At 43.8% G+C, this 144,179-nt stretch overlaps 1 long non-coding RNA gene across 1 annotated transcript; it reads left to right on the plus strand.

The window, feature by feature from the left end:
* The first annotated feature begins 30,453 nt into the window (after window positions 1-30,453).
* On the plus strand, window positions 30,454-117,945 carry LOC138745361 (uncharacterized). The gene is made up of 3 exons (XR_011346215.1): window positions 30,454-30,534; window positions 117,222-117,311; window positions 117,780-117,945. It is a non-coding gene; the product is annotated as an uncharacterized lncRNA (long non-coding RNA).
* Window positions 117,946-144,179: the final 26,234 nt, after the last annotated feature.

Below are 144,179 nucleotides of genomic sequence, written 5' to 3' on the forward strand. Positions count from 1 at the left end.
AGTAGGAATGTTAAGGCAAAAGGAGGTGTTGATTAGCACAAACAAAAAGAATCTGACAGAGACTGTCAGAAACAAAGAGAATGGAATCAGTAAGAAGCTAAAACAGAAGGAGGTGTTTAGTAGAACAGAAGAATATGGCCAGATGAGAACAAAGAAATAATTAGAAATATCTGGGGTATGAATTGATTTCTGATCAAAACAACAGGATATTCTGACCTTGAGGATTAAGATAGGAGCTCTACACCCCAGATAGCTGCAGAGCAGGAAATTACTTGTGATAAATCTTATGCAAGAAATCTAGCAAAGGAAGCCAACTTTTGTTCTGTATAAGGTTGAGCTATATAAACTGTAGAGACTGGACAGTAGAGGTCAGTCTTGGGGAATAGCTCATTGTGCAAGTGACCTATGAACAAACGACTGAACCAAAGCTCTGTTAAGCTTTATTCTTATGCTGTGTAATAAACTGATTCTCCTATCACTTCATTTAACAAACATGCTGGACTCAGATGACACATAGACTAAATTAAGGGTAGGGTAAAGCCAGAGTCCAACAGATGGAAGCAGACTATGAATAGGGGGGGGGTCACGGTTCTCAGTCAATACACACCGTGGGGCTGCACGGAGAACCATTGGTAAATTTAACCATAGGACCCCACAGTGACAAGATGACCTTTTTAGTAGATTCTGGGGCAGCACGGTCTAGTATTTTACAACCACCCAAGGGTGTTAAGATAGAGGGGACCGTGATGATTTTGGGAGTAGGAGGAAGAGATTTTACGGTCCCTGTATTAAGGGATGTAAGAATACAAATGGAAGAAAAGATAATAACAGAGAATATTTTACTAGTTCCCCAAGCTGGAGTTTATTTGTTCGGACGAGATTTACAGGACCAATTGGCTATTGGCACCAGACCACAGGAATCAGGTATCAGGGTTCAATTGTATGTATTAAGCGAGGAAGATCGAGAACTAATAAATCCTGGAGTATGGGCAGAAAGAGGCAATAGAGGTGTGTTAGATATTCCTCCCCTGCAAGTTCTCTAAAAGATCCTGACAAGTAATTAGACGAAAGCAGTATCCAATTCCTATGGCGGGCCAAAAGGGGCTGCAGCCAGTAATTGACCAGTTGGTGAAAGATGGTATACTCGAACCTTGTATGTCACTTTTTAATACCCCAATTTTACCTGTCCAAAAACCAGATGGTACCTATCGATTAGTGGAGGACTTGAGGGAGCTGAACAAAATTATCCTCACCCGTCTCCCGGTTGTACCTAATCCCTATACAATAATGGGTAAAATCGATTCCCATAGTAAATGGTTTAGTGTGATTGACCTCAAAGATGCTTTCTGGACCTGTCCGTTAGCAACAGAGAGCAGAGACATGTTTGCCTTTGAATGGGAAAATCCTTTTACTGGATGCAAGAGTCAAGACTGGTGGACGGTCCTTCCCCAGGGCTTTACAGAATCACCAAATTTATTCGGCCAGGTCTTAGAACAAATACTAGATGAGGCTCCTCGGAGAGAGAATTGTCAGTTGATACAATATGTTGATGATTTGTTAATTATGGGAAAAACGTACGAATTAGCTAAACAGTATACTGTTGAACTTTTGAATTTTCTGGAGAATAAGGGTCTCAGGGTGAGCGAATCCAAATTACAATTTGTTCAATCAGAAGTTAAATACTTAGGTCATCTGGTAAGTCAGGGAACTAGGAAAATAAGTCCAGAAAGGATATGTGGTATTCTACAGATTCCCCCTCCCAAGAATGCCCAAGAACTTAGGAAATTCCTTGGTTTAGTGGGATAATGTAGAATCTGGATTGAAAATTATTCTAGCCTGGTCAGATTTCTCTATAATAAACTCACGATTCTAGGGGGCGAAGCTGTTGTTTGGACAGAGGAAGAGATTAAAGATTTTAACTTGGTGAAACAGCGCCTTATTCGTGCCCCAGTGTTGGCTTTACCCAACCTAAATAAGCCATTTGACCTATATACCAATGTGAAAGGAGGTGTAGCCACCGGAGTACTAACACAAGAGAGGGCAGGCTGTAGACAGCCAGTTGCTTTTCTGTCAAAAGTTTTAGACCCTGTTTGTCGTGGTTGGCCAGAGTGTGTGCAAGCCATTGCAGTCACTGCTATTTTAGTTGAAGAAGGATGAAAGATTATGTTTGGTGCCCCGATGATAGTTCACACCCCTCACACAGTCCGCAATATTCTCTTACAACATGCTGGAAGGTGGCTCACAGACTCTAGAATTTTAAAATATGAAGTGATCCTAATGGATAGGGATGATTTGACCCTGATTACGAATAAAGAACACAATCCAGCAGCTTTCTTGGTTTCTCCAAATTCTGACAATACCATAAATGAGTTAGAGCATGTATGTTTAGAGGTAATAGATTTACAGACCAAAGTTTGAGAGGATTTAAGCGATGAGCCTTTACAAGAGGGTGAAAGGTGGTTTATTGATGGATCTTCCCGTTGCATTGATGGCACTCGCTATAGCGGGTATAGTGTTGTGGATGGGAAAGAAGGAGTGGTGATTGAAGCCGGTCGCCTCCCCGGTCATTGGTCAGCATAATCTTGTGAATTGTATGCCCTCTGCAGAGCTCTCCAGGGTCTAGAGAACAAGGTGGGCATGATCTACACAGACTCAAAGTACGCTTTTGGTGTAGTGCACACCTTTGGGAAGATCTGGAAAGAGCGGGGAATTATAACTGGAAAAGGACAAAAGTTGATCCATGAAAACTCAATTGTCCAATCTCTAGATGCTCCTACATTACCTGAGGAAATAGCTGTAGTTCATGTACAAAGCCATCAAAGTGGTGACAGTCCTGAAGCACAGGGGAACAGACAGGCAGATGCAGCTGCCAAACAGGCTGCGCTCACTGAGAAAATAGACATGCAGCTGTTACTGCCCACCTCTGGAGTATCCTATTCATTCTATTACACCTGGTGATTGGGTATATCTAAAAGCATGGCAAGATCACCAACTAAAACCTGTCTGGGATGGCCCCTATTGTGTACTTTTGATTACAGACACCGCCGTGCGAATGAAAGAAAAGGGATGGAGCCACATCCAACAAATTAAACGAGCTGCTGAACCACAGACTAACGACATTGATAATCTACCCTCCACCTGGCGTGCAGTCCTTCATCCTTCTGATCTGAAAGTTACACTACGCCGGGAAAAAGTGCTGTAATGCTGTTTTTACGATTTGTTGTTTTGTTTACTTGTTGGTTCCCAATTCTTGGGAAATCACCAAATTGCTCACAATGTATTAAGTCCTTCTGGAACAGGGACAGCAGAGGTGACAAATATTTACCTTTAGAATGTAGACAGGGCGCAGGTATAGAGTATAGTCATAGTGGGGTATGGGTTAATATAGGATCCCAACATGGACCAGGGGAACAGAACGACCCTAGGGGAGTAGATTTGATTTGTATTTGTATTTCGGCCTCTACAGGTATTAAAAAGAGGAGTTTTAAAAGGATAGCACAAAGAAGATGGTGGGACAATGACAGACAGAATGTTAGTCAGGATTGTACATGTAGCAGAGATAGAGTGAATACATATGCTAATGTTCACAGACAGGCTGCAACTCACAGGTTCAGTGATATTTATGCTAATGTTCGCAGACAAGCTGCAACTCACAGGTTCAGTGATATTTATGCTAATATTCACAGACAGGCTGCAACTCACAGGTTCAGTGACAAGAAACACCCCTCCCCAACTTGGTCTCTTGTAAATCATCCTTTGGGTCACACAGACATTCGGAATGTTAAGAACCACCACTGTAAGGGGAGTTCCAGTTGTAAAGGACGTAAGCTGTTCCAGAACACCAGAGCTGCTTGGCATTTAAATCGTTTAATCAGACTCCAGGCAGCCTTGGAGATCATCACCGAACAGATATCAATGGCCCTGAATTTAGGGGCTGAAGAAAGACGACAGATATGAGCCACAGTTCAACAAAACCGCCTGGCTCTCGATTACTCGTTGGCTGCTGAAGGCAGCGTTTGTGAAAGACTGGTTAATGACAATGCTCACAACGGTCAGGCGGTTAAAGACACTTCTTCAGGAGTTCGAAAATCTTCCCATGCCCAGGTTCAGACTGTCGGTGTGGGATGGACCAGACATTTTATTGGTAACTGGAGTCTGATACCCACAGCCCTCATAGCAGCTGGACTCGCTGTTCTGGCCATTATGGTGCTCCCCTGCCTAAAGACTTGTGTGCAGTATTTAATTCAACGGACCCCTCGTCAGATCACTATAACCCAAAGGATGTATGTTTCCCTAATTCTCTCTGATGATGCTGAGACTGCAGTTCGTTTACTGACTCGCTGGGAAAAAGACCAGGTTTACAAGTAATACATTCCAGTTGAGAATTCACGAAGTGTAGCTAAAAGAAAAGTGAGGATTGTGAGAGATGAGTAAAACTAACATGAAAATATGAGAGATGAAGAAAGCTAGTATGGATATATGTGTATTGAATAAAGCCAGTATGAATAGGATAAGGGTAGATAGTAGAATGTAGGAAGTAAAGTTAGTCTGAATAAGATAAGTGTCTTCTAGCCTGAGAGAGAGTCAGCAAGTTCCGCATATGTAATTAGTAAGCCTTAGACAGAATTAGCAAATTCTGCATATAAGAGTTAGTAAGTCCTGAGGGTTGGGAAGGTGTGAATAAGGACAATGACATGATGGGACACCGACAGGATACTCCCTGGTCCTCCAAGTTCACAGAAACAGCACATAGGCAGGATTGGGATTGCCTAATGCCAAACTTATCCAGGAGGCAGAAGAATGTAAGGGGGAGGGTACTTCTATACTGAAATAAACTGTATAAAAGTTGGGTGAGCCCCAGTGTGTGTGTGTATTCCCAGGGTAAGGGGAAGCACCCAACTTTGCATTGTTGTATAATAAATGTTCTTTGTTCTCAATTTTTGTCTCGAGCAATTTCTTTAAAGGTACTTCTGTTTCTAACAAATGGGGGCTCGTCCGGGATCCCACTCCCTCCACTGACAGAGTGCCCGACAACGGGGGTAGGTGCACCCTGGCTGATTCAGCTGGACTCACAGACGGCAGGTGACTGGTCAGTGGATGAAGCGAGTGATATCCGAGAAGAGGCATTGAGAACAAATGACGGGAGGACGTTAAGGAAGCGCGCTAGGAATAGCTACTGGATACCGGTAAGAGGACCTTTACTTACCTGTTAGTATGGGAGGTGTGAGTAGCAAGGGAAATAGTCCTAAAGAAGGACGGGACAATCAGATAATTAAGCAAAGTCCGTTAGGATTAATGCTATCTGACTGAGGTGCGGGAAGAATAGCAGCTGGTGTTTTAGTTTCTGGCGACAGTTCTGGGGGGGCGGGTTGATGTAGCAGCTGTCTAGTGGGCCGAGTGGGCAAGGTTCTTTGGCGGGTGCGTGAAATCATAAGACAGAGAACTGGATACTCATCCATTTAATTGACCACCCTCGCGTGGTGCTGCGTGCTGAGGAATGGCACGCTGATCTGTGGATTCTCCTGCCGGAAGGCGCGGGACACTCACAGGGCTTAATTTAAACCTGTGGTTCCGTGGATCGGCAGCAAACTCATAATGATGTCCCACCTTCTGCCATGGAGCCAGGACACATGGTAAATAAAAGAAGCCTGCAAAGTCTGAATAAAGCAGTCTTGTGTTGACTAACCTGGTGTGTGTGTGTTGCGTTCATAGCTCTATCAAAGTAGCTGCTACATATATAAATATTTGGGGTATCTATCCCACTTACAGGATACTTTTCATCCATCTCACAGCCTGTGGGAAGAAGCTATTCCCCAGCCTGGCAGTCCTGATTTTGATGGTGGACGTGGTTAAAGATGCTGTGCACTGGGTGGAAACGGTCTTTTTACAATTCCTTGAGCCCTATTTGAACAACAATCCCAGTAAATGTCATCTACAGAAGAAAGAGAGACCTCAGTGATCCTCACAACTCTGCATCATTCCTGTCAGATGCTTTACAGCTACTAGACCATCGAATTATGCAGCCAGACAGGAGACTCATCCGCGCTCCTGTAAAATCTCAGGATGAGAGTCGTTGGCCTTGACCTCATCAGCCTCCAATAAGGAGGAGTGATTGTTTTATGTAGTAATACTTGTGCTGTATTTATGGGAATTGTATGTGATTGTATTGTCTATTCTTGCTCTTTAACAATCTTTAGTGGATTGAAGTAGTCATTGTACTTTCGGATGTACAATCAAGTACAGATTGTTCTTCAATAGCCATATGGCCCAGATGTCTATTCAGTCCAAGAATACTTTCGATCATACACAGATTTTGAACAATAACACCATTCATTTTGCAATAACTGCCGCTTAATTTTGCCAGTTGTTCAATGGTAAACTATATGGGGAAAACACCACTGTCGACTCTTCTACCTTAAAGGAGTAATTATATTCAAATGGGCAGTAGATCAAGAGATGGAAACAGTGAAATCAGACAGAGGTGAGTGGCTGCTTAAATTAGAAACATTCGTGTTCATGCTATAGAGTTTAAGGCTGCCCAGGAGGAATATAATGTGTTTTCTTTAAGATTGTTTGCCCTCACCCTGGTGAGGGATGGGGCCAACAGACATGTTGCGGGAAGGGTTTGAGAATTGATATGTTAGGTCACTGGAAGCTCAAGTTTAGATCCACATATTGAAAGTGTTTAGCAAAATGGCCACCTAGTCTGTATTTGGTCTTGCTGATATTGAGGTCAACTGACTCGACCAAATGTAGGAGATTAAGTTGGATGGGATGCATATGAAACACTGCCTCAACTGGAAGGTCTGATTGTGGCCTTGGATGGAGGTGAGAGAATAGGAAGGGACAAGTTTGGCAATTTCTCCGGTTTCAATGGGGAGTGTATCAGGTGGTGGTGGGTGGAGAGGTAAGTGCCATCGAGAGAGTCACAGAAAGACGTGCCCCTGTGAAAAAAGGATATGAGTGGAGCGGTTTAGATGTAGCAGGTTTGAGGATGATGCTGAAGTTGGAAATGTTCAAGGATAACGTGTCAGATGTGGCAGCTGATGGGTGGTAAGTGAGAAACCTGAGGGATCCTGTCCTTGTTCTGTTGGAGAGGAGGTGGGGTAAGGGCAGAAGAGATTTGGAGATATGGGTACAAACTTTATCAAAGACAATATGGGGGGAATTTGCATTTATTGATGAAATAAGACATTTTGGATGTCCTGGAGTAGAAGACCTCATCTTGGGACTGTTACGGGTCCAGAGGACCCTAAAACCTTGCAGCAATAGGAAATCACCAAGACAAATGGATACTAAAACAAATGTTGTTTTTAATTTTCTATAAACAAAAAAAAAACAGGATCAAACTTTAACTTATCACTATTAACTGAATAGCCTTACCTTGTCCCCTTCTAATTCTAAGTTCCGGTGTATTTAATGTGTATAAAGTTCTTTGACACTCCTCCAAGTTCACCGATATCTATCAATTCTCATACTGTCCACAGAATGCAACATTTATGAATTTCCACCAAGCTCTGGTACTGAAAAGCCTCCAGGAAGGCTCATGTTGGTTTCAGAGTGGGTTTTCTTGCTCATTGGACACACAAAAACTGATTCCCTCTTGCCAAAGAAACTTTCACCATCAGGGTTTTCCAAATGATAACCTCTTCTGCAGGACACCATTGAGTTCCTTTTGTTTCCCTTATTTCAGGAGAAACATCATTTCTAGCCAGCCATTTCCTCTTGTATGGACAACAAAGTTTCACAACCCGTCTTCAAAATGTGGTTTCAACAAGATGCCAGCTTGCCATCTCTCTCTCTCTCTCTCTCTCTCTCTCTCTCTCTCTCTCTCTCTCTCTCTCTCTCTCGCTTTTAGAAAAAGCCTATTTGGTCTCATCTCTCTGCTTGCAAAACCACATGATCTTATTAGAATAGCAAACTGGTACCAGCCGGATGACTGCACTGGACCCAAACTTTTGAGTCCAATCATCTCTTGCTTTAAAAAATAATAATCCATTTACACCTGATTTTGAAATTATTTAGCAAAACAGTCTCCTTGTTCTGTATTTGCAAAGGTTCTCGGTGCCTGCATGACTCACTCTCAACAAAGCTCTAGCATTTTAAATAATAGCTGTTTTGTGAAATGTTTGTGTTTGTTTGTGACCTACACGACTCCGATAATCCATCTCTTTCAAAATTATATCAATATACCATGTAAAATATATAATCTGTCACAGGACAGATGAAGCAGAGGAGTTGTGATAAAATCAATAGTGTCCTTGCAAACAAAAAGTGGGAAGAGGTATAATCCAGTTAGCTCTGGTGAGTGTAGTTTGTAATAGTTTGAAACTTGAACCTCTATCTCTATTTCAGGAGACAATTTACTGTCATGTAATTAAAAAGTGTAACATCACACAAAATTGCTTTTTTCCTACGTAAGGCAGACAGATTCGCCATTGAAAGAAATTGCCTGAAATGCCTCTTGCGGTCAGAGAAAGACTGAGTGCTCCCCCACCCCTGTCACCCCGAACCCTGGGCCAAGTCACTGAGGGTCTGTGGATTCTCTTTCAGTGCTCACAGACCAATCCAAGTCATTGGCAATGCGAGCTCTAGTTTTTGAACTCTGACATGATAAGGAACCATTCAGCACCCACTCGTATCCCAGATCTGATACCTGACACCCTTTTAGCCAGTTTTGAACCAGTCTCTAGCAGTCCACGGCCTGGTGTTAGTTTCTTGACTGCTTTGTACAGAGTCCCACAGCCTGCGTGGGTTCCTCTCCTCAAGTAACCAACAGCCTGCCACCTATGTGGGTCCTTCAGCTGCAGAACCCCTCACTGATCTGCTTCCTTGGTCACTGACCTGTGGATTGAATTCTCTGCTTCTCAGATATTGTTGTGGTGTGGTCTTTCTGTTTTCTGCTGCCCCGAACTAGTCCTCCGCTTTCCCAGCATTCGCGGTGGTGAAGAAATCTAACAAATCTAAATAACAAATTTTCAATGTAGAGGAGAATCTCACATGTCTAGAGGGATGGAAAGGGCATTTTTACAAATTAACGCTTAATATTTGAATATTCATGTGCCAAATTTACAAAAGCATAGAGTATATATTACTCAAGCTATATGCATTTTTTTCCAAAGGAATACAACTTTGAATTTTTGCATGTCATCTTGGCGTCCCTAAAAATATATCTGATTTCCAAGTAAGTTCAATACATTTCCTCATCACAGCTAATGTTAATTTAACAAATTTCAATTGATATATTAATAGTTTTAATTTGGGCCTTGTTCCTTCAATATTTCCTAATACAAATAAGGTCGGATTTTACAGAAAAACATCTCCTGTAACATGTTCAAAAAGATTTGTAATTCTCCCCAAAAAGATATCACATCTAAGATCTAAGATCGAAGATCTCAAGCTAAGTCGAATGCAAGAAAGTTGTGACATCTTCACCACTCCGAAAACATTAATCTGATAATTCTGATTTTATTCTATTCTATTTCACTGGTGTAAGAAGTAACTGTAGAAGAAAAACCAGTTGTGAATTCCTTCCTCACTGCTGCAGTGTGGAACTCTGGTCAATAATTCCAGACTGCTGAGTTGAAGTGAATTTTTACAACTCCCCTGGATCACGTGATCTCTATTGGAAATCAGCTTCCTGAGGAGCTTTTCAAATCCAACTGCCTGAGTCACCTGACTCCAGGTGCAGCTTTCAGATAAAATCCTTCCTGACATCTGCTACATGACTGATGTAAAAACAATTATACTGAACCAATTTATATCTTACATTAAGATCCTTATATGAATCTGCCCATATTTGCCAATCAATTACAATATTCAGAACCATTTTCCACATTTGTCCAGATGTATGAACTCTTCATTTAAAAGTTCCTACTTGTAATCAAGAGGACATCATCAAAGTACATTTTTTAACAATTCCTCTTTATAAGGAATTTCTATTTCAGTGCAACATGGTTGGTCCCAACTTAACCTTCAAATATGCTCTTAGTTGGAAGTAGCAAAAAAGATTGCGATGAGTTATACGATATTTATTTCTCAGTTACTCAAATGACATTAATTGACCCCTTTCATGACATTCTTCAACATTTATAATCCCCTTACGAAACCAGCAATCCAGAAATTGATGATCCTTTGAAAAAGATACGAGAATTTTGAATCAAAGCCATTCTGGGTGATGTACATCCACTTACACCAATTTCATCATTTATTTTATTTCATAGATTAATCAAATGTTTCAACAATTGTATATCTTTATCACCAACCATTAATTTCGATTCCCATGGATATAAATTATTCTGTTTTTCCCTCTCCTATTTTATTTGATTCTATTTTAACCCTTTCAAAAAAAGAAGCAAGAAATCTCATTTGAGCTGCTCGATAACAATTTTTAAAATTTGGAAGCTGCAGTCCTCTCAATGCAGAATTTGCATTGGGTCACTTAACATGGAATTCAATCGGAAATGGGTTCACATGACATAAACTCATGATGCAGACTGTTTTCTGAGAATGGAATACAAGGGGAGGGTTGTCTAAGTCTCCAGCAGGATATAGATCACAAGATATAGGAGCATAAGTTGGCCCGTCGAGTCTGTTCTACTATTCTTCCACGAACCCCCACTCCCCAGCTTTCTCCCCATTACCCTTGATTCCTTGACGAATCAAATACCTGTCAATCTCTACCTTAAATACTCCCAATGACCTCAATTCCACAGATCAATGACCCACTGACGAAATCAACATTTTCACATTTGTTTTAAATTGACACCCTTTTATCCTGAAATTATGCTCTCCTGTCCTAGAATCCCCTACCATGGGAAACATCTTTGCCATATGTACTCTGTCCAGGTCTTCCAGCATTTAAAATGCCTCTGAGGCCCCCCTTACCCTTCTGTACTCCAACTAGTACAGTTGAAGAGTCGACGATTGTTCCTCATACACTAACCCTTACATTCCAGTAAATCATCTCTGACCTTCTCCAACACCAGCACATATTTTCTCAAATACAGCACCCAAAACTCTAATTCTGATTGAAAGGAAAGGGAATTCTCCAACGACACATATACAACAGTGAAGAGATATTATGTCTTGTTGATATTTACAAAAATTATTGAAGAGTCAATTAATAATTTTGAAAAGATGCTGGGACCCATTAATGGACTATTATCATAACCTAAAGAATGAGGGTTGTTCTGAAGCTTGGTGCTGTGTTACAAGACCAGAGGATCCCAAAACACAGCAGCAATAGATATTCACCAAGACAAATGGTGACTTAAACAAAAGCTGATTTTGTTTCAACATGAACACGGATTTACACTTTAACTTATCACTATTTTACTATTTTAACTTACTTTACCAAACTTACCCCCCTTCTAATTCTAAGTGCACCTGTGTGTAATGTGTGTGTAAGTTCAGAAAAGTTCTTTGGTTCACAGTCCAATCTCATTTCTCATTCCTTCAAGTTCACTGGATGCAGGTCATTCTTATACTGTGCACAGAATTGAACATATATAAAGTTCACCAGGTTTGGTGCTAGAAAGGTAAATAATTACTGTTGAGGAATGTTCTTGTTGATTTTCGGAGAGAGGTGTGTTGTTCAGGGAAGCATTCGTGTTTTTTTTGACTCAATGTACCAGCATCTGAAGTCTGTTATCTCTTCAGAAAAGCTCTGATAGCTTTAGCATGGAGCAGAGCTGAATCAGGACTTTGCAGGTATTTAAGGGAATGTGTGGGCAGGGTTTGTTCTGGACCAACAATCTCACCAAATGACTCTGCTTGAAATTAAGATTCAAACCATTTTGAGGAATACAACAGGAAATGTTCAACAAGAGCCTGGTGTTCCCAGAGGAGTTTTCTTTCAATAGTGGAAATTATTATTTTTTAAAGTTCATTAATCTTCCTGATACAGATCTTTGTATTTAACTTTCAGGTTGCTATCTGTTGTGAACTTTAATGGGGTGCCTGGGTGGAATCTTTGCTTTAACCAAACAGTTCGCTTGCAATTTTCCAGCTGTCGGATGTGTTGCAGTTGCTTGCAAGTTTAGCAAGTGGGATTATGATATGAAACTGCAAGTCACAGCGTCATTTTTGTGTTTGAAAATGCCAATGTGAAAATTTTAACTTATGTCTCCTTGGTTTGTTTAAGTTTACAGAGGAGACGTTGGGTCAAGCTGAGAAGACAGAGTTGGATATCCATTTGGCAAAACAGCTGGGCAAAGCAGAAAGCACAAAATGAGGGGGCTGAAAAAATAATGAGGCAGACTGAAGTGCCGTTGAACCAAACCCAGGTAAAGAATTTAATTTTGTGCTGTGTACTTAAGAGATCAAACAATTTGGGCTTTTAAATGAACAAATTCTGATTAGAATTGAAGTTTATGGAATGTTTGGAAGTTACCACAAAAAAATGGAGCATATAAATTAGATGTAGTAATTAAGATAAATGAACAATACAATGAGCCTGGTGTCACAGTATCTGCCTCCCTCTACCATACATCACCATTAAACCTTCTCCCCAAAATGAACCTGATGTCAAAGTATCTGACACAGTTAATCGTACATCATTGTGAAACCTTCTCATAAAATGTGAATCCTGTCTCATAGTTTCTGCCTCAGTCTATAGTACATCAATGCTAAACTTTCTCCCCCACTGTGAACCTGGTGTAACAGTATCTGCCACAGTTTAGCATACACCACTGATAAACTTCCTCCCCATTGTGAATCCAGTGTCACAGTATCCGCCTCAGTCTTCCATACATCACCGTTAAATAGTCTCGCCACTGTGACCCTGGTGTCACAATATGTGACACAGTTTATCATACATTACTGATAAACCTTCTCAGTGCTGTGCACCCAGTGTCACAGAATCTGTCTCAGTCTACCGTACTTCATCGTTAACCTTATCCCCACTGTGAACCTGGTGTCACAGTATCTTCCACAGTTTATTGTACATTACTGATAAACCTTCTCCACATTGTGAACATGGTGTCACAGTATCTGCCTCAATCATCTATATATCACCATTAAACATCTCCTCACTGTGAACATGTTGTCACTTTATCGGCCACAGTTTATTTTACATCACCTTTAATCCTTATTTCCATTGTGAACCCGGTGCCACAGTATCTATCTCAATCTACCATCCATCACCGTTAACCTTCTCCCCACTGTGAACCCGGTATCTGCCGCAGTTTATTGTACATCACTGTTATACCTTCTCCATACTCTGAAATCGGTTTCACACTATCTGCCTTAATCTACCGTACATCACTGTTTAACATTCTTCTCATTGTGAACTTGGTGTCACAGTATCTATCATAGTTTATCGTACATTACTGTTAAAACCTCTCACTGTTGTGAAGCCATAATCTTAGTATCTGTCTCAGTCTCACATACATAATTGTTAAACCTTCTCCCCCTGTTAACCTGGTGTCACTTTATCTACCACAGTTCATTTCTCATCATCATTAAACCTTCTTCCTACCATGGTGAACATGGTTTCACAGTATCTGACAAAGTCTAACGTACATTACTGTTAACCATTCTCACTGCTGTGAACTCAGTGTCACAGTATATGTCTCAGTGTACCATACATCATCGTTAAACCTTCTCCCCCTGTGAACCTGGTGTCACAATATTTGTCTCAGTCTTCTGTACATCACCATTAAAACTTCTCCCCACTGTGAACCTGGTGTCGCAGTATCTGCCAAAGTTTACTGTACATCACCATTAAACCTTTTCCCCACTGAGAACTTGATGAGAGAGAAGAGAAAGAGAAAGAGCGAGAGAGAGAGAGAGAGAGAGAGAGAGAGAGAGAGAGAGAGAGAGAGAGCACGGTCAGGACCTCAGCTTTATACCATGGGCCCTCTGGGTCAACCTGGTGGTCGGATGTCATTAGGCCGGGTGCCTTGTCTCTAGGCCACCTAGTTGCCGAGTGATGTACTGCAGCATATCATCACACAGGTCACCACACTGTTCCTTTTGTGTTTCTCTTATTTGAAGTGAAGCATTATCCAGCCAGACATCTCCTCTCGTGTGGACCACAAGGGCTTTGACCAGGCTGAAGTCAGGTCTCCCAACCTATCTTCTAAATGGGGTTTTCCACAAGCTGCCACCATGTCCTGTTCCAGTCCCAGCTGCTGCAGAACTGGAGAACTCAACTCTGTCTCTCTTTCTCTCTCTCTCTCTCTCTCTCTCTCTCTCGCACACACACACACACACACACACACACACACACACACACACACACACACACACACACACACATACACACACAGAAAACCACATGACCCTCTGGGAACAGCCAACTGCACTCAAACTGCGGCACCGGAGCTAATCCTCTGAGTTTGTCCATCTGCTGCTTTCCAAAACAATAATCCATCACTCCACAGCAGGTTGAATTAACACCTATTTGTGAAATCCTTATAGCCATTCTTCAAAGTTTTTGCAAAGGCACCCAGAGCCTGGACTGTCTGCCTTGAGCAGAGCTCTGGAATTTTAAATGAGATCAGTTTTAAAGTGTTTGTATTTGACCTACACTAAAAAACATGCCACAATTTATCTCCATTTAAAACATATCTCTAACCAATATAAAATATAGCATAAACTGTCACAGTATAAACTCCTTGCAGACAGCATGTGATTTGAACCCTGGGCCCAATCGCTGGCGCTGAAAAGAGTTGTGATAACTGCTAAGCCAACCATGACACCCAAAGAATATCTAGATCCATCCCCCTCTGGGATGTGGGCCCAGCACACTTCCACTGCACCACTCTGCTTACATGAACACAGAATTCTGAGCGATGTAGATGGAACAAATGCAAGCAGGCTTTTTATCCACTGAGTTAAGGTGAGACAAGAACCAGAGGGAATGGGTCAAGTATGAAAGGTGAAATGTTGAAAGGGACATTTGGGGGGAACGTCTTCACACAGAGAGTGGTGGGAGAGTGGAACCAACTGCCAGCTGATGTGTTGAATGCCGGCTTGATTTTGAAAGTTAATAAAACTTTGGACAGGTATCTGGATGAGAGGGCTCTGTTCCATGTGCAGGTCAGTGGAACTGGATAAAATAATAGGTCAGCACAGACTAAAAGGGCCGAAAGGCCTGTTCTTCTGCTGGAGCTTTCTATGGAAGAGATTGTGCAGTCACTGATATCAGAGACTCGTAGAGTTGTAATCAATAGAGACTAACCCTTCAGACCATCTCGACCCTGATACCCAAGTTGTCCTCTTCAACTGGTCCCATTCACCTGCATTTGGTCCATATCCCTCGGAATCTGTACCTGAGTAAATGTTCTTAAAACGTTACAATAGTCCCCGGCTTTACCACTTCCTCTGGCAGCTCATTCCACTCGCCCCTCCGCCCTCTGGGTGAATATGATGCCCCTCAGGTCCTTTTCAAATCTTTCCCCTCTCAATTTAAACAATGTCCTCTGATTTTACATGTTGGGGAAAAAGGTGAATTACTTTAAGATTTCAAGATCTCTGAGGTCCCCCTCAGCCTCCTACACTCGAAGGAGAACAGTCCCAGTCTATCCAACCTCTCCTTTAATTCAAAGCCCCCAGTCTCAGGAACATCCAGATTTCAGAATTATTGTCCGAGAACATACATGACATCACATACAACCCTCAGATCATTTTTGTTGTGGGTCAGGCAGAATTACCACTTATTGGTCATGCAAACACAACTGGACTCAATGTTCTCATGTAAAGAACTAAAGGATTGGCATCTTGGCCTTCATAAATCAAAGTATTGATAGAGGAGTTGGGAAGTTATGATGAAGTTGTATAAGATGTTGGTGAGGCCAAATTTGGAGTATTGTGTGCAGTTCAGGGTCATTTAACTACAGGAAGGATATCAGTAAGATTGAAAGAGGGCAGAAAAGATTTACTAGGACGCTGCCAGTTCTTCAGGAGTTGAGTTACAGGGAAAGATTAAACAGGTTAGGACCTTATTCCTTGGAGCGTCAAAGAATGAGGAGAGATTTGATCGAGGTTTACAAAATTCTGGGGAATAGACAGTAAATGAGAGTCGGCTCTTTCCACAGATTAGGAGAGAACATGGCTTTAGGGTGAAAGGAGAAAGGATTTGGGGAACATTAAGGGGAACTCAGAAAGTGGTGGGAGTGTGGAACAAACTGCCAACTGATATGGTGAATGCCTGCTCACTCTTGAATAAATTGAATAGATTCACAGATGGGAGAGGTCTGGAGGGTTATGGACTGGGTGCAGGTCAATGGGACTAGCAGAATAATATTTTGGAACAGACTAGAAGGGCTGAACAGCCTGTTTTCTGTGCTGCAGTGTTCTATGTTTCTAACTGTAAGCAAATAAATGTAAACAAACTGCAATACAGAGTGAATAAAATAAAAACTCAATAAAGTGCACAATTGAGAATTCTTAAATGAATCCCTGATTGAGTTTGTCATTGAGGAGTCTGATGGTGGAGGGGGAGCAGCTGTCCCTGAACCTGGTGGTGCAGGGCTTGTGACACCAATACCTCTTTCCTGATGGTAGCAGCGAGAACAGAGCGTGTGCTGGGTAGTGTGGATCCTTGATGATTGCTGCTGCTCTGTGACTTAGGACAGATTAAAGCAAATCTCGTGCCATATTACAACAAAGGAATCTTGAATCTGAAATGGGGCAGGAGAACTGTTTAATGAGCAGGGGGATTGAGTGAGAGCAGACACAAGTGTAAATGAAAGGACAGAGTGAAGAGGTTCATGGGCAGAGTTTGTGTTGTGTCCCCATGTTGGGGTATGAAGGGTTTGTACTTTCCCCCCATGACCTGTGTGGCTTTTTGCTGAGTGCTCCGGTTTCCTCCCACCCTCCGAAACATACTACGTTGGCAGGTTAATTGGGTGTGATTGGAGTAATCGAGTGGTTCGTGAGACACCACACTGTAACGTTCATATTAATACATTACATTTCTCTATGCTTGGCACATGTCTTTTCTCTTTTCTAAGCCTCGCTTATGTCACCCCTCAGCCTCTGTCATTCCAGGGCGATCAGTTCCCGTCGACGCTGCCTCTCTGATGACACAGCCCCAGTCCAGTCTAGAAATGATTTCTATTGACTGAAATGCAGCAGGAACTTCACAGACTAAAGGGTCACAATATCTGTCTGAATATCAAAACAGAACTCCAGAAGCTGGCGACTGCATGCATTAAATCTTTTGGTCTAACCCTATCAAGGATATTCCCCAACTTCTACCCATCTCACTCCCATTCCTTTACTGAAAATGATGCACTTACCTGCTGACGTCCACAGACACAAGACGTGGCAAGGGATCAAGACAATAACAGGCCACAAGTCAACCTTGCAAGTTACAAATAATGATGCCTCCCTTCTAGACAGACTGAACATCTATGCAGAGTTGGATGAGAAGAACAGGATTGTCATTGAAGAAAGCTCCGTGTCCCCATGATGAACAGGCCTCCTTCATAGCTGCAGGTGAGGTCAAATCAAGTTTACTGTCATCTGATTGTACAAGTGCAATCCAACAAAATAGTGTAGTCTGGACCTCAGTGCAAAACACGCAGACACAGAACTGGACACAACACAGATACCAACAAAACTGTGGTGGACCACTGCATTACATTCATTGTACTGGTTGGCCCACCCCTGATATTGTAACTCTTCCCCCTTCAGGATTCCTAATAAAGACAGTATCACCCAATCTACTCCCTCAGTACTTCGAATCGGGCCAACAGCATGCAAGATATGCCTGTAATTTTATAGTGATTAAAGCCTATTAATCTTGACTTCGGTTTGTCATGTCTAATTGATAGTGCTACAATTTAATCACTCTGTCTGCATGCCCTGGACAAGGCTATTCGAACAGAGAAGCTGGACACTGACCTCAATTATCCAGAGGCCTCCATAAAATTTGGTCAGTGGCTGCCTGAACACCTTTCTGAGGTGACACGACGTTTGGAAAAATGTCAATAGGAGAGTCCTGCTGTTTGCACAGGTCGGCCACCGCATCTTCCAGATGATGAGAGACTAAGATTTACTCAGCTGCTATGGCGCTCCTGAAAATGCAGTCCTTAGCCTCAAAGAATGTAATCAACACCAGATCCTTCTGGGCAGCCACCGTCATTCACCTGATGAGTCTGTTGATGAATACATTTGAGCCTTGTGGAAGCAAAGGTGAGCTTGTGGCTCACCGATGTTCTGGCAGCTGTCTACCAGGAGAACTGATCAGCGACGCCTTTGTGGCCGGCCTCGAGTCTGATAGTATCAGACAAAGGCTTTTGGTGAATGTCCTGCAGGACATGGTCAATCTTGCCAAGACACTAACATGGCCCAACTGAATGCAGAAGCTTATTCCACTGACAGGGCAGCAGACACATGGGGAGTTCAGGCAACACCACTTTGGGACATAGAAACATAGAAGATAGGAGCAGGAGTAGGTCATTCGACCCTTCGAGCCTGCTCCACCATTCAACGAGATCATGGCTGATCTTAAAGTTCAGTACCCCGTCCCCGCCTTCTCTCCGTAACGTTTAATATCCTTATACTGAAGAAATATATCTAATTCCCTCTTAAATATATTTAATGAACCTGCCTCTACTGCCCTCTGTGGCCATGAATTCCACAGATTCACCACCCTCTGGGTAAAGAAATTCCTCCTCATCTCGGTCCTAAATGGTTTGCCTATTATCCTCAAACCATGGCCCCGGGTTTGGGATTTTCCCAACATTGGAAACATCCCATCTGCATCCATTCTGTCCAGTCCTGCCAGAATTTTATATGTCTCTATGAGATCCCCTCTCAATCTTCTCAACTCCAGCGAGTACAATCCCAATTTGCGCAATCTTTCCTCATAAGTCATTCCTGCCATTCCAGGAATCAGCCTGGTGAATCGCCTCTGCACTCCCTCCATTGTAAGAACATCCTTCCTTAGATAAAGTGACCAAAACTGCACACAATACTCCAGGTGTGGTCTCAGCAAGGCCCTGTACAGCTGCAGTAAGGTATCCTTGTTCCTATACTCAAACCCTCTTGATATGAAGGCCAACATACCATTTGCCTTTTTAACCGCCTGCTGTACCTGCATGCTGGCCTTCACAGACTGGTGTACAAGTACCCCTAGGTCTCTCTGCACTTCCCCAGCTCTTAAACTATTGCCATTCAAATAGTAATCTGCCCTCCGGTTTGTATTACCAAAGTGGATAACCTCACATTTATCCACATTGTAGTGCATTTACCATGTATCTGCCCAGTCCCTCAATTTATCCAAATCACACTGGAGCTTCCTGACCCCCTCTTCCGGGAGAAAGGGACCCCATGCAAGGGATAGACATTTTGGAAGTTGCAGACACACACATAGAATAGCAACTGAGACAGACAACAAACTTACACTGGCATCCATCATTCTAGGTCAGAGTAGCATACACCAATAAGCAAAGTCCACCATGAACATTGACGTAAACGGCTGCATTTACAAACTACTTGTTCAACACAGGGTGCCCTGAATGTCGTGCCGACCCATATATTCTTGTTTTTAAAAAAACCTAAACTCTCCCTATCCAATAACCCTCTATTTTTCTTCCATCCCTGTGCCTGTCCAATGCCCCTAATGTTTGACCCTCCACCACTATCCCTGGCAAAGCATTCCAGGCACCCGCAACTCTCTGTGTAAAAATAACCTACCCCTGATGTCTCCCATAAACTTCCTCCCCTTCACTTTGTACACATGTCCTCTGGTCCTTGCTATTCCTGCCTTTGGAAACAGGTGCTGGCTCTCCACCTTATCTATGCCTCTCATAATCTTGTAGTCTGCTATTAAGTCTCCACTCATCTTTCTATGCCAAATCTTTCCTCCTCTCACCTTATTTAGAAGTCCTCTGGTATTCTCACCCCAGGATAAATGTGCTGGCTGTCCACCCTATCTGTGCCTCTCATCGTCTCATGGACCTCTATTAAGTCACCTCTCATCCTTCTTTGGTGTCCATAGAAAAGCCCTACCTCTGCTCACCTTGCCTTATAAGACTTATTTTCCAAATCAGGCCACATCCTGGTGAATCTCCTCTGCACCCTCTCCATAGCTTCCACCTCATTCCTAGAATGAGGTGACCAGGTGAAATATCCTCAGAAAAGGATATCCACTGCCTTTCAATATGAATTCACGACACTCAGCGAAGAAAATTAGTTAATATCTCATCCGATTTCATAAGTAGAACCTGATGAAACAGTGTCCTCTGGTTCTTGATGTAAAAACATGCAAACACACATCAGACACAAGACACATACAGAACAACGACACATCGACACAGAACCTACTTAGCAAAATGCTGGAAAACAATTCTGTGAGACGTCTCTTTTTCTACATTCGATGTAAACCCGTTACACCTCAATGCATGTCTGAAATACATTTATTAAAAATAAATATTCTTCACAAATCATCGAGTCATGGGAAGTTGATTCAGCAATTCATCCGTTGTTCAGCAGCTCTTCTCACTGCCTGTGGGAAGAAGCAGCTCCTCAGCCGGTGGGATCTGGCTGAAATCCTTCTGTATCTCTTCCCCGACATGAGGAGCTTCATCACTTATCACTTAGTAATCATCTATATACTGCAAATCTCAAAAATAAATCTTCCTAAATGAGTCCAATGTGACTGATTTCACCCCACCACCCCTCACATTAACAATAGGTCAGGAGACATAAATGGAGTATATATCTCTACTCTATTAATGAGACTTTTTTTGGAACAATGCAGAATCAGGATCTGAATTTATTGTCATGAACATTTCACGGAATGTATTGTTCCGCAGCAGTATCACAGGTGGAAATATTGCTATAAATTACATTTTCAAAAGAAGAGAATATGAGATCGTGTCTATGGTTCGTTGAACATTCGGAAATCTGATAACAAGGTAAACGGACAGAAGCAGGTCACTAGGCCCATCGAGTCTGTTCCATGACTCTACACTCAGCTGAACCTTGTTCCAATTTCCAGCCTTTTCCCCAGGTCTCTTGATACCCTTACTAATGAGATACTTATCCATTTCCTATTTAAATTCTCCTCGTGATCTGACCTCCACTGCCTTGTGCGGCTGTGGGTTCCACAGATCCGCGACCCTCTGACTAAAGAAGTTCTTCCTCCTCTCTGATTGAATAATTTCTAATTTTAAGATTATGACCCTTGTCCTCGATTCACCTATCAAGGGAAATATCTAATCCGCATTCACTCTGTCAAAATCTTTCAACATTCAAAATATCTCTATGATATTCTCTTACACTCCAACGAATACAACCCATCAGGCACCAAATGTTCCCCATACGCCACCCCCTGCATTCCAGGAATAATCCTAGACAATCTTTGCACCCTCTTCAACAACATTACATCATTTCTGAGATAGTCTCATTAACATCTCTCTGTCTTCTGGTATTTGCTCCTCTCACCCCAGGAAAATCTACCCTACCAATGCCCTCATAATCTTGTAGACCTCTATTGTCACCACGTATCCTTCTTCACTCCGAAGAGAAAAGCCCTAGCTCTGTTAAGCTTGCCTCATTTTTCAGTTCAGGCAACCTCCTCATAAATCTTCTCTGCACCTTAATAGTCTGAATCTTCCTGAGATTGCCTGATCTTGGAAGTGAAGCAGGCTTAGGACTTGGAGGGGAGACCGCCTAGAGACACCCAGTGCTGTAGATTTCTGAGGGGCGCTGGAGAAAGTGGCGACACTCTGTCCGCCTTCCCGTAGAATAAAGTTAAAGAATTTCATGTATGTTACATTCTCAATGTAGTGTTCCAGTAATGAGGAAACCAGAACTGAACACAATATTCTAATTGTGATCTAACAAGAGTTTTCTCGAGCTGTAACGTGACCTCTCAACTCTTGAGCTCAATCCCCAACTAATGAAGGCCAGAATACCATAAGCCTGAACGACCCTATCAACCTGCAAGGGCAACCTCGAGGGATCGGGAATTGATGGAACCACTCAGAAGTGGATGAAGTTGCATCCTGTAAAAATGTGTATCAGGAGACGGCAAGGCAGCCAGCAGGAACCAGAGGCTTTGAAATGATATAGGCTCGCAATACTGTCACTTTCTTCGTAGATGTTATCAGTTTATTGCCTTGTTACACAGAATAAAACACTTTGAATATGTCAACCACTGAGGTGACAACTGACAAACCTCTTCAACAGTCAGCTCTCCCTCATGCAGCATCGCTGTTTTGAGTAGAAGGCTGTTCTCACAAAAATAGCCATCACAAGCGGCACTTTGTTGCCCTTAGAATGCCTGGCACTGCTCCCAGCATGCACGGTGCTGCTCCCAGCATGCTCCAACCATGGCCGACCCCATGCCTGACAGCATTGGCAGAGCGAGGGTCACAAGGCCATGCCTCAAGGTTGCCGATGGTCGTAGTGTACAAACCTTCTGCATGACACACACTCCCCCACCCCAAGCTTCAAGAACAGTGTTCATGAAACAGCTATCAAGCTCTTGTGGACAGAGGAGAAGAAGCTGTCCTTGTGCTGTTGGGTGTTCATCAGGCTTCTGTACCTCCATCCCAATGGTAGCATTGAGAAGATGTCACAGGCTGGGGTGGGGGTCCTTGAGGGTAGAGTCTGGTTTCTTGAGACACCGCCTCTTGTAGATGTCCTCGATGGACAGGGGATTAATGCCCATGATGGCGCTGGCTGAGTTCACAACTCTATGTCGCCTTTTCCTGAACAGTGAACAGTTTCACATGTCTCTCCAACGAAGTGACCCAGGTGACCACCCTCCTGGAGATGTTGGCCAACGAGTCAGCAGTGTCACTGCACCAAACAAAGGACACTCTGACATGAACAGTTGTGGAGCTGAAGGAGAGACGTATGGTGGAAATGCCAAATCGGATGGCCCTGGACTACCTGCTGGCAGCTGTGCTGTCATTGGCCAGGAGGGCTGCACCTACATTCCCAAGGAATCCTCTAACATCACCCACCTGACTGACCACATTCGGGACTCGGTAGCCAAAATTCAAAAATCCAGGGACCAGATCCACCAGCATCACCACCTCATGGGGACCCTGGGGGCCATTTGGCTCCACGAGAGGCATTTGGGTGACTATCATTCACTGGGGGATTGCACTTATTTTTGTTATCATTGGTATAGTTATTCCATGACGTGATCGTCAATTTATATTCACATTTTCATTGCCCCGTTAGACCTTCTTATTACCTGTTGCACTTTATTGGCAATCAGTGTGTCTTCTAAAGGGGTGGATTGTCATGGAGAGGCAGTGTCCACCACCTGGTGGCGCTGCTGCGATCCTGTTCGGTGGACACACTACCTGCCAATCAAGGTCAAAGACTCACTCCAAGTCATCATGGTGACCCTTGCGATTGGCTCACCTAAATCCCCAGCAGCTGCAGTCCAGGCAGTCCGCCCAGACTCAGCCCTGACCTTCACCCAATTGGCCCACCTAAATCCCCAGGAGCTGCAGTCCAGGCAGCCCGGCCAGACTCAGCCCTGACCTTCACCCAATTGGCTCAGGTGAATCACCTCGACTGACCCCTGCTGAGCCCCTGCACTTGGCTTTCAGCATTGGCCACAGCAGTCAACAGGGCCCAGCCTGCCCCAAGAGATTGGCCCTCCCAGCACTGCCCCCAGAACTATAAAGGACCATGTTCCCCTTTGTTCTGCCTCTTTCGACTCCTCATGGCTAGTAAGTAGCATCTTCCACACTGGGTTGGGGTGAGTCGCGAGGTAAGGCAGCAAGAGCCATGTCCATACTGGTCAAAGGGTGGGGACTCATAGTATAACTTTGATCCTGAATTTTGAATGTGTAGGTTCATGTAATTTCCACCAGTCTCTGTCGGTTTCACCCTCCTTATTAGAAGTGTATATTTATTCCCTGCGTACTCTGTGTGTAGACTTTTGCCTAACATATCGACCCTGTTGTCCTGTTTCCATCCCCGAAATAAATGTGTGCTTTGTACCTCCGCTTTGGTCTGGTTCTTAATCTGTGGGACCCACACGAATCTGACAACAATGGAGGAGGGAAAGCAAAGTATGTCAAAATGTATTATTGCCTATGAACAGAGGCAATAGAATATTAAATTTATGTTATGACAGAGTATAAGATATTTTGAAGATGCTACATGGAAGAAATTCTTCAAACAATTAAACACAAATATGGAGAGGCCAGTGGGACCTTCTGTTTTCTCCCGCTTAGATCATTCTTAAGAGAAAGATAGGGACCAACACTGATTCCACCTAACATTAGTGAAATGGAACAAAGAGTTGGATGGGAAATACACCCAAATTTATCAATGAAATGTACGATGCTCTCCAGAGAGAAAATCCAAAACCAGGATAGCAGAGGTCAGGAGAAAGATGGGAGTCGGACTTGGATGTGACGATTTCAGAAAGAAGCTGTTCAGAGTGGTGTGAAGATTGAAATATACAAATTCAAGAAGAAATAGGGTCAGGATTGTGTCAAGAGTGTTACAAATATGATTAATGCCAGATATAAAATACAATTCTCCACATCAATTCTGCTATACTCCATATAAATTAAATGGACTTATCTCCAATATTTCTGAGAAATGTTTTCAATGTAATCAGGTGATCGGGACTTTTTTTTCCATTCGGTTTGGACCTGTGTAAAAGTGGAAGAATTTCAGTTTATTATTAGGACAAATTATGAAGATAAAAATACAAAAGGATGTGAGAATATTTGTGCTTGGTTATATATATGAAGCAGATACAAAACTGAAGTTGGATAAATATCAAGCAAACTTTCTGAGTCCAGCCATAGCAGCAGTGAAGAAATGTGCAGCACGAACGAGGGTATCAGAGAGTTTTGTAACGAGAGATGGGACACTGAAATGAAAAACTGTGTCACTATGTAACCATTTAACCATTTACAGAGCGGAAACAGGCCATGACATCCTCCACTAGCTCAATCCTCCTGATCTCCGCCAATATCCCTCTAACCCCCCTCACCTCCATGTACACATCCAACCTTCTCTTAAATGACAGAAGGGACCCTGCCGCAACAATCTCATTTGGAAGATCATTCCATTCTGCCTCCACTCTCTGAGTGAAGAAGCATCCTCTAAAATTTCTCCAGAAGTTTTGCCTCCTTACCATTAACTCATGGCCTCTTGTTCCAACCTTCCATTCCCTCACGGGAAAGTGTCTGTCTATGTCTTGTCTATCTATTCCTTTCATAATTTTATTCCCAATGAATAAACTCCCAGTCTCCTTAATCTCTCCCTGTAATCCAGATGCTGTAAGCCAGGCAATATTCTTGTAAATCTTCTCTGCACCTTCTCCACCTTATCTATATCCTTCCTAAAATTTGCAGAACAGAACTGAACGCAATTCTTCAAACCTGGCCTCACCAATGCCTTAAACAGCTGCACTCTAGTCTATGCTATGATTTATGAAGGCCAGCATGCCATATGCTTTATTAAGTACCTGGGAATCCACCTTCAGTGAACTCTGTACCATAACTCCAAGATCCCTCTGTTCCTCTTCATTCCTCGACCCCCTCCCCTTAACTGCATATGTTCTATTTATATTATTTTTCTCCGGAATGCAGCACCTCACACTTGTCAACATTAAATTCCTTCTGCCATCTTTTCCAAACAAACCAAATCCTGTCATCTAAAAAAATATACCTCACTATCCACCACTCCCCCTATTTTCGTATTGTCTGCATATTTGTTTGCCCAGTTCACCACACCCTCCTCTAAATCATTAATATTAAGGACCCAGCATCGATCCCTGAGGCACTCCACTTGTCACAGGCTTCCAACATGACATACAGTTGTCCACCATGACTCTCTGCTGTCTATCTCCCAGCCACCTCTGAACCCATCTCACTATCTATTAATCCCTAATGACTGAACCTTCCTAAATAACCTTACATGCAGAACCTTATCAAAAGCCTTACTAAAATTCAAATAGATATCTTCAGCCGCCCTACCTTCATCCACTTTTCTTGTCACCTCTTCAAAAAAACTCAACAAGATTCGTCAAACATGACTTTCCCTTCACAAACCCATGCTGGGTTCCCCCGATCAATCCCTGCCTATCCAGATATTTGAACATACTATCTTGAAGTATACCATCCATAATCTTCCCCACTCGGAAGTCAAACTTACTGGCCGATAATTACTTGGCCTACACCTACTGCCTTTTTTGAACAACAGAACAACATTTGCAACCCTCCAATCCCACGGCACCACACCCTCCTCCAGTGATCTTTGAAAAATCGCTGTCAGTGTCCCTGCTATTTGTTCCCTGACCTCCCTTATAGTCCTGGGAAAAATCTCATCAGGACCAGGAGACATCCACTTTAATTGACCCTAGAAGCTCCAAACCTCTCGCTTTACTAATTCCTATCCTTTCCATAACTAAGCCCTTTGCCTCTCATCTTGTATAGCCCTTTGACCCTTTCCCTCATGAATACAGACGAGAAAAAATTGTTCAATATTTCTCCATCTCATACGGTTCCTGACATAGTTCACTGGTCCCATCATCCAGTCGACCTATTCTATGTTGAACCCTCCTTTTACTGTTCACATATCTGAAAAAACCCTGAGGATTCACCTTCGCCTTATTAGCTATGGACACCTCATCCCTTCTTTTTACCTTTCTAATTTCCCTCTTCAAGTTCTTAAGAGTATGTCAAAATGATCACTGGATCCGAAGTTCTCCCTAACGCTTACCTCCGTCAGCTGCCCCATTGCATTCCCAAACAACAGATCAAACACTGCTCCCACTCCAGTTGGCGTCTCAACATATTGCTGCAAAAAGCAATCCTGAATACAATGCATAAATACTAAGCCATCCTGCCCTTTTACTGATTGCATTTCCCAATCGATGTTTAGAAAATTGAAATCCCCAACCAAAACCACCCTATTTCACCTGCATATATCACCCATTTCCTTGCACATTTGCTTTCCTAGTTCCTTTTCCCCATTTGGAGACCTATAATATACCCCATAATAGTAACCTCACCATTCTTATTTTTCAGCTCTACCCACACTGCCTCTCTTGACGAACCCTCCAGTCTATCTTGCTTTAGCACTGCTGTAATATCCTCCACACCTCCCCCTCTTGAACCACCAACTCTGTCACATCTAAAGCAGCGAAATCCTGGAACATTCAAATGCCAGTCACAACCTTCTTCCAACCATGTCTCGCTAATGGCCACAACATCATAATGCCACATGTCAATCCACACCTTTAGCTCATCCAGCTTCCTTGCTACGCTCCTCGCGTTAAAATAAATACAACTCAGGGATCTCCTACATCCTACCTTCTGCACATCCTCCTCTCTAGCATTCTCACAATTTTCACTGCAACATCTGTTTACTACTTCCTGCTTTTCCTCCCTCAAATTATTTAAACTTGTCTCTTTCCTTATTCTACTAACCCTCACCTTACTGTCCTGGCTAACCTGAAACCCTGTCCCCAACCATAATAGTTTAAACCCCTCCTGACAGCCCTAGCAAATGCCCCCACCAGGAGACTGGTCCCTCTGGGATTAAGATGTCACCCATCATTATGGTATAGGTCCCAGCTTCCCCAAAAATGTGCCAGTAGTCCAAGAACTTTCTCTCGGAATAAGTGGAACTGTAAGGAACATTCCAGGAAGAGGTTATCATCTGGAGAACCCTGATGGGCCAAGTTTTATCAGCGAAACATTGAGGTGACTAATCGTGGTAGCTCAGTTGTGGAAATTTTGGAACAACAAATCTCTCTCTCTGAAAAACCAACGGAACTTTCCTGAATGGCAAAGCCTCGTGAACTTTATACATGTTCAATTCTGTGCACAGTATCAGAATTGCCTACAACCAGTGAACTTGGAAGAATGAGAAGTGAGATTCAACTGTGAACCAAATAACTTTTCTTAAATTTACAAACACATCATACACGTGCGCTTAGACTTAGAAGGGGATTAAGGTTAGTTAAGTTAATAGAGATAAGTTAAAGTTTGATTCTGTTTTCATGTTTAAAGATAATTAAAAACAACGTATCTTTATATAACTACTTGTCCTGGTGAACGTCTATTGCTGCTGGGTTTTGGGGTCCTTTGGGCTCATAACACCATAGTCTGGCAACGTACATGGACCTCCATCCCATTCCATTCATTTTGGACCCCCTCATGAAGAGGGAAACTTCTCTGATAACTGCTAGGGCAGAGGTGTGTGGGATGGGCCACACCTGCATCTCATGCAGCAGTACCGAGAGCACCTTGCACCTGATGACCTTGTTCTTCCCCATTACTGAGAGGGAGTGTCATTCCCACAGACACAATTTCTGGTGGACATTTACAATTGGCTCTGACCAATCCTTGTAGCATGCCTCAGCCCCTCCAAGCCAGTTCCCTGACACCTTCAGGTAGTCAGATCAGACTGTGAAGAGGACAGCGGATTGATTTACCAAAGTGCATTGCCTCGCTTTTGTTCCAGTTTACCCTGGAACATAACATTGTATACTTCCGGGCCCAGCCACTTCCAGACTTGTGTACAACTCAGCCGGTCTTCCGGAACTCGGGGATCTCTGTGCTGCTCCCTGTCTCCAGGAGCTGGGTGTCTCTGCACTGTCCTTGTCTCCTGATATTGGTGCTTTGTTTTCTACCAGTCCCACAATTTCACATCGAATGGTCTTGCTCATCTTACATTGGGAGTCATGTGTACAGTTTCCTTATCTGAAGCGTGAGAAGTGCACAAAGATTGTCAGACTTGTTTCTGGCGTGTTTTTAGCGGGTGATAGGAGGAAAGTTTGAACATGGATCTCTTGGTCATTAGAAAAAATGGAGATGACCGTACAATATTATGAGAGGACACAGCAGCATGGATCGAGAGAGGATAATGCAAAGAAGTTGAACATCAACTGTCACAATTTCCCAATAACTGATCTGCTGCTTGAACTTTAAGAAATGTCTTCAATGAAAATGTAATATCCTTGGAATTCTCTACCCTGTTGAAGGTTCATTTGAAATGGTGATCCATGGACTTGTGATGAGTTTATTGTCCTACACATTCGTAGAGGGATCATATGCATTGAACTTAGATGTAGATACTTTGAAAAAAGTAGCAGACATTAAATTGGAAGTGGTAATAAATATGAAGGAAAGATTGAGAATAAATAATCTCCCTTGCAATTGGCGTACAATGTATTTCTTAAGATCAGAGGAATCCTGGAGCCAGGACAAAGTGATCCTGTGTTTCCCAAGGATTTGATTGAGTTGTTGGGGTAGTATGAAATGGAATGGCAGAAGGGTCTCCTGCTCCTTCGACTCCCTGCTTTCTGTCTTGCGATGCTGATTGGGTGCGCCTGTGTGTTCGGTCGCTCGCTGATTGGTTCCTTCAGTTGCGCGAGCTCAGTGTTGATTCGGTGAAGCCACTATTGGATGAGACGCTGGAGTAGGGTTGGATTAATGGGCGGGTTCGCGGGCTGATTGGCTCCTGCTGTGAGGAGGCGGGACGTTGGGGGCGACGTCGTCTGCTCGGGGTCCGTCGCGTGGCCGCGGGCGCGAATGGGAAAAAGTTGGCGTCGGCGCCGGGACATTCCTCAGCCGCGCGGTCCAGGGAAAATGGGCGACCCGCAGCCCGCCGGGCCCCACCCGGGAGCGGCCGGTACCGGGGGGGTGTTTGGGTGGAGCTGAGGGGTCGGTGGGAAGCCTGATGGCGCGGACAGGGCGAGGCCGGAGGCCGTGGGGTAACTGGCAGCGGGAAGGGGCGTGAGAGGGGCAAGAAGAAATTTTCGAAGTCTGGTTGGCGCATGCGCGGTAGATTTGTGACTTGGCGTTGGGTGCGCGCATGTGCGGCTGATACGCACGTGCCGACTGAGGGCCACTCAGCAAAGCCTTTGCGGAAGCGCCAACTGACAAATCGCGCATGCGCACAGAAATTAAGATGGCTGCCCCCCAGCCGATGGACCCTGAGAAACTGAATCACAAAGTCAATCCGCACTTGTTGGGTTTTACGTGTCCTGTGTCTCTGTTCTCGTTTGTCAAATCATTTGATTTTTAAAATAGGCTCGAAGACTTCAGGGCTCCTCCTACGCGGGAAAACTCCGACTTGCGTCCATTGTGGGAGCTTTCGGGTTTCATTACGGTCGCAAGTCGGGGAGGACCTGTCGGGGTCATTGGGTCACTTAGGAAGGGATGGAAAACCAATCCATTTTTATTTGCTTCCCAATGCTCATAGAATGAGTCTAATTCTATCAGTTTTTCCTGTTGTAGTATCACATTCTTCATAAAGTTAGATGTTATTTTTTTAAAGTTTAGTCACTTGAACAATAATGCTCCAATCCTTCTGATCCTCACGTACCATGAGTTTAAAATGTAATGTTTCTCAGTTACTTGTCCGAATGCCTTGAAAATATAGGGACTTTGGTGTTAACAATACAGAGTAAAGATTTCACCAATCCTTTTGAATTTATGATCTCTGGGATTTCTGGTCATGTTTTCTATTTAGGTTGGTGTATCTTGCAGACCTGTTTGGTTGCAGCAAGTAAGAAGTTATCACCTTGCAGCATCCACTGTGGCAGCACTACCAAATAAAGAGACACCCAAGGTGAGTGTAAAACAAAGACTGGCTTTACTGTTTTAAATTCCCCACGTGTGCTCGCTGGCCCACCCATTTCTGGTGACGTATCCCCCGACTTCCAGCTTTACGTCATTGCATCGTGGCATCACTCTCCAGTTGGATGCCGCTACGTGGAAGTGTAGGGCTCCTCAGCCCATACATGGTGCTAGGAGCGGGCTCTTTCTCAGCAGCTAATGGGAGTCCATGCCATCTTGGACTATCCGAGTGTTGCAACGATTTGACCTCTTTTTGCTCACCCGGTCTCTTGGCGCACTACAATCTCAGTGTTTATAAGGGGGAAAATCTTTTAATGTTTCATTCAACTTTATTACAGAATTCTCCTTAGATTATCTGTGTAACATTGAAGGTTATGGGTTTTCATGAACAGGGATCATGATTTTACTCATAATTTGGTGAGCCAATAGATGGGACATTTTTTGCTCATGCCCCATGGGAATTGAAATAGAAATGATGTGACAAGATTAGGAAGGTTTGTTCACCCTTCTTTTTAAGGATGATTTTCATCTTGCTTGCTGAATTAAAATGTGATTTGTCAGTTCTTAATGGCAGCTGCCATATTGGCATTGCAAGGAGAGATGGGAAATGGGTCAGGTCCTTGGTGGTCCCAGTAATGCAACGTAGAAAGATGTCATGGGGCTGAATGTGGTTTAGGGAGGGAGAGGGTATTAATTTTTAGGAAACGTATGTGGCCAGACACCGATCAATATTTTTTGTCTAATAGAAACTCCTGCTGGTAGAAGCCATTTCCTACTTTGAACAGGCCCAATGTCATTATCCAAGTAAATATTGTTAAGAGCCCATCGGATCCCAAAACCCAGCAGCAATAGACATTCACCAAGTCAAGTCATTTTTAAAACAGAAGTTATTTTTAATCAAATTTAAACATGAAAATAGAATGAAACTTTAACTTAACTCTATACTTAACTAACCCAAATGAGCCCCCTTCAAATTCTAAGCACACATGTTTGTAATGTGTTTAAATTTAAGAAAAGTTATTTGGTTCACAGTTCAATCTCACTTCTCCTTCTTCCAAGTTCTCTGGATGCAGGCAATTCTTCTGCTGTGCACAGAATTGAACATTTCTAAATTTCACCAGGTTTTGGTGTTCAAAAGGTAAATGTTTTCCGTTCAGGAAGGTTCTTGTAGTGTTTGCAGAGAGTGATTTGTTGTTCCAGGATTTCCACAACTAAGGTACCTTCATTAGTCACCTCAATATCTGGCTGATGAAAATTGCCCCGTCAGGATCTTCCAGGTGGTAACTTCTTTCTGCAAGCTACTACAGAGTTCCATTCCTCATATTCCAAACAACAGGAGTTCTTTCTTCTGCTCAAGCTGTTGTTAGATAAACAAAACCCAGGTGTGACTTTCCTCTAAGCACCCTGCAAAAAAGTACTTGTAGATATCCTAGCTCCATTTCCAAACAATGGTCATTAATTTTATGAAATCAGTTCGATTAACACCTACATTTGAATGTCCATAACATTCTCCAGTGATCTTCAATATTTATTCAATCTTTCAAATAAGATGTTTTAAGATGTATGTGTGTGTATGTATGTAACCTACTCTAAATCTTACCAAAATCCAAAATATTACCAAATTCTCCAAATATATTTATTTATTACAATATCATGCATTTAAGAGACTCTAAGACAGGCATACATGGGTTAAAGAAAAACAGGGTTGTAGCAGACACACCGCCACCATCAGTTCACACACTTACCTGAGACGTCGCGGGCTAACAGTGCTGGGCACCAAAGTACAGTGAGTGGATCAGATGAAGCCCCTGTCTAAAGGCACGGGACACTAATGGCTTGTACCTTTAACCTGCAGGTCCTGTGGACCGGAAGGTGTTCACTAATGTTCTCATTGACAGGCAGGGAATAAAAGGTCCGTGTATGTCTGCAATAAACCACTCTTGAGTTGACAACCTTTGTATATGTTTGCCTTTATTTAGTAGCATCTTCCGCAGTAGCTGCTACAGGGTATTATTTTTTTGTTAGAAATATCAAGATCAATGCAACATCATGGGCCAAAGGGCTTGTACCGTGCTGTAATATTCTGTTATTGCTTGACTTTGAATATCTATTGTAAGCTCTGTGAGACTTCAATAATGTAGCAAATTTGCACAGCAACATTGCAGTCAAAAGTTTGTATCTCCTGTTTGACTTGAGCTTTTCACATTTTTACACAATGCTTTCTAGTTCTGGTCAGTAAGAAAATAAATATTGTGCATGTTGAATATGTCATGATGTCTGAAAGTAACACTGGAAAAGAGTCAGTAACACCAAGGTAAATAGCACCCTGTAGTGGCTGGTGCAGTTTCCTGATGGGCAGAAGTTATCCCTCAGTGGCTACAGTGATGTGAAAATGTGGGTAAATTATTTTGTATATGATTTATACATGGAAATATTAGTTGTTGTTTGTTCCAATTTCAAGTAGGTGTGGTTGAAAAGTGGGTAAGGATAGAAAATAGTTGGGGAACAAAAACTGAGGCTTGCATTTGATGGTGTGAAAGTCAAAATGGAAACTCAGAATAAGGCTAATCTGATTAAGCAAGACAGCGGCTCTTATACTTCCACCAGAAGTGAATCTCAAATTGAATTTTGAGTCATTTACGGTGGGTAATTTAAAAGTCTGTGGATTGTAAGACTAAATTAAGAGCCCTTTTTCCCCTGGCTGTGCTGAAAGATTGTTTTGTTTATTAACTAAATCTTTCTGAGAGGGAGAATAGACTGAAGCTGCTTTCCTACACATTGGTGGTGAATCTTGCAGTAGGATCTTTCAACTAATTACAGACTCCTAATTCCTCCCTGTCCTCGGGCATTTTCTCCTGCAATCTGCATCAGTCACCACCATCCAGCGATTCTCATGCAGGGTAAAGTTTCACAAACACCTCCTCCAACCATGTCTGTGCCCTCTGTGGCAGGAAACCCAATGCAGAGTAAATGACAGATTGGCTGAGCGCCTCCACTTTGATCACAATGGCCATCTTGGGTCATGGTCACAAGCCATTTTAAGTTCCATTCCATTCCCACACTGACCTTTGTCTTCTGCCTCCTCCATTGTCAGGGTGAGGTCAAATCCAGAGGAACCATGTCTTATTGCATTTGTGAATCGATAGTATGCATATGGAATTTTCCAAAATCATGTAACCTGCCCACGACCTCCCCCCTCCACAGGTTTCACTCTCTCTCCTGCTGATTCACCCAGTCGCCCTCGTATTCTCCCTTCCAAACCAGATGACAAATAAATGTGGGCAGAGAAATGGCAGATGGAGTTTAATTGAGACAAGTGTCTTGCACTTTGAGAAGAGTTGTAGTAGTGTTGCAATGAGGGATCTTGGGGTGCAAGCGCAAGCTCTTTGAAAGAGGCAACATAAGTGTAGGGTGTTAAAGAAAGTATTCTTCATTGAGCAGGGCATGAAGTTTAAATGTGATTAGGCCAAATTATGAGTATTTTCTGCAAATCTAGTTGCTGCATGACAAAAGGAGTTCATCAGGGGCTTGCTTGGTGAAGAGCATTGGGTCTGAGGAGAGGTTGGACAAATTTGGATAGTTTTCTCTGGAGCATTGGAGGCTGAGAGATGACCAGGTTGGAATTTATCCAATTATTGTAATCATGGAGAGAGTAGATTTCTTCTACCCCCACCCCCGTGGGAGATGTAAAAAAACTATGATGCCCATATTGAACATGAGAGGGAAAAAGGAGAGAAGTGAGACAGGGTTTCGCACAGTGAGGTGGGGGTCTGGCCCACGCTGCCAGGATAGTGGTGAAATCACCTCGATTTTAGAGGCATTTGGTTGGGCACATGAACAAGAGGGAATGGGTGATGTGTATGGACCATGTGCTGACAGATGGGATTAATTTAAATGAGCATCATGGTCACCACAGACATTGTTCACCAAATGGCCAATTCCTGGGCTGCTCTGTTGGGTGATGATTCATCTCTTTTCAAGGATTGTTGCCGATGGGCAGTAAACTTTTCACAGAGGTCTATCTCCAATGAATGTATTTAGAACATTTCCATGAGTTAATTCCCTGTAGAACAGCAGTTATCATTCAAGCTGTGTAGCCACAGCAATAATGCAAAGTTTGAAGGCCATCATTACTGAATCCATTTTAATCAGCCTTCACCTTGTACAATGTTCAGTTGAGACAACAAAATCAAAATGCAACTTTTAACCTCTAGGAAAGATGAGTAATCCTCTGTACCACAGAATTATTGCTGAAAAAATATTTGGAAAATTTTGTGAATTCAGCTTCCAAAGAGGTGATGAAGAGGAACCACAACATGATTTAAAAAATTAAACCCAGAACATTTATTAGAAGATGTTCATCACAATAAACATGTTCAGGTTCAGTAATGATCGATTCTAGAATGGCATGTGGCAGTAATAAAAGGAATGCAGGATAGATATATTCCAAGGAAAAAGGAATTAATGATTTGGATTGTGGTTTAAATGGTTTTGTAGCCAAATTTGCGGAGCTCACGAAGATAGGGGACAGAGTAGGACGTGTAGAAACCGTAAAGTTGCAGAAGGATACAGACAGATTAGGAAACTGGGCAAAATGATGGCAGATGAGATTTAACACCGAGAAATATACAGTTGTACATTTTGGCAGTGGAAATAAACAGGAAGCATACTATTTGGATGGGATGAAAACTCAGACCTTGGATGTGCAAAGGGACCTGGGTGTCCTTGTGCAAGGAAACCTAAAAGTTAATGACCAGGTGAAATTGGTCATGAAGAAAGCGAATGCTATGTTGGCATTCATTTCAAGATGAATAGTGTAGAAGAGTAAAGAGGTGTTGATGAGGCTCTATGGGGCACTGGTGAGACCTCATTTCGAGTACTGTGTGCAGTTTTTGGCCCCCTATCTGAGAAAGGATGTGATGTTGTTGGAGAGAGTGCAGAGGAGAATGACTAGGATGATTCCCAAAATGGAAAGGATAACGTACAAGGAGTGTTTGACAGCTCTTGGGTTGTATTCATTGGAGTACAGGAAATTAAAGAAGAAATCTCATGGAGGCATTTTGTATATTGAAAGGTTTAGATAGGGTGGATGCGGGAAAGGTGGTTCCCTTGGTGCGTGAATCGAGGAGAAGAAAATTAGAGGTTATACATATAAAACAGAGATTAGGAAGAACTTCTTTCTCCAGAGGGTCGGGGATCTGTTGAACCGCTGCCGCATACAGTAGTGGAAGCCAGATCGCTGGGAGTATTTAAACAAGAAATAGACAAGTATCTCGTTAGTTAGGGCATGAAGTGATATGGGAAAAGTCCGGAAATTGGAAGGAGTGTAAAGTAGTTTCGTGTCAGTTTACAGAACAGACTCGATGGGCCTTGTGGCCTGGTTCTGTTCCTTTGTCTTGGGATCTTGTTCTCATTTGAGAGAGATTATTTGAGCTAACTGAGAAAAATGAAGGTAAAATTCTAGGCAGTTGTTAGAGTAGGTTATTAGTTTGTCATCTCTATGTAAAACTCCAAAACTATCTGTCACTTTGGAGCAGTGCCGGTCCCTCCAACCCCTGAGGAACGTAGATTTTCTAATATGTCATGTGTTCTTTCAGCTAGAAATGATTCTCTTATTCAAACATGGCCAGAGGTCACTCGCATTTTATTTCAGCTTCACATCATTTTGGGTGGGTTTTCTGTTGTAAATGTGGCAAATTCCAATTTGGGAGTAGATTTCTTGTCACATTTTTCAGTGATGTATTTGAGAAAAATGCTGTTATGTGGACTGCAGCTCTTGAATGCAAGTGAGCTGCATTTGTTGTCCTTCCAATGCCATCTGCTGCCTGACAAGCCTTCAACCTGGCTCCTGCCCTTTCCAAACCTTGCTCAAGTGTTTCCCTCACCTTGTGACCCCATTATAATGGTGTGCAGACATGCAATAAGCCACCATATAAAGGCAGGGTCTATGAGACGCAGTCTTGTAATACCCCCGGATTATCAAAATCGCAAGCTTGGATTGGCAAGAGTTGGGCGTAGTCCACAGATCTGACAGCTGCTGTGCTTCACGGTTGCATATGGTTCTGATAAAAACTAGGGATTGGCGGCCTTGCAGAGATGATCGTCCCCTGAACAATTCCACTGTGCCTGACTGATACAATATTCCAAGTTTATAAGACTTCTCAGCAAACCTCCACGGCAAATATGCATTTGCTAAAATAGATCTAGTACGTCCTTACTATTGGATTCCATTTGAGTCTTCGGATGTCACGAAGACAGCAGTGATGCTCCCATTCGGCATGTTTGAGTTTCTGAGAATACCATTCGGTCTATGGAATGCAGCTCAGACGTTCCAGTGGTTCATGGACCATGAACTCACTGGCCTTGGGTTTTTTTTGGTGCTTGTGTTGATCGAGGAGATTCTGGTTGTAAGTGTGGATGAAGAGGAGCACAAGAGCCACCTTATCTCATTGTTTCCAAGGCTTGAGGAATGTGGCATCGTGATCAATCCCAGAAAAGTGTTTCTGGTGCTTCTGATCTTGTATTGTTGGGACCTAGAGTTATGAAACATGGTATTTTGACTGATGAATGGAAAGTGTATAGAATTTGAGAATTTCCAAACCCCCCCCCCCCCTTTATGTTTGGCCAGTTTTGATGGTTTTTAGGTACAATGAATTTTTATTGCTGTTCCCTGGTGAATGCTGCAGCATCTCTATTACCTCTTGCTGAACGACTCAAAGGATCTGATGTCTGCTTCAAAAAGACATTAACTTTGGGAGACGATGCTGTTTATACTTTCCATGATGTGAACACTTCTAAGCTTGTACATCAAATGCCCAAGGCCTTGCTCTCTTACCACAGATGTATCTGTCAGTGCTGTGGGAGTAGTGTTCGAACAACGAGTCTGTGGGCAATTAGAACCTCTGGTGTTTTGTTTCACCCAAGCGGTCACTGGCTCAGGCAAAGTACTGTACATTTGGGCAAGAACTCTTAGCTATCTATCTCGCAGTGAAACATTTCAGGTTTTTTTTAAATTTATAGTTTTGTATACAGTTCAATATAATAACAGAATCGTATCCAAATGATACATTGATCAAAATAGAATAAAAAATAAATGATTTTACTGTACACAAAAGTGAGAAGAGAAAAAAATAAAAAAATACAGATCCAGGTGCAAAGCTACTGTATTAACTATTCCCTCCCAAAAGGAAAGGCAAGATATTAATAAAATATTAGATTTAAACCAACATGATAAGGTTCAACCATTAAGATTAAAGTAAAGTGGTGGGGTGGAGAAGTGAAAACATCAAATATCCAAACCCATAATATCTAAATATGGATTCTGTATTTTGAAGTATGTATCATATCCACTTCTAATATTATAAGTCACCTTTGCTAAGAGAATACAATTTTGCATTTCCCCACAATCAATTTTAAGATGGGATTCAGATTTCCATGGAATTGCTATACATCTCCTGGTCACTGCCAATGCAACTTATAAAAATAATTAATTGTTTTTTGAGATCTTGAATTAGTCTTCCAAATCATATACATTTCCCAAAAGTAAAAGCTCAGGTGTTAATGGAAAAGAGTTTTATAATTTGTTCCAAAAACTTGCCGACATCTTTCCAAAATGATGTCACCTTCAGACATGACCACAGAGAATGTATAAACGTACCAATTTCTGTGCCACATCTGAAACATAAATTTGAAAAAATTGGAATAAATTAATTGATGTAGCATTAAATATAATTGATGAATAAATTTGTAATTAACTAATCTATCGAAAACATTAATTACTGTCCCAACAAATGTCAGACCAGCAAAAAGGGTCAATTTCAGTTCCCAAATCCAATTCCCATCTTTCTTTTGATTTATTCAAGTCTGGGTTTGGAGATTCCTCTTGAAATAGTAGATACAATTTTGAAATAAATTTCTTTGTAATTCTCTCTAGAATCCCAATTTCCAATTCAATATTTCAGCTCTTTATTGGAAGGTCATCCTTTGACCATTTATACAGACCACCAGCCTCTTATGCATACTGTAAGTACAAGCACACATCTCTACTTGCCCAGAGAGATTTGGCACTTGGACTTCATCCTACAATTTTCATCGGACACACAGCACATCTGAGGAATGGTGAATGCTGTGGCTGGTGCCTTATCCAGGCGCGACATTACATACAACTATTGCCATCGATTTCACTGCCATGGCTCATGCACAGCACACTGATGCCGATTACATCAGGTGAAACCAGATCAACTCTGGTCTCCATCTTCAAGATGTGACCCTGGATGAATCGGGTGAAAAGTTGGTCTGTGTTTTTTTTTTCCCCCAACAGGAAGGACTCTGCCGTTTGTGTAGCGGCTATGAGGCAGGGGATTTTCTCTTCACAATCTATCTGTTCCTGGTAGAAGAGCATCAATCAAACTGGTTAAGGAACATCTTACCTGGCTTTGTGTTAAATAGAATGTTGGATTACGGGCAAGGACTCGCTTGCTGGGTCAACACCCTAAAGTCTCCAGGCACATGAAATTCAAGCTGGATGATTTTGTTGTTTTGGATTCCTATTTCCAGCACGTGCACCTTGTGGCTTGGAAGGTCCACTTCCGCCATCTCAGCAATATACTTATCTGCTCACGTGTGAGGACTGGACTACCAGGTGGCAGGATGTAATTCCTAACATTGGCATCTCTGCAGAGACAATTGCTTGGGCTTTTGTGGATCATTGGATTCCATCTTTTGATGTTCTGGGCACTATTACAACAGATCAAAGGTCTCAGTTCGAATCAGCATTGGTCCGAGCTCTCACTAATCATCTGGGCACGACCTGAACTATCGCTAAGCATTTCAGGCCAACAGCTTCTTTGAGAATTTTAATTGACAATCGAAAGCAGGTGGCAATGCATCTACATGGAGCGAACGTTTGGCCATGGTTCTCCTTTGCATGTCTACTGCTGTTAGGGCAGATCATGGATGTTTAGTGATAGAGCTAGTCAATGGCTGTATGGTGACATTGCCAGGTGAGTTTGTGAATCTGAGTCCAGGCACAGTGCTCCACGAACAGGTCAGTTATCTTGATTGTCTTCGAGAGAATGATGTGGCAGAGAATGATTCCAACTGAAACGGTATCTTCTTATGAACCAAAGTAGCAACACCTCGAGCTTTCGAATTAAATGGAGATGAAAAACATGTCCGACCCAATCTATTTTCAATTTCATATGTTCTTTCTCAGACAAATGAGTTTCTTGCAAAAAAGCAAGATCAACCTTCCTTTTCTTTATATATGCCAATATTCCCTTCCTTTCAATCGGATTATTGTCCTTTAACATTAAAGATCACAAAATTTAAATGAGCCATAACTTAATTTCTTCCTGAGATTGACACTTAACACAGCAATTACAATTATATATATATATATTAAAAAAACCCAAACCCCACCTTTTGAAAGAAGAAAATCCTGTAAAAAACCTACGAGTATAAGAGTCGGATCCCCCTCTGTGAACCAGGTGCAGTTAATTCCACAAGTGGCAGATGACTTTAGAAGTAGCAGAGACGACCACCACCCCCCAACCGAACATTAAAACCCATCAGTCATCCCAGTGATAACACCTATATTGAGCTTGAGCTTCATCTTCAACATCACTCACCAATTCCTGTTCCCTTCCCAATCTTAACCTTAACCTCAGGCATTTTCCCCATCGATTTCTTAAAGTTTGGGAAGGAATTCGGAAAATTTAATGCACCAAAAGGACACTCAAATCATTGAGACTGATCTGGCCCATAAATCACCTTAAATACCGATGGATACCGAAAGTAAACTTATACCCTTTCTTCCACAGCACTGCTTTGACCAGATTAAACTCTTTCTGTCACTTAATAATCTCCTGACTTAAATCAGCATAAAATAAAACCCTATTTCCTTGATACATCATAGGGCTTTGATCATGGCGAGCTTTTTGAACTTTGATTTTCCAACTAATCAATGTTTTGTAACAAATCTCTCTTCTTGGCATCCCAGCCTGTAAATAAATCCTCAATATGATCCATTCTCTCCGTATAATGGTCCACACAGTCCTTACAGTCAATAAAAACTTCTTCTATCCTCTTAAATTGATCTTGTCCATTGTCTGCTGTTAAACTCTTATTAATATTAACTTGAATAGATGTAATTTCTTCACACATACCAGCCATTTATTTCCTCTATAACAGCAAATTGATCATTTAAAGTTTCAAAACCTTAGTTCACAGAAGACATAATCTTTTCACTTGGTTGGATCAGTTCTGTAGACATGAAGTTGACTTCCATCCCTGTTACAGGGGCCTTGAAGACTGGGGAAGGTGTCTGTGGTAAAACAACAGCTTTCATTGGAGAAGGAGATGTTCTTAAAGCCTAAGGCCTTCCTTCAGTGAGTCCAACTGCAGCAAGTAGTCATTCTTGCTCTTCTTCTTCTCGAACTTCTGAGTTGTCCTCCTCCACCTCTTCCCTTCCACCTCCTACCTGGCAGCCAGACTGTGGATCAGATCCAGAAATTCTTTCAAGCGAGAACATCTTCAGATGCGCCACTGCGTACAGGCAGTCCCCTTCCTGGTAACTCGTGCTTGCATTCGGGCACTCACGCCCCACTCTACTTAGTCAAACCTGGCTCGTGCTCCTCCTGGCCCGGCCAAAGATCTCGGTGCTATCTTGCATCTCCGGATGTGCAGAGGATATAGACGTTTCTTCCAGCTGCTCCCGACTGATACATTGAGGCTTCAGATCCATGTCTAACTGGTCTTGAGGTTCCTTCTGGAAGGTCGGCCTTGCTTCTTCTGTACTTTTCACAAGTTGACAATCTAGTTTTTTTCTAAGTTCCTTGTTATGATATGGTATTGTATGTACTGACCAGTACAGGCACGGGCTGCCCCCCCACCCCCTCCTGATGACATCCTCTCCTAGACTCCTCCCTGAACTCCTCCCCTGTGACCCAGGCAATAAAGGTTGAGCCACCTCTTCCTTCCCTTCACTTTCCTCACTTGGACCCGGGTCTGCAGTCTTGTGTGGAATAAAGCCTATCGTTCCACTCAGTCTTTGTCTCTGTGATTATTGGGGCAACTGGTCGTGCCCAACACTGCTTTTTTCCTTTCCTCATTTCCAGAATCCTACTGTAGTAAATTACTGTTCAAAACATTGATAAAGTCAAAAAAGTCACTACAGTTCGAGTATTGAACAGTTCAGTCAGGGAGAGGTGTCTTCTCACGTCATTTTCCGATGCCCTCTTTCTATGACCCCCCCCTCCCCTCAGCTGATCCTTGAACACCATCCAATCCAAGGACTCGAGGCAGTCCTGTAGCTGTCTTCCATCCCGTGACCACCTTCTGGTTGTCCTGATCTCGTAAGTGTTGTGAGCAATTTTAGGCCCCATTTCTAAGAGAGGATGTGATGGCCCAGACTTGTTTTACAAGAATGACCCTGGGGATGAGAAGAATAATGTTGGAGGAGCATTTGATGGTTCTGGGCCTGGACTCGCCCGAGTTTAGAAGGATGAGGCAGGACCTCATTGAAATCTGATAGTGAAAGGGCTGGATAGAGAGGATTTTGCCAGTAGTGGGAAAGTTTAGGACCAGTGGGCACAACCTCAGAATAAAAGGATGTCTGCTTAAAACAGAGATGGAGAAACCTTTTCATCTGGAGCAGTGATTTTCAAACTCCACCTCCCCGCCTCCCCCTCTCCCCAACACCGGCTCATATTCCACTAAATCCCTGTGCCAGAAGTTCTCTGTTAGTAAGGTATTAATTAATGTGGTATGTGATTGGAAAGAAAAAGTTTGAAAACCACTCTTTTAATTGTACGTCATTGACTTGTTCTGTGTGTGATTTCATAACTCCAGAGGAAATGGACAAATGACAATTTTTTTCAAGTAACATTTTTCCTTCACAATTGGGTCCACTGCAGTCTTTCTCAGCCTTTTTTCCCATTCATATGCCACTTTAAGCAATCTCTTACTCATTTTTCGAGACTCCAAGGAATAAAGTCCCAACCTGTTCAACCTTTCCCTGTAACTCAACTCCTGAAGACCTGGCAGCGTCTTAGTAAATCTTCTCTGCACTCTTTCAATCTTACTAATACCATTCCTGTAGCTCGTTGATCAGATCTGCATGCAATACTCCAAATTTGGCCCCACCAACATCTTATACAACCTCACCATAACCTATTTTCTATATGTTAATTAATGAAGGCCAAGATGACAAAAGCTGTCTTTAGAACCCTGTCATCCTGTGACACCACTTTCATGGAATTATGTAACTGTGTTTTATCTCTTGCTGCCGATTTGTATAACTTCTCTGTTCAATTTCATAATGTTGCCTTCTAGACTATTTTATTGTGCCCCTTGATCTAGAGAGTTCTGGCAGAGCAAAACAATTTGTTTTCTTTCATCAGGTCAAATTTTGTCACATTAATCCAAAAACAAGTATTTTCACCATTCCTTCATTTCAAATTCTCTGATGCTGTCACATTGTACCTCACAGTGACGGCATCATGTTTGTCTTGTTTATCTTTTACTCCTCCATCCAGGCAGATGTGCTAATCAGCGAGTCGACTCCACTCATCCAGCATCACTGCCATTTCTGCTGCTCGGGCTTTTCATCCCAAATATTCACTTTGTTATTTCCCCTCTTCTTTTTCTCAGCAAAGAGAATCAGGTTTGTTTGATCATCTTTCTGAATCCCAGTGAAAGGTTATCGACCTGAAGGTTTTAACTCCGATTATTTTTCCAGTAGATGACCTGCTGAGTATTTCCAGCATTGAGTTTTTATTTAACTGCCTTGGTGTATTACTGAGTGCTTTGAATGGTAGAAGAAATATGGGTTGGGTTAAGTGGATATGTTTCGATCATGGATTGGGTTTAGAAAAATAGACGTAAAAGGGGAGGGTGCATGGAAATAGTTAAATCATCTTTTAAAATTGTTTTTTGAGCTATGATTGTTTTCCGATCTATGCGCAGTGTTCAGAATTAAAAATTTATTGTGATTAACATGTCACAAAATTTGTCATTTTGTGGCAACAACACAGGTGCAAATATTGTTCTAAATAACATTTTAAAAAAAGAAATCCATTTGTGCAAAATGAAGAATAAGTGAGGGAGTGACTGTGGTTCCTTGTCCATTCAGAAATTTGATTGGATGAGGGGGAAAAGCTGTGTTTGTACCATTGGATGTTTGTCTTCAGGCTCCTGCACCTGTTTCCTTGGTGATAGCAGTGTGAAGAAGGCCTGGTCTGGGTGGCGAGGGTCCTTGAGGATAGAGATTGTTTTCTTGAGACTCTGCCTCTTGGAGAAGTCCTTAATACATGGGCTAAGGATGAAAGGGGAAAAGTTTAGTGGAAACATGAGGGGGAGCTTCTCCACACAAGGTGGTGGGAGAGTGGAACAAGCTGCCAGCTACATGAAGAAATGTGAGCTCCATGTTAGCATTGAAGAATTTGGACAAGTTCAGGGATACGAGGGTGTTGACAGGCTCTGGACTGGATGCTGGTCAGTGAGACAAGGCAGAATAAGAGTTCTTCAGTTGGTGCGTTAAACCATAAGACAGACAGCTGTGTACTCACCCATTTAATGGATTGCGCTTGGTGCAGCATGCCGAGGAATGGCACGTTGATCTGTGGAGTCTCCTGCCGGAAAGTGTGGGATACTCACGGGGCTTAATTTAAACCTGCCGGCAGCAAACACTTCATGATGTCCCACCTTGTCTCGTGGAGCCTGGCACATATAACCATATGACAATTTACAGCACGGAAACAGGCCATATCAGCCTTTCGAGTCCATGCCATTTCACATGAACCACTCCACTCCCTAACCATTCCCCAGCCCCTTCCCACGCTCTGCCCATATCTTCCAACCCCCTCATATCCATGTACACATCCAACCTTCTCTTCAATGACAGAAAGGACTCTGCCACAACTATCTCTTCTGGAAGATCACTCCATTCTGCCACCACCACATAAGCATCTTATAACATTTCTCCTAAAGTTTTGCCCCCTAACCCTTAACTCATGCCCTCTTGTTCAAACCCCACCCCCCCCCACCCTCAGAGGAAATAGTCTACTCATGTCGAGTCTATCTATTCCCTTCATAATTTTAAATACTTCGATCATAACTCCCTTCAACCATCGACGTTCCAATGAATAAAGTCGCAGTCTCCTTGATCTTTCTTTGTATTCTAGATGTTGTAAGTCAGGCAACATTTTTGTAAATCTTCTCTGCACCCTCTCCACCTTAACTATATCATTCCTATAATTTGGAAACCAGAACTGAACACAATTCTCCAAACCTGGCCTCACCAATGCCTTAAATGCTAGTCTATGCTATGATTTATGAAGGCCAGCATGCCATATGCCTTCTTAACAACCCTGACTACCTGGGAATCCACCTTCAGTGAACTCTGTACCATAACTCCAAGATCCCTCTGTTCCTCTTCATTCCTCGACCCCCTCCCCTTAACTGCATAGGTTCTATTTATATTATTTTTTCCGGAATGCAGCACCTCACACTTGTCTACATTAAATTCCATTTGCCATCTTTCAGTCCACTTTTACAAACAAACCAAATCCTGTAATCCAAGAAAACCTTCCTCACTATCCACCAGTCCTCCTATTTTCATATCGTCTGAATATTTGTTTACCCAGTTAACCAACCCTCATCCAAATCATGAATATAAATAATAAACAACAGGGGACCCAGCACCGATCCCTGAGACACACCGCTCGTCACAGGCTTCCATGCTGACAGACAGTTGTCCACCATGACTCTCTGCTGTCTATGTCCCAGCCACCTCTGAACCCATCTCACTATCTATTAATCCCTAGTGACTGAACCTTCCTAAATAACCTTACATACAGAACCTTATCAAAAGCCTTACTAAAATTCAAATAGATCTCATCAACCAGCCTACCTTCATCCACTTTTCTTGTCAACTCTTCAAACAAATCAACAAGTTTCGTCAAACATGACTTTCCCTTCACAAACCCATGCTGGGTGCCCCTGATCTATCCCTGCCTATCCAGATATTTGTATATACTATCTCGAAGTATACCATCCATAATCTTCCCCACTCGGAAGTCAAACTTACTGGCCGATAATTACTTGGCCTCCACCTACTGCCTTTTTTCAACAACAGAACTACATTTACAACCCTTCAATCCTGCGACACCAGACCCTCCTCCAGTGATCTTTGAAAAATCACTGTCTGAGACCCCGCTATTTGTTCCCTGACCTCCCTTAACATCCTGGGAAAAATCCAATCAGGACCAGGAGACTTATCCTCCGCTATTGACCCTGGAAGCTCCAAAACCCTCTCTTTACTAGTCCCTATTCTTTCCATAACTAAGCTATTCACCTCATTTATCTCACATAGTCCAGTGTCCCTTTCCCTTGTGAATACAGAAGAGCAAAAAATTGTTCAATATCTCCCCCATCTCATGCAGCTCCTCACAAACACATCGTCCACCGTTCCCATTTTCCAGTGGACCTACCCTATCTTTAACCCTCCTTTTACTGTTCACGTATCTGTAAAAACCCCAAGGATTCACTTTCACCTTATTTCCTATGGACACCTCATACCTCTTTTTGCCTTTCTAATTTCCCTCTTGAGGTTCTTTCTGCAATCTAAGTAAGGATCATACATCTCATCAATCTTTTGTTTCTTATATTTAGCATGGGCCTCCCTTTTATCCTGAATCGTTCCTAATTTTTCTAGAAAACCACGGCTCCCTTGAACTTTTAGTCTTGCCTTTCGTCCGATCTGGAACATAAAGATCCTGTACTCTCACTGACAGGCGGTGAGAATGGTGTTTTTACCATGGCCGTTGGGGTAAAAATGCCCATAAATGTGTCCCACCATTTACCTATTACAGCAAAAAGGCAGGAAACAAAAAAGCCGTCTACCATTAATGGCCTCGGCAGCTGGGACAAGTATGGGCCTATTGTATCTACAAGATGACGCTGGTAAGCACAAGTTTCTTGTAGGCACAAGTTTCTTGTAGACACAAGTGCTGAGGTCGGTTGGCTCCTGCCAACCTACTTTGAAATAAAAACCACAATAAATAACAACTCCAAGTTCACCGGTGTTTATCAATTCTTATACTGTGCACAGAATTCAACATTTATGAATTTTCACCAAGCTCTGGTACTTAAAAGTAAATGTTTACCCTCCAGGAAGGCGCTTGTTGGTTTCAGAGAGGGATTTCTTGCTCATTGGACACACAAAAACTGATTCCCTCTGATCAGCCACTTTGGGGTCTTGCCAAAGAAATTCGACCCATCAGGGTTTTCCAAATGATAACCTCTTCTGCAGGTCACCATTGAGTTCCTTTTGTTTCCCTTATTTCAGGTGAAACACTCGAGCCAGCTATTTCCTCTTGTATGGACGACAAAGTTTTTCAACAGGCTGAACTGAGAACACACAACCCAACTTCAAAATGGGGTTTCAACAAGATGCCAGCTTGCCATCTCTCTCTCTCTCTCTCTCTCTCTCTCTCTCTCTCTCTCTCTCTCTCTCTCTCTCTTTTAGAAAAAAGCCTATTTGATCTCTCTGCTTGCAAAACCACATGACCTTCTTCGAACAGCAAACAGGTACAAGCCAGATGACTGCACTGGACCCAAACTTTTGAATCCAATCATCTCTTGCTTTAAAAACAATAATCCATTTACACCTGCTTTTGAAATTATTTAGCAAAACAGTCTCCTTGTTTTGTCTTTGCAAAGGCTCTCGGCGCCTGCATGACTCACTCTCAACAAAGCTCCTGCATTTTAAATAAAAGCTTTTTTGTGAAGTGTTTATGTTTGTTTGTAACCTACACAACTCCTATAATCCATCTCTTTCAAAAACCTATCTATATACAATGTAAAATATATAATCTGTCACAGGACAGATGCAGCAGAGGATTTGTGATAAAATCAATGGTGTCCTTGCAAAAGAAAAAAGTGGGAAGAGGTATAATCCACTTGGCTCTGGTGAGTGGAGTTTGTATTAATTTGAAACTTGAACCTATCTCTCTATTCCAGGAGACAATTTACTGATATTTAATTAAAAAGTGTCCTATCACACAAAATTGATTTTTTCCTGCTGTAAGACAGATAGATTCGCCATTGGCAGAAATTGCCTGAAATGCCTCTGGCAGACAGAGAAAGTCTGAGTGCTCCCCCACCCACGCCACCCCGAACCCTGGGCCAAGTCACTGAGTGTCTGTGGATTCTCTTTCAATGCTCACAGACCAATCCACGTCATTGGCAATGCGAGGCCCAGGTTTGAACCTCTGACATGATGAGGAACCATTTAGCACCCACTCGTATCCCAGATCTGATACCTAACACCCTTTTAGCCAGTTTTGAACCAGTCTCTAGCAGTCCATGGGCTGGTGTGAGTTCCTTGACTGCTTTGTCCAGAAGCCCACAGCCTGTGTGGGTTCCTCTCCTCAAGTCACCAACAGCCTGCCACCTATGTGGGTCTTTCACCTGCAGAACCCCTCACTGGTCTGCTTCCTTGGTCACTGACCTATGGATTGAATTCTCTGCTTCTGAGATGTTGGTGGGGTGTGGTCTTTCTGTTTTCTGGCGCCCTGCACTAGTCCTCCACTTCCACAGAGTTCGCGGTGTCGAGGAAATCTAACAAATCTAAATAAAAAAAATTCAACTGAGAGGAGAATCTCACATGTCTAGAGGAATGGAATGGGCATTATTACAAACTGAAGCCTAATATTTGAATAGTCAGGTGCCAAATTTGCAAAGGCATAGAGTATATATTTATCAAGCTATATGTATTTTTTTCCAAAGGAATACAACTTTGAATATTTCCATGTCATATTGGCATCCCTAAAAAGTTAACATCTGATTTCCAAGAAAGTGCAAAACATTTCCTCATCACCGCTAACACAATTTGACAATTTCAATTGATACATTAGTAGTTTTAATTTGGGGCTTGTTCCTTCAGTATTTCCTAATACAAATAAGGTTGGATTTTGCGGAAAAACATCTCCTGTAACTTGTTCCAAAAATTTTGTAATTCTCCCCAAAAAGATCTTGCATTAGGACAAAGATAAGTTGAATACAAGAAAGTTGCGACATCTTCACCACACCTAAAAGTTTGATCTGATAATTCTGATTTTATTCTATTCAGTTTCACTGGTGTAAGAAGTAACTGTAGAAGAAAAACTAGTTGTGAATTCCTTCCTCACTGCTGCAGAGTGGATCTCTGGTCAATAGTTCCAGACTGCTGAGTTGAAGTGAATTTTTACAACTCCCCTGGATCAAGTGATCTCTATTGGAAATCAGCTTCTTGAGGAGCTTTTCAAATCCAACAGCCTGAGTCACCTGACTCCAGGTGCAGCTTGACATAAACTCATGATGCAGACTGTTTTCTGAGAATGGAATACAAGAGGAGGGTTGTCTAGGTCTTCTGCAGGATAGAGATCACAAGATATAGGAGCAGAAGTAGACCCGTCGAGTCTGCTCCACCATTCTTCCACTCATCCCTACTCCCCAGCTTTCTCCCCATTACCCTTGATTCCGTGACGTATCAAATACCTGTCAAAATCTGCCTTAAATACACCCAATGACCTCAATTGCACAGATTCACGATCCACTGACAAAATCAATTTTTCTACATTTGTTTTAAATTGACACCCTTATATCCTGTAATTATGCTCTCCTGTCCTAGAATCTCCTACCAATGGAAACATCTTTGGCATATGTACTCTGCCCAAGCCTTCCAGCATTTGAAATGCCTCTGAGGTCCCCCTTACCCTTCTGTACTCCAACTAGTACAGTCGAAGAGTCGACAATTGTTCCTCATACACTAACCCTTTCATTCCTGATATCATTCCAGTAAATCATCTCTGATCTTCTCAAACACCAGCACATCTTTTCTCAAATACGGCACCCAAAATTCTAATTCTGATTGAATGGAAAGGGAATTCTCCAACGACACAAACACAACAGTGAAATGATATTATGTCTTGTTGATATTTACAAAAAATTAATGAACGGTCAATTAATAATTTTCAAAAGATACCGGGACCCATTAATGGACTATTATCATAACCTAAAGAATTCGGATTGTTCTGAAGCTTGATGCTGTGTTACGAGACCAGAGGATCCCAAAACCCAGCAGCAGTAGATATTCCCCTAGACAAATGGGGACTTAAACAAAAGCTGATTTTAATTATCTTTAAACATGTTTAACTTATCACTATTTTACTAACTTACTTTACCTAACTTACCCCCCCTCCCTCTTCTAATTCTAAGTGCACGTGTGTGTAATGTGTGTGTAAGTTCAGAAAAGTTCTTTGGTTCATTGTTCAATCTCACTTCTCATTCCTCCAAGTTCACTGGTTGCACGCCATTCTTCTACTGTGCATAGAAACCAGGTTTGGTGCTCAAAAGGTAAATAATTACTGTTCAGGAAGTTTCTTGTTGGTTTTCAGAGAGAGGTGTGTTGTTCAAGGAAGTATTAGGGTGTTTTTGACTCAACGTACCAGCATCTGAAGTCCGTTATCTCTTCAGAAAAGCTCTGATAGCTTTAGCGTGGAGCAGAGCTGGACCAGGATTTTGCAGGTATTTAGGGGAGTGTGTGGGCAGGGTTTGTTCTGGACCAACAATCTCACCAAATGACTCTGCTTGAAATCAAGATTCAAACCATTTTGAGGAATACAACAGGAATTGTTCAACAAGAGCCTGGTGATCCCTGAGGAGGAGTTTTCTTTCAATAGTGGAAATGATTTTTTTTAAACCCTGTTAATATTCCTGATACAGATCTTTGTATTTAACTTTCAGGTTGCTATCTGTTGTTAACTTGGAGGCCTTTAATGGGGTGACTGGGTGGAATCTTTGCTTTAACCAAGCAGTTCTCTTGCAATTTTCCAGCTGTAGGATGCAGTGCAGTTGCTTGCAAGTTTAGCAAGTGGGATGATGATGTGAAACTGCAAGTCACAGCGTCATTTTTGTTTTTGAAAATGCAGATGTGAAATTTTAACTTTGGTCTCCTTGGTTTGCTTAAGTTTACAGAGGAGACGTTGGGTCAAGCTGAGAAGACAGAGTTGGATGCCCATTTGGCGAATCGGCTGGGCAAAGCAGAAAGCACAAAATGAGGGGCTGAAAAAATAATGAAACAGACTGAAGTGCCGTTGAACCCAAACCCAGGTCAAGAATTTAATTTTGTGCTGTGTACTTAAGAGACCAAACGATTTGGGCTTTTAGTGGTGACCTATTTAAATGAAAAAAATCTGATTAGGATTAAAGTTTTTGGAATGTTTGGAAGGTGCCACAAAAAATGGAGCATATAAATTAGATGTTGTAATTAAGGTAAATGAACAATACAATGAGCCTGGTGTCACAGTGCCTCCCTCTACCGTACATCACCATTAAACCTTCTCCCCAATATGAACCTGATGTCAAAGTATCTGACGCAGTTAATTGAACATCACTGTTAAACCTTCTCACGAATGTGAATCCTGTCTCATAGTTTCTGATTCAGTCTATAGTCCATCAACATTAAACTTTCTCCCCCCTGTGAACCTGCTGTAATACTATATGCCTCAGTGAACCTTCTCCTCACTGTGAACTTGGTGTCACAGTATCTGACACAGTTCATCACTGTTAAACCTTCTCCCCACTGTGAACCTGGTGTCACAGTATCTGACACAGTTCGTCACCGTTAAACCTTCTCCCCACTGTGAACCTGGTGTCACAGTATCTGACACAGTTCATCACTGTTAAACCTTCTCCTCACTGTGAACCTGGTGTCACAGTATCTGACACAGTTCATCACTGTTAAACCTTCTCCCCACTGTGAACCTGGTGTCACAGTATCTGACACAGTTCGTCACCGTTAAACCTTCTCCCCACTGTGAACCTGGTGTCACAGTATCTGACACAGTTCATCACTGTTAAACCTTCTCCCCACTGTGAACCTGGTGTCACAGTATCTGACACAGTTCGTCACCGTTAAACCTTCTCCCCACTGTGAACCTGGTGTCACAGTATCTGACACTGTTCATCACTGTTAAACCTTCTCCTCACTGTGAACTTGGTGTCACAGTATCTGACATAGTTCATCACTGTTAAACCTTCTCCCCACTGTGAACCTGGTGTCACAGTATCTGACACAGTTCATCACTGTTAATCCTTCTCCCCACTGTGAACCTGGTGTCACAGTATCTGACACTGTTCATCACTGTTAAACCTTCTCCCCACTGTGAACCTGGTGTCACAGTATCTGACACAGTTCATCACTGTTAAACCTTCTCCCCACTGTGAACCTGGTGTAACAGTATCTGACACAGTTCATCACTGTTAAACCTTCTCCCCACTGTGAACCTGGTGTAACAGTATCTGACATAGTTCATCACTGTTAAACCTTCTCCCCACTGTGAACCTGGTGTAACAGTATCTGACATAGTTCATCACTGTTAAACCTTCTCCCCACTGTGAACCTGGTGTGACAGTATCTGACACAGTTCATCACTGTTAAACCTTCTCCCCACTGTGAACCTGGTGTCACAGTATCTGACACTGTTCATCACTGTTAAACCTTCTCCCCACTGTGAACCTGGTGTCACAGTATCTGACACAGTTCATCACTGTTAAACCTTCTCCCCACTGTGAACCTGGTGTAACAGTATCTGACACAGTTCATCACTGTTAAACCTTCTCCCCACTGTGAACCTGGTGTCACAGTATCTGACACAGTTCATCACTGTTAATCCTTCTCCCCACTGTGAACCTGGTGTCACAGTATCTGACACAGTTCATCACCGTTAAACCTTCTCCCCACTGTGAACCTGGTGTCACAGTATCTGACACAGTTCATCACTGTTAAACCTTCTCCCCACTGTGAACCTGGTGTCACAGTATCTGACACAGTTCATCACCGTTAAACCTTCTCCTCACTGTGAACTTGGTGTCACAGTATCTGACACAGTTCATCACTGTTAAACCTTCTCCCCACTGTGAACCTGGTGTAACAGTATCTGACACAGTTCATCACTGTTAAACCTTCTCCCCACTGTGAACCTGGTGTCACAGTATCTGACACAGTTCATCACTGTTAAACCTTCTCCCCACTGTGAACCTGGTGTCACAGTATCTGACACAGTTCATCACTGTTAAACCTTCTCCCCACTGTGAACCTGGTGTAACAGTATCTGACACAGTTCATCACTGTTAAACCTTCTCCCCACTGTGAACCTGGTGTAACAGTATCTGACATAGTTCATCACTGTTAAACCTTCTCCCCACTGTGAACCTGGTGTCACAGTATCTGACACTGTTCATCACTGTTAAACCTTCTCCCCACTGTGAACCTGGTGTAACAGTATCTGACATAGTTCATCACTGTTAAACCTTCTCCCCACTGTGAACCTGGTGTCACAGTATCTGACACAGTTCGTCACCGTTAAACCTTCTCCCCACTGTGAACCTGGTGTCACAGTATCTGACACAGTTCATCACTGTTAAACCTTCTCCCCACTGTGAACCTGGTGTCACAGTATCTGACACAGTTCGTCACCGTTAAACCTTCTCCCCACTGTGAACCTGGTGTCACAGTATCTGACACAGTTCATCACTGTTAATCCTTCTCCCCACTGTGAACCTGGTGTAACAGTATCTGACATAGTTCATCACTGTTAAACCTTCTCCCCTCTGTGAACCTGGTGTAACAGTATCTGACACAGTTCATCACTGTTAAACCTTCTCCCCACTGTGAACCTGGTGTAACAGTATCTGACACAGTTCATCACTGTTAATCCTTCTCCCCACTGTGAACCTGGTGTAACAGTATCTGACACAGTTCATCACTGTTAAACCTTCTCCCCACTGTGAACCTGGTGTAACAGTATCTGACACTGTTCATCACTGTTAAACCTTCTCCCCACTGTGAACCTGGTGTCACAGTATCTGACACAGTTCATCACTGTTAAACCTTCTCCCCACTGTGAACCTGGTGTAACAGTATCTGACACAGTTCATCACTGTTAAACCTTCTCCCCACTGTGAACTTGGTGTCACAGTATCTGACACTGTTCATCACTGTTAAACCTTCTCCCCACTGTGAACCTGGTGTCACAGTATCTGACACAGTTCATCACTGTTAATCCTTCTCCCCACTGTGAACCTGGTGTCACAGTATCTGACACTGTTCATCACTGTTAAACCTTCTCCCCACTGTGAACCTGGTGTAACAGTATCTGACATAGTTCATCACTGTTAAACCTTCTCCCCACTGTGAACCTGGTGTAACAGTATCTGACACAGTTCATCACTGTTAAACCTTCTCCCCACTGTGAACCTGGTGTCACAGTATCTGACACAGTTCATCACTGTTAAACCTTCTCCCCACTGTGAACCTGGTGTAACAGTATCTGACACAGTTCATCACTGTTAAACCTTCTCCCCACTGTGAACCTGGTGTAACAGTATCTGACACAGTTCATCACTGTTAAACCTTCTCCCCACTGTGAACCTGGTGTAACAGTATCTGACACAGTTCATCACTGTTAAACCTTCTCCCCACTGTGAACCTGGTGTCACAGTATCTGACACAGTTCGTCACCGTTAAACCTTCTCCCCACTGTGAACCTGGTGTCACAGTATCTGACACAGTTCATCACCGTTAAACCTTCTCCCCACTGTGAACCTGGTGTAACAGTATCTGACACAGTTCATCACTGTTAAACCTTCTCCCCACTGTGAACCTGGTGTAACAGTATCTGACACAGTTCATCACTGTTAAACCTTCTCCCCACTGTGAACCTGGTGTAACAGTATCTGACACAGTTCATCACTGTTAAACCTTCTCCCCACTGTGAACCTGGTGTAACAGTATCTGACACAGTTCATCACCGTTAAACCTTCTCCCCACTGTGATCCTGGTGTCACAGTATCTGACACTGTTCATCACTGTTAAACCTTCTCCCCACTGTGAACCTGGTGTCACAGTATCTGACACTGTTCATCACTGTTAAACCTTCTCCTCACTGTGAACTTGGTGTCACAGTATCTGACACAGTTCATCACCGTTAAACCTTCTCCCCACTGTGAACCTGGAGTAACAGTATCTGACACAGTTCTTCACTGTTAAAGCTTCTCCCCACTGTGAACCTGGTGTAACAGTATCTGACACAGTTCATCACCGTTAAACCTTCTCCCCACTGTGAACCTGGAGTAACAGTATCTGACACAGTTCTTCACTGTTAAAGCTTCTCCTCACTGTGAACTTGGTGTCACAGTATCTGACACAGTTCATCACTGTTAAACCTTCTCCCCACTGTGAACCTGGTGTCACAGTATCTACCTCAGTCAATCATACATCACTTTTAAACCTTCTCCTCACTGTGAACCTGGTGTCACAGTATCTGACACAGTTCATCACTGTTAAACCTTCTGCCCACTATGAGCCTGGTGTAACAGTATCTGACACAGTTCATCACTGTTAAACCTTCTCCCCACTGTGAACCTGGTGTCACAGTATCTACCTCAGTCAATCATACATCACTTTTAAACCTTCTCCCCACTGTGAACCCAGTGTAACAGTATCTTCCTCAGTCTGCTGTACATCACCATTAAACCTTCTCACTACTGTAAGCCCGGGTCAGAGTACTTGCCTCAGTCAACCATACATCACCGTTAAACCTTCTCACTTCTGTGAACCTGGTGTCTCAGTATCTGCCACAATTTATCTTACATCACTCTTAAACCTTATCTCCTTGGAAACCTGTTGTCAGAGTTTCTGCCACCATTTATCGTACATCACTGTTAAACCTTTTCATTGCTCTGAACCAGTGTCAGATACAGCGACACCGGGTTCACCGGACATCAGCGATAAACTTTCTCCCCACTGTGAACCCAATGTCTCAGTATCTGTTTCAGTCTCCCGTGTATCAACATTAAACCTTCTCCCCACTGTGAACCTGTGTGGCAGTTTGTGCCAGAGTTCGTTGTACATCACCATTAAACCTTCTCTCCACTGTGAACCTGTGTGGCAGATTGTGCCAGAGTTCGTTGTACATCACCATTAAACCTTCTCCCCACTGTGAAACTGATGTCACAGAATCTGCCCCAGTTTATGTTACATCACTGATAAACCTTCTCCCGACTGTGAACACGGTGTCACAATATCTACCTCAGTCTACCATATATCACCGCTAAATCCTCTCCCCACTCTTTACTCAGTTTCACAGTATCTGCCTCATTCTACCGTACATTACTGTTAAACCTTCTCACCACTGTGTGTCCAGTTTCACAAATCTGTTTCAGTCTCCCGAAAATTACCATTAAAATTTCTCCCCACTGTGAACTCTGTGTCACTGTATCTGCAACAATGTATCTATCGTGTGTCACCATTAAACCTCCTCCCCACTGTTAACCCGGAGTCACAGTATCTGCCTCAGTCTACTCGACATTACCGTTAATCTATCTCTCAACTGTGAATCCAGTGTCACAGTATTTGCCACATTATACCATACATCACCGTTAAACCTTTTCCCCACTGTTGACCTGATGCCACAGCATCTGCTGTAGTTTATTGTACATCACTGTTAAACCTTTTTAATACTGCTGTTAACCCGGTCTCACTGTATCTTCCTCTTTCTTCTGTATATCACCGTTAAACCTTCTCCCCACTGTGAACCTGGTGTAACAGTATCTGCCTCAGTCTGCTGTACATCACCGTTAAACCTTCTCACTACTGTACGCCTGGGGTCTGAGTACCTGCCTCAGTCAACCATCCATCACAGTTAAACATTCTCACCTCTTTGAACCTGGTGTCTCAGTATCTGCCACAGTTAAATCACTGTTAAACCTTATCTCCACTGGAAACCTGTTTTCAGAGGTTCTGCCAAAGTTTATCATACATCACTGATAAACCTCCCCACTGAGGTCCCGGAGTAACTGTATCTTGCTCAGTCTGCCGTACATCACCATTAAACCTTCTCCCAACTGTGAATCTGGTGTCACAGTATCTGCCACAGTTCATCACCGTTAAACCTTCTCCCCACTGTGAGCCTGGTGTCACAGTATCTGACACAGTTCATCACTGTTAAACCTTCTCCTCACTGTGAACCTGGTGTCACAGTATCTGACACTGTTCATCACTGTTAAACCTTCTCCTCACTGTGAACTTGGTGTCACAGTATCTGACACAGTTCATCACTGTTAAACCTTCTCCCCACTGTGAACCTGGTGTCACAGTATCTGACACAGTTCTTCACTGTTAAAGCTTCTCCCCACTGTGAACCTGGTGTAACAGTATCTGACACAGTTCATCACCGTTAAACCTTCTCCTCACTGTGAACTTGGTGTCACAGTATCTGACACAGTTCATCACTGTTAAAGCTTCTCCCCACTGTGAACCTGGTGTAACAGTATCTGACACAGTTCATCACCGTTAAACCTTCTCCTCACTGTGAACTTGGTGTCACAGTATCTGACACAGTTCATCACTGTTAAACCTTCTCCCCACTGTGAACCTGGTGTCACAGTATCTGACACAGTCCATCACTGTTAAACCTTCTCCCCACTGTGAACCTGGTGTCACAGTATCTGACACTGTTCATCACTGTTAAACCTTCTCCTCACTGTGAACTTGGTGTCACAGTATCTGACACAGTTCATCACTGTTAAACCTTCTCCCCACTGTGAACCTGGTGTCACAGTATCTACCTCAGTCAATCATACATCACTTTTAAACCTTCTCCCCACTGTGAACCCAGTGTAACAGTATCTTCCTCAGTCTGCTGTACATCACCATTAAACCTTCTCCCAACTGTGAATCTGGTGTCACAGTATCTGCCACAGTTTATCGTACATCACTATTAAACCTTCTCACTTCTGTGAACTAATTTTCATGGTATCTGCCAACATTTACCGAACATCACTACTGTGAACCCTGTGTCATAGTATCAGTCTCAATCTACCAAAAATCACCATTAAACCTTCTCCCTAATGTGAACCCACTGTCACAGGATCTGCCTAAGTCTACCGTACATTAATGCAAACCTTCTCCCTACTGTGAACCCGGTGTCGCTGTATCTGCCCCAGTTTAACATACATCACTTTTAAACCTTCTCCCCATTATGAACCCAGTGTTTCAGTATCAGTCTCAGTCTCCCATGTATCACAATTAAACCTTCTCCACACTGTGAAACTGATGTCACAGTATATGCCAGAGTTTTTTGGACATCACTATTAAACCCTCTCCCCACTGTGAACCCAATGTAACTGTATCTGCCTCAGTCTCCCTTATATCACTTTTAAACTTAGTCCCCACTGTGATCCTGGTGTCACAGTGTATGCTAAAGTTTTATGTCCATCACTGTTTAACCTTCTCACTGCTCTGAACCCAGTGTCACAGTTTCTGTCCCAGTCTACCATACATCACCATTAAACATTCTCCGCACTGTGAACCTGTTGTCACAGTATCTGCCACAGTTTATTGTACATCACTGTTAATCCTTCTCCCGACTGTGAACCCAGTGCCACAGTATCTGTCTCAATCCACCACACATCTGAGTTAAACCTTCTATTCACTGTGAACCTGGTCTTCTAGTCTCTGCCACAGTTTATTGTACATCACTGTTATACCTTCTTAATACTCTGAGCTCGGTGTCACAGTATCTTCCAAGTTCTACCAAACTTACCATAAACATTCTCCCCAATGTGAACCTGGTGTCAATGTACATGACACAATTTATCATACATTACTGTTAAACATTATCCCCACTGTAAACCTGGTGTCACAGTATCTGTCTCAGTCTACCAGACATCACCATATTACCTTCTCCCCACTATGAACCTGGGTCACAGTATCTTCCTCTGTCTTTCGTACATCACCATTAAACCTTTCCCAACTGTGAAACTTGTGTCACTTTATCTGCCACAGTTTTTTTTTACATCACCATTAAATCGTCTTCCAACGGTGAACATAGTGTCTCAGTATATGCCAGAGCTTATCGTAAATCTCTGTTCAACCTTCTCACTCCTGTGAACTCGGTCTCACAGTTTCTGCCAAAGTCTACCGTACAGCACCCTTAAATATTCTCCCCACTGTGAACCTGGGATCACAGTATCTGCCTCAATGTACTGTACATCACTGGTAAACCTTATCCTCACTGTTAACCTGGTATCAAAGTATCTGACACAGTTTATCGTACATTACTGTTAGATTTTCTCACTGCTGTGCACCCAGTGTAACAGTGTCTGTCTCAGTCAACCATACATGATCATTAAAGCTTCTCCCCCTATGAACCTGGTGTCACAGTATCTGACTGAGTTTATCATACATCACCGTTAAACCTTCTCACTGCTTTGAATCCAGTGTTACAGTATCTGCCTCAGTCTTCCGTACATCACATTAAATATTCTCCCCAATGTGAACCATTTATCACTGTTTCTGCCATAGTTTATCCTACATCACCGTTAAACCTTCTTCCTACAGTGAACCTGGTGTCACAATATCTGCCACAGCTTATCTTAAATATCTGTTCAACCTTCTCACTCCTGTTAACTCAGTCTCACAGTATCTGCCAAAGTCCACTGTACATCACCATTAAAAATTATCCCCACTGTCAACCTGGGGTCACACCATCTGCCTCAATCTACTGTATATCACTGTTAAACCTTATCCTCATTGTTAACCTGGTATCAGAGTATCTGACACAGTTTATCATACATTACTGTTAGATTTTCTCACTCTGTGCACCCAGTGTAACAGTGTCTGTCTCAGTCGACCGTACATGATCATTAAAGCTTCCCCCCCTGTGAACCTAGTGTCACAGTATCTGACTCTGTCTTCCGTACAACACTGTTAAACCTTATCCCAACTGTACACTTGGTGTTATGGTATCTTCCTCAATTTACCATACATCACCTTTAAACCTCCCCCCCACTGTGAACACAGTGTCACAGTATCTGCCTCAGTCCACTGTACATGACCATTAAACTTTCTCCTCACTGTGAACCTGGTGTCACATTAACTGACACAGTTTATCATACATTACTGTTAGATTTTCTCACTCTGTGCACCCAGTGTAACAGTGTCTGTCTCAGTCGACCATACATGATCATTAAAGCTTCTCCCCCTATGAACCTGGTGTCACATTATCTGACACAGTTTATCGTACATTACTTTTAAACCTTCTCACTGCTGTTAACCCAATGTCACAGTGTTTGTGAAAATTTATCATACATCTCTGTGAAACATTCTCCCCACTGTGAAGCTGGGGTCAGGTTACCTGCCTCAGTCTGCCAGGTACAGCACCAATTGCTCTCAGCCAAATGTGCTGTAGTTGAGTTTGGGTGGCCAGAGGTTACTGCTCAAGAAGGCCAGGGGCTGCCATTGCCCTTCAATGAATTGCTCCAGTGCGCCCCCTACTGCTGTGCTGGATGCATCTACTGTGAGAGTGGTGGGTGTCCCTGGCCTGGCGTGTACCACAAGGATTGTGTTGGCCAGTGTGTCCTTGGCCCTCTGGAACACCTCCAAATCCTCATTGTCCCAGGTAATGTCTTTACCTTTCTCCGCATGATGTGGGCCACCACTGGTATGAATTGGTTATAAGAATTAATTGTACTGGTGAATTTATGGTGTGTTTGGGTAAGCACTGAACAGCCTCTACCTTTTCAAGCAGGGGCTTAGTTCCATGCCTGTTGATTTGATGCCCCAGGAAGTCAAACGTTTCCAACCTGAACTGGCACTAAGTAAGGTTTATAGTGTCCAAATTGCTACAGTCGAGTGCACAGACGCCTTAGATCACACATGTCAAACTCAGGCCCGCGGGCCAAATTTGGCCCGTGATATAATTATATTTGGCCCGCAAGATCATATCAAATATGTATTAGAGCTGGCCCGCTGGCCGCCGTGCCAATATAGCGCATGCACAGCTAATACTACAAATCCCAGAATGCTTTGCAAATACATTGGCGCTGACCCGTCAGCCCGCTAATCGTCCCCACCTCCTCTCTTTACTTTCATTAGGATCTGCGACCTGTCGCCAAACTCACATGTAATAAACCCCTTACGAAAAATGGCCAAACGAAAGACAGAAAACAGAACCTTTCAAGACAGGTGGAAGGCAAACTCTGACCCCACAGTTTGATGAATTTGTATCTTTTTCCTATATCTGACATGATCATCTCTAATCTATTCATTTATTGTTCTGTACTTTTAATTCTTCTTTTTATTTCATTAAATTCTTGTAATTGCCATTCTTTTACTGATTCCATATATTCTTTAAAAAAAATATATCCATTGTCTTGCCCTTCCCTTCTTCTTCCATTTCTCTGTGTTCTTCTTCTTCTTCTTCCTCTGGGTTGGTCATCTGTTGTTTCCTCGATTTATTTTTACTCTCTTCTTTCTTGTTCTCGTTGTTTTCTATGTTCTCTTCTTGATGTTGTGCTGTGGCTGTCATTCTCAGCTGTGGAGATCGACTCCTTAGCTGATCCCCCCTCCCGTCAGTGTTTTTTTTTTGTCTTGCACATCACGCATGTGCGAGGAGTCACGCCAGCGCAGTTGCGCACTTTTGCTTGGCTCCGCGAGCCATTTTTGTAGTCCCGAGCTCAGGACTTTGACTGACCTGAGGGAGCAGGCTTCTCTTTCCGCAGCGGGCTTCCTCGGACAGGTAAGGCCTTCACCTTCTTCTTCTGATGTCTTTTCTTCTTCTCTTCTTCCCGTTGCTTTCGACTTTTCTTTCTTCGCTGCCATTTTCTTCCCACCTTTACTTTCACTTTATTTTAATTTTTGTGTTTGTGCCTTTGTGTTTTCAGTGTTTTTTTTAAACTTTTCCGGAGAGGGCTGGAGTTCCCCGACTGGCTACTACTCCATCACGTGACTCCTCCATCTGACACAGTTTATCGAACATTACTGTTGAACATTCTCCCCAATGTGAACCTGGCGTCACAGTATCTGCTACAGTTTATTGTACATTATGTTAAACATTCTCCCTACTGTGAACCTCGTGTCACAGTATCTGACACAGTTTATCGTACATTACTGTTAAACATTCACCCCACTGTGAACCTGGTGTCACAGTATCTGACACAGTTTATTGTACATTATGTTAAACATTCTCCCTACTGTGAACCTGGTATCACAGTATCTGACACAGTTTATCGTACATTACTGTTAAACATTCTCCCCAATGTGAACCTGGTGTCACAGTATCTGACACAGTTTATTGTACATCATGTTAAACATTCTCCCTACTGTGAACCTGGTGTCACAGTATCTGACACAGTTTATCATACATTACTGTTAAACATTCTCCCCAATGTGAACCTGGTGTCACAGTATCTGACACAGTTTATTGTACATTAGGTTAAACCTTCTTCCCGCTGTGAACCTGGTGTTACAGTACCTACCTAAGTCTACTGTTTATCACCGTTAAAACTTCTACCCACTGTGAATCTAGTGTCACAGTATCTGACACAATTTATCGTACATTAATGTTAAACATTTTCTCTCCCGTGAACCCATTGTATCTATCTCAGTCCACCGTACATCACCGATAAACATTCTCCCCACTGTGAAGCTGGTGTCAGAGTATCTGCGTACGTCTATCGTACATCACCATTAAACATTCTCCCAACAGTGAAAACAGTGTCACTTTCTCTGCCACAGTTTATCATACAGAACTGTTAAACGTTCTCCCCACCATCAACCCCGTCAGTGTCATAGCATCTGCCTCAGTTTCTCGTACATCACCAGTAAACCTTTTCCCCACTGTGAGGCTGATTTTACTGTACCTACCACAGTTTATCGTACATCACCATTAAACCTTCTCCGCGCTGTGCATTTAGAGCCATGGTATCTATCTCAATTCACCGTATATCATCATTAAATATTCTTCCCACTGTGAACACAGTGTCACAGTATTTGCCTCAGTCTTCTGTACATCACCGTTAAACTTTATCCCCAATGTAAACCATTTGTTAAAGTTTCTGCGAGCATTTATCATACATTACAGTTAAACCTTCTCTCCATTGTGAACACTGTATCATAGTATCTGCCTCAGTCTACCATACATCACTTTTAAAACTTATCCCCACTGTGCACCTGGTGACACAGTATCTATCTCAATTTACCATACATCAGCGTTGAACCTTATCCCCCAATGTGAACAATTTGTCAAAGTTTATGCCACCGTTTATTGTACATCACAGTTAAACCTTCTCCCTACTGTGAACACTGTGTCAAGGTATCTGACACAGTTTATTGGACATGAGTACTAAACATTCTCACTACTGTGAAACAGGTATCACTGTATCTGCAACAATGAATCGTGTATCACTGTTTACCCTCCTTCCCACTGTGAACCTGGTGTCAAATTATCTGTCTCAGTCTATCGTACATCACCGTTGATCTATCTCTCAACTGTGAACCCACTGTCACAGAATCTACCTAATTCTACCGTACATTAATGTTAAACCATCTACCTACTGTTAAACCGGTATCACTGTATCTGCAACATTGAATTATGTATCACCGTTAAACCTCTTTCCCACTGTGAACCTGGTGTCACAGTATCTGCCCCAGTTTATCTTACATCACTGATAAACCTTCTTCCGACTGTGAACCCGGTGTCACAATATTTACCTCAGTTTACCACATATCACCAATAAATCCTCTCCCCACTGTTTACCCAGTTTCACAGTATCTATCTCAGTCAACCATACATCAGCGTTAAACCTTCTCCCCACTGTGAACCCAGTGAAATAGTATCTGCCTCAGTCTCCCGAAAATCACCATTAAAATTTCTCCCCACTGTTAAATCTGTGTCTCTGCACCAATGTATCACGTGTCACCTTTACACCTCCTCCACACTGTGAACCCGGTGTCACACTACCTGCCACAGTTCATTGAACCTCACTATTAAACCGTCTCACTAATGTGCACCCGGTTTCACAGTATCCATCACAGTCCACCGTACATCTCCGTTAAACCTTCTCACTACTCTGAACTTGTTGTCACAATATCTGCCATAGTTTATCGTACATCACAGTTAAACCTTTTCACTGCTGTGAACCCATTGTCTCAGTATCTATCTCATTATCATTAAACCTTCTCCGGACTGTGAACCTGGTTTCACAATATCTTATACAGTTTATCATACATTAGTGTTAAACCTTCTCCCTGCCGTTAACCCAGTGACACAATGTTTGTGACAGTTTTTCGTACATCTCCGTGAAACATTCTCCCCACTGTGAAGCTGTGGTCAGATTACCTGCCTCAGTCTGCCAGATACAGCACCGATTGCTCTCAGTTCTCCCCAATGTGAACCATTTGTCACTGCTTCTGCCATAGTTTATCGTACATCACAGTTAAACCTTTTCACTGCTGTGAACCCATTGTCTCAGTATCTATCTCATTATCATTAAACCTTCTCCGGACTGTGAACCTGGTTTCACAATTTCTTATACAGTTTATCATACATTAGTGTTAAACCTTCTCCCTGCCGTTAACCCAGTGACACAATGTTTGTGACAGTTTTTCGTACATCTCCGTGAAACATTCTCCCCACTGTGAAGCTGTGGTCAGATTACCTGCCTCAGTCTGCCAGATACAGCACCGATTGCTCTCAGCCAAAGGTGCTGTAGTTGAGTTCGGGTGGCCAGAGGTGTCTGCTCAAGAAGGCCAGGGGCTGCCATTGCCCTTCAATGAATTGCTCCAGTGCGCCCCCTACTGCTGTGCTGTAAGCATCTACTGTGAGAGTGATGGGTGCCTCTGGCCTGGCGTGTACCAGAAGGATGGTGTTGGCCAGTGTGTCCTTGGCCATCTGGAACACCTCCAAATCCTCATTGTCCCAGTAATGTCTTTACCTTTCTCCGCATGATGTGGGTCACCACTGGTATGAATTGGTTATAAAAATTAATTGTACTGGTGAATTTATGGTGTGTTTGGGTAAGCACTGAACAGCCTCTACCTTTTCAAGCAGGGGCTTAGTTCCGTGCCTGTTGATTTGATGCCCCAGGAAGTCAAACGTTTCCAGCCTGAACTGGCACTAAATAAGGTTTATAGTAAGTCCAAATTCCTGCAGCCGGGCGCACAGTCGCCTTTGGTGGTCTCTGTTTAGCTTCATTGCCACCATCTTGATATCTTGTGGTTACTGCCACCCTCTGCTGTTGGAGAATATATTCCTTGGTCTCAGCCCCTCAATGTGACTAAGAGCCCCTTAAATGCCCCTAATGTTTTGGCCTTCACTCCTGGCAAGGCATTCCTGGCACCCACAACTTTGGGTAAAAGAAAATACCCCTGATATCTCCCCTAAATCTTCCTCCCTTTGCTTTAGACAGATGTCTTCTAGTGTTTGCTACTCCCATCTGGGTTTCAGGCAAACTGAAGGGCATCTTTCACTGAGTTTCTGGTTTTCCAGCAGTTCTGGATGTCTGTCTCTGGATACTCTGCTCCGTGGACCACCCCACAGTATCCCATCAAGTCCTAGAGCCTCTGTGTCAGACATTCTCTGCTGACCACTGCCTGACAGACTTGTGGTCAAAAGTGTTTGTCTATGAAACCATTCCCAGGAAGGTGAAGGGGCAAAGTCCTGTTGACTGGGTCATTGAGCAGCACCAGGGCCAGACCACTCTTTCGCAACACCTGAGCCAGGTAGAACCTCAGCACATAACGCCATTTGGTGCCCTTGCACTTTGGTTCCAAGCACAGCCACACACAATGATGTCCATGCTGGTTACACCCTTGTCCCCATTGATTGAACATACATGGTCCTTCTCCAGGCTCTATCCATTTTGGACCCCCCACTTGAATAGGAAATCTGCTTTGGGAATTGCCAGGGTGGTGGTGTGGGGATGGGCCAAACCTGCCCCACGTGCAGCAGGACCGAGAGTTCCTTGCACCTTGCAACTGATGATCCGATTGACAGAGTTGGGCGTCTCTGTGGTTCTCCCTATCTCCTGGAGCTGGGGGTCTCTGTACTGATCCCCATCTCCTTGAGTTGGTGCTTTGTTCTCCACCAGCCCCACAAGACAACCAAGACCCTTGGATGGAGAGCAGAGGTGCAGAGAGATCAGTGAGAACATGGGTAGTTTCAACAGTGTGGGGTCCATCCAGGTGCCTGATAACAGGAGGAAACCAAGGGGGAAGGAGGATGCAGGACATTCATTAGCAAGACATTGCAAGAGAGTGGATTCCTCGAACTCTTGAGGGGAGGTGTTGATTGATCCATCGGTTTAGGTGGGGCAGGCTATAGACATGGCAGCTGACTGGAATTGTCAGGGGGATACTGAGACCTGGGAGAGGAGGGGAAGGAGGGAGCAGTAGTGTTCTGATGAGAGAGTGTTGAGGGAGAGGCAACATGGGTGGAACCTCAAGGTAAGGGACCCCTGATTGTTTGCAGTGATGGCATTTGTAAATAGGTATCCAGCACAGAGCCTCTTTGTCCCCCTGCCATCAGGAAGGAGATATGGAGGAATAAAAGCAGGACAGCCAGGCAGCTTCTTCCCACAGGCCTTGAGATTGACAAGGCAACATGAGCTGTCTGTCTGGACCAGCCTTTGGAGTTCAAGCTTAAAAAAACCCAACCATTTTTAAATTTAATAATGATGGTGCAGAATGAATAAAGAGAAAGGTTGTCTGTCCAGCAGCGAGCATCAAAGGCACTTCCTGAAACGGAGGCTCTGAAACCACAGGGAGCTTCTAGCCGGAATGAGGCCCGACTTCTGCTAGAAGGAGGAGAGGAGAAGCAGGGATAATGTAGGGGAAGGGGTGGGGAAGGGAGGGGGTAGAGATACCTTCCTCCATTCACCTCCCTTTTCCTCCACCCTGTTCCCTGTCCTGGGTAAACTTGTACCTCTCACTTTGTTCGTTTTAGATTGGTCACAGTGTTCGAGCTACCATAAGAAAATAGACACCAACACCGAGAGCAGTTCAGTTTAAACAAATGTTTATTACAAATTCAAAAGCTGATTTCAAAATAAATTATGCAAGCTCTTCCCAATTATACTTATCAACGCCTGGACTGGTCCCAACTGCCGAAGCAAGGCAATGACTGCACACTTGTAATAGGTTGTCGGTGCGCTGGTTGCAGCTTCTCCACCTCCCTTGACCAGGACGTTAGCTGGACTGTAGAAGTTCTTCTTGCTGAAAGATGTTGCTACCTCTCGGAGAGTCTCAAACTTCAGCAGCGGGACCATGGCTTATATTACCCAAAAACTGCTTACCTAAGCATGTATTCCCAGCGCAGTAAGAAAGATAAGCGAGCAAGCTAGCATGTTAGGCTTCTAAGAAATAACATAATTTTTAGCTTATCACTTTGAATACAATGGTTATTTTGCATCAAGGCTAGGGATCAAGGTCTGTGACCAAAACAAGAAGAAAGATTAAATGTTCTTGGTACACAGATGTCCATTCGTCAGATAACTGCATCTCTGGTCCCTCGGTGGAATTTAGCTTAAGTCTGCTGATTCTAAAACACAAGCAGGTTCTCAGCCTTGCAGAAGCAAAGGTTGCAAAAGTTAAAAAAAATACGGTTTTAATCTTCCATTACATTCCCCTCCCCATTCCCCTGCCCATTATCCTCCCCATTTCCTTCTCCCGCTCGCCTCCCGGTTCCCCTCCCCCTTCCCATTCACCTACTCCTAACTCTAACTCCTAACAAACCCTAACCTTAACACGACCGATACCCCCTATCACTACTCCACATCCCCTAACTCTACCCCTACCCTGTCCCCTAACTCTATCTCTACCCCTACGCCGTCCCCTAACCCCAACCCTAATTCTACCCACCTTCCTCTAAACACTCACCGCACCTCTATCTCCTACTCCTAACCCCTTCCCCTAAACCTAATACAAACCCACTTCCCCAAACTCTAATCCTAACCTTAAACCTAGACCTAATCCTTGCCCATGTCTCCTAACCCTAACCATGATGTTACCTCAATCCCGGCCCTAACCCTTATTCTCACCCAACCCAAGCCTAAACCCTACCCCTATCCCCTACACCTCTCTCCTTCCCCAAACCATACCCCTTACCCCTATCCCATACCCACACCCCCAAGCCTACCCCTTACTCACCCCGCTTCCATTACCCTCTTTCTCCTACCCCTTTCCCCTACCACTCCTTCCCCTAGGTTAGGGTAGGAAGGGGAAAGGGGGGGGAAGGGGAGGTGAAAGGAGGAGGGCTGGGGTTAGGGCATAGATGTGAGGGAAGGGGAAGGTAAGCAGGAGGGGGTTGGGATGGAGGAGGTGTAGGGGAGAAAGGGGGTGTGGGTGAAAGGACATGGAAGATGCAGGGAATGGGGTTGGCAGGGCCAGAGGGAGAAGAAGGGGAGAGATTCAGGCCATCATGATGTTGTCCGTCCTCTGTTCAGCTGGGATGCGAGGTTCTTCTGGACTCGTGTCTTGTCTCTGAGATCGCTCCTTCTCCTGGGAAGAGAAATACGAGTGATAGAGATGCCGTCTCCGAGGCCTGATCACAATGACTTTGGAGGGTCCCAACTCTTCCCCCCATCACCACCCTCCCTACCCCTACACACTAGGGCCTTTCCACTTCCTCTGCTTTACCTGAGGAAGTGTGTTTTCGAGAAAAGCACAATCTATCTGTGCAGAGCTCAGAGCACCGTGTCCCCATCAGGCAACACCCTGGTTCACCACTACATGACAGCAAGATGCTGGACAAATCATGGATGGATCAGTCGAGTCCCTTCAGCTGACCCATCTGAACCTACCCCACAACAATATTACCCTTCCCTCCCTCACACCAGTACCCTCTGTTTTTCTTTTAATCCTGTCCCCATATTAAAATCTTTTTTATGCCTTTTTTTGACCAGCCTCCTTTAAATCAAATATTATAACAATTAATATCAAATCACAACATTATGTATTTACAAATATATGTTGATAACATATAAAAAAGAAAAGAAAGGAAAAGAAACTAAGATACGACTGTAGCGGCGGCTACTCTGTTACTGAATGACCTCACAAACAGACGGGTTGAGTTTAATGAGCAAAAACTCCTTTATTCAGGTCTGCCTGGCTGGTCTTATGCTCCGAGCCCGGACCTGGCTGAGAAGTACACCGGGGGCCCTGATGTCACTGGGGGGTCACGTGGGCCGCAGGTTGCGGGCTTCTGAGTCTGGTGCCGAGGTCGGCGAGAAACCCCCGACAGCGCCATTTTGGCTGGCTGCCCCGCCACGTGCGTGACATGAGGGGCTGGATCGCCTGCCTCATGGCTTGCCGCCACACACCCCCCCCCCAGAACCGGCGTCAATGGCCTTTTTTTCTGGGCAGCCTCGCTTCTTGGGTTGAGCCGCAACCACTGCCTCGTTGGGATCGAGGTGTGCTTTCTTTAATCTGTCCACAGTAAACATTTCCCTCTTTCCACTGATGTCTGGTGTGAAGGTGGATCCCGAATGCTGGATGACTCTGTACAGCCCTTCATATAGTCTTTGAAGGAGTGCTGTGGAAGGGCCTCATCTGATAAAAAACATACTCTGCGGAATACAGCTCACTGGGGATGTAAGAGGCCTGTGTGCTATGTCTGGGCGGTGGTGGGGGTGTGAAGGAGTCCAACTGGGCCTGGAGGCAGAGAAGTAAACCGTGCAGTAACTGTTGCAGGTTGTGAGGTGCATTGATAAACTCACCAGGCAGGGCTAGTGGTTTACCGTAGACCAGATCAGCAGATGACATTTGCAGGTCTTCTTGGGTGTCGAGCAGATTCCCAGGAGGACCCAAGGCAGCTCATCCACCGAGTTGGGGCCAGTGAGGCAGGCCATAAGTGCCGACTTAAGTTGGCGATGCAATCGTTCGACCAGTCCATTGGCAAGTGGGTGATAGGCCGTTGTGTGATGCAGCTCAATTCCCAGTCTGTTGGTGAGCTGTGCCCAGAGTGAGGTGGGCCGGGATGCCGAACCAGGTAACCCAACCTGCTTGGGAGCAGGAGTCCGTGGAGGCATCTGGCATCGGGATCACCTCAGGTCAACGAGTGGTGCAGTCTACCACTGTGAAAGGATAACAATTACTTTGGGAAACGGGTAAGGGGCTGGCAATGTCCACATGTATGTGGCTGAAAAGTCTCGGACGTGTTCAAAATCCTGCACGGGCATTCTGGTGTGCCTGTGTACTTTGGAAAGCTGGCAATGGGTGCAGGTTCTGCCCCAGTCCACAATCTGCTTTCGAAGCCCATGCCAGACGAAGTGTTCTGCCACCATATGAACCTTGGACCTGATGGAAAGGTGGAAAAGGTCGTGGATATGATGAAGACTTGCCTGCGCCACTGCTGGGGAACCACTGGTCACAGGGTGCTCATCACTGATTGGATTCGGGAGGATCTGGCACTGCAGGCCAAAATGGCGCTGTCGGGGGTTTCTGAAGGCCTGCATCTCCTCGTCGGACTTCTGATCCGGGACAAGCTGGTCATAGTCTAGTCTGGGTATCAGCGAGCAAATGACCGGTTGGGAGAGTGCTTCAGTAACCACATTGTCTTTCCCTGCCTTGTGCTGAATGTGGGTGGTGAACTCCGATACAAAGGACAGGTGACGGTGTAAGTGGGCCAACCAGGGATCTCTAGCTATAGTGAGAGCTTGAGTGAGGGGCTTGTGGTCGGTAGAAATTGTGAAATGCCTCCCCTCCAAGAAATAGTGAAAATGAGGCACAGCAAGGTACATCCCCAGCAACTCAAGGTTGAAAGCACTAGACTTGCGGTCTGGCGGATGAAGAAGTTGGCTAAAGAATTCCAGTGGTTTCCACTGTCCATTAACCTGCTGCTCCAAGACAGCACCAATGGTAGTGGCAGAGGCATTGATGGAGAGCACCATAGGAAGGTCGGTGCGTGGGTGGAGGAGCAGGGTAGGCTTCACGAGGGCAACCTTCGTGGCTTTGAATGCCCTGTTGGCCTCTGGAGTCCAGGCGAGTATCTTGTCCTTGGTAAAGTGTGTCTGCATCATGTGTGCAGCTCCTGGAATGAATCGGTTATAGAAGTTGACCATACCTGCGAACTCTTGTAGCCCCTTGTGGTTGTCCGGGCATGGAAAATCTCTGATTGCAGTGACCTTCATAGCAGCTGGTGTAGCTCCTTCGGCCATGATGATGTGGGCCAGAAACTTCATGGACACTTTCCGGAACTGGCATTTGGCCAGGTTCATTGTTAGGCCAGATTTGGCCAGTCGGGAGAAGTGGGTGTGTAGGTGAGACTTGATTTGTGCCCAGTCTCTGCTGGCGACAAGAATGTCATCCAGATAAATGAACATGATATTCAAATCCCTGCGCACTGTATTCATGAGGTGCTGGAAAGTCTGGTTGAAGTTCTTGAGCTCGAAAGGCATGCTTAGAAATTCGAACAAGCCGAAGGGGGTGATGATGGCCGTTTTGGGGATGTCCTCAGGCTACAATGGGATTTGATGACACACGCGCACCAGATCGACCCTGGAGAATAACCTCGCGCCATGCAGATTGGCCGTAAAATCCTGAATGAGAGGGATGGGGTAACGGTCAGGTACTGTCGTGTCATTAAGCCATCGCTAATCTCTGCAGAGGCGCCAGCCACAAGAGGCTCTGGACCAGGTGGAGCGGCGAGGCCCCAGTTCCTGCAGATGCGAGAACTCCTCTTTCGCTATCTGGAGCTTATCCGGCAGGTTTAACAGTAATGTATAATAAACTATGTCAGATATTGTGACACGAGGTTCACATTGGGGAGAATATTTAACAGTGATATACGGTAGAGTTTGGCAGATACTGTGACATCAAGTTCACAGTAGTGAGAACGTTTAACAGTAATGCATGATAAGCTGTGGTAGATACCGTGATACCAGGTACACAGTTGGAACAAGGTTTTATGGTGATGTAATATTAACTGTGGCAGATAAAGTGACATCAAGTTCACATTGGGGAGAAGTTTATGGTGATGTACGGAAGACTGACGCAGATACGGTGACACCGCATTCACAAGAAGGAGAAGGTATATCAGTGATGTACAATAAACTGTGGAATATACTGTGACTCCAAGTTTACAGTGGGGAGAAGGTTGAACTCTGATATACGATAAATGGTGGGAAAAACAGTGAAAAATGGGTCAACGTGGGGAGAATATGATGTACAGTCGACTTTGGCAGATACTGTGACACCGTGTTCACAGTATTGAGAAGGGTTAACAGAGATGTGCGGTAGAATAAGGCAGATTATATGACTCCTGGTTTACAGTAGTGAGAAGGATTTAAAATGATGTACAATAAACTGTGGCAGATACTGTGAAATCTGGTTCACAATGGGGAGGAGGTTAATGGTGATGTACGGGAGACTACGTAGATACGTTGATACTGGGCTCAGAGTAGGAAAAAAAAGCTTTATTGGTGATGTATGGGAAACTGAGGGAGTTACTGTGACACTGGGTTCATAGTGGGGAAAATGTTTAACAGAGCTGTACGATAACCTTTAGCAAACACAGTGACACCAGGTTCACATGGTGGAGAATGTTTAACAGTGATGTACAATAAATTGTGGCAGATACAATAACACCAGGCTCACATTTGGGAGAAGGTTTACTGATGATGTACGGTAGACTTTGGCAGACTCTGTAACACCAAGTTCACAGTAGTGAGAAGGTATAATAGTGATTTACGATAAACTATGGCAGTTCCAGTAAAAACGGTCTCACACTGGGGAGAAGGTTTAATGGTGATGTGTGGTAAACTTAGGCTGATACTTTAACACCAAGTTAACAGGGGGAGAAGGTTTAACGTTGATGAACGGTAGAGTGAGGCAGAAACAGAGGGCTGTGAAGGTTTAACAGTGATTTACTATAAACTGTGTCAGATACTGTGACAAGATGGCGCAGAGGGTAGACATGTGGTTCCACCGTTCCCCAGTTAGACTATTAAATGCTCAATTTTAAAAGTTGTAAAATTGATTAAAAATACTGTTTATAGACTTTGGAATAGTGGAGGATCGAAATAGCTGCAAATTTTTTAAAAAGTGAAAACTCAGTTACAGAAGAAATTACCTTACAAAAGTGTTGAAGAATCGAGGCCTAGTTCAAGTTGAAGCAACGGAGTCGTTGACTGGAGTCCCCAAGCCTCAGAAGACTCCTGCCCGGCTTAGTATTACAGCGGCGCCATCTTGTGCAATCACAAGATGGTGCAGGCTCAGCGATGAGTTCGGCCGGTTTCAACTCATACGCTCGTTAACTCGGGGGCGAGGACGGGCCAGCTGCGTGCCTGCAGCATTGCCTGGTGGTCCGGGTGTGCGCAGTGTAGCGTCGGAAGACACACCTGCGCGGTGGGTGGCCCTATCAGGCATGCGCCATGCGTCGAGGGTCCACGAACCTTTGGAGAAGGTGTGGGCTATGGGGAAGCCCGAGCGATGGCCAGCTGATGAGGTAGGCATGCTGTTGTCGGGTGTCCAGACCTGCAGCCGCACTGGAAGAGGACTTACTGCTTTGGAGGAAGAAGAGAGCTCAACTTCATTTGAATTTGAAGAACTGGGGACTGAGGCAAAAGACGGTCGGCCTCAAAGGGAGATGATGGATCCTGGAATGGATTCTGTGTTTCCAATTCTGGAAGGGATTGCTCAGCTCATGGAAGATATGGCAAATATATCAATGCAGATGACTCATCAGATGAATCAAGGATTTTCAGAAATGAAAACTAAAATGAACACTGTGTGTGAAGAAATAACTTTTATGAAGCAAGATATTAATGTAGTTAAGAGTGATGTTACGAGATGGACACGATCAGTGGATACTGTGCAAGAACATTTTAAAAAGATTGAGGAGGCTTTCTTGAATGCAAGGGTCAAGTGGAGCGTAATAGAGAAAAAATGGAAATAGTGGAAGATCCTTTTGTAGATTGGGGGATTCAGAAGAAGGAATTATTGAAGAAGTTTGGCTCATTAGAAAACCAAAGTCGTAGAAATAATGTTAAGATAGTAGGTCTTCCGGAAGATATGGAAGGTTCGGATCCGGTGAAGGTTTTGAAGAAATGGATCCCAAAAGTGTAGGGCAGGTAATTCATTCCAGATGTACTGGAATTAGATCGAGCAAACAGAGCGTTAAGGAAGAAACCGTTTCAAGGCCAATTACCACGAGCAGTTTTGATTCGCTGTTTTAAGTATCAAGACAGAGAGGGGATCCTCCGATTGGTGGTGCAGAAAACACGGCAAAATCAGGCTCCACTGATGGTTCAAAATAATAGGGTTTTTTTTAATGCAGATCTGAGTCAAGAAATTATCAGAAGAGACCGAGAATTTAATTCAGCCTAAGAAGTATTGTGGCGAAAGGGATATAAATTTGCTTTTTGTCATGCGGCAGTATTGAAAGATTTTTATGGGAATTTTTAATCTCAGTTTTTTGAAAATGACCATGATGCTTTAATATTTGCTAATTCATTGCCAGATGTACGAGGAAATGGGTGATCGTCACCATTGTCACCGAAGGGAAGGTTCAATGGGAATGGAAATGGGAAGATTGGAAAATATGGAAAGAATGGGAAAAAAGTTGAATTGACGCAAAGTCTTCTCGATATTGAAGATCCGGAACAATCATTGGGACTGGAATCATTGCGTTGAATGTTTTTGTTTCAGTCCTTTGTGAAAGTCTGACTGGGGGTGGGTGACACTGAGTCCTTTAGTCACTTGCCACTTGTGGACTTTACCACACCCAGATTTTTAGGGGGCTACTACTTTTGAGTAGATTGTTTTGGGATTGATTTTTCTCTTTTTTTTGGAATTTTAAAAATAGGTGGGGATTCAATACAACGAGACTTAGAAGGGGAGCATTATTTTATAGTAGGATTCACATTTGTGAGAAGGTTTAACAGTGATATACTATGAACTGTGTCAGGTACTGTGACACCAGGGTCACAGAGGGATCAGATTTAACGGTGATGTACAGTATGTTGAGGGAGATAATGTGACACCAGATGCATAGTGGGGATAAGTTTTAATGGTGATGTACTGTAGACTGAGGCAGATACAGTGACACCAGGTTCAGAGTTGTAGAGGGTTTAACGATGATGTACGGTAGACTGAGACAGATACTGTGACACTGGGTTCACAGCAGTGAGAATGTTGAATAGTAATGTCCGATAAACTGTGTCAGATACAGAAGTTTAACAGTCATGTACGGTAGACTGAGGTAGATATTGTGACACCAGGTTCACATGGGAATAAGGTTTAACGATGATGTATGGTATGTTGAGATAGATAATGTGACACCAGGTGCACAGTGGGGATAAGGTTTAATGGTGATGTACTGTAGACTGAGGCAGATACAGTGACAGCCGGTTCACAGCAGGGAGGAGGTTTTATGGTGATGTAAGGTAGACTTTGGCAGATACTGTGACACCGAGTTTACAGAAGTAAGAAGGTTTAACTGTGATGTACAATAAACTGTGTCAGTTAACGAGACACCAGATTCACAGTGGGAATCAGGTTTAACAGTGATGTATGGAAGGCTGTGGCAGAAACTTCGACACATGGTTCACAATGGGGAGAGGTTGATCACTGATGTACGATAAACCGTGGAAGATACTGTGACACCAGGTTCACAGTGGGGATAATGTTTTACGGTGATGTACGGTAGACTGAGGCAGAAACTGTGAGACAGGATTCACATTTGTGAGAAGTTTAACAGTGATGTACTATAAACTGTGTCAGATACTGTGACGCCAGGTGCACAGTGGGTATAAGGTTTAACGATAATGTACGGTAGACTGAGTCAGATATTGTTACTCCGGGTTTTCAGCAGTGAGAAGGTTTATGTACAATAAACTGTGGCAGATACTGTGAAAGCACGTTTACTATGGGAATAAGGTTTAATGGTGATAAAAAAATAAACTGTGGGAGATAAAGTGACAGAAGTTTCACAGTAAGAAGAAGGTTTAACGGTGATGTAAAATAAAATGTGGCAGTAAAATAAAATGTGGCAGATAAAGTGACACCAGGTTCATATTGGGGAGAGGTTTAATGGTGATGTACGGAAAACTGAGGCAGATACTGTGACATCGAATTCACAATGGGGAGAAGGTTTATCAGTGATGTACGCTAAACTGTAGAAGATACTGTAACCCCAGGTTCACAGTGGAAGCTGATTTAGCAGTGATGTACGATAAACTCTGTTAGATACTGTGACCCCAGGTTCAGAGAGGGAAGAATGTTGAAGGTGATGTACGGTTAACTTAGACAGATAATTCTGACACCAGATTCACTGGAGTGAGAAGGTTTAACAGTGATGTACAATAAATTTTGGCATATACTTTGACATTGTGATGGTACAGATCTATCACCAATGTATATAGTGTATATAGTTACAGTATCTAGACTGTGTTTACAGCGATTGGCTGAGAGCTTAGCCACGCCTATTGTCTGGGCCTTAAAGAGTTGTGCCCCTAGCCAGGTCGGATCATTCCGGACTGGTCGGCCACCTGTGAAGAGCTCCTGTCTTTTGCTAATAAAAGCCTTGGTTTGGATCAACAAGTCTTTGATTCTTTCAACGAGCTCTACAGACATCAAGTTCATATTGGGGAGAAGGTTTAATGGTGATGTATGGTAGTGAGGCAGATACTGTGACACCAGGCTCTTTGTATTGTTCATTTATCTTAATTACAACATCTAATTTATATGCTCAATTTTTTTGTGGCAACTTCTAAACATTCCATGAACTTCAATTCTAATCAGATTTTGTTCATTTAAATAGGTCACCACTAAAACCCCAAATCGTTTGGTCTCTTAAGTACACTGCACAAAATTAAATTCTTTACCTGGGTTTGGTTCAACGTCACTTCAGTCTGCTTCATTATTTTTCAGTCCCTCGTTTTGTTCTTTCTGCTTTGCCCAGCAGATTCGCCTAAAGAGCATCCAACTCTGTCTTCTCAGCTTGACCCAACATCTCCTCTGTAAACTTAAGCAAACCAAGGAGACCACAGTTAACATTTTCACATCTGCATTTTCAAAAACAAAAATGGCGCTGTGATTTGCAGTTTCACATCATAATCCCACTTGCTAAACTTGCAAGCAACTACACCACATCTTACAGCTGGAAAATTGCAAGAAAACTGCTTGGTTAAAGCAAAGATTCCACCCAGTCACCCCATTAAAGGCCTCCAAGTTAACAACAGATAGCAACCTGAAAGTTAAATACAAAGATCTGCATCAGGAAGATTAACGGGCTTTTAAAAAAAAATTCCACTGTTGAAAGAAAACTCCTCAGGGAACACCAAGCTCTTGTTGAACAATTCCTGTTGAATTCCTCAAAATGGTTTGAATCTTGATTTCAAGCAGAGTCATTTGGTGAGATTGTTGGTCCAGAACAAACCCTGCCCACACACTCCCTTAAATACCTGTAAAGTCCTGGCTCAGCTCTGCTCCATGCTAAAGCTATCAGAGCTTTTCTGATTATATAACGGTTTTCAGATGCTGGTTCGTTGAGCACAAATAAACACTAATGCTTCCCTGAACAACACACCTCTCTCTGAAAACCAACAAGAACCTTCCTGAGTGGTAATCATTCACCTTTCAAGCACAAAAGTCTGGTGAACTTTTTATATGTTCAATTCTGTGCACAGTATAGGAATGGCCTGCAAACAGTGGACTTGGAGGAATGCGAAGTGAGATTGGACTGTGAACCAAAGAACTTTTCTGAACTTACACACACATGACACACACGTGCACTTAGAATTAGAAGGGGGGTAAATTAGGTAAAGTAAGTTAGTAAAATGGTGATAAGTTAAAGTGTAATTCTGTTTTCATGTTTAAAGATAATTAAAATCAACTTTTATTTAAGCAACTATTTGACTTGGTGAATATCTATTGCTGCTGGGTTTTGGGATCCTCTGGTCTCGTAACAAAGCACCAAGCTTCAGAACAACCCGAATTCTTTAGGTTGTGATAATAGTCCATAATTGGGCCCCAGCATCTTTTGCAAGTTATTATTTGACTCTTTAATAATTTTTGGTAAATATCAACAAGACATAATATCACTTCACTGTTGTGTATGTGTCGTTGGAGAATTCCCTTTCCATTCAAACAGAATTAGAATTTTGGGTGCCGTATTTGAGAAAAGATGTGCTGGTGTTGGAGAAGGTCAGAGATGATTTACTGGAATGATATCAGGAATGAAAGGGTTAGTGTATGAGGAACAATTGTCGACTCTTTGACTGTACTAGTTGGAGTACAGAAGGATAAGGGGGTCCTCAGAGGCATTTCAAATGCTGGAAGACCTAGGCAGAGTACATATGGCAAAGATGTTTCCCATGGTAGGGGATTCTAGGACAGGAGAGCATAATTACAGGATAAAAGGGTGTCAATTTAAAACAAATGTGGAACAAATTATTTTGTCAGTCGGTCATGAATCTGTGGAACTGAGGTCATTGGGTTTATTTAAGGCAGAGATTGACAAGTATTTGATTAGTTAAGAAATCAAGGGTTATGGGGAGAGAGCTGGGCAGTGGGGCTGAGTGGAAGAATAGTGGAACAGACTCGAAGGGCCTACATCTGCTCCTATATCTTGTGATCTATATCCTACTGGAGACCGAGACAACCTTCCTCTTGTATTCCATTCTTAGAAAACAGTCTGCGTCATGAGTTTATGTCATGTGAAACCATTTCCAATTGAATCCCATGTTACAAGCAACCCACACTCCTCCGGAATGTTTGTTCTCATGTTATGCCATTTTAGCCAATTCATTAAGATAGCTAAAGACAGCTGCGTTTCTCTTAATGCAAATTCTACATTGATAGGACTACAGCTTCCTCATTTTAAAAATTAGTATCGAGCAGCTCAAATGAGATTTCTTGCTTCTTTTTTTGAAAGGGAAAAAATTGCCATGGGTTAAAATTGAATCAAATAAAATAGGAGAGAGGAAAAGCAGAAGAATTTATATCCAAGTGGGAATTGAAATTAATGGTTGGTGATAAATATAAACCATTGTTGAAACATTTGATTAATATATGGAATAAAATGAATGATGAAATTGGTGTAAGTGGATATACAAATCCTCGTCTCTTTTTTGAAGGATCATCAATTTCTGAATAGCTGGTTTCGTAAGGGGATTATAAATGTTGAAGATTGTGATGAAAGGGGTCAAATAATGTCATTTGAGCAACTGAGAAATAAATATCATATAACTCATCGCAATCTTTTTTGCTCTTTCCAACTAAGGACATATTTGAAGGATAAGTTAGGACCAACCATGTTATACTGAAATAGAAATTCCTTATAAAGAGGAATTATTAAAATGTTTACTTCGATAATGTATTCTTTATTACAAGTAGGAACTTTTAAATGAGGAGTTCATAAGTCTAGACAAACATGGGAAATGGATTTGAATGTTGTAGTAATGAATGATATAAATTAGTTCAGTATAATTCTTTTTACATCAGTCATGGAGCAGATGTCAGCAAGGATTTTATCTGAAAGCTACACCTGGAATCAGGTGACTCACGCAGTTGGATATGAAAAGCACTGTAGGAAGCTGATTTGGCAACAGAGATCACTTGATCCAGGGGAGATGTATGAATTCACTTCAACTCAGCAGTCTGGAACTATTGACCAGAGTTCCACGCTGCAGCAGTGAGGAAGGAATTCACAACTAGTTTTTTTTCTAGTTACTTCTTACACTAGAGAAATTGATTAGAATAAAATCAGAATTATCAGATCAATGTTTTAGGTGTGGTGAAGATGTAGCAACTTTCTTGCATTCAACTTAGCTTTGTCCTAATGTAAGATCTTTTTAGGGAGAATTAGAAATTTTTTGGAACAAGCTACAGGAGATGTTTTTCTGCAAAATCGAACTTTATTTTTATTAGGAAATATTGAACGAACAAGGCCCAAATTAAAACTATTAATATATCAATTGAAATTTGTTAAATTAGCCTTAGTGGTGATGAGGAAATGTATTGCATTACTTGGAAATCAGATATACTTTTAGGGATGCCAAGATGACATGCAAACATTCAAAGTTGTATTCTTTTGGAAAAAATTACATATAGCTTGAGAAATATATACTCTATGCTTTTGCAAATTTGGCACATGAATATTCAAATATTAGGTTTCAATTTGTAATAATGCCCTTTCCATCCCTCTAGACATGGGAGATTCTCCTCTAAGTTGTAAAATTTTAATTTAGATGTGTTAAATTTCCTCGGCACCGCGAACTCTAGGGAAGCGCAGGACTAGCGCAGGGCACCAGAAAACAAGAAGACCAAACCCCATCAACATTTTAGAAGCAGAAGATTCAATCCACAGGTCAGTGACAATGGAAGCAGACCAGTGAGGGGTTCTGCAGCTGAAGGACCCACACAGGTGACAGGCTGTAGGTGACTTGAGGAGAGGAACCCACGCAGGCTGTGGGCTTCTGGATAAAGCAGTCAAGGAACTCACACCAGGCCGTGGATTCGTAGAGACTGGTTCAAGACTGGCTAAAAGGGTGTCAGACCTGGGATATGAGTGCTGAAGGGTTCCTAATCGTGTCAGAGTTTCAAAACTGGAGCTCGCATTACCAATGGCTTGGATTGGTCTGTGAGCATTGAAAGAGAATCCACAGACCCTCAGTGACTTGGCCCATGATTCGGGAAGGTGGGGGTGGGGGAGAGTGATTCTCTTTTCCTTCCTTCTCTGACTGCAAGAGGCATTTCAGGCAATTTCTGCCAATGGCGAATCTGTCTGTCTTTCAGCAAGAAAAAAGCAATTTTGTATGATATGACACATTTTAAATACATGACAGTAAATTGTCTCCTGAAATAGAGAGAGAGGTTCAAGTTTCAAACTATTATAAACTCCACTCACCAGAGCTATCTGGATTATACCTCTTCCCACTTATTTTTTTGCAAGGACACCATTGATTTTATCACAACTCCTCTGCTGCATCTGTCCTGTGACAGATTATCTATATGTTATATTGTATGTAGATATGTTTTTGAAGGATAGATTGTAGGAGTCGTGTAGGTCACAAACAAATACAAACACTTTGCAAAACAGCTCTTAATTAAAATGCAAGAGCTTTGCCAAGAGTGAGTCATGCAGGCGCCGAGAGCCGTCGAGAGCCTTTGCAAAGTCTGTTTTGCTAAATAATTTCAAAAGCAGGTGCAAAATGGAATATTGTTTTTAAAACAACATATTATTGTACTCAGAAGTTTACTGTTCTAAGAAGGTCATCTGCTTTTGCAGGCAGAGAGGAGACACCAAATAGGCTTTTTGCTAAAAGAGAGAGAGAGAGAGAGATGGCAAGCTGGCATCTTGTTGAAACCCCATTTTGAAGACGGGTTGTGAGTTCTCAGTTCAGCCTGTTGAAAAACCTTGTTCTACATACAAGAGGAAATTGTTGGCTAGAAATGGTGTTTCACCTGAAATAAGGGAAACAAAAGGAACTCAATGGTGACCTGCAGAAGAGGTTATCATTTGGAAAACTCTGATGGTGAAAGTTTCTTTGGCAAGACACCAAAGTTGCTGATCAGAGGGAATCAGTTTTTACTTGTCCAATGAGCAAGAAATCCCTCTCTGAAACCAACAAGAGCCTTCCTGGAGGGTAACCATTTACTTTTAAGCACCAGAGCTTGGTGAAAAGTCATAAATGTTGAATTCTGTGCAAAGTATAAGAATTGATAGATACCGGTGAACTTGTAGGAGTGTCAAAGAACTTTATACACATTAAATACACCTGTGCTTAGAATTAGAAAGGGTTAATGTTAGGCAGTTACATTAATAGTGATAGTTTAAAGTTTGATCCTGTTTTTTTGTTTAAAGGAAATTAAAAAGACATTTGTTGAAGTATTCATTTATCTTGGTGATTTTCTATTGCTGCTAGGTTTTGGGGTCCTCTGGGCCTGTAACAACCCTAAGTTTAGGTCCTCATACGAGGATACCCAAAATGTCTTATTTCTTCAATAATTGCTGATTCCCCCATACTGTCATTGATAAAACCTGCACCCATATCTCCAATTATCTTTCTGCCTTTACCCCACCTCCTTTCCGGCAGAACACGGACAGAATCCCTCAGGTTTCTCACTTACCACCCATCAGCTGCCACATCTGACACATTATCCTTTGACACTTCCAACTTCAGCACCATCCTCTAACCTGCTACATCTAACCCGCTCCACTCATATCCTTTTTTTCATAGGTGCACGTATTTCTGTGACTCCCTCAACGGCACTTCCCTCTCCACCCACCATCAACTAACGCACTCCCTATTGTAACTGCAGAAATTGCCAAACTTGTTCCTACATCTCCTCTCACTTCCATCCAAGGCCACAATCAGGCCTTCCAGGTGAGGCAGAGCTTCACGTGCACCCCATCCAACCTAATCTAATACATTTAGTAGACTCAGTTGACCTCAATATCAGCAAGACCAAATACAGACTGGGTGGCCATTTTGCTAAATACATGTGCTCTGTGGATCTAAACTTGAGCTTCCTGTGACCTACCATATCAATTCTCGAACCCTTCCAGCAACATGTCTGTTGGCCCCATCCTTCGCTAGGGTGAGGGCAAACAAACTTATAGAAAACACATTATATTCCTCCTGGGCAGCCTTAAACTCTACAGCATGAACACGAATGTTTCTAATTTAAGCAGCCACTCACCTCTGTCTGATTTCACTGTTTCCATCTCTTGATCTACTGCCCATTTGAATATAATTACTCCTTTGAGGTAGAAGAGTTGACAGTGGTGTTTTCCCCATATAGTTTACCTTTGAACAACTGGCAAAATTAAGTGGCAGTTGTTGCAGAATGAATGGGGTTATTGTTCAAAATCTGCCTGTGATGGAAAGTATTCTTGGACTGAATAGACATCTGGGCCAAATGGCTATTTTACGACAATCTGTACATGATTGTACATCCTAAAGTACAATGACTACTTCTATCCACTAAAGATTGTTAAAGAGCAAGAATAGATAATACAATCATGTAAAATTCCCATCCATACAGCACACGTATTAATACACAAAACAATCACACCTCCTCATCGGTCAGGAAGTGCCTACACTTCCCAAGGAGGCTGAGGAGGTCAAGGCCAACAGCTCTCATCCTGAGATTTTACACGAGCGCAGTTAAGTCTCCTGTCTGGCTGCATCATTGGATGGTCCAGTAGCTGTAAAGCATCAGATAGGAATGATGCAGAGTTTTGAGGATCACTGGGGTCTCTCTTTCTTCTGTAGATGACATTTACTGGGAGTGTTGTTCAAATAGGGCTCAAGGAATTGTAAAAAGACCATTTCCACCCAGTGCACAGCATCTTTAACCACGTCCATCATCAAAATCAGGACTGTCAGGCTGGGGAATAGCTTCTTCCCACAGGCTGTGAAATGGATGAAAAGTATCCTGTAAGTGCGATAATGCTCCCAAATATTTATATATGTAGCAGCTACTTCGATAGAGCTATGAAAGCAACACGCACAGGGTGTTAGTCAACACAAGACTGCTTTATTCAGACTTTGCAGTCTTCTTTTATTTACTGTGTGTCCCGGCTCCATGGGAGAAAGTGGGACATCATTATGAGTTTGCTGCCGATCCACGGAACCAGAGGTTTAAATTAAGCCCTGTGAGTGTCCCGCGCCTTCCGGCAGGAGAATCCACAGATCAGTGTGCCATTCCTTGGCACGCAGCACCACGCGAGGGTGGTCAATTAAATGGATGAGTATCCAGTTCTCTGTCTTATGATTTCACGCACCCACCAAAGAACCTTGCCCACTCGACCCACTAGACAGCTGCTACATCAACACCCATCCCAGAACTGTCGCCAGAAACTAAAACACCAGCTGCTGTTCTCCCCGCACCCCAATCAGATAGCATTAATCCCAATGAACTTTGCTTAGTTATCTGATTGTCCCGTCCTTCCTTAGAACTATTTCCCTTGCTACTCACACCTCCCATACTAACAGGTAAGTAAAATTCCTCTTACCGGGATCCAGTAGCTATTCCTAGCGTGCTTCCTTAACGTCCTCCCGTCGTTTGTTCTCAATGCCTCTTCTCGGATATCACTCGCTTCAACTACTGACCAGTCACCCGTTGTCCGTGAGTCCAGCTGAATCAGCCGGGGTGCACCTACCCTCGTCGTCGGGCACTCTGTCAGTGGAGGGAGTGGGATCCCGGACGACCCCCATTTATTAGAAACAGAAGTACCTTCACAGAAATTGCTCGAGACAAAAATTGAGAACAAAGAACATTTATTATATAACAATGTAAAGTTGGGTGAAGGTTGAGCTTGCAGCGAACCAGCTGGTGGTCAGTGTGGCATTCCGCGCTAGGCATGACCCTGGTGTGGAGCACATCTCGTTTGTCACTTTCTCGCACCAGGATGTAGTCCAGGAGGTGCCAGTGTTTGGATCGGGGATGCATCCAGGTGGTCTTAAGGCTGTCCCTCTGCTGAAAAAGGGTGTTTGTAATGACAAGCCGCTGTTCTGTACAGAGCTCCAACAGGAGGCGCCCAACAATGAAGACGCTGTTTACATCCGGTACCGCACGGATGGCAGTCTCTTCAATCTGAGGCGCCTGCAAGCTCACACCAAGACACAAGAGAAACTTGTCCGTGAACTACTCTTTGCAGACGATGCCGCTTTAGTTGCCCATTCAGAGCCAGCTCTTCAGCGCTTGACGTCCTGCTTTGCGGAAACTGCCAAAATGTTTGGCCTGGAAGTCAGCCTGAAGAAAACTGAGGTCCTCCATCAGCCAGTTCCCCACCATGATTACCAGACCCCCACATCTCCATCGGGCACACAAAACTCAAAACGGTCAACCAGTTTACCTATCTCGGCTGCACCATTTTATCAGATGCAAGGATCGACAATGAGATAGACAACAGACTCGCCAAGGCAAATAGCGCCTTTGGAAGACTACACAAAAGAGTCTGGAAAAACAACCAACTGAAAAACCTCACAAAGATAAGCGTATACAGAGCCGTTGTCATACCCACACTCCTGTTCGGCTCCGAATCATGGGTCCTCTACCGGCACCACCTACGGCTCCTAGAACACTTCCACCAGCGTTGTCTCCGCTCCATCCTCAACATCCGTTGGAGCGCTTACATCCCTAACGTCGAAGTACTCGAGATGGCAGAGGCCGACAGCATCGAGTCCACGCTGCTGAAGATCCAGCTGCGCTGGATGGGTCACGTCTCCAGAATGGAGGACCATCGCCTTCCCAAGATCGTGTTATATGGCGAGCTCTCCACTGGCCACCGTGACAGAGGTGCACCAAAGAAAAGGTACAAGGACTGCCTAAAGAAATCTCTTGGTGCCTGCCACATTGACCACCGCCAGTGGGCTGATAACGCCTCAAACCGTGCATCTTGGCGCCTCACAGTTTGGCGGGCAGCAACCTCCTTTGAAGAAGACCGCAGAGCCTACCTCACTGACAAAAGGCAAAGGAGGAAAAACCCAACACCCAACCCCAACCAACCAATTTTCCCCTGCAACCGCTGCAATCGTGTCTGCCTGTCCCGCATCGGACTTGTCAGCCACAAACGAGCCTGCAGCTGACGTGGACTTTTTACCCCCTCCATAAATCTTCGTCCGCGAAGCCAAGCCAAAGAAAAAAAAGTTGGGTGCTTCCCCTTACCCTGGGAATACACACATACACTGGGGCTTACCCAACTTTTATACAGTTTATTTCAGTATAGAAGTACCCTCCCCTTACATTCTTCTGCCTCCTGGATAGGTTTGGCATTAGGCAATCCTGCCTGCCTACGTGCTGTTTCTGTGAACTTGGAGGACCAGGGGGTATCCTGTCTGTGTCCCATCATGTCATTATCCTCATTGTCCTTATTCACACCTTCACAACCCTCAGGGCTTACTAATTCTTATATGCAGAACTTGCTAATTCTGTCTAAGGCTTACTAATTACATATGCGGAACTTGCTGACTCTCTCTAAGGCTAGAAGACACTTACCTTATTCAGACTAACTTTACTTCCTACATTCTATCATCTACCCTCTATTCATACTGGCTTTCATCATTACACATATTATCATATTAGTTTTACTCATCTCTCACAATCCTCACTTTTCTTTTAGCTACACTTCGTGAATTCTCAACTGGAATGTATTACTTGTAAACCTGGTCTTTTTCCCAGTGAGTCAGTAAACGAACTGCAGTCTCAGCATCATCAGAGAGAATTTGGGAAACATACATCCTTTGGGTTATAGTGATCTGACGAGGGGTCCGTTGAATTAAATACTGCACACAAGTCTTTAAGCAGGGGAGCACCATAATGGCCAGAACAGCGAGTCCAGCTGCTATAAGGGCTGAGGGTATCAGACTCCAGTTACCAATAAAAAGTCTAGTCCATCCCACACCAGACCAAGGTTGCCAAGTCTGAACCTGGGCATGGGAAGATTTTCGAACTCCTGAAGAAGTGTCTTTAACCGTCTGACTGTTGTGAGCATCGTCATTAACCTGTCTTTCACCAACGTTGCCTTCAGCTGCCAACGAGTAATCGAGAGCCAGGCGGTTTCGTTGAACTGTGGGCTCGTATCTGTCGTCTTTCTTCAGCCCATAAATGCAGGGCCATCGCTGTCTGTTCGGTGATGATCTCCAAGGCTGCCTAGAGTCTGATTAAACGATTTAAATGCCAAGCAGCTCTGGTGTTCTGGAGCAGCTAAAGTCATTTACAACTGGAACTCCCCTTACAGTGGTGGTTCTTAACATTCCGAATGTCTCTGTGACCCAAAGGATGATTTACAAGAGACCAAGTTGGGGAGGGGTGTTTCTTGTCACTTAACCTGTGAGATGCAGCCTGTCTGTGAACATTAGCATAAATATCACTGAACCTGTGAGTTGCAGCCTGTCTGTGAACATTAGCATATGTATTCACTCTATCTCGTCTACATGTACAATCCTGACTAACATTCTGTCTGTCCTTGTCCCACTATCTTCTTTGTGCTATCTCTTTAAAACTCCTCTTTTTAATACCTGTAGAGGCCGAAATACAAATACAAATCAAATCTACTCCCCTAGGGTCATTCTGTTCCCCTGATTCATGTTGGGATCCTATATTAACCCATACCCAACTATGACTATACTCTATACCTGCGCCCTGTCTATATTCTAAAGGTAAATATTTGTCACCTCTGCTGTCCCTGTTCCAGGAGGACTTAATACATTGTGAGCAATTTGGTGATTTCCCAAGAATTGGGAACCAACAAGTAAACAAAACAACAAATCGTTAAAACAGCATTACAGCACTTTTTCCCGGCGTAGTGTAACTTTCAGATCAGAAGGATGAAGGACTGCACGCCAGGTGGAGGGTAGATTATCAATGTCGTTAGTCTGTGGATCAGTAGCTCGTTTAATTTGTTGGATGTGGCTCCATCCCTTTATTTCGTTCGCTCGGCAGTGTCTGTAATCAAAAGTACACAATAGGAGCCATCCCAGACAGGTTTTAGTTGGTGATCTTGCCATGCTTTTATATGTACCCAATCACCAGGTTTAATAGAATGAATAGGATACTCCAGGGGTGGGCAGTAACAGCTGCATGTCTATTTTCTCCGTGAGCGCAGCCTGTTTGGCAGCTGCATCTGCCTGTCTGTTCCCCTGTGCTTCAGGACTGTCACCACTTTGATGGCTTTGTACATGAACTACAGCTATTTCCTCAGGTAATGTAGGAGCATCTAGAGATTGGACAATTAAGTTTTCATGGATCAACTTTTCTCCTTTTCCAGTTATCATTACCCACTCTTTCCAGATCTTCCCAAAGGTGTGCACTACACCAAAAGCGTACTTTGAGTCTGTGTAGATTGTGCCCACCTTGTTCTCTAGACCCTGGAGAGCTCTGCAGAGGGCATACAATTCACAAGATTGTGCTGACCAATGACCGGGGAGGCGACCGGCTTCAATCACCACTCCTTCTTTCCCATCCACAACACTATACCCGCTATAGCGAGTGCCATCAATGCAATGGGAAGATCCATCAATAAACCACCTTTCACCCTCTTGTAAAGGCTCATCGCTTAAATCCTCTCAAACTTTGGTCTGTAAATCTATTACCTCTAAACATACATGGTCTAACTCATTTATGGTATTGTCAGAATTTGGAGAAACCAAGAAAGCTGCTGGATTGTGTTCTTTATTCGTAATCAGGGTCAAATCATCCCTATCCATTAGGATCGCTTCATATTTTAAAATTCTAGAGTCTGTGAGCCACCTTCCAGCATGTTGTAAGAGAATATTGCGGACTGTGTGAGGTGTGTGAACTATCATCGGGGCACCAAACATAATCTTTCATCCTTCCTCAACTAAAATAGCAGTGGCTGCGATGGCTTGAACACACTCTGGCCAACCACGACAAACAGGGTCTAAAACGTTTGACAGAAAAGCACCTGGCTGTCTACAGCCTGCCCTCTCTTGTGTTAGTACTCCGGTGGCAACACCTCTTTTCGCATTGGTATATAGTTCAAATGGCATATTTGGGTTGGGTAAAGCCAACACTGCGGCACTAATAAGGCGCTGTTTCACCAAGTTAAAATCTTTAATCTCTTCCTCTGTCCAGACAACAGTTTCGCCCCCTAGAATCGTGAGTTTATCATAGAGAAATCTGACCAGGCTAGAATAATTTTCAATCCAGATTCTACAGTATCCCACTAAACCAAGGAATTTCCTAAGTTCTTGGGCATTCTTGGAAGGGGGAATCTGTAGAATACCACATATCCTTTCTGGACTTATTTTCCTAGTTCCCTGACTTACCAGATGACCTAATTATTTAACTTCTGATTGAACTAATTGTAATTTGGATTCATTCACCCTGAGACCCTTATTCTCCAGAAAATTCAAAAGTTCAACAGTATACTGTTTAGCTAATTCGTACGTTTTTCCCGTAATTAACAAATCATCAACATATTGTATCAATTGACAATTCTCTCTCCGAGGAGCCTCATCTAGTATTTGTTCTAAGACCTGGCCGAATAAATTTGGTGATTCTGTAAAGCCCTGGGGAAGAACAGTCCACCGTTATTGATTCTTACGTCCAGTAAAAGGATTTTCCCATTCAAAGGCAAACATGTCTCTGCTCTCTGTTGCTAACGCATAGGTCCAGAAAGCATCTTTGAGGTCAATCACACTAAACCATTTACTATGGGGATCGATTTTACCCATTATTGTATAGAGATTAGGTACAACCGGGTGACGGGTGAGAATAACTTTGTTCAGCTCCCTCAAGTCCTCCACTAATCGATAGGTACCGTCTGGTTTTTGGACAGGTAAAATTGGGGTATTAAAAGGTGACATACAAGGTTCGAGTATACCATCTTTCACCAACTGGTCAATTACTGGCTGCAGCCCCTTTTGGCCCGCCATAGGAATTGGATACTGTTTTCGTCTAATTACTTGCTCAGAATCTTTTAAAGTAACTTGCAGGGGAGGAATATCTAACACACCTCTATTGCCTCTTTCTGTCCATACTCCAGGATTTATTAGTTCTCGATCTTCCTCGCTTAATACATACAATTGAACCCTGATACCTAATTCCTGTGGTCTGGTGCCGATAGCCAATTGGTCCTGTAAATCTCGTCCCAACAGGAAAACTCCAGCTTGGGGAACTAGTAAAATATCCTCTGTTATTACCTTTTCTCCCATTTGTATTCTTACATCTCTTAATACAGGGACTGTAAAGTCTCTTCCTCCTACTCCCGAAATCATCACGGACCCCTCTATCTTAACACCCTTGGGAGGTTGTAAAATACTAGACCGTGCTGCCCCAGAATCTACTAAAAAGGTCATCTTGTCACTGTGGGGTCCTATGGTTAAATTTACCAATGGTTCTCTGTGCAGCCCCACGGTGTGTATTGACTGAGAACCGTGACACCCCCCCCCCCCCTATTCATAGTCTGCTTCTATCTGTCGGACTCTGGCTTTACCCTATCCTTAATTTAGTCTATGGGTCATATGAGTCCAGCATGTTTGTTAAATGAAGTGATAGGAGAATCAGTTTATTACACAGCATAAGAATAAAGCTTAACAGATCTTTGGTTCAGTCGTTAGTTCATAGGTCACCTGCACAATGAGCTATTCCCCAAGACTGACCTCTACTGTCCAGTCTCTACAGTTTATATAGATCAACCTTATACAGAACAAAAGTTGGCTTCCTTTGCTAGATTTCTTGCATAAGATTTATCACAAGTAATTTCCTGCTCTGCAGTTATCTGGGGTGTAGAGCTCCCATCTTAATCCTCAAGATCAGAATATCCTGTTGTTTTGATCAGAAATCAATTTATACCCCAGATATTTCTCATTATTTCTTTGTTCTAATCTGGCCATATTCTTCTGTTCTACTCAACACCTCCTTCTGTCTTAGCTTCTTACTGATTCGATTCTCTTTGTTTCTGACAGTCTCTGTCACGATTCTTTTTGTTTGTGCTAATCAACACCTCCTTTTGCCTTAATATTCCTACTAAATTGTTTCATACATAATCCTCTCTTGGGAGCATGCAATTCTAAACCTACTGGAATCAGCCAACTTTGCTACATACTTTGGCTGCCCCTTACTTACATTACTCTTTCCCTTCACCATGAGGTAAATACTAAATTGTTACATAATACTGGATTCATGTATACAAACTGAATAGTACATAAGCATATATTCTACATATTTTCTATGATTAATTAACCCCTATATTCCAACACATCAGTGCGTAAGGTCGCGTCTCCCTGGCTTGCATTGGGCATTCTCTCTTAAAATTACGCACCTCCGGACTAGTCAGGGGCACATTTACAAAACCGAGACCCCCTCCCATGGGAACTTCCCGTAAAGGTCTCATCCAGTTAATTTCTGGCTTATCCTCTCCTTTATAATGTCTAAATTTCTGCTCTCCGGGAAATGAATCAAAAGGTTCTGCCCTTCCCTCCTGGAGGGTCTCACACTGTTTTGAATCAAAGTCTCCTCCCTCTCTTGTCAATTGAGGTGGTAATCTAGTACTTTGTGAACAGGTCATCATACCACCCCTACTTTCTTCTCCTTTCTTTAGCTGTGGGGGAGGAGGGGAAGGTGCAGAAGGGTAGAGCATAGGAGGGGGGGGGAAAGCTAGGAGCCGTCATAGGAGGAGCATAAGGTGGAGGAAGGGAATGTAAAACATCCCATCCTTGTGTTTCAGGGACAAAAGGTTCCTTATCTTTCTTGTCCTTGCATTCCTTTTCATTCAAAACCAGTTGATCAAACGATCCCCTGAGCCAGCAGGCTGCATATTCCCTGCTCTCAAGATTATCTCTTTGGTTTTGACAGAGCCAGATGTTCAATGCCTGACACATCCAGTGATCCTCGGATCTGAGCTTTGGCCAATATACTGAACTCCCTTTAATTGGACTTTTAACCCATTCCAAACAGGAATACCTGACCATGGTCTGTTTGTCCTTCCCACGGGTTCTCCCTGCACCCCAATCAGATAACATTAATCCTAACGGACTTTGCTTGGTTATCTGATCCCCCCATCCTTCAGTAGGACTCTCTTCCTTACTACTCACACCTCCCATACTAACAGGTAAGTAAAATTTCTCTTACCAGGATCCAGTAGCTATATCTAGCGTGCTTCCTTAACGTCCTCTCGTTGTTTGTTCTCAATGCCTCTTCTCGGATATCACTCGCTTCATCCACTGACAAGTTACCCTTCATCCGTGAGTCCAGCTGAATCAGCTGGGATGCACCTACCCTCATTGTCGAGCACTCTGTCAGTGGAGGGAGTGGGATCCCGGACGAGCCCCCATTTGTTAGAAACAGAAGTACCTTCACAGAAATTGCTCGAGACAAAAATTGAGAACAAAGAACATTTATTATACAACAATACAAAGTTGGGTGCTTCCCCTTACCCTGGGAATACACACACACACTGGGGCTCACCCAACTTTTGTACAGTTTATTTCAGTATAGGAATACCCTCCCCCTTACATTCTTCTGCCTCCTGGATAGGTTTGGCATTAGGCAATCCTGCCTGCCTACGTGCTGTTTCTGTGAACTTGGAGGACCAGGGGGTATCCTGTCGGTGTCCCATCATGTCATTATCCTCATTGTCCTTATTCACAACCCTGTCTTTGTTCTAATTCACACCTTCCCAACTCTCAGGGCTACAACCTCTTCATATGTAGAACTTGCTAATACTGTCTAGGGCTTACTAATTACATATGCAAAACCTGCTAATTCTATCTAGGGCTAGAAGACCCTTATCTTATTCAGACTAACTCTGCTTCCTACATTCTAATATCTATTTCTTATCCTGTTCATACTGGCTTTATTCATTTTCCCATCTATCTATATTAGTTTCCTCATCTTCATATATTTTTATCAGTTTTACTCATCTCTCACATCACCATTCCATATCATGACACGAATACGATATGGATCGGGTTCTACTCCATGCCTTTCCTTATCTGCATAGAGCTGCTGCCGGAGTTTAATATTACGGCAGAATATTTGGACATGCTTATCTTCCCATTCTTTGGCTCTGTACTGACTGGTGCGAACAATTTCACTCATCATGGAACAGCGTTGTCGCATGGCTTCTAGCTCCTCCTCTAATTGCTTTCTCTTGTGCTGAGATTCTACTTCTCTTGGAAATGATTCTGCTTCACGCTGAACGGAGTGGCGTAAGGCTGTGGCCAGCAACCAAAAACTATCCGTTAGCATCCCCTTTTTATCAGGAAATTTTCTTTCTCGAAGGAGCGTGGCAACCCGCTCTCCCAGAGGTGCACTTGATGGGTCTAACTTCTCATCCCAACTAATGGGTGGTCCCAGCAAAGACAGGGTATTGGCCAACATGCCAAACCCATCGTCTTTGGGAGTCCATCCAGGAATCAAGAACTACTCAGGGCTCACTTCTTTCTCGGCGAAACATCTTGAGACCAACCCTGCTCGCAGCCCAGTTGTCTTGGGTAAACTTATACCTCTCACTTTGTTTGTTTTAGATTGGTCACAGTGTTTGAGCTACCGAAAGAAAATAGACATGTTAGAAATAGAAGTACCTTAACAGAAATTGCTCGAGACAAAAATTGAGAACAAAGAACATTTATTATAACAACAATGCAAAGTTGGGTGCTTCCCCTTACCCTGGGAATACACACACACACTGGGGCTCACCCAACTTTTATACAGTGAATTTCAGTATCAGAATACCCTCCCCCTTACATTCTTCTGCCTCTTGGATGGGTTTGGCATTAGGCAATCCTTCCTGCCTACGTGCAGTTTCTGTGAACTTGGAGGACCAGAGGGTATCCTGCCGGTGTCTCATCATGTCATTTTAATCACAACCTTGCCCTTGTCCCCATTCACACCTTTCCAACTCTCAGAGCTACAGTCCCTTCAGATGCAGAGTTCGCTAATCCTGTCTAGGGTTTATTAATTTAATATGCATAACTTGATAAATCTGTGTATGGCTTACTAATTATATATGTAGAACTTGGTACTTCTGTCTAGGGCTAGGAGACCCTTATCTCATCCAGACTATCTCAACTTCCTACATTCTATTATTCCTTACCTCTCCTTATCTTATTCATACGGTGGGCTCACTGATCCTGTCGAAAAGACTAGAAGGTTCTTATCTGACATAGGCTGACTCTGCTTCCTGCATTCTAATTTCCATGCTTAGCCTGTTCATACTGGTTTAATCCATCACTCCACATGTCTGCACTAGTTTCCCCATCTTTCATATTTTTATGTCAAGTTTCCTCATCTCTCACATCCCCGACTTGCGACCGTAATGGAGGCCGATGGATCAGTCAGATCCCACAATGGTCGCAAGTGTGAGGAGTCCTGAAGCCTTAGAGCCTATTTTTAAAATCAAATGATTTGACAAACGAGAACAGAGACACAGGACTCGTCAGACCCAAAATGTGCGGATTGACTTTGTGACTCAGTGTCTGGGGGTCCATGGGCTGGGGGCAGCCATCTTAATTTCAATGCACATGCGCGAGTCCTTGGTTGGCCCTTGCGCAAAAGGTTCGCTCGTTGGCCGTCCGTTGGTACATGTGTATCAGCCGCACATGTGCGAACCGAACACCAAGTCGCGAACCCACCACGCATGCGCCAATCTCCTTCTTATCTCCCCCCCGCCTGCCCCCTCCCTCTGAGCAGCCCCCAGCCTCGCCCTGTCGGCGCTATCAGGCCCTGCACTGACGCTTCGGATCTGGGGCCTGGCGGGCTGCTGGACTGCGTGGCTGAGGAAGGTCCCGGCGCCGCCACTAACTTCTTCCATTTTGCGCTCGCGGCGACGCAACGAACTCCGAGCAGGTGAGGCCGTCGCCAACATCCCACCTCCTCACAGCAACAGCCAATCAGCCCGCGAACCCGCCCATCAATCCAACCCGACTTCAGCGTCCAAACCAATAGCGGCCTCACCGAATCAACCCATTGGCTCGCACATTTAATACAACCAATCAGCGAGCGAGCGAACACACAGGTGCACCCAATCAGCATCGCAAGACTGAAAGCAGAGCCAGTGGAAGGAGCAGCAGACCATTCGGCCCATCAACTTACAACTACCCCAACAACTCAATCAAATCCTTGGGAAACAGGATCACTTTGTCCTTGCTCCAAGATTCCTCTGATCTCAAGCAATACATTGTACCCGAACTGCAAGGGAGACTATTGATTATCAATCTTTCCTTCATATTTATTACCACTTACAATTTAATGCCTGTTACTTTTTTCAAAGTATCTGCATCTAAGTTTGATGCATATTATCCTGCTACGAATGGGTACGGCAATAAACTCATCACAAGTCCATGGATCCCAATTTCAAATGAACCTTCAACAGGGGAGAGAATTCCAAGGATATTACATTTTCATTGAAGACATTTCTTCAAGTCCAAGCAGCCGATCGGTTATTCGGAAATTGTGACACCTGGTGTTCGGCTTCTTTGCATTATCCTCTCTCAATCCATGCTGCCGTGTCCTCTCATAATGTTGTCAGGTCATCTCCCTCGTTCCCAACGACAAAGAGATCCATATTCAAACTTTCCTCCTATCACCCGCTTAAAACAAACCAGAAACAAGTCTGACGATCTTTGCTGCACTTCTCACGCTTTAGGTGAGGAAACCATACACGTGACTCCCGATGTAAATGAGGAAGACCATTTGATGTGTAATTGGAGTGTGCGCGCTACTGTTAAGTGTGGAAAGAAGGACACACAGTCAAGAAATCAAAGTCAAAGACTCCTTTATTACACTGGCAGCTCTACTTCTATTCTCTCCCCGCTGCTGTCAATTGGAGTGATGTCACAGTCGTGCCGGCCTCCAATTGGTCAGTGTTCCCATCTTTGTTGATTCCTGCTGTGTGGGTTCGCCCCTGGGACGAAAGTTGTTGGTCCCCGTTGACTCTGCGCGGTCACCACGTTCATCGGCCATCTTGTGTACAGGTTGGCATCCCAGTTAACATGATCCCCCCCCACCACCCCAGAACCAGTGATTGGAGCACTGTTCGCTGCTTTCGGTCACCTATATCTGCGTTGTGGGGGCTGAGTGGAGACCAGTTTGCTAATGACCAGATGTGGTGGCTTGAGGTGTTCAATGGTGAAAGTCTCTTCCTTCACACCGATATCCAGCACACTTACCATGAAGTGTGGAATGAACAATACACACCCAAGAAGTCAAAGTCGAAGAATGGTTTGTTGAACTGGAATCTCTTGTATACTCTCCCGCTGCTGACGACAGGACTTACGAGACGGCAGCACTGGCCTAGGATTGGTGGGTGTTCCCGCCATTGCTCATTGCTTCCCGCTGTGCAGGATGTCACTTGGGATGAAGTTTGTTGGTTTTCACGCGATCTTCGCAGTCACCGGGTTTGTCAGCCATCTTGTGTACTGGGTTGCATCCCGGTTAGCACGAGGCAACAACCATATATTATGGAAGAATGTGGAGCCCACATTTACAAAGGGTGGGTGTGAATATTCCATTTCTCCTTTAGGCCTCAGTTTATGAAAAGGGACATTAAAGTAATCAGTGCTCCCATTGGTGGTCCCTTGTACTCATTTTTCTTCTTTTCCTTTTAGCAAGGGGATGGAGGGGGCGATGGGGGTGGTCTATGGGGGGATTTCTTTCTTCTTTCTTTTAACTATGCCACATGTATTTGTATTTGATTTGTTTCATTATTAAGTGTGTGAATTCTTTGGAACCAGACTTTTGGAACACCTTTTCCAATTTCCAAATTTGTTTCCAGCTCTTCTATTTCTTTTTTTTAAAACTTTATTTAAAATTTTATGACATTAATAAAATAAAAATTACATTTAAAGAAATAATAAAAAATAAGATAATAAAAATTAGAATACTACATCATTAAACTAGACAAATTAACCCCCCCAATAATTATAACACAACATTAATCATCTAATTTAAAATTAGTCCTACCCTCCCCCCCAAAATAAAGAGTGAAGAATTAATTAACAATATTGTAAATAAAATAGAAAAAACCCCACTTACAAAAAAAGGATAAAACTTACCAACAAAAAAAATTACTAACAACAAAAAAAATATCAATACTAAAATAATACCCTTAAACATATATTTAAATCAAACATAATTCATGTATTTAACAAATGAAATCCACTTTAAAACTAAGTTCAAATATTAAAATCATATATCAACCACATATCCGTTATTCAAAAAAATCATAATTAATAATACATAAATGCAGAATTTCCATTAATACCAAGTTTCCTTCATAATTCATCAAGAGAACAAAAACATCCCTTAGAAAAACAATCAAATACACTTTTTATTCCCTTCCCCTCCCCTTATATAAAAAAGAAAAAAAAAGAAAAAAGTTCAAACTCTTATAAAATTCTCCATATTCTTCATTTATAACATCCTCAAAATTCTCTATCGAAATTAACTTAATTTTATTAAACTCTTCTGCCTCAATGTATTTGTACTTAATTTTCCTCTTTTTCTTCTTATCACCTTTCCCCTCATCTTCCTCATCATCGAATTCAACATCCTCAATTTTTGACTTATTATCTTCTGTGACATCATCCTCTTAAAAAAGAAAGAAAAAAAGAGAAACCCCCCCCCAAAAAAAAGAGAAAAAAAAGGAGAGAGAAAAAAAACCTCCTAATTCCCTCTCAATTACAATCAGAAAACAAAAAGAGTTAAAAAAAATATTTATTTAAAAAATAATAATAATAAAAAAAACCTTCACTTCTTAACCCAAAAATTAAAAAGAAAAAAAAACAGGTCGGAGGTCACAACTACCCCCTCCTGTTTAAACCGCCCAAAGCAGTAACTCCCCCAAAATATTGGGTGTGAGATAACTCACAGGTAGCTGATGACTTCTGGAAACTAGTGCCCACCCAGTTCCCTCTCCCAACTCCCATTTCATTAAACTATCATCATTATTTAAACTATTTATTTTTTTAAATCAACGTTACCACTTCGGTCACCATTGCTTCCATTTCTTTTAAAAAACCGGATCCCACCTTACATCTCTACTCTCTTTGGAGAAAGGACTACATCGTTCCTGAAACTGCATGATTGGTAGAGACTGAGCAAAGTCCATAACCTCTTTAGGATTGTCAAAGAACTTTGGCTAATTTCCATCCTAAAAAATCTTCAGTACTGCAGAATACCTGAATGTTCCCTTATGTCTTTTTTTTCCACAACCGTTCTTTCACAGAATTAAATTTGCGTCATTGAAACATAATTTCTTGACTCAAATCTTGATAGAAGAAAACAGGATTATTCTGAACCATCAAAGGAGATCTATTTTGCTGGGCATTTCTAATAGCCGTACGTAAAATTGTCTCTCTGTCACAATAGTTTAAACAACGGATCAAAATAGATCTTGGATTCTCTCCTGAAAAAGAATTTCTTCTTAAAACTCTATAAGCACGTTCCAGTATTAAACCTTCAGGGAATTTATCCTGTCCTAACACTCGTGGAATCCATTCAGTAAATTTTTTTCTTGGATCTGGTCCTTCTATGCCTTCTGGCAAACCAACAATTTTCACATTGTTCCGTCTAGATTGATTCTCCAAATAATCAACCTTTTTTGCTAAATTTTTATTTTGGATCTGCAATGTTTCAATTATTCTATTTTCATCTTGCATTTGATCCTGTGCATCGACTAAACCTTGATCACCCATTTCAAATCTTTCAATGGTTTCAAGCTTAAAAGCTCCATTAATGACTTCCGCCATCGCATTAATCTTGGAAATAAACAGGTTCACAAAATTAGCTAAGTGACTCGATACAGAATATATCTTATCTTCAAGATCCTTAACAGACATTTCAACAGAAGTAGATTCAGGCATAATGGGGTCTTGCTGTTCCTTAGAGACCACGGGATCTTCTGTCCCTTCCCTTAATTTAGTATCTTTTCTAGCAGTTTGACTTTGTATAAAAATCCCTCTCAAAGTCCCCCCAGCAATGCCAGGAGACTGAAGATCAGGGTTATCTTTAAGCCAAATCTCTTTAATCATCTTCACTGTATCGATGTCTGGAAAAACCGTTGTAATTGAAGATGCATTTTGCAGCGCCACCACTGTAGCAGTCGAATGACAGCTCTTTAACTCTCCAGCTGGTGGCGCCCCAGCTGATTCAACTGTCCAAGTCTCAGCAACAACACCTGCAGTGACCACCGTGCGAAACATTGGCACCCGTCCCGCCCCTTGTTCTGAAAGCTGTTGAGTGCGACCTTCAGAGAGCCTCACCGGCTTAAAACGAAGCTTCAATGCCGAACTCTGCACGTCCTCCTCTGGATCCATTCTATGCTGAGTCCTGGCTTCTTATAAACATGTAGGCTCAGACAATTTCGGAAAATGTAGTTTTTTAACAGTCTGTTGATATTTTCTTTTACCTTTTTTTTTGCAGATAAACCATTAGGCACTAATCCAACACCTCTTATTATTTATAAACTTTTAAAAGAACGTTAACGGGCACTTAAAGACAAAACAATAAATCAGAGTCAAGAGAGATCTGGAAGGCACGTCTGTTCCCTACGCCATCTTGCCACGCCCCCATGATTCTATTATATTGAACTGTATACAAAATTATAAATATAAATTTTTTTAAACTGAAATGTTTCACTGCGAGATAGATAGCTAAGAGTTCTTGCCCAATTGTAGGATACTTTGCCTGAGCCGGTGAACGTTTGGCTGAAAAAAAAATGCCAGAGGCTCTAATTGCCCACAGACTCGTTGTTCGAACACTGCTCCCCACAGCACTGACAGATGCATCTGTGGTAAGAGAGCAAGGCCTTGGGCATTTGATGTACAAGCTTAGTAGCATTTGTAAGAACAGTGTTCACATCATGGAAAGCTAACACAGCATCATCTCCCAAAGTTAATGTCTTTTTGAAGCAGACATCATATCCTTTGAGTCGTTCAGCAAGAGGTAATAGAGATGCTGCGGTATTCACCAGGGAACAACAATAAAATTCCTCGTACCTAAAAACCATCACAACTGGCCAAACGTTCCTAACGGGGGGAGGAAATTATCAAATTCCATGCACTTTCCATTCATCAGGCAAAATACCATGTTGCATAACTCTAGCTCCCAAACATACAAGATCAGAAACACCAGAAACACTTTCCAGGGATTGATCACGGTACCACATTCCTCAAGCCTCGGAAACAATGAGATAAGGTGGCTCTTGTGCTCCTTTTCATCCACACTTACAACCAGAATCTCCTGGATGAACTTAAGTACTAAAAAATCCAAGGCCAGTGAGTTCGTGGTCCATGAACTGCTGGAATGTCTGAGCTGCATTCCATAGACCGAATGGTATTCTCAGAAACTCAAACATGCCGAATGGGAGCATCACTGCTGTCTTTGTGACATCCAAAGACTCAAATGGAATCTAATAGTAAGCATGTACTAGATCTATTTTGACAAATGCATATTTGCCGTGGAGGTTGGCTGAGAAGTCTTGTAAATTTGAAATATTGTATCAGTCAGGCACGGTGGAATTGTTCAGGGCACAATTATCCTGCAAGGCCGCCAATCCCTAGTTTTTTTCAGAACCATATACAACCTTGAAGACCAGCAGCTGTCAGATCTGTGGGCTACGCCCAATTCTTGCCAATCCAATCTTGCGATTTTAAGATAATCCGGGGGTTTTACAAGCCTGCGTCTTATGGACCCTGCCTTTAAATGGTGGCTTATTGGATGTCTGTACACCATTATGATGGGGTCACAAGGCGAGAAAAACCCTTGAGCAAGGCTTGGAAAGGGCAGGAGCCAGGTTGAAGGCTTGTCAGGCAGCAGATGGCATTGGTAGGACAACAAATGCAGCTCACTTGCATTCAAGAGCTGCAGTCCACACAACAGCATTTTTTTCCAAATACATCACTGAAAAATGTGACAAGAAATCCACTCCCAAAAAGGAATTTGCCACATTTACAACTGAAAACCCACCCAAAACGATTGTGAAGCTGAAATGAAATGTGAGTGACCTCTGGCCATGTTTGAATAAGAGAATCATTTGTCACTGAAAGAACACATGACATATTAGAAAGTCTATGTTCCTCATGGGTTGGAGGGACAGGCACCGCTCCAAAGTGACAGATAGTTTTGGAGTTTTACATAGAGATGTCAAACTAATAACCTACTCTTAACAACTGCCAAGAATTTTTTCCATTTTTCTTAGTTGCCTTCAATAAACTCTCTCAAATGAGAACAAGATCTCAAGACAAAGGACAGAACCAGGCCACAAGTCCCGTCGATTCTGCTCCTTAAACCGACACGAAACCACTCTGCACTCCTTTCAATTTCCGGACTTTTCCCATATCCCTGAATGCCCTTACTAATGAGATAGTTGTCTATTTCTTGTTTAAATATGCCCAGTGATCTGGCTTCCACTGCTGTATGCGGCAGCGGTTCCACAGATCCATGACCCACTGGCTAAAGAAGTTCTTCCTAATCTCTGTTTTATATGGATAACCTCTAATTTTCTTGTCCTCAATTCACCCACCAAGGGAACCATCTTACCCGCATCCACCCTATCTAAACCTTTCAAGATACAAAATGCCTCAGTGAGATAACTTCTTTAATTTCCTGTACTCCAATGAATTCTTCACTACCAATTTCACCTGGTCATTAACTTTTAGGTTTCCTTGCACAAGGACACCCAGGTCCCTTTGCACATCCAAGGTCTGAATTTTCATCCCATCCAAATAGTTTATTTCCACTGCCAAAATGTACAACTGTACATTTCTCGGTGTTAAATCTCATCTGCCATCATTTTGCCCAGTTTCCTAATCTGTTTATATCCTTCTGCAACTTTACGGTTTCTACACTTCCTACTCTGTCCCCTATCTTGGTGACCTCTGCAAATTTCGCCACAAAACCATTTAAACCACAATCCAAATCATTAGTTTCTTTTTCCTTGCAATATATCTATCCTGCATTCCTTTTATTATGGCCACATGCCATTCTAGAATTGATCATTACTGAACCTGAACATGTTCTTTGTGATAAACATCTTCAAATAAATGTTCTGGATTTAATTTTTTTAAATCTCATTGTGGCTCCTCTTCATCCACTCTTTGCAAGTAGAATTCACAAAATTTTCCAAATATTTTTTCAGTAATAATTCTGTGGTACAGAAGATTACTAATCTTTCCTAGAGGTTAAAAGTTGCATTTTGATTTTGTTGTCTCAACTGAACATTGTACAAGGTGAAGGCTGATTAAAATGGATTCAGTAATGATGGCCTTCAAATGTTGCATTATTGCTGTGGCTACACAGCTTGAATGATAAACTGGTGTTTCTACAGGGAATTAACTCATGGAAATGTTCTAAATACATTCATTGGAGATAGACTTCTGTGAAAAGTTTACTGCCCATGGGCAACAATCCTTGAAAAGAGATGAATCATCACCCAACAGAGCAGTCCAGGAATAGGCAATTTGGTGAACAATGTCTGTGGTGACCATGATACTCATTTAAATTAATCCCATCTGTCAGCACATGGTCCATACACATCACCCATTCCCTCTTGTTCATGTGCCCAATCAAATGCCTCTTAAATCATGGTGATTTCACCGCTATCCTGGTAGCGTTGGCCAGACCCCCACCGCACTGTGCAAAAACCTCCCTCACTTCTCTTCTTTTCCCCTCTCATGTTCAATATAGGCATCGTAGTACTTTTACATTTCCCACGGGGTGGGGGGGGGGGGAAGAAGAAATCGACTTCTCCAGGACTACAATAATTGGATAAATTTCAACATGTCATCTCTCAGCCTCCAAAGCTCCAGAGAAAACTATCCACATTGCCACTTTCAAGGAGCTCGCACTTGCACCCCAGAATCCCTCATTGCAACACTACTACAAGTCCTCTCAAAGTGCAAGACAGTGAATATTCCTTTTCCTTTGGGTGTTGTTTCCTCCATATATCCAAAAGTTGCATTTCATGCATCTATTTAGTTATAAATTTGGTTACTTTGTTCTTACTGTTAATTTTTTTCCCAGTTTTATCCACGTTTGAATCCAAATTCAGGTTGAAATCCCCTTCTATTAGTATGTTCCCTTGCGTGTCTGCTATCTTCAAAAAAATATCTTGCATAATCTTTTGATCTTCTTCGTTAGGTGAATATACATTGGGTAGATTCCAAAACTCCGAATATATCTAACATTTTATCATTACATATCTCCCTGCTGGATCTATTATTTCCTCTTCTATTTTAATTGGTACATTTTTACTGATTAATATAGCTACTCCTCTAGCTTTTGAATTATACGATGCTGCTGTTACATGTCCTACCCAATCTCTCTTTAATTTCTTGTGCTCCAATTCAGTTAAATGTGTTTCTTGCACAAATGCTATATCAATTTTTTTCTTTTTTCAGTAAATTTAGCAGTTTCTTCCTTTTGATTTGGTTATATATTCCGCTAATATTTCAAGTCATATAGTTCAACGTAGCCATTTCATACTTTGTTTATCTTCCCTTTCCGTTTCCTCATCATCACCTTTCTTTCTTATCCATTTCTGCTTTCTTGTTTTGAACACTTTATAAGACAACATTTCTAAAACATCAAACATTTTCCTTATTCTGCTATTTAAAACTTCTTTAACCCCATTCTCCCCTCCCCCTCCTGAGTTGCCCTTTATTCATTGTCAGGCAACCACGTCTCCCCTGTCCATTTGGATTTGCGAATTCACTCGAAAGCGTCAACTGATTTTGCAGTGACCGTAACTCCTCTCCACCCAACCCCTTCCCGAGAAGATTTCAATTTTCATATATATCAAAAGTCACTCTTTTAATTCCCTCGTTATTCCCTCTATTCCCTTTCATTCCCTTATTAATTCTTATCTATACTATATATTTTCCTCTAAATACGGATACATTCATGTATACACATATATACATACACATCTATATGTATATATATATATATATATCTATATATATATCTATATATATATATATATAGATATATATATATATCTATATATACCCATATACACACATACATATAGTTCGTGGTCATTTTTACTCTCATTATATGTCTTCATCTCTCTGCTTGTTTTGTAGTTGTTCTGCAAATTTCCTTGCTTCCTCTGGATCCGAGAATAGTCTGTTTTGTTGCCCTGGAATAACTATTTCAAGTACCTCTGGGTACTTTAACATAAATTTATATCCTTTTTTCCATAGGATCGTTTTTGCTGTATTGAACTCCTTCCTCTTCTTCAGGAGTTCAAAACTTATGTCTGGATAGAAAAAAAAAATTGACCTTTGTATTCCAGTGGCTTTTTGTCTTCTCTTATTTTCTTCATTGCTTTCTCCAATATATTTTCTCTTGTTGTATATCTTAAGAATTTTACTAAAATGGATCTTGGTTTTTGCTGCGGTTGTGGTTTCGGGGCTAGTGTTCTATGTGCCCTCTCTATTTCCATTTCTTCCTGTAATTCTGGTCTTCCTAGGACCCTGGGGATCCAATCTTTTATAAATTCTCTCATATTCTTGCCTTCTTCATCTTCCTTAAGGCCCACTATCTTTATATTATTTCTTCTATTATAGTTTTCCATTATATCTATCTTCTGAGCTAACAGCTCATGTGCCTCTTTAACTTTTTTATTAGATTCTTCTAATTTATCTTTTGTCCTCTACTTCCATTTCTACGATTATTTCTCGTTCTTCCACATTTTCCTCTCTTTTTCCTATCTCTGATATGACCATTTCTATTTTATTCATTTTTTCTTCTGCACTCTTAATTCTTCTTTTTATCTCATTAAATTCTTGTAATTGCCATTCTTTCACTGATTCCATATATTCTTTAAAAAAAGATATATCCATTGTCCTGCCTTTCCCTTCTTCTTCCATTTCTCTTTGTTCTTCTTCTTCTTCCTCTGGGTTGGCCATCTATTGTTTCCTTGTTTTCTTTTTGCTCTCTTCTTTCATGTTGTTGTTATTTTCTATGTTCTCTTCCTGTTGCTGTGTTGCAGCTGTCACTCTCAGCTGTGGAGATCGACTCCGCAGCTGTTCCCCCCTCCTGTCAGTGTGTTTTTTTTTCATGCGCATCGCGCATGTGCGGTTGCGCAGTTTTACTCGGCTCCGCGGGCCATTTTTGTAGTCCCGAGCTTGGGACTTCCACCGACCTTAGGGAGCGGACTTCTCTCTCCGCGGCGGGCCTCCTCGGACAGGTAAGGCCTTCACCTTCTTCTTCCGACGTTCTTTCATCTTCTCTTCTTCCCGTTGCTTTCGACTTTTCTCTCTTCGCTGCCATTTTCTTCTCACCTTTACTTTTACTTTGTTTTAATTTTTATTCTTGTACCGTTGTGTTTTGTGTGTTTTTTTTCAACTTTTCCGGAGAGGGCTGGAATTCCCTGACCAGTCTCTACTCCATCACGTGACTCCCTCCTGTGACACCACTTTCATGGAATTATGTAACTCTGTTTTATCTCTTCCTGCCAATTTGCATAACTTGGCTGTTCAATTTTATAATGTTGGCTTCTGGACTATTTTATTGTGTCCCTTGATCAAGAGAGTTCTGGCAGTGCAATGCAATTTTGTTTTCTTTTGTCAGGTCAAATTTTGTCACATTGATCCAAAAACAAGTATTTTCACCATTCCTTCATTTCAGATTCTCTGCAGCTGTCGTATTGAACCTCACAGTGACGGCATCATGTTTGTCTTGTGTATCCTTTCCCCCTCCATCCAGACAGAGGTGCTGATCAACCAGTCGACTCCACTCATCCAGCACCACTGCCATTTCTGCTGCTCGGGCTTTTCATCCCATCTATTCATTTTGTTATTTCCCCTCTTCTTTTTCACAGCAAATAGAATCAGGTTTATTTGATCATCTTTCTGAATCCCAGTGAAAGGTTATCAACCTGAAGTTTTTAACTCCGATTATTTTTCCAGTAGATGACCTGCTGAGTATTTCCAGCATTGAGATTTTATTTTACTGCCTTGGTGTATTACTGAGTGCTTTGAATGGGAGAAGAAATGTGGGTTGGGTTAAGTGGAGATGTTTCGATCATGGAGTGGATTTAGAAAAATAGACGTTAAGGGGGAGGGTGCATGGAAATAGTTAATTCATCTTTTCAAATTGTTTTTTGAGCTATGATTGTTTTCCTCTTCTTGCAATTTTGGTAGTTCAATTTTAGCGAGAAACTCATCTATTTTGTCTTCTTTTCCTTCAATCTCAGTTCAGTATAATTCCTCCTAGAATTCCTTAAAGTTTTCATTGATCTCTGTTGGGTTTTATGTAATTTTTTTTGTCTTTTTTCCTTGATGCCAAAACCGTTCTTTTAGCTTGTTCTGTTTTAAGCTGCCAAGCTAGTATTTTGTGCATTTTTTCTCCTCACTCGTAATACTTCTGCTTTATTTTCATTATGTTCTTCTCCACCTTATACATTTGTAGTGTTTCATATTTTTTTTTGTCTGGCAATTCTCTTCTTTTTGTTGTATCTCCCCTTGATGCTAGATCTTTTTCTGTACTTACTATTTCCCTTTCCAGCTGTTCTATTTCCCGATTGTAGTCCTTTTTCATCTTAGTTACATAACTTATTATCTGCCCTCTGATGAAGGCTTTCATTGCATCCCATAATATAAATTTGTCTTTCACTGATTCCATATTTATTTCAAAGTACATTTTAATTTGGCGCTCAATAAATTCTCTAAAACCCTGTCTTTTAAGTAGCATGGAGTTTAATCTCCATCTATATGTTCTTGTTGGGATGTCCTCCAGTTCTAATGCTAATAACAGGGGTGAGCGTTCAGATAACAATCTAGCTTTATATTCCATTATCTTAACTCTCCCTTGGATATGGGCTGACAACAGGAACAGGTCAATCCTTGAGTATGTTTTATGTCTACTCGAATAATATGAGTATTCCTTCTCCTTTGGGTGTTGCTTCCTCCATAGATCCAAAAGTTGCATTTCCTGCATTGATTTAACCATAAATTTGGCTACTTTGTACTTTCTGCTAGTCTTTTGTCCAGTTTTATCCATCTTTGAATCCAAATTAAGGTTAAAGTCCCCTCCTATCAATATATTCCCCTGTGTTTTTACAATCTTCAAAAAAATATTTTGCATAAACTTTTGATCCTCTTCATTAGGTGCATAGATATTGACCAAATTCCAGAGTTCTGAATATATCTGACATTTTATCATTAAATATCTCCCTGCTGGATCTATCATTTCCTCTTCTATTTTGATTGGTACATTTTTATTGATTAATATAGCTACACCTCTGGCTTTTGAATTATATGATGCTGCTGTTACATGCCCTACCCACTCTCTCCTTCATCTCTTCTGTTCCACTTCAGTTAGATGTGTTTCCTGCACGAATGCTATATCTATTTTTTCAGTAAATTTAATATCCTCTTCTTTTTGATTTGGTTATGTATTCCATTAATATTTATAGTCATATAGTTCAACATAGCCATCTCATACTTTGTTTAAATCTCATTTCCGCCTCCTCACCACCACCTTTTCCCCATTTCCATTTCTCAGTTTTCTTTTTTTGAATGCACTGAATGACAACACTTCTAAAACATAAAATATTTCCACCATTCCCACATCTATAATTCCCTTAAACCCAACTGTCCACCATCTCTGAGTCACCCCTTGTCCCTTGCTGGGCAACCACAACTTCCCTCTCCATTCGGACTGCGAACCCGTTCGCAAGTGTCAACTGATTTCGCAGTAACTGTTATTCTCTCCCACCCAACCCCCTCCAGAAAAGACTTTTATCTTCACATTATAACAAAGCTCCTACTCGTTTCTTCTCTTTTTCTTTTTATGTTTTATTTATTTATTTTGTTAACTTCTCCTCTTTTCTTTCCCCCTTCTCCCTGACTTCCCTTTTCTTCCCTCCTTTAGTTCTTATTTATACATTATTTTTACATCTTCATATATAGTTTACCGTCATTCTTTGTTCTTGTTACATCTCTTCATCTTTCTATCTGTCTTGCTGGTGTTCTGCAAATTCTCGTGCATTCTCCGGATCCGAGAACAGTCCATTTTGCTGCCCCGGGTAACTATTTTAAGCACCGCTGGATATCTTAACATAAATTTAAAGCCTTTCTACCATAGGATCGATTTTGCTGCATTAAACTCCTTCCTCTTCTTTAGGAGCTCCAAACTTATGTGTGGGTAGAAAAAAAATTGACCTTTGTATTCCAGTGGTTTTTAGTCTTCTCTAATTTTATTCATTGCCTTCTTCAATATATTTTCTCTTGTCATGTATCTCAGGAATTTTACTAAAACGGATCTTGTTTTTTGTTGTGACTGTGGTTTCGGGGCTAATGTTCTGTGTGTGCTTTCTATTTCCATTCCTTCCTGCACTTCTGGCATTCCCAGGACCTTTGGGATCCATTCTTTTATAAATTCTTTCATATCTTTGCCACCTTCATCTTCCTTAAGACCCACTATCTTTATATTGTTTCACCCACTATAGTTTTCCATTATATCCAACTTCTGGGCTAACAACTCCTGTGTTTCTTTAACTTTTTTGTCACTTTCTTCCAATTTTCTTTTTAGGTTGTTCACTTCCATTTTTACCACCATTACACGTTCTTCCACATTATCTGATCCTTTCCCTACATCTGTTATGACCAGCTCTATTCTACTCACTTTTTCTTCTGTACTTTTCATTTCACTAAATTCTAGTGTCAGCCATTCTTTTAATGCTTTCATTTGTTCTTGAAAAATAATTTTTCTTTATGTACTCTCCATTCATTTTACCTCCTATTCCTCTGTGCAGAGCTTGGTGTTCTCCTTCTTCTTCTTCTGTGTCTGCTCTTGGGTTTGTGTCTTCTATTTCTCTTCCTTGTATCTGTATCTCTTTGGACTTTCTGGATGAGCTGCTTGTCTCAGTTTGTTGGGTTTTTTTCCATGGTTTCTTGATGTTGGTCCTCTTCTTCTGGGCTGTTTATCTGTTGTGTCTCTTGCTTCCTTTTTTCTTTCAGATCCCTCCCTTTCCATTTGCTTTCTTTATCTTCCGACTGGGAGCCCTGCTGTCGGGCATCTCACAGCTGTTGGTGCTGTGGAGTTTAACTCCACAGCTGGTCCCCCTCCCGTCAGTATTCTCCTTGTCATGCACATCGCGCATGCACGATTCTTCGCGCATCCGCAGTGGTGCACCCCTATTTGGCTCCGTGAGCCATTTTTGCAGTCCCACAGTTGGTGGGTCACGACCCTGCGGGGTCTCCACTCACCTCGGGGAGCGGGCTCCTCTTTCCACGGCGGGTCCCTGCTTTTTCGTGCAGGTAAGGCCTTCACTTTCTCTTCTGGCATCTTTATTCTTTTCTTCCTGTTGTTTTGGCTTTTCTTTCTGAGGAGCCATTTTCTCCAAACCTTTATTTTTTATTTGTTATGATTTGTGTGTCTGGGGCTGTAATGGAGGATTAAAACCATGTACACAGATGCTTTTTGCTTATATGGAACTGACGACACTGGGTCCACACGCAGGTCACCTTACTTTCAGAACTAGCAAATGTAATTAAACTCAGCCATGGGGATTTATCTGAAGATAGACTTTGAAATGGAATTCCACTGTGAGGCCCAGGGAAAGCAGTTGTCAAATGCAACACTCTGAAATTGACGAATTGGTCACAACCTGTCTTGCTCGAGAAGTTTTAATAAGTCTTTGTATCTACGAGATAAACGAGGAAATCATAACATCCTGGTTCCATAATAATTAATCTTCTAAATTGTAGAATATAATGTTCAGTTTTGATTTTGACTGACAAATGTTAGAAGGAGGAGGCGCATGATTAATTGTTTTTGGGGTATATAAGCCTGTGGTCCTGCTGCTTAAGTTTAGACTCTCCGAGGGGTGGGAACACCCCTTGTCAAGAAGGAAGAACAGCCTGAGTCCAAGCAACGTCCCGGTCGGGGGAGGTGGAGAAGCTGCTACCGGCGCCCTGACAACCTACTACAAGTGTGCAGTTGTAGCCTCGCTTCGGCATTTGGGACCAGCCCAGGCATTGATAAGTATAGTTGGGAAGGGCTTGCATATTGTAGTGTGAAATCAGCTTTTGAATTAGTAATAAACATTTGTATAAACTGAACTGTTCTCGGTGTGTGTTTGTCTATTTTCTTTCGGTGGCTCAAACACTGTGACCAATCTAAAATGAACAAAATGAGAGGTATAAGTTTACCCAAGACAGGGGCTTTGCTTTTTCTTCACTTATTTCCTTTTTTTCTGGAGAGGGCTGGTATTCTCCTACCGGCCCCTACTCCATTACATGACTCTTCCAGTTTATCTTTCTTATTGAGGGGGATTCCACAATGTAACTTTGTTATTTGAATGAATTCATCAGAATGAACATGTGATGTGATTTTTACCCGCCGTCTAACCTTGTAAGTGAGTGAGTCCCACTTTTTGACCTTGTTTTCTCATTGGAGTTCGACATTGAAAATGTTTTGTTAGTGAGTTCCACAGTGTAACCTTGTGATGTGAGTGAGTTCCAAAGAATAATCATGTTTTCTTTGTGAATCCCATATTGTAAACTTTATGTTAGTGAGTCCCACAGTGTAATCATGTCTTCTTTATGAATCCCACATTGTAAATGTAATGTGAATGAGTCCCACAGTGTAAACTTGTTATGTGAGAGATTTGCACAGTATAATCTTGTTGACTTAGTGAATCCCACATTGTAAATGTTATGTGAGTGAGTCCCACAGTGTAAACTTGGTATGTGAGAGATTTGCACAGTATAATCTTGTTGACTTAGTGAATCCCACATTGTAAATGTTATGTGAGTGCGTCCCACAGTGTAAACTTGGGATGTGAGTAATTTTCACAGTGTGACCTGGTGATGTGAGTGAGTTTCAAGGTGTGACATTTTTATGGAAGTGAACTCCACAGTGTCAACCTGTAAAGTTCTTGAGTCTCAGAGTATAAAATTGGGATGTTAAAATGGAAAGGAACTACAAACACTAAAATAAATGGCATTTTGGGAAATGTTTAATCTTTGTTTTCACAAGCTATGAACTGTGTTGTGTATAAATTAACAACACATGTAAAATGATTTTTCTTCAAGAAAACAAATATACATCAGGAAATTCACATCCACATTTCCATTTTAAAAAAGCCTAATATAAATGCTATAATGAAACTACAAACATTAAAATAAATGCTTTTTTGGGAATTGATTAAACATTGTTTTGACATCTATGAACTGTCATGTTTAAATATTAATAGCACATGTAAAACAGTTAAAGAAGTTGAAATATGTACTTTTCAACCAGAAACCAGAAAGTAGTTAAGGAAATTCGCATTTAAGTTTCAATTTCATCAAGGATTCCACAGTGTCAACCTGTCAGGTTAGTGAGTCTCCGGCGGCTGGCGTCCTTGCGGAGACTGTCGACGACTCAACGAGGCAACCATTCCTGACCGTTACCCCATCCCTCACATCCAGAACTTTACGGCCAACCTGCATGGTGTGAGGGCTTTCTCCAAGGTTTACCTGGTGTGCAGATATCACCAGATCCCAGTGCACCCTGAGGACAGACCCAAGATGGCCACATCACCCCCTTTGTCAATATAAGCATCTGTATGAGTTAACCCTTGGATTACCAAATTAATCATCCTTTGGAATGTAGCAGGGGCATTTTTCATGCCAAAAGGTAACACATTATACTCATATAAACCAGATGGAGTTACAAAAGCCGAAATATTCTTTCCTCTCCCAGTTAAAGACAGACACCAGTAACCTTTCAACAAATCCAACTTAGTAAGAAATTTAGCTTTGCCAATTTTATCAATACAGTCATCTGTTCTTGGAATAGGATAAGCATCTGTTTTAGTTACTGAATTAACCTTCCTGTAATCTGAACAGAACCGAATAATTCCATCTGGTTTCGGTACCAGAATACAAGAAAAAAAAACCTTCTGAGTTTGAAGGTCTAATATTTGAAGGTCTAATATTTGAAGGTCTAATATTTGAAGGTCTAATATTAATAATGTAATATTCCACCTCCTGATCTATGATTTTACTCCTTAATGTATATACTATATGGGTGTTGATTCATGGGACTTGCTTCTCCCACATCTACATCATGATAAATCACTGATGTCTTTTTTTGGCACATCAGGAAACAAATTTGTAAATTTCAAATTAATTCCTTCAATTGCATCCGTTTCTTGTGATTTAAGATGACCTAACTTTTCCTCCAAATTTTCCAAAATTGCTGAGTTCGATAGGCACTCAGGAACCATGGTTTCTTTAAGGTTACCCTCACAAGATTTTGTTTCCATAATCTTGTGATCGATAACTTCCTCAACCCTGTCTACAGCAAACACCTGAAACAGATGGTTCTCCACTCCCCTTATCCTCATAATAAGGTTTGGTGGTGGTGCACATCTCTGTGAATGAACCGGCCCTGTTTGTACCGCTGTCAGGGCTTGCTTATTGCCTCGTGGCCTCAGTTTGTGTCCTGGGCCACTTAATGACGTCACCACTGCGTGGGGCAGAACTCACGTTGGCTTTAAATTGGGGCGCTCCAAATTCAGATAAACAATTGTCCTTGAAATTCCATCAAGTCCTGTGGTGTTTTCTGTGTGTAGCGGCCACTACATTGGTGAACCTGCAGAGCCCAGATGACATCTGGTCTCAAAACATGGATTCCTCGGCGATCAGCACTCTCTCTGTGAAGCTCCCCCATTCTGGACCTACCGGCCCCGCACATGGATCAGGCAGGTGGAGGTGGATCTTCAACTCCGGCAGATCACCTCGGACTCCACCATGTTCTACCACATGGTGAGTGCCCTCAACAAGGAAAGAGCAGCTAGAGTTGCTGATCTGATCCATGATCCCTCTGAGGAGGGCAAGTGCATCACCCTCAAAACCCTTCTCCTCAGCATCTTTAGACTCTCCTGTCGGCAGCACGCAGCCAGGCTGATGCACCTCAATGGCCTGGGGGACAGACCTATATAGTATATACATTAAGGAGTAAAATCATAGATCAGGAGGTGGAATATATGTTGAGAAATTACATTATTAGACCTTCAAACTCAGAAGGTTTTTTTTTCTTGTATTCTGGTACCGAAACCAGATGGAATTATTAGATTTTGTACAGATTACAGGAAGGTTAATTCAGTAACTAAAACAGATGGTTATCCTATTCCTAGAACAGATGACTGTATTGATAAAATTGGCCTTGATGGACGAGATGCTTGCACTGATAGAAGGTCACAGACCCTGCCTGATGCTTGAGTAAGCCTTCCTCGAACAAATGCCAGAGGACATCCCGTTCCTGCAAGCAGACAAGGACTTCTCAAATCCCAGGACGGTCGCAGCCCATGCCGATGTGTTGTGGTGGACGATGAGAGAACGAGGCCACCATGAACCAGGTCACAACCCCTGTGCCCGAACGACCACAGCCCACCCCCAGACAGAAGACGGAAGAGCACCAGTCAACCTTGTGCTTCTACAGGGGCACAGTTCCTACTTCTTCAAAGCCGCCACCATCATCCCTGGGCCGAAGAAGTCATCAGTTCTTTCCTCAGTGACGGCTGCCCTGCTCCATTTACATCTACCATCATGAAGTGCTTTGAGAGTCTCATCATGGGGCACATCAACCTCCTGTTGCTCCCCTCACTGGACCCCCTGCCATTCGTATATTGATCAAACTGCTCTATGGATTATGCCATCACCACCTCCCTCCATTTAGCCTCACCCATCTGGAAGCAAACACAGGTCTGTTGGAATGCTGTTCATTGACTTCACTTCAGCCTTCAACCCAATCAGACCTCAGTACCTGATGGAGACGTTGAACCTGCTGGACCTAAACACTTCCCTCTGCAGTTAGATTCTTGACATCCTGTGGGGGAGATCTCAAGCATTCTGGGTCACAATCAGGACTTCCCAGATCATCACCCCTCCCCACCTCCCCCGGGCTGTGGGCTTGTCCATTGGTGTCTACTCTGCTGACCCATGGCTGTGCAACTAGACTCAGCTCAAACCATATCCTCAAGTCCATTGATGATGCGACCGTGGTGGGCCTTATCAGCAAGAATGATGAGTCAGTGTTGAGGTGCAGTTGCTAACAGACTAGTGCAGAGCCAACAGTCTATATCTGAATGTTAATAAAACCAAAGAGATGGTTGTCCACTTCAGGGAGGCCCGAAGGATCTCTGTTCACTGACCACTGACGGCTCCACCGTTGAGGTTGTGAAAAGGACCAGGTTTCTTGGTGTGCGTTTGGTGGAGAATCTCCCCTGGTCCTCAACACCAGCTCCATTATCGAGAAAGCCCAGTAGCATCTCTTCATCCTCTGAAGGCAGAGGAAAGTTCATCTCCCACCCTCCATCCACACGACATCCTACAGAGGATGTATTGAGAGGATTCGGAGCCATTGCATCACACTCTGGTTTGGAAACTGTACCACCTCAGACCTCAAAACCCTCCAGAGGATAGTGGAATCAGCAGAGAATATCATTGAGGTCTCTCTTCCTGCCATGATGGACATCTACAAGGCAAGATCCACGTGGAAGGCAAATAATATGGTGAAAGACTTCACACACCCTTCTTGGAAATGGTCTCCATTCTTCCATCTGGAAGGAGCGTTCGGGCCCACTCATCCAGATTGTGTAACAGCTTTTATCCGCAAGCCATCAGGCTCCTCTATTCCGAGAACATATGTGTACTCGTATATCATGGGTTTGTTTTCGTGGGTTTTTAAAAAAATTGTCTTATGACTTAATAGTTCATTTCGATTTATGTCAATATGCTTCTTGTTCCTGGAGAAACCCTCTCTCATCTTTCCTGTGATATTAATGGCAATGGTTTGAATGATAAATAAAGGTGACTTGACCACTTGGATTTCCTTCCCTTCAGACCCCAAAGAGTACGGATTGGCAAACTCATCTCCTCCACAATCAGGAGCGGAGAGTCACAGGGTGGCCAATTCCATCTCCTGCTCTATTCTCTTTGCACCTATGACTGATTAAGAAATTACATTTTCCAATCACTTATTAGCAAATGATACCACAGCAGTGCACTGTATAAAAAGGGTCAATGGGTCAGCACACAGGACGGAGACAGAAATCTTGGCTGAAGCAATATAACACCCACTGTCTGCGTCAAAGAGCTGATTGTGGACTTCAGCAATGTGTGACAGAGTATATAGATATGTTTTTGGGAGATCAATTGGGAAAGGTTTGTTAGAGCACTGTTCAGGTGTCCCAGCTAGATTCATCCTTTATGAGTGACGAGCCACCTGCTGGTGAGGGGTAACAGGAAGTCCTCCCTATGGCGCTCCATTCCATCCAGTCGCTACTATGTACCATGACCAACACTACTCGTCACAAGCTCTTACTCAATTTGGAAAGTAGGTCGACATCGAGAACAACACTCCCAACCTGGATCACCACTCCGGGTCCAGTCCTTCTCAGGAAGCACGTGAGGAGAAGCAAGAACCGACCCCCTGGTGGAAAGGGCGAACCTGCTCCACACCAATCCCACGTATGCCTTTGTGGATACCCGGATGGGAGGGATAACACGGTCTCCATCAGGCCCTGGTAACCACCAGATCAAAGGGTCTGTTGCCTCAGGTGCCCTGCAAGTCACGGAGCTCATTCTCACAGCCCCCAGTCAGGGCCTCGGGGGATCCAGATCAGGAGGAAAGTGCATCCCCCTCCACCATTAAGCCAGAGGACCAGCCCACCTCTCCTCCCTCACAAGGGGACCAGGAGACCCAAGGAGCCTAAGGCCCCCCCCCCCAGTGCTAAGGTGCTCCACCAGGATCTCCAGGTCCCCGCATCGCTTAATTCTGTAAATTTGTAAATGTTTATTTTTCAACTTTTCTTCTGAACCCATGATCTCTGTCTTCATTCACAGACCCTAAATTCTACAAGAAGGGGTGAATGCAGTGAACTGGGATTCACTGGTAGTGTGTTGCGCTGATACCTGGCCCGGCCTCCTGGCTCTGCCCCATCTAACCCTGTTTTCCTGCCTAAACAGAGAACCCTTCCGAAGATGTCTGTGAGATCCTCCCATAGTTATAAGCTAATCAAAGCATTTATTCCCCCTCCAGTTGTGCGAGCTTTGATTCACGTGACAGTTTGTAGTTGAGGAGTCTGATGGTGGAGGGGGAGCAGCTCTTTCTGAACCTGGTGGTGCGAGGCTTGTGGCATCGAGACTTCTTTCCTGATGGTGCCAGTGAGAACAGAGCATGTTCTGGGTGGTGTTCATGCCCGATGATTGCTGCTGTAATATTGTCGCTGATGATGTGTAATATTACATTTCTGTCTGATTACATGACAATAAATTGTATCGAATCTGATCTGAAAGCAAGTGTTTCCCACTCAGCTGTGGGGAGTTTGGGAGTGAGCTGTCTTCTTTAACTGCAGCCATCTCCTCATCACCCTCTCACTTTCTTCCATCCATGTGCCTAAGACCCTCAGACTCTTTTAGATGTCCTGACTGTACCAGCCTCCACCTCCCAGGTCAATCATTCCAGGCACCCACTCCTCTCAATGTTTGGTTCTGATGTCTCCCCTAAACATTCCTCCCCTCACTGTGTACAGACGTTACCTGGTGTTTGCTACTCTCCCAAACTGGGGGAAGGTGCTGGTGGTCCACCCGATCTATGCCTCATCATCTTGTAGACTTCCAAGGCCCATCTCATTCTTCACTTCAAAGGGAGAAGCCCAAGGTCTTTGAACCTTGCCTCACAAGGCACATTCTCCAATCCAGACAACATCCTGGTCCATCTGCTCTGCAGCCTCTCCAAAGATTCACCTGTTCCTTCCTGTAAAGAGGTTGTCCAGATTGGAAAAGAAGTGATGAGGCAAGGTAAGTAAAGCTGGGCCTTTTCTTTTTGGAGGCAGAAGGATCAGAGGAGACTTAATAGAGGTCTCCCAGATTCAGAGAGGCATAGATAGGGTGGGCAGCAAACGCCTGTTTCCCAGGGCAGGAATAGCAAACACCCGAGGACGTGTGTCCACAGTGGAGAGAGGGGAATTTCGGTGATCCATCAGGGGTAAGTTTATTTTAAGCAGAGTTGTGGTGGCCTGGAATGGAGGTGGAGGTTGAAACATTAGGGGATTTAAGAGACTTGTAGACAGGCACATGGATAAAGAAAACAGGGTCGGGAAAGTTTTGTATTGGAATATATGGGTCAGCACAATCTCGAGGGCCAAAGGGCCTGTGCTGTGTTTTGCAGGAAAGTGCACAGTAATATTTTTTTCCAAAAGATCAGGTTGCATTTGACAAAATGTGTGGTGTTTTGGGATCAAAAACCACAACTTTGCAGGGCCGAAATGTGGGCAGTTTTCATTTAAAAAGCCCAAACTGTGATTTACAAATTGTGTGTTTTGGTTTAAAAACCATGTCTGTACTTTGCAAAAGATGAGACAATGAGACCTAGGAGCAGGTCGGCCATTCAGACCATCGAGTCCGCTCCAGCATTTCATCATGAACTGATCCATTCTCCCACCATCCCACTCCCCTGCTTCTCCACACAGCCTTGGTACCCTGACTGTTCATAGAGCTGGGACTGGGAGAACATGGCAGCACTGGCGGAGCTGCAGACCCACGGAGAGCGGAAACCCAGTGCTCCGTCGTGGGCTCCTACCATCTAGTCTGAATGCTGTTGGATCCGGAAAGGCTTTAAAAGACCTGTAAATTGACCTGACGCTGGTTTTATTTTAAAAATGTTGCAGCCGTGGGGGCCGCCTCCAGGATAGCAGGGCCTATGATTGGCAGCAGCCAGGAGAGGTGAGAGACTTCGGGGAAGCAGAGGACTGGCTCAGGGCACCAGGAAATGGGGAGCCCAACCCGGTTTAAGAAGGAGATGAAGAGGAGGTGACCCCTGGGACAGGATCACAGCGGCAGCCCAGAGAGGGGTTCTGTGGTTGAACCCACAGGCGGGGGGGGGGGGGGGGGTGGGGGCGATTCGAGGGAAGGAAACTCCTCAGGCTGTGAGCTGCTGACGAGTGCAGTTGAGGGATTCACGGGACTGCAGGAGACTGGCTCAAGATTGGCCGAAGTGGATCCAGGGATCTGAAGCATGATGAGAGAGGGGGCCGAGGTCCCTGAAGGGTTCCTCATCATGATGGGGGCTCAGATCTGGAGCTCAAGCTGCTGATGGTTTGGACTAGATTCTGTGTGGTAACAGGGGCTATGGGAGGGTTGGAGCCAAATTGACGGACGCTCAGTGACTCTGGGGAGGTCTCATTTGCTTCTCTTTCTCTGACAGTAAAGAGGTGCTTCAAGCAATTTCTGCCAATGTCAAATCTGTCTGCCCTACAGCAGACGAAAAACAAATTTTGTGTAATGTTGCACTGTCTTTATTACATGGCAATAAATTGAATCTTAACTCTTGGAAATGTGAGAGAGATCTGACTCTTTCGTTTGTCCACACAGAGAGTGGTACTGCCTGGAATGCATTGCCGAGGGTGGTGATCGAGGCTGGGACAACCAGGACATTGAAGACTCTTTGACAGGCAGATGGATGTAAGGATAATAAAGGGTGACGGGTGTAAGGTGGGGAGGGTTTAGATTGTTATGGAGAAGGTTTACGTCGGTCAGCACAACATCGTGGAATGAACGGCCGGTCTGTGCTGGAATGTTCTGTGTTCAATGCTGTTGAGCAAATAAGGAGGGTTCCAACAGTCCCAGTCAGGATGGTTATAAAGATGGGGACAGATGTGGCTTTGCTGAGGGCCCCTGCTTCAGCTCCAACTCTTCCCAACAAAGCCTGTGCACCGTGTACATGGCTCAATGTCCGTGGGACCTTCTCTCATGGTCTTGTATTTCCTTGTGACAGGAAAGGAGGGGACTTGAGCTCTGCTTCCCTGTTCTCTCCCAACAACTGATCCTAATTCTCCTCATATTTTTGCTGAATCATTACAATTAAACACAGTTTGAATTTCCAGACTTTACTGTGGCATTCCCTGAAAAAAATTATTTCCCGCCACTCAGATCTTTTCACAGAGTCATAAAGATTCCCAGCGTAGAAACAGACCCTTTGGGCCAACTTCAGATTCAACCCTGAGATTCTTGTTCCTGGAGGCGAGGCAGAGTTACCACTTCTTGGTCATGCCAAAAAGAACCAACTCAACCTACGCAGCGAAACAAATAAAGAACAATTGGGAACAAATGGTGCCATATAGATTCCGATTTATTGACAAGTACACACATAAAAACTCAGAGATTCATTTTTCCTCTGGACAGACACAATTACCACTTATTGGCAGTCAAAGAAAACTGTACACAACATACACATTTAATCCCATGAAGAACTGTAAACAAAGTGTACAATACATTGGAAAACAATCGCTGAAGTCCAAATATAAGAGTCCTTAAATGAGTCCCGTAAGCCCAATACCCAGAGCCACCGTAACACCACGACTGAGTGCCACCATAACCCCACGACCCAGAGCCACCGTAACCCCACTACCGAGTGCCACCGTAACCTCACGACCTAGAGCCACCATAACCAAACTACACAGAGCCACCGTAACCCCACTACCCAGAGCCGCTGTAACCCCACCACCCATAGCCGTCGTAACCCACTACCCATAGCCACCGTAACCCCCACTACCCAGAGTCACCGTAACCCCACTACTCAGAGCCACCGTATCCCCACTACCCAGAATCACCTTAACCCCACTACCCAGAGTCTCCTTAACCCCCACTACCCAGAGCCACCGTAACCCCACTACCCAGAGCCACCTTAATCCCACTGCCCAGAGCCAATGTAACTCCACGACCCAGAGCCACCGTAATCCCACGACCCAGAGACACCGTAAACTCATGACCCAGAGCCACCGTAACCCCACTACCCAGAGCCGCCGTAATCCCACTACCCAGAGCCACCGTAACCCCACTACCCAGAGGAACCGTAACCCCACTACCCAGAGGAACCGTAACCCCACCTCCCAGATCCGCAGTAACCCCACTATCCAGAGCCGCCGTAACTCCACTACCAAGAGGTGCTGTAACCCCACTACCCAGAGCCGCCGTAACCCCACTACCCAGAACATCCGTAACGCCACTACCATGAGCCACAATAACCCCAGCAACCAGAATCACCGTAGCCCCACTACCCAGAGCCACCGTAAACCCACTACCCAGAGCCATCATAACCCCCATTACCCAGAGCCACCATAACCCCACTACCCAGAGCCACCGTAACCCCATGACCCAGAGCTGCCGTAACCCCACGACCCACAGCCGTCATAACCCCACCACCCAGAGCCGACGAAACCCCACTACCAAGAGCCGCTGTAACCCCCAGTACCCAGAGCCACCATAACCACACTAACCAGAGCCACCGTAACCCCACTTACCAGAGCCACCGTAACCCCACTACCCAGAGACACCGTAACCCCACTACCCAGAGCCACCGTAACCCCACTACCTGGAGTCACCGTAACGCCACTACCCAGAGCCACCGTAACCCCACTACCCAGAGCCACCGTAACCGCTCTACCCAGAGCCACCATAACCCCACTACCCAGAGCCACCATAACCCCACTCCCAAAGCCACCGTAATCCCACTACCAAGAGCCGCCGTAACCCCACGACCCACAGCCGCCGTAACCCCACCACCAAGAGCCGACGTAACCCCACTACCAAGAGCCGCTGTAACCCCCAGTACCCAGAGCCACCGTAACACCACTACCCAGAGCCACTACCCAGAGCCACCGTAACCCCATTACCCAAAGACACCGTAACCCCACTACCCAGAGCCACCGTAACCCCACTACCCAGAGTCACTGTAACCCCACTACCCAGAGCCACCGTAACCCCAACACCCAGAGCCGCCGTAAACCCAAGACCAAGAGCCGCCGTAACTCCACGACACAGAGCCGCCGGAACCCCACGACCCAGAGCCGTCGTACCCCACGACCCAGAGCCGCTGTAACCCCACTAGCCAGAGCTGCCGTAACCCCACTGCCCAGAGCCACCATAAACCCACTACCCAGAGCCACCGTAACCCCACCACCCAGAGCCACCCTAACCCCACCACCCAGAGCCACTCTAACCCCACCACCCAGAGCCACCCTAACCCCACCACCCAGAGCCGACGAAACCCCACTACCAAGAGCCGCTGTAACCCCCAGTACCCAGAGCCACCGTAACCACACTAACCAGAGCCACCGTAACCCCACTACCCAGAGTCACCGTAACCCCACTACCCAGAGCCACCGTAACCCCACTACCCAGAGCCACCGTAACCGCACTACCCAGAGCCACCATAATCCCACTACCCAGAGCCACCATAACCCCACTCCCAGAGCCACCGTAATCCCACTACCAAGAGCCGCCGTAACCCCACGACCCACAGCCGCCGTAACCCCACCACCCAGAGCCGACGTAACCCCACTGCCAAGAGCCGCTGTAACCCCCAGTACCCAGAGCCACCGTAACACCACTACCCAGAGCCACTACCCAAAGACACCGTAACCCCACTACCCAGAGCCACCGTAACCCCACTACCCAGAGTCACCGTAACCCCACTACCCAGAGCCACCGTAACCCCAAGACCCAGAGTCGCCGTAAACCCAAGACCCAGAGCCGCCGTAACTCCACGACACAGAGCCGCCGGAACCCCACGACCCAGAGCCGTCGTAACCCCACGACCCAGAGCCGCTGTAACCCCACTAGCTAGAGCTGCCGTAACCCCACCACCCAGAGGGGTCTTAACTCCACCATCTAGAGCTGCCATAACCCCACCACCCAGAACCGCCGTAACCCCACTACCCAGAGCCACCGTAACCCCACAACCCAGAGCCACCGTAACCCCACTACCCAGAGCCACCGTAACCCCACTACCCAGAGCCACCGTAACCCCACTACCCAGAGCCACCGTAACCCCACCACCCAGAGCCACCGTTACCCCACCACCTAGAGCCACCGTAACCCCACCACCCAGAGCCACTACACAGAGCCTCCGTAACCCCACCATCCAGAGCCACCGTAAACCCACCACCCAGAGCCACCGTAAACCCACCACCCAGAGCCACCATAACCCCACCACACAGAGCCACCCTAACCCCATCACCCTGAGCCACCATAACCCCACTACCCAGAGCCACCGTAACCCCACCATCCAGAGACACCCTAACCCCACCACCCAGAGCCACCCTAACCTCACCACCCAGAGCCACCGTAACCCCACTACCCAGAGCCACCATAACCCCACTGCCCAGAGCCACCATAAACCCACTACCCAGAGCCACCGTAACCCCACCACCCAGAGCCACCCTAACCCCACCACCCAGAGCCAGCCTAACCCCACCACCCAGAGCCGACGAAACCCCACTACCAAGAGCCGCTGTAACCCCCAGTACCCAGAGCCACCGTAACCACACTAACCAGAGCCACCGTAACCCCACTTCCCAGAGCCACCGTAACCCCACTACCCAGAGACACCGTAACCCCACTACCCAGAGACACCGTAACCCCACTACCCAGAGCCACCGTAACCCCACTACCCAGAGTCACCGTAACCCCACTACCCAGAGCCACCGTAACCCCACTACCCAGAGCCACCGTAACCGCACTACCCAGAGCCACCATAACCCCACTACCCAGAGCCACCATAACCCCACTCCCAGAGCCACCGTAATCCCACTACCAAGAGCCGCCGTAACCCCACAACCCACAGCCGCCGTAACCCCACCACCCAGAGCCGACGTAACCCCACTACCAAGAGCCGCTGTAACCCCCAGTACCCAGAGCCACCGTAACACCACTACCCAGAGCCACTACCCAAAGACACCGTAACCCCACTACCCAGAGCCACAGTAACCCCACTACCCAGAGCCACCGTAACCCCACTACCCAGAGTCACTGTAACCCCACTACCCAGAGCCACCGTAACCCCAAGACCCAGAGCCGCCGTAAACCCAAGACCCAGAGCCGCCGTAACTCCACGACACAGAGCCGCCGGTCCCCACGACCCAGAGCCGTCGTAACCCCACGACCCAGAGCCGCTGTAACCCCACTAGCCAGAGCTGCCGTAACCCCACCACCCAGAGGGGTCTTAACTCCACCATCTAGAGCTGCCATAACCCCACCATCCAGAACCGCCGTAACCCCACTACCCAGAGCCACCATAACCCTACTACCCAGAGCCAACGTAATCCCACTACCAAGAGCCGCCTTAACCCCCAAGACCCAGAGCCGCCGTAACTCCATGACACACAGCTGCCATAACCCCACGACCCAGAGCCGCCGTAACCCCACGACCCACAGCCGCCGTAACCCCACCACCCAGAGCCGACGTAACCCCACTACCAAGAGCCGCTGAAACCCCCAGTAACCAGAGCCACCGTAACACCACTAACCAGAGCCACCTTAACCCCACTACCCAGAGCCACCGTAACCCCACTACCCAAAGACACCGTAACCCCACTACCCAGAGCCACCGCAACCCCACTACCCAGAGTCAACGTAACCCCACTACCCAGAGCCGACGTAACCCCAAGACCCAGGGCCGTCATAACCCCTCGACCCAGAGCCGTCGTAACCCCACGACCCATAGCCGCTGTAACCCCACTAGCCAGAGCTGCCGTAACCCCACCACCCAGACGGGTCTTAACTCCACCATCTAGAGCTGCCATAACCCCACAACCCAGAACCGCCGTAACCCCACTACCCCGAGCCACCGTAACCCCACAACCCAGAGCCACCGTAACCCCACTACCCAGAGCCACCGTAACCCCACTACCCAGAGCCACCGTAACCCCACTACCCAGAGCCACCGTAACGCCACCACCCAGAGCCACCGTAACCCCACCACCTATAGCCACCGTAACCCCACTACCCAGAGCCACCGTAACCTCACTACCCAGAGCCACCGTAACTCCACTACCCTGAGCCACCGCAACCCCACCACCCAGAGCCTCAACACAGAGCCTCCGTAACCCCACCATCCAGAGCCACCGTAACCCCACCACACAAAGCCACCCTAACCCCATCAACCTGAGCCACCGGAACCCCACTGCCCGGAGCCACCGTAACCCCACCATCCAGAGCCACCGTAACCCCACCACCCAGAGCCACCGTAACCCCACCACCCAGAGCCACCATAACCACACCACCCAGAGCCACCCTAACCCCACCACCCAGAGCCACCCTAACCCCACCACCCAGAGCCACCGTAACCCCACTACCCAGAGCCACCATAACCCCACTGCCCAGAGCCACCGTATCCCCACTACCCACAGCCACCGTAACCCCACCACCCAGAGCCACCGTAACCCCACCACCCAGAGCCACCGTAACCCCACCACACAGAGCCACCCTAACCCCATCACCCTGAGCCACCGTAACCCCACTTCCCAGAGCCACCATAACCCCACTACCCAGAGCCACCGTAACCCCACTACCCAGAGCCACCGTAACCCCACTACCCAGAGCCACCCTAACCCCACCACCCAGAGCCACCCTAACCCCACCACCCAGAGCCACCGTAACCCCACTACCCAGAGCCACCATAAACCCACTACCCAGAGCCACCGTAACCCCACCACCCAGAGCCACCCTAACCCCACCACCCAGAGCCACCCTAACCCCACCACCCAGAGCCACCCTTACCCCACCACCCAGAGCCGACGAAACCCCACTACCAAGAGCCGCTGTAACCCCCAGTACCCAGAGCCACTGTAACCACACTAACCAGAGCCACCGTAACCCCACTTGCCAGAGCCACCGTAACCCCACTACCCAGAAACACCGTAACCCCACTACCCAGAGCCACCGTAACCCCACTACCCAGAGTCACCGTAACCCCACTACCCAGAGCCACCGTAACCCCACTACCCAGAGCCACCGTAACCGCACTACCCAGAGCCACCATAACCCCACTACCCAGAGCCACCATAACCCCACTCCCAGAACCACCGTAATCCCACTACCAAGAGCCGCCGTAACCCCACAACCCACAGCCGCCGTAACCCCACCACCAAAGCCGACGTAACCCCACTACCAAGAGCCGCTAGAACCCCCAGTACCCAGAGCCACCGTAACACCACTACCCAGAGCCACCGTAACCCCACTACCCAGAGCCGCCGTAAGCCCATGACCCAGAGCCACCGTAATCCCACTACCCAGAGCCACCGTAACCCCACTACTCAGAGACACCGTAACCCCACTACCCAGAGCCACCGTAACCCCACTACCCAGAGTCACCGTAACCCCACTACCCAGAGCCACCGTAACCCCACTACCCAGAGCCACCGTAACCGCACTACCCAGAGCCACCATAACCCCACTACCCAGAGCCACCATAACCCCACTCCCAGAGCCACCGTAGTCCCACTACCAAGAGCCGCCGTAACCCCACGACCCACAGCCGCCGTAACCCCACCACCCAGAGCCGACGTAACCCCACTACCAAGAGCCGCTGTAACCCCTAGTACCCAGAGCCACCGTAACACCACTACCCAGAGCCACTACCCAAAGACACCGTAACCCCACTACCCAGAGCCACCGTAACCCCACTACCCAGAGCCACCGTAACCCCACTACCCAGAGTCACTGTAACCCCACTACCCAGAGCCACCGTAACCCCAAGACCCAGAGCCGCCATGAACCCAAGACCCAGAGCCGCCGTAACTCCACGACACAGAGCCGCCGGAACCCCACGACCCAGAGCCGTCGTAACCCCATGACCCAGAGCCGCTGTAACCCCACTAGCCAGAGCTGCCGTAACCCCACCACCCAGAGGGGTCTTAACTCCACCATCTAGAGCTGCCATAACCCCACCACCCAGAACCGCTCTAACCCCACTACCCAGAGCCACCATAACCCTACTACCCAGAGCCACCGTAATCCCACTACCAAGAGCCGCCTTAACCCCCAAGACCCAGAGCCGCCGTAACTCCATGACACACAGCCACCAAAACCGCACGACCCAGAGCCATCGTAACCCCACAATCCAGAGCCACCGTAACCCCACCACCCAGAGCCACCGTAACCCCACCACCCAGAGCCACCGTAACCCCACCATCCAGAGCCACCGTAACCCCACCACCCAGAGCCTCCGTAAACCCACTGCCCAGAGCCACGTTAACCCCACTACCCTGAGCCAACGTAACCCCACTACCCAGAGCCATCGTAACCCCACTACCCAGACCCACCATAACCCCACTACCCAGAGCCACCGTAACCCTAACTCCCAGAGCCACTGTAACCCCACTACCCAGACCCACCATTACCCCACTACCCAGAGCCACCGTATCCGCACTACCCAGAACCACCTTAACCCTACCTCCCAGAGCCACCGTTACCCCACTACCCAGATCCACCGTAACCCCACTACCCAGAGCCACCGTATCCCCACTACCCAGAGCCACCGTAACCCCACTACCCAGAGCCACCGTAACCCCACAACCCAGAGCCACCGTAACCCCACTACCCAGAGCCACCGTAACCCCACTACCCAGAGCCACCGTAACCCCATGACCCACAGCCATCGTAATCCCACTCTCTGCAGAGGTCTTTCTGGTTGGGATGTGCCTTTGTTTTTGCTCATTTGAAAACAGCTTAAATGTACTTATAAATACTACTGATATTATTCTACGTTCCAAAATATTCCAAATTCTGGTAGTGTCTGTTCCACAGGATGTCGGATAAATGATTGAGCACCTGGAAACAGAAAGATGAAAGTGTTAGAGAAGAGGAATCAAACTATTATATAAACACTATATCATAACAGTCAAATGACAACAAAGTCATAAAAACTTCAACAATTATAACATATGGCGAATTGTAAAAAGTCACAAAATTATATAATACGACAAATTCTATCCTCTCCCCTTCTGAACTTCTCAGGTAAGTACAAATCATTTCACTACCATTAAAGTAAAACACAAAATAATAAAGCAAGTTTCTAGTGATCACATAAATTAGGAAAATATTGAATAAAAGTAGCTCATAAACAGAGAAAGTTTAAATGTGATCAAGGTAGAAGAACATCGGAGATTCCCCAAAGTATCTTTTCCTTTAGCAGGCCCTTTCTACAACCAGAAGGACTATTACAAAGCTGACATCCGTCAGGAGGCCCAGTCCAAATCCGGCACCTGCAAGACAGACCATCCCACAACAGGCACCTGGCTGGCGGTCCATTCCTCATCTGGCATCTGGGAGGTGGACTATCCACACCTGGCACCTGGCAGGTGGTCCATTCCACATCTGGCAAGCAGACCATTCCATATCTCGCAGGCAGACCATCGCACATCTGGCAACTGGTAGGCGGACAATTCCACATCTGGCAGGCGGACCATCCCACATCTGGCAGAAAAGCTATTCCACATCTGGCATCTAGCATCAGGAACATTCCACATCCGGCATTGAAAGGTGGACTAGTCCACATCTGGCATCTGGCAGGCCGACCATTCCACATCCGGCATCTCGTAGCAGAAACATTCCACATCCGGCATCTGGCATTTGGAGAATTCCACATCAAGCAGGAGGAAGATACTACTGGGGTCATGACCAACTCACACATACCAGAACCAACACCAAATTAACTAAGGAGTCGTCAGATGTTCGCGAACGTCAAATTCCTAAGCATTAAAACTCTGAGGATCTGTCATGGAGCCTCCATGGTGATGCTTTCACAAAAAACCCTCACCATTGGCAATACTGTGTGATGTGCCTGAGGAGATTCATTATCACAATGAAACCACCTTAACCTCCACAGGTGTACTATGCAGATCATTCTGGTAGGTTGGATCACTGCCTGGTCTGGAGGTGCCATCTCTCAGGTAAATGATAATTTCGAGAGGGTGTTTAACTCTCCCTGTAACATCACAGGCACCAGAATTCACTCCAGTCAGAATCTATACATGACATGCTGTCTTAAAATAAAAGTCTCTATCATGTAAAACCTCCACCACCCAGACCATAACTTCCTCACTCTACTATCATTGGATAAGGTACTGGAGCCTGAGGAATAGAGGTCAATGCCACAATGTCAGTTTCTTCCCTGATGCCACCAGATCCTGTATAATCAATGAGCCAAAGACACAGCCTTGCTTTTTTGTGCACTGTTAACTTTATTTTTAAGTCTAGTTCTGAACGATGGTTATAAGATGAATGTTTTCTCCATCCTGCTGCCCCAAATCACCAAATATTAGGACATGTTCTTGACAATAAATCCTGATTCTGAACCTGACAAGATATGAAAGGTATCTTCACAAAAAGTGGAAATACCGGCATCCGGATTGAGGCTCTTTCCACATCCGGCAGGAGGACTATTCCACATCCAGCATCCGGCAGGAGTCTCATTCCACATCCGGCAGGAGGCCCATTTCACATCCGGCATCCGGATGGAGGCTCATTCCACATCCGGCAGGAGGACGATACCACATCCGGCATCTGGCAGGAGGCCCAATCCACATCCGGCTGGTGGCCCCTTTCATATCCGGTACCCGGCAGGAGGCCCATTGCTTCAAAGGCATGAGGCTCTCTTTTAAAATATTTTCAGTGGCCTTTACAGAAACAGGAAACAAACAGAAGCCATTAATCAATGGTAATACATAAAAAGGAATATTCAGATAAAATACAAATTATAAAAATAAATTGATAATGTCTAACCATTATATCATAACAAACAGAAATAAAGTGATAAACATTCAAACAATTAAAACATATGTCTAATAGAACATGATTTAAGGAGTATACTATACTCAAAATTCCTTCCCCTTCCCTTCTGAAGTTCTTTAGTGAGTACATAAAATTTCACTACCATTAAAAAACACAAACATATAAAGCAAGGTCCAAGTGATTAAATGTTACAAAAACTTTGAATTAAAGTGCCCATGGACATAGAATGTTTAAATGTGAATCTGTGGAAGAATATCTCATTAATTCAAAGTTAGGCCTGCCACCATATCACAGAGTAAATGCGTGTTTTTACGGGCAACAGCATCTTTCCAACTCATCAATATTACACGTCGAGCAACAAGGGAGGCAAAAGAGACTGCATGTGGTTAATTCATAGTTCAATTCATTTAGGTAGTCTCTGTTGATTCAAAGGGAGCAATATTAGATTAGTTATCAACTTCAGGACGTCCTTCAATACCATTGTTCCCTCAGTGCTGGTCAAAAAGCAACTAACTTTATCCCTCTGTACCTCACTCTGCAATTGGATCTTTGACATTCTCATTGGAAGACCACAGTCAGGACGAATTGGAAACAAGGTCTCTTCCCCACTGATCATCAACACAGGCGCAGTCCAAGGATGTGTGCTTAGCCCCCTGCTCTACTCTCTGCAAACCCATGACTGTGTGTGGTGAGCCATAATTCCATTGCTATCGACATGTTGGCTGATGACACCAGAATGGTCAGCAAACAATAAATGGCAATGATGAAGCGAAGAAGGAAGGACATAGACCAGCTGGTTGAATGCTAACAAATCAAACCATTCACTCAATGTCAACAAAACAATGGTTAAGATTTTGGATTCAGCAGGATGTCAAAAGAACACGACCCAGTCTTCATGGAGGTGTCAGGAGTGCAGATGTTCGCGAACGTCAAATTCCTAAGCATTAAAACTCTGAGGATCTGTCATGGAGCCTCCATGGTGATGCTTTCACAAAAAAGCCTCACCATTGGCTATACTGTGAGATGTACCTGAGGAGATTCATTATCGCAATGAAGACACACCTTAACCTCCACAGGTGTACTATGCAGATCATTCTGGTAGGTTGCATCACTGCCTGGTCTGGAGGTGCCATCTCTCAGGAAAATGATAATTTCGAGAGGGTGTTTAACTCTCCCTGTAACATCACAGGCACCAGAATTCACTCCAGTTAGAACCTATACATGACATGCTGTCTTAAAATAAAAGTCTCTATCATGTAAAACCTCCACCACACCAGACCATAACTTCCTCACTCTACTATCATTGGATAAGGTACTGGAGCCTGAGGAATAGAGGTCAATGCCACAATGTCAGTTTCTTCCATGATGCCACCAGATCCTGTATAATCAATGAGCCAAAGACACAGCCTTGCTTTTTTGTGCACTGTTAACTTTATTTTTAAGTCTAGTTCTGAACGATGGTTATAAGATGAATGTTTTCTCCATCCTGCTGCCCCAAATCACCAAATATTAGGACATGTTCTTGACAATAAATCCTGATTCTGAACCTGACAAGATATGAAAGGTATCTTCACAAAAAGTGGAAATAGGTGCATGAGAACAAAAAATAAGTAAATAATTACCTTCCCAGCAGGAGGCACACTGCACATCCGGCATCCGGATTGAGGCTCTTTCCACATCCGGCAGGAGGACTATTCCACATCCAGCATCCGGCAGGAGTCTCATTCCACATCCGGCAGGAGGCCCATTTCACATCCGGCATCCGGATGAAGGCCCATTCCACATCCGGCAGGAGGACTATACCACATCCGGCATCTGGCAGGAGGCCCAATCCACATCCGGCTGGTGGCCCCTTTCATATCCGGTACCCGGCAGGAGGCCCATTGCTTCAAAGGCATGAGGCTCTCTTTTAAAATATTTTCAGTGGCCTTAACAGAAACAGGAAACAAACAGAAGCCATTAATCAATGGTAATACATAAAAAGGAATATTCAGATAAAATACAAATTATAAAAATAAATTGATAATGTCTAACCATTATATCATAACAAACAGAAATAAAGTGATAAACATTTAAACAATTAAAACATATGTCTAATAGAACATGATTTAAGGAGTATACTATACTCAAAATTCCTTCCCCTTCCCTTCTGAAGTTCTTTAGTGAGTACATAAAATTTCACTACCATTAAAAAACACAAACATATAAAGCAAGGTCCAAGTGATTAAATGTTACAAAAACTTTGAATTAAAGTGCCCATGGACATAGAATGTTTAAATATGAATTTGTGGAAGAATATCTCATTAATTCAAAGTTAGGCCTGCCACCATATCGCAGAGTAATTGAGTGTTTTTACGGGCAACAGCATCTTTCCAACTCATCAATATTACACGTCGAGCAACAAGGGAGGCAAAAGAGACTGCATGTGGTTAATTCATAGTTCAATTCATTTAGGTAGTCTCTGTTGATTCAAAAGGAGCAATATTAGATTAGTTATCAACTTCAGGACGTCCTTCAATACCATTGTTCCCTCAGTGCTGGTCAAAAAGCAACTAACTTTATCCCTCTGTACCTCACTCTGCAATTGGATCTTTGACATTCTCATTGGAAGACCACAGTCAGGACGAATTGGAAACAAGGTCTCTTCCCCACTGATCATCAACACAGGCGCAGTCCAAGGATGTGTGCTTAGCCCCCTGCTCTACTCTCTGCAAACCCATGACTGTGTGTGGTGAGCCATAATTCCATTGCTATCGACATGTTGGCTGATGACACCAGAATGGTCAGCAAACAATAAATGGCAATGATGTAGCGAAGAAGGAAGGACATAGATCAGCTGGTTGAATGCTAACAAATCAAACCATTCACTCAATGTCAACAAAACAATGGATAAGATTTTGGATTCAGCAGGAAGTCAAAAGAACACGACCCAGTCTTCATGGAGGTGTCAGGAGTGCAGATGTTCGCGAACGTCAAATTCCTAAGCATTAAAACTCTGAGGCGTCTTCGTCTCTTCAATGAACAATGAAGACGCTGTTTACATCCGGTACCGCACGGATGGCAGTCTCTTCAATCTGAGGCGCCTGCAAGCTCACACCAAGACACAAGAGAAACTTGTCCGTGAACTACTCTTTGCAGATGATGCCGCTTTAGTTGCCCATTCAGAGCCAGCTCTTCAGCGCTTGACGTCCTGCTTTGCGGAAACTGCCACAATGTTTGGCCTGGAAGTCAGCCTGAAGAAAACTGAGGTCCTCCATCAGCCAGCTCCCCACCATGACTACCAGCCCCCCCACATCTCCATCGGGCACACAAAACTCAAAACGGTCAACCAGTTTACCTATCTCGGCTGCACCATTTCATCAGATGCAAGGATCGACAATGAGATAGAGAACAGACTCGCCAAAGCAAATAGCGCCTTTGGAAGACTACACAAAAGAGTCTGGAAAAACAACCAACTGAAAAACCTCACAAAGATAAGCGTATACAGAGCCGTTGTCATACCCACACTCCTTTTCGGCTCCGAATCTAGGGTCCTCTACCGGCACCACCTACGGCTCCTAGAACGCTTCCACCAGCGTTGTCTCCGCTCCATCCTCAACATCCATTGGAGCGCTCACACCCCTAACATCGAGGTACTCGAGATGGCAGAGGTCGACAGCATCGAGTCCACGCTGCTGAGGATCCAGCTGCGCTGGATGGGTCACGTCTCCAGAATGGAGGACCATCGCCTTCCCAAGATCGTATTATATGGCGAGCTCTCCACTGGCCACCGTGACAGAGGTGCACCAAAGAAAAGGTACAAGGACTGCCTAATGAAATCTCTTGGTGCCTGCCACATTGACCACCGCCAGTGGGCTGATAACGCCTCAAACCGTGCATCTTGGCGCCTCACCGTTTGGCGGGCAGCAGCCTCCTTTGAAGAAGACCGCAGAGCCCACCTCACTGACAAAAGGCAAAGGAGGAAAAACCCAACACCCAACCCCAACCAACCAATTTTCCCTTGCAACCGCTGCAATCGTGTCTGCCTGTCCCGCATCGGACTGGTCAGCCACAAACGAGCCTGCAGCTGACGTGGACTTTTTACTCCCTCCATAAATCTTCGTCCGCGAAGCCAAGCCAAAGAAGAAAGAAAGAAAGAAGAAAACTCTGAGGATCTGTCATGGAGCCTCCATGGTGATGTTTTCACAAAAAAGCCTCACCATTGGCTATACTGTGAGATGTACCTGAGGAGATTCATTATCGCAAAGAAGACACACCTTAACCTCCACAGGTGTACTATGCAGATCATTCTGGTAGGTTGCATCACTGCCTGGTCTGAAGGTGCCATCTCTCAGGAAAATGATAATTTCGAGAGGGTGTTTAACTCTCCCTGTAACATCACAGGCACCAGAATTCACTCCAGTCAGAACCTATACATCACATGCTGTCTTAAAATAAAAGTCTCTATCGTGGAAAACCTCCACCACCCAGACCATAACTTCCTCACTCTACTATCATTGGATAAGGTACTGGAGCCTGAGGAATAGAGGTCAATGCCACCATGTCAGTTTCTTCCCTGATGCCACCAGATCCTGTATAATCAATGAGCCAAAGACACAGCCTTGCTTTTTTGTGCACTGTTAACTTTATTTTTAAGAGTAGTTCTGAATGATGGTTATAAGATGAATGTTTTCTCCATCCTGCTGCCCCAAATCAACAAATATTAGGAAAATGTTCTTGACAATAAATCCTGATTCTGAACCTGAGCAGATATGAAAGGTATCTTCACAAAAAGTGGAAATAGGTGCATGAGACCAAAAAATATGTAAACAATTACCTTCCCAGCCGGAGGCACACTGCACATCCGGCATCCGGATTGAGGCTCTTTCCACATCCGGCAGGAGGACTATTCCACATCCAGCATCCGGCAGGAGTCCCGTTCCACATCCGGCAGGAGGTCCATTTCACATCCGGCATCCGGATGGAGGCCCATTCCACATCCGGCAGGAGGACTATACCACATCCGGCATCTGGCAGGAGGCCCAATCCACATCCGGCTGGTGGCCCCTTTCATATCCGGTACCCGGCAGGAGGCCCATTGCTTCAAAGGCATGAGGCTCTCTTTTAAAATATTTTCAGTGGCCTTTACAGAAACAGGAAACAAACAGAAGCCATTAATCAATGGTAATACATAAAAAGGAATATTCAGATAAAATACAAATTATAAAAATAAATTGATCATGTCTAACCATTATATCATAACAAACAGAAATAAAGTGATAAACATTTAAACAATTAAAACATATGTCTAATAGAACATGATTTAAGGAGTATACTATACTCAAAATTCCTTCCCCTTCCCTTCTGAAGTTCTTTAGTGAGTACATAAAATTTCACTACCATTAAAAAACACAAACATATAAAGCAAGGTCCAGGTGATTAAATGTTACAAAAACTTTAATTAAAGTGCCCATGGACATAGAATGTTTAAATGTGAATCTGTGGAAGAACATCTGATTATTCAAAGTTAGGCCTGCCACCATATCACAGAGTAATTGAGTGTTTTTACGGGCAACAGCATCTTTCCAACTCATCAATATTAAACGTCGAGCAACAAGGGAGGCAAAAGAGACTGCATGTGGTTAATTCATAGTTCAATTCATTTAGGTAGTCTCTGTTGATTCAAAAGGAGCAATATTAGATTAGTTATCAACTTCAGGACGTCCTTCAATACCATTGTTCCCTCAGTGCTGGTCAAAAAGCAACTAACTTTATCCCTCTGTACCTCACTCTGCAATTGGATCTTTGACATTCTCATTGGAAGACCACAGTCAGGACGAATTGGAAACAAGGTCTCTTCCCCACTGATCATCAACACAGGCGCAGTCCAAGGATGTGTGCTTAGCCCCCTGCTCTACTCTCTGCAAACCCATGACTGTGTGTGGTGAGCCATAATTCCATTGCTATCGACATGTTGGCTGATGACACCAGAATGGTCAGCAAACAATAAATGGCAATGATGAAGCGAAGAAGGAAGGACATAGACCAGCTGGTTGAATGCTAACAAATCAAACCATTCACTCAATGTCAACAAAACAATGGTTAAGATTTTGTATTCAGCAGGATGTCAAAAGAACACGACCCAGTCTTCATGGAGGTGTCAGGAGTGCAGATGTTCGCGAACGTCAAATTCCTAAGCATTAAAACTCTGAGGATCTGTCATGGAGCCTCCATGGTGATGCTTTCACAAAAAAGCCTCACCATTGGCTATACTGTGAGATGTACCTGAGGAGATTCATTATCGCAATGAAGACACACCTTAACCTCCACAGGTGTACTATGCAGATCATTCTGGTAGGTTGCATCACTGCCTGGTCTGGAGGTGCCATGTCTCAGGAAAATGATAATTTCGAAGGGTGTTTAACTCTCCCTGTAACATCACAGGCACCAGAATTCACTCCAGTTAGAACCTATACATGACATGCTGTCTTAAAATAAAAGTCTCTATCATGTAAAACCTCCACCACACCAGACCATAACTTCCTCACTCTACTATCATTGGATAAGGTACTGGAGCCTGAGGAATAGAGGTGAACGCCACAATGACAGTTTCTTCCCTGATGCCACCAGTTCCTGTATAATCAATGAGCCAAAGACACAGCCTTGCTTTTTTGTGCACTGTTAACTATATTTTTAAGTCTAGTTCTGAACGATGGTTATAAGATTAATGTTTTCTCCATCCTGCTGCCTCAAATCACCAAATATTAGGACATGTTCTTGACAATAAATCCTGATTCTGAACCTGACAAGATATGAAAGGTATCTTCACAAAAAGTGGAAATAGGTGCATGAGACCAAAAAATATGTAAATAATTACCTTCCCAGCAGGAGGCACACTGCACATCCGGCATCCGGATTGAGGCTCTTTCCACATCCGGCAGGAGGACTATTCCACATCCAGCATCCGGCAGGAGTCCCGTTCCACATCCGGCAGGAGGCCCATTTCACATCCGGCATCCGGATGAAGGCCCATTCCACATCCGGCAGGAGGACTATACCACATCCGGCATCTGGCAGGAGGCCCAATCCACATCCGGCTGGTGGCCCCTTTCATATCCGGTACCCGGCAGGAGGCCCATTGCTTCAAAGGCATGAGGCTCTCTTTTAAAATATTTTCAGTGGCCTTTACAGAAACAGGAAACAAACAGAAGCCATTAATCAATGGTAATACATAAAAAGGAATATTCAGATAAAATACAAATTATAAAAATAAATTGATAATGTCTAACCATTATATCATAACAAACAGAAATAAAGTGATAAACATTTAAACAATTAACTCAAAATTCCTTCCCCTTCCCTTCTGAAGTTCTTCAGTGAGTACATAAAATTTCACTACCATTAAAAAACACAAACATATAAAGCAAGGTCCAAGTGATTAAATGTTACAAAAACTTTGAATTAAAGTGCCCATGGACATAGAATGTTTAAATGTGAATCTGTGGAAGAATATCTCATTAATTCAAAGTTAGGCCTGCCACCATATCACAGAGTAAATGCGTGTTTTTACGGGCAACAGCATCTTTCCAACTCATCAATATTACACGTCGAGCAACAAGGGAGGCAAAAGAGACTGCATGTGGTTAATTCATAGTTCAATTCATTTAGGTAGTCTCTGTTGATTCAAAGGGAGCAATATTAGATTAGTTATCAACTTCAGGACGTCCTTCAATACCATTGTTCCCTCAGTGCTGGTCAAAAAGCAACTAACTTTATCCCTCTGTACCTCACTCTGCAATTGGATCTTTGACATTCTCATTGGAAGACCACAGTCAGGACGAATTGGAAACAAGGTCTCTTCCCCACTGATCATCAACACAGGCGCAGTCCAAGGATGTGTGCTTAGCCCCCTGCTCTACTCTCTGCAAACCCATGACTGTGTGTGGTGAGCCATAATTCCATTGCTATCGACATGTTGGCTGATGACACCAGAATGGTCAGCAAACAATAAATGGCAATGATGAAGCGAAGAAGGAAGGACATAGATCAGCTGGTTGAATGCTAACAAATCAAACCATTCACTCAATGTCAATAAAACAATGGATAAGATTTTGGATTCAGCAGGAAGTCAAAAGAACACGACCCAGTCTTCATGGAGGTGTCAGGAGTGCAGATGTTCGCGAACGTCAAATTCCTAAGCATTAAAACTCTGAGGATCTGTCATGGAGCCTCCATGGTGATGCTTTCACAAAAAAGCCTCACCATTGGCTATACTGTGAGATGTACCTGAGGAGATTCATTATCGCAATGAAGACACACCTTAACCTCCACAGGTGTACTATGCAGATCATTCTGGTAGGTTGCATCACTGCCTGGTCTGGAGGTGCCATCTCTCAGGAAAATGATAATTTCGAGAGGGTGTTTAACTCTCCCTGTAACATCACAGGCACCAGAATTCACTCCAGTTAGAACCTATACATGACATGCTGTCTTAAAATAAAAGTCTCTATCATGTAAAACCTCCACCACACCAGACCATAACTTCCTCACTCTACTATCATTGGATAAGGTACTGGAGCCTGAGGAATAGAGGTCAATGCCACAATGTCAGTTTCTTCCATGATGCCACCAGATCCTGTATAATCAATGAGCCAAAGACACAGCCTTGCTTTTTTGTGCACTGTTAACTTTATTTTTAAGTCTAGTTCTGAACGATGGTTATAAGATGAATGTTTTCTCCATCCTGCTGCCCCAAATCACCAAATATTAGGACATGTTCTTGACAATAAATCCTGATTCTGAACCTGACAAGATATGAAAGGTATCTTCACAAAAAGTGGAAATAGGTGCATGAGAACAAAAAATAAGTAAATAATTACCTTCCCAGCAGGAGGCACACTGCACATCCGGCATCCGGATTGAGGCTCTTTCCACATCCGGCAGGAGGACTATTCCACATCCAGCATCCGGCAGGAGTCTCATTCCACATCCGGCAGGAGGCCCATTTCACATCCGGCATCCGGATGGAGGCCCATTCCACATCCGGCAGGAGGACTATACCACATCCGGCATCTGGCAGGAGGCCCAATCCACATCCGGCTGGTGGCCCCTTTCATATCCGGTACCCGGCAGGAGGCCCATTGCTTTAAAGGCATGAGGCTCTCTTTTAAAATATTTCAGTGGCCTTTACAGAAACAGGAAACAAACAGAAGCCATTAATCAATGGTAATACATAAAAAGGAATATTCAGATAAAATACAAATTATAAAAATAAATTGATCATGTCTAACCATTATATCATAACAAACAGAAATAAAGTGATAAACATTTAAACAATTAACTCAAAATTCCTTCCCCTTCCCTTCTGAAGTTCTTCAGTGAGTACATAAAATTTCACTACCATTAAAAAACACAAACATATAAAGCAAGGTCCAAGTGATTAAATGTTACAAAAACTTTGAATTAAAGTGCCCATGGACATAGAATGTTTAAATGTGAATCTGTGGAAGAATATCTCATTAATTCAAAGTTAGGCCTGCCACCATATCACAGAGTAAATGCGTGTTTTTACGGGCAACAGCATCTTTCCAACTCATCAATATTACACGTCGAGCAACAAGGGAGGCAAAAGAGACTGCATGTGGTTAATTCATAGTTCAATTCATTTAGGTAGTCTCTGTTGATTCAAAGGGAGCAATATTAGATTAGTTATCAACTTCAGGACGTCCTTCAATACCATTGTTCCCTCAGTGCTGGTCAAAAAGCAACTAACTTTATCCCTCTGTACCTCACTCTGCAATTGGATCTTTGACATTCTCATTGGAAGACCACAGTCAGGACGAATTGGAAACAAGGTCTCTTCCCCACTGATCATCAACACAGGCGCAGTCCAAGGATGTGTGCTTAGCCCCCTGCTCTACTCTCTGCAAACCCATGACTGTGTGTGGTGAGCCATAATTCCATTGCTATCGACATGTTGGCTGATGACACCAGAATGGTCAGCAAACAATAAATGGCAATGATGAAGCGAAGAAGGAAGGACATAGATCAGCTGGTTGAATGCTAACAAATCAAACCATTCACTCAATGTCAATAAAACAATGGATAAGATTTTGGATTCAGCAGGAAGTCAAAAGAACACGACCCAGTCTTCATGGAGGTGTCAGGAGTGCAGATGTTCGCGAACGTCAAATTCCTAAGCATTAAAACTCTGAGGATCTGTCATGGAGCCTCCATGGTGATGCTTTCACAAAAAAGCCTCACCATTGGCTATACTGTGAGATGTACCTGAGGAGATTCATTATCGCAATGAAGACACACCTTAACCTCCACAGGTGTACTATGCAGATCATTCTGGTAGGTTGCATCACTGCCTGGTCTGGAGGTGCCATCTCTCAGGAAAATGATAATTTCGAGAGGGTGTTTAACTCTCCCTGTAACATCACAGGCACCAGAATTCACTCCAGTTAGAACCTATACATGACATGCTGTCTTAAAATAAAAGTCTCTATCATGTAAAACCTCCACCACACCAGACCATAACTTCCTCACTCTACTATCATTGGATAAGGTACTGGAGCCTGAGGAATAGAGGTCAATGCCACAATGTCAGTTTCTTCCATGATGCCACCAGATCCTGTATAATCAATGAGCCAAAGACACAGCCTTGCTTTTTTGTGCACTGTTAACTTTATTTTTAAGTCTAGTTCTGAACGATGGTTATAAGATGAATGTTTTCTCCATCCTGCTGCCCCAAATCACCAAATATTAGGACATGTTCTTGACAATAAATCCTGATTCTGAACCTGACAAGATATGAAAGGTATCTTCACAAAAAGTGGAAATAGGTGCATGAGAACAAAAAATAAGTAAATAATTACCTTCCCAGCAGGAGGCACACTGCACATCCGGCATCCGGATTGAGGCTCTTTCCACATCCGGCAGGAGGACTATTCCACATCCAGCATCCGGCAGGAGTCTCATTCCACATCCGGCAGGAGGCCCATTTCACATCCGGCATCCGGATGGAGGCCCATTCCACATCCGGCAGGAGGACTATACCACATCCGGCATCTGGCAGGAGGCCCAATCCACATCCGGCTGGTGGCCCCTTTCATATCCGGTACCCGGCAGGAGGCCCATTGCTTTAAAGGCATGAGGCTCTCTTTTAAAATATTTTCAGTGGCCTTAACAGAAACAGGAAACAAACAGAAGCCATTAATCAATGGTAATACATAAAAAGGAATATTCAGATAAAATACAAATTATAAAAATAAATTGATAATGTCTAACCATTATATCATAACAAACAGAAATAAAGTGATAAACATTTAAACAATTAAAACATATGTCTAATAGAACATGATTTAAGGAGTATACTATACTCAAAATTCCTTCCCCTTCCCTTCTGAAGTTCTTTAGTGAGTACATAAAATTTCACTACCATTAAAAAACACAAACATATAAAGCAAGGTCCAAGTGATTAAATGTTACAAAAACTTTGAATTAAAGTGCCCATGGACATAGAATGTTTAAATATGAATTTGTGGAAGAATATCTCATTAATTCAAAGTTAGGCCTGCCACCATATCGCAGAGTAATTGAGTGTTTTTACGGGCAACAGCATCTTTCCAACTCATCAATATTACACGTCGAGCAACAAGGGAGGCAAAAGAGACTGCATGTGGTTAATTCATAGTTCAATTCATTTAGGTAGTCTCTGTTGATTCAAAAGGAGCAATATTAGATTAGTTATCAACTTCAGGACGTCCTTCAATACCATTGTTCCCTCAGTGCTGGTCAAAAAGCAACTAACTTTATCCCTCTGTACCTCACTCTGCAATTGGATCTTTGACATTCTCATTGGAAGACCACAGTCAGGACGAATTGGAAACAAGGTCTCTTCCCCACTGATCATCAACACAGGCGCAGTCCAAGGATGTGTGCTTAGCCCCCTGCTCTACTCTCTGCAAACCCATGACTGTGTGTGGTGAGCCATAATTCCATTGCTATCGACATGTTGGCTGATGACACCAGAATGGTCAGCAAACAATAAATGGCAATGATGAAGCGAAGAAGGAAGGACATAGACCAGCTGGTTGAATGCTAACAAATCAAACCATTCACTCAATGTCAACAAAACAATGGTTAAGATTTTGGATTCAGCAGGATGTCAAAAGAACACGACCCAGTCTTCATGGAGGTGTCAGGAGTGCAGATGTTCGCGAACGTCAAATTCCTAAGCATTAAAACTCTGAGGATCTGTCATGGAGCCTCCATGGTGATGCTTTCACAAAAAAGCCTCACCATTGGCTATACTGTGAGATGTACCTGAGGAGATTCATTATCGCAATGAAGACACACCTTAACCTCCACAGGTGTACTATGCAGATCATTCTGGTAGGTTGCATCACTGCCTGGTCTGGAGGTGCCATCTCTCAGGAAAATGATAATTTCGAGAGGGTGTTTAACTCTCCCTGTAACATCACAGGCACCAGAATTCACTCCAGTTAGAACCTATACATGACATGCTGTCTTAAAATAAAAGTCTCTATCATGTAAAACCTCCACCACACCAGACCATAACTTCCTCACTCTACTATCATTGGATAAGGTACTGGAGCCTGAGGAATAGAGGTCAATGCCACAATGTCAGTTTCTTCCCTGATGCCACCAGATCCTGTATAATCAATGAGCCAAAGACACAGCCTTGCTTTTTTGTGCACTGTTAACTTTATTTTTAAGTCTAGTTCTGAACGATGGTTATAAGATTAATGTTTTCTCCATCCTGCTGCCCCAAATCACCAAATATTAGGACATGTTCTTGACAATAAATCCTGATTCTGAACCTGAGCAGATATGAAAGGTATCTTCACAAAAAGTGGAAATAGGTGCATGAGACCAAAAAATATGTAAACAATTACCTTCCCAGCAGGAGGCACACTGCACATCCGGCATCCGGATTGAGGCTCTTTCCACATCCGGCAGGAGGACTATTCCACATCCAGCATCCGGCAGGAGTCCCGTTTCACATCCGGCAGGAGGTCCATTTCACATCCGGCATCCGGATGGAGGCCCATTCCACATCCGGCAGGAGGACTATACCACATCCGGCATCTGGCAGGAGGCCCAATCCACATCCGGCTGGTGGCCCCTTTCATATCCGGTACCCGGCAGGAGGCCCATTGCTTCAAAGGCATGAGGCTCTCTTTTAAAATATTTTCAGTGGCCTTTACAGAAACAGGAAACAAACAGAAGCCATTAATCAATGGTAATACATAAAAAGGAATATTCAGATAAAATACAAATTATAAAAATAAATTGATAATGTCTAACCATTATATCATAACAAACAGAAATAAAGTGATAAATATTTAAACAATTAAAACATATGTCTAATAGAACATGATTTAAGGAGTATACTATACTCAAAATTCCTTCCCCTTCCCTTCTGAAGTTCTTTAGTGAGTACATAAAATTTCACTACCATTAAAAAACACAAACATATAAAGCAAGGTCCAAGTGATTAAATGTTACAAAAACTTTGAATTAAAGTGCCCATGGACATAGAATGTTTAAATGTGAATCTGTGGAAGAATATCTCATTAATTCAAAGTTAGGCCTGCCACCATATCGCAGAGTAATTGAGTGTTTTTACGGGCAACAGCATCTTTCCAACTCATCAATATTACACGTCGAGCAACAAGGGAGGCAAAAGAGACTGCATGTGGTTAATTCATAGTTCAATTCATTTAGGTAGTCTCTGTTGATTCAAAAGGAGCAATATTAGATTAGTTATCAACTTCAGGACGTCCTTCAATACCATTGTTCCCTCAGTGCTGGTCAAAAAGCAACTAACTTTATCCCTCTGTACCTCACTCTGCAATTGGATCTTTGACATTCTCATTGGAAGACGACAGTCAGGACGAATTGGAAACAAGGTCTCTTCCCCACTGATCATCAACACAGGCGCAGTCCAAGGATGTGTGCTTAGCCCCCTGCTCTACTCTCTGCAAACCCATGACTGTGTGTGGTGAGCCATAATTCCATTGCTATCGACATGTTGGCTGATGACACCAGAATGGTCAGCAAACAATAAATGGCAATGATGTAGCGAAGAAGGAAGGACATAGATCAGCTGGTTGAATGCTAACAAATCAAACCATTCACTCAATGTCAACAAAACAATGGATAAGATTTTGGATTCAGCAGGAAGTCAAAAGAACACGACCCAGTCTTCATGGAGGTGTCAGGAGTGCAGATGTTCGCGAACGTCAAATTCCTAAGCATTAAAACTCTGAGGCGTCTTCGTCTCTTCAATGAACAATGAAGACGCTGTTTACATCCGGTACCGCACGGATGGCAGTCTCTTCAATCTGAGGCGCCTGCAAGCTCACACCAAGACACAAGAGAAACTTGTCCGTGAACTACTCTTTGCAGATGATGCCGCTTTAGTTGCCCATTCAGAGCCAGCTCTTCAGCGCTTGACGTCCTGCTTTGCGGAAACTGCCACAATGTTTGGCCTGGAAGTCAGCCTGAAGAAAACTGAGGTCCTCCATCAGCCAGCTCCCCACCATGACTACCAGCCCCCCCACATCTCCATCGGGCACACAAAACTCAAAACGGTCAACCAGTTTACCTATCTCAGCTGCACCATTTCATCAGATGCAAGGATCGACAATGAGATAGAGAACAGACTCGCCAAGGCAAATAGCGCCTTTGGAAGACTACACAAAAGAGTCTGGAAAAACAACCAACTGAAAAACCTCACAAAGATAAGCGTATACAGAGCCGTTGTCATACCCACACTCCTGTTCGGCTCCGAATCATGGGTCCTCTACCGGCACCACCTACGGCTCCTAGAACGCTTCCACCAGCGTTGTCTCCGCTCCATCCTCAACATCCATTGGAGCGCTCACACCCCTAACATCGAGGTACTCGAGATGGCAGAGGTCGACAGCATCGAGTCCACGCTGCTGAGGATCCAGCTGCGCTGGATGGGTCACGTCTCCAGAATGGAGGACCATCGCCTTCCCAAGATCGTATTATATGGCGAGCTCTCCACTGGCCACCGTGACAGAGGTGCACCAAAGAAAAGGTACAAGGACTGCCTAAAGAAATCTCTTGGTGCCTGCCACATTGACCACCGCCAGTGGGCTGATAACGCCTCAAACCGTGCATCTTGGCGCCTCACAGTTTGGCGGGCAGCAGCCTCCTTTGAAGAAGACCGCAGAGCCCACCTCACTGACAAAAGGCAAAGGAGGAAAAACCCAACACCCAACCCCAACCAACCAATTTTCCCTTGCAACCGCTGCAATCGTGTCTGCTTGTCCCGCATCGGACTGGTCAGCCACAAACGAGCCTGCAGCTGACGTGGACTTTTTACTCCCTCCATAAATCTTCGTCCGCGAAGCCAAGCCAAAGAAGAAAGAAAGAAAGAAGAAAACTCTGAGGATCTGTCATGGAGCCTCCATGGTGATGTTTTCACAAAAAAGCCTCACCATTGGCTATACTGTGAGATGTACCTGAGGAGATTCATTATCGCAAAGAAGACACACCTTAACCTCCACAGGTGTACTATGCAGATCATTCTGGAAGGTTGCATCACTGCCTGGTCTGAAGGTGCCATCTCTCAGGAAAATGATAATTTCGAGAGGGTGTTTAACTCTCCCTGTAACATCACAGGCACCAGAATTCACTCCAGTCAGAACCTATACATCACATGCTGTCTTAAAATAAAAGTCTCTATCGTGGAAAACCTCCACCACCCAGACCATAACTTCCTCACTCTACTATCATTGGATAAGGTACTGGAGCCTGAGGAATAGAGGTCAATGCCACCATGTCAGTTTCTTCCCTGATGCCACCAGATCCTGTATAATCAATGAGCCAAAGACACAGCCTTGCTTTTTTGTGCACTGTTAACTTTATTTTTAAGAGTAGTTCTGAATGATGGTTATAAGATGAATGTTTTCTCCATCCTGCTGCCCCAAATCACCAAATATTAGGAAAATGTTCTTGACAATAAATCCTGATTCTGAACCTGAGCAGATATGAAAGGTATCTTCACAAAAAGTGGAAATAGGTGCATGAGACCAAAATATATGTAAACAATTACCTTCCCAGCAGGAGGCACACTGCACATCCGGCATCCAGATTGAGGCTCTTTCCACATCCGGCAGGAGGACTATTCCACATCCAGCATCCGGCAGGAGTCCCGTTCCACATCCGGCAGGAGGTCCATTTCACATCCGGCATCCGGATGGAGGCTCATTCCACATCCGGCAGGAGGACTATACCACATCCGGCATCTGGCAGGAGGCCCAATCCACATCCGGCTGGTGGCCCCTTTCATATCCGGTACCCGGCAGGAGGCCCATTGCTTCAAAGGCATGAGGCTCTCTTTTAAAATATTTTCAGTGGCCTTTACAGAAACAGGAAACAAACAGAAGACATTAATCAATGGTAATACATAAAAAGGAATATTCAGATAAAATACAAATTATAAAAATAAATTGATCATGTCTAACCATTATATCATAACAAACAGAAATAAAGTGATAAACATTTAAACAATTAAAACATATGTCTAATAGAACATGATTTAAGGAGTATACTATACTCAAAATTCCTTCCCCTTCCCTTCTGAAGTTCTTTAGTGAGTACATAAAATTTCACTACCATTAAAAAACACAAACATATAAAGCAAGGTCCAAGTGATTAAATGTTACAAAAACTTTAATTAAAGTGCCCATGGACAGAGAATGTTTAAATGTGAAT

The sequence above is a fragment of the Narcine bancroftii genome, chromosome 11, assembly GCF_036971445.1.
Source record: "Narcine bancroftii isolate sNarBan1 chromosome 11, sNarBan1.hap1, whole genome shotgun sequence".
Lineage (NCBI taxonomy): Eukaryota > Metazoa > Chordata > Chondrichthyes > Torpediniformes > Narcinidae > Narcine > Narcine bancroftii.